The sequence below is a fragment of the Ruditapes philippinarum genome, unplaced genomic scaffold (genome assembly GCF_026571515.1).
Source record: "Ruditapes philippinarum isolate M1 unplaced genomic scaffold, ASM2657151v2 ctg5756_1_1_1_1, whole genome shotgun sequence".
NCBI lineage: Eukaryota > Metazoa > Mollusca > Bivalvia > Venerida > Veneridae > Ruditapes > Ruditapes philippinarum.
The window spans coordinates 1-108,214 of NW_026854539.1; the positions used below are offsets into that span (position 1 = coordinate 1).

The 108,214-nt window shown below is 32.9% G+C and overlaps 6 protein-coding genes and 1 long non-coding RNA gene across 9 annotated transcripts; 3 read left to right on the forward strand and 4 right to left on the reverse strand.

Moving 5' to 3' along the window:
* Positions 1-10,434: 10,434 nt before the first annotated feature.
* Positions 10,435-30,029, reverse strand: LOC132740402 (uncharacterized). 2 transcript variants are annotated; one of them, XM_060728294.1, is made up of 3 exons: positions 29,892-30,029; positions 25,536-25,655; positions 10,435-10,580 (listed from the first exon to the last, which is right to left on the reverse strand). In XM_060728294.1, exons 1-3 carry the CDS (start codon positions 29,944-29,946, stop codon positions 10,486-10,488), a joined length of 270 nt encoding a protein of 89 aa, XP_060584277.1. In that variant the 5' UTR covers positions 29,947-30,029; the 3' UTR covers positions 10,435-10,485. The 2 variants fall into 2 exon arrangements, with proteins under 2 accessions (XP_060584277.1, XP_060584276.1); XM_060728293.1 differs by lacking the exon at positions 10,435-10,580 and adding an exon at positions 24,663-24,966.
* LOC132740401 (uncharacterized) lies at positions 20,307-22,839 on the forward strand. Its single transcript, XM_060728292.1, has 2 exons — positions 20,307-20,674; positions 21,488-22,839. Exons 1-2 carry the CDS (start codon positions 20,334-20,336, stop codon positions 22,833-22,835), a joined length of 1,689 nt encoding a protein of 562 aa, XP_060584275.1. The 5' UTR covers positions 20,307-20,333; the 3' UTR covers positions 22,836-22,839.
* Positions 30,030-33,782: 3,753 nt separating the features above from the next.
* Positions 33,783-61,444, forward strand: LOC132740403 (integral membrane protein 2B-like). Of its 2 annotated transcripts, none has more exons than XM_060728295.1 (6): positions 33,783-33,875; positions 49,766-49,930; positions 50,748-50,936; positions 53,861-53,971; positions 59,146-59,305; positions 60,472-61,444. In XM_060728295.1, the coding sequence occupies exons 1-6, from the start codon at positions 33,798-33,800 to the stop codon at positions 60,546-60,548; spliced, it is 780 nt and encodes a 259-aa protein (XP_060584278.1). In that variant the 5' UTR covers positions 33,783-33,797; the 3' UTR covers positions 60,549-61,444. The 2 variants fall into 2 exon arrangements, with proteins under 2 accessions (XP_060584278.1, XP_060584279.1); XM_060728296.1 differs by lacking the exon at positions 33,783-33,875 and adding an exon at positions 36,109-36,303.
* A 3,448-nt stretch (positions 61,445-64,892) lies between these two features.
* On the forward strand, positions 64,893-65,471 carry LOC132740407 (prostatic spermine-binding protein-like). Its single transcript, XM_060728300.1, has 2 exons — positions 64,893-64,980; positions 65,152-65,471. Exons 1-2 carry the CDS (start codon positions 64,893-64,895, stop codon positions 65,469-65,471), a joined length of 408 nt encoding a protein of 135 aa, XP_060584283.1.
* A 2,596-nt stretch (positions 65,472-68,067) lies between these two features.
* LOC132740405 (uncharacterized) lies at positions 68,068-72,141 on the reverse strand. The gene is made up of 3 exons (XM_060728297.1): positions 72,008-72,141; positions 70,590-70,712; positions 68,068-70,023 (listed from the first exon to the last, which is right to left on the reverse strand). The coding sequence occupies exons 1-3, from the start codon at positions 72,106-72,108 to the stop codon at positions 68,883-68,885; spliced, it is 1,365 nt and encodes a 454-aa protein (XP_060584280.1). The 5' UTR covers positions 72,109-72,141; the 3' UTR covers positions 68,068-68,882.
* Positions 72,142-72,374: 233 nt separating this feature from the next.
* Positions 72,375-79,106, reverse strand: LOC132740406 (uncharacterized). The gene is made up of 4 exons (XM_060728298.1): positions 78,632-79,106; positions 74,102-74,249; positions 73,531-73,707; positions 72,375-72,464 (listed from the first exon to the last, which is right to left on the reverse strand). The coding sequence occupies exons 1-4, from the start codon at positions 78,704-78,706 to the stop codon at positions 72,391-72,393; spliced, it is 474 nt and encodes a 157-aa protein (XP_060584281.1). The 5' UTR covers positions 78,707-79,106; the 3' UTR covers positions 72,375-72,390.
* Positions 79,107-86,945: 7,839 nt separating this feature from the next.
* Positions 86,946-88,576, reverse strand: LOC132740398 (uncharacterized). Its single transcript, XR_009627152.1, has 3 exons — positions 88,524-88,576; positions 87,466-87,611; positions 86,946-87,077 (listed from the first exon to the last, which is right to left on the reverse strand). It is a non-coding gene; the product is annotated as an uncharacterized LOC132740398 (long non-coding RNA).
* Positions 88,577-108,214: the final 19,638 nt, after the last annotated feature.

The window sequence follows — 108,214 nt, forward strand, 5'->3', positions numbered from 1 at the left end:
TGACATGTGGAATTGACGCTTCACACTGTTTATCTACTATTTCAGTACATATGTACTTATTGTAAAGTAAGCATGCGGGTATGAAGTTCTATTATGTATTTATGGGGTGAATTCCCCCATGATTTTATGATATATGATACTGAATATGCATAAATGATGGTTATATTCTTCTTTTTCCCCCTTTTTTTATTTCAGATCTCTACCGGAACCATACATTGCTTAATTCATGTTATTTGCATATATCCTCATGTTGTATTTGTAATACCTTGAGTGAAAATAAAGTTTTCTGTCTGTCTGTCTGTCTGTCTGGACAATGGGCACCTTTCAATCGATTAGTGCATCTCCGAAGAACTGACGTCTTGTTGGTCCGCTATTTAAAAAAAGACACGTTAACAGAGCTATAAATGATACTTACATGCTGCATCGTTGTTCTAGTTTAAACAATATTTGATTTATAATCCACCCTCCGTATCTTTGTTCTATACCGCATTTAGGTTTTTTTTTTAAAATATTAGTTCATCCATTATTTTGTTATACATATATATTTTTTCTTCATATATGCGTCGTTCAATATTTTATATAGATATGTAATACTCTTATTGTAAAGCTAGACACAAGACACTTATGTTCTGTTGAAAGAGATAAAGCAATATAACCGTTATGCTTATTTATCAAAATGTATTTTGTCATAATATATATTTATACTTTACCTTGATACTATAAGCGTATCCTGTGCTGGAAACGAGAAGAGGTTTCTTCCTTTGTGAAGCTCCTTCAACCAAGGTGAATGTTTCTGGAGACTCTTCTAATACAGTTTCATCAAGATTGATAGGACGAAGCACCTCTAATATGGGCTGTTTAACATCAGTTTCTCGATGCGGTATGTTGAATGAGTCTGTCAGGAGCGCTGAATCATTGTAGACACCAGTGTCATCTTGTCTGTCAGAGACATCAGTGTCATCTTGTTGATCATGGAACTCATCTTGTCTGTCAGAGACATCAGTGTCATCTTGTTGATCATGTACCTCATCTTGTCTATCAGATATACATCACCTCATTAATACATGTAGAAATTGAATGTTACCAGTCTATATTCATAATATTTTTGCGGAAGTAAAAATAAAGTTTTAAGGGGAAAAAATTGCATCTTTATATGAATAAGATTTGTTTGGAAAAGTTAATGTTTGTATACTGTTGAAAATTTAACGAAAATAAGATCTGTATAAAAATGATATATATTGAAATTAAAGATAATTGAAAAGAGGGTCGTTCAAATTGAAGTTACTTTGATGGAAATAAGTCTATATGAAAATATTTATATTTACATGAATTTTCGCAAGTGAATTTATACATATTTAACTTCTGTTCTGTTCTTTAATACTTAAACTAGATAATGCACATACAAGGTATTTCTTTTTGATAGAAGAAAAAAAACGTATGACACGTTCACATGAATTTCGGCAGCAATCAATGCGCTTATACGGTGATTGGATTTTCTCACTTGTCGTTATTGATACACACATATTAAAGCCAATCATTAAAGGTGTTTATTGGCGTTATCGCAAGCTCCAAATCATAGAACAGAACAGAACAAACACTTGATTCAAGACTTGTACCATAAGTACATAATCATTATTCATATACATGTACATAAATAAATAGTATATATGATTTGATGTCACAATGGAAAATAGCACATTATCACAAATACATATTTTGAGAGGACGAACTGTATTTAATTATAAGTAATAGAAGTTCTATTAGAAAGTGCGAGTTTAATATAACAAGCAAGATTTTTCAAAATAATCTTATTTTTTTAATTTAACAACTCTACAAGTTTAATTACACTTGGGTTGATATAATAATAACGTTTAATATATTTTTTTCTAATATTATTATAACATGTGTATTCATCTTCAAGGTCCTGTGTATTACAATATGTACAATAACGCTCATTTCTAGCAACCCTATTCGTACCTCTACCTGTTTGTATACGTAAGGAATGAGAAGACATTCTTACTTTACTAATAAACAACCTTAGGTTACTAGGCAGTATATCTAGGTATGGCTCATACAAAAAAGTATCCTTAAGGTTTGTATACAATGTTAAAACACCACTGTTCTCCTTATCAACATGCCAACTTTGAATAAAAGTGTCTATCAGTCTCTGTTTAAACAAAGGTATAAAACAATAGTAGGATCATCCCAAATATAGTTGAAACCATATTGATATAATATTTTTTTTACCTTAGTTAACCAATTACTTTTACCGTTATTACAATCACTGAGACACAAATTATACAATTCTATAAGAATAATGTTATCTGTTTCAAGTAGGCGAAACCAGTACTTAATTATCTTAACATATCTTCCAATATACAGTGGATAACGAGCCAGTTCACCATAAACAGCTATATTTAAAGTTCTTATATTTACATTTAATATTCTTTTGCAAAACTTTAGATGTATTCTTTCAATTTCTTTAGACTTACTGTGGCCCCAAATCTCAGCTGCATAATTTAAGATTGATCCAACAAAAGAGTCAAAAAGCTGGCACAATAACTTCGGTTTCAGTTTATATTTATAACAGTTTATCAGTAATACAGTTAACGCTTTCAAAGCTTTACCAACAAGCTGTTCCTGGTTTAATGCAAAATTACCAGTATAATTAAAAACTGTACCTAAATAATTGAAATCATTTACAACCTCTAGACGTTTGTCATTATACACAAAATTTTCAGAGGACATAAGTTATTGATCTTTCAAGTTATTGTTTTCATTAACTGAATTTTCAACCCGTTATTTTTTTCTTTCTTTTTTGACAATAAATGCATTCTTTTTATTCTTGTACCGATTTCGATACAAGTACATTTGATGCGAAAAACAAATGTACAGAATTTGAGATTCTAGGCATATTAAATCAATATCAAAAACACTCATATAATAAAAATGTATATTAGTTTAAAATAAATAAATACCTGAATCACAATGAATGTGTTGCCATTGCATGTAAGCACAATTCACATTTTACTGCAGCACTTTAGGTGATAATTATGATTGATGCATTCATTTAAAATTGATTAGTGACCACCTGCAATAAATTAGAAGCTAATGATATTAATTAAACACGTTTTTGTTTCATATTTTTTTAATATTACTTTACAAACAAAATGCATCTAAGGAAACACATTTTTATTAGATCTATATTAATTTTATCGAATGTGAAAGACAAATAAATAACTTTTTTTTTCTTCTAAATATACTTTATTTCGGCAGAAGTACAATGTATAATATTTAATAATAAGATATTTCTTATCATTCTTTTACTTTAACAACATGCAAAGCAAAGTTAATATGTTTTATATATATTTTTGTAAAGTGGGCCAAGTTGACCCGTGCCGAGTTGGTATAGGGTCGAGTTGAATATAAACAATCATAGTAATTTTGAATATAAGAAAATCTGTATGTTTATTAGGGATATTGTTGAAAAATTTATATAATGAAAATTAAATGCACGTGTTAACACGTGTTTACACGTGTAAAATTTATTACATGCACATGTTTTGTATGTTAAAAGTGCTCTCACTTTTACATATATTATACTTACTTATTGTTTTTGTATGCATTCTATTGAGCCTTGAAACTTTGTTAATATTCATTTACCTCATGTTTTCAATGTCTTGACCTGAGAGAAATAAAAATATTTGCAATTTGTTTGACTCTTTTCCCAGTCTCTGACCTAACCACATTGTAATGTCATAGTAAATTATTCTTTTGCACACCGTGATGCACAAAACAGATCGATATTGTCGCATAATATTGACGGTAAATGTTTTTTTGTTGTTATGTTTTGGGTTTTACGTCACATCGACACAGTATAGGTCATATCGCTGCGTTCCAGCTTTACTGGTGGAGGAAGACCTCAGGTACCCTTCCGTTCATTATTTCAGGCACGAGCGGGCACCTGAGTAGAACCACCGACGTTCCGTAAGCTAGCTGGATAGCTTAAATGTTTAAACGGTAAATGTTTAAAGATTATCTATAATATTTATGATAAAGCAAAGTCATGTGTTAAAGTTAATAATGAATTGTCAGATTTTTTTAGTAGTAACACTGGTGTACGCTAAGGAGAAAATTTGTCTCCAATATTGTTTTCATTATACTTAAATGACTTAAGATATATAAATACAGAATCCCTAAAGAAAGCCCAACACGGCAAAATTGAAAATGTTGCAGGCTCGGTTTGATTGAGCCTGTTCATGGACGGTACTGGAAAGTGCAAGTTACCGTCCACGCCCCCTAGCACCGGCTTAAGCAGAATTCAACATTTAAACATGAAATGGTAAAATTTTGAATTTAGAAACATCCGCAGATGTGTTCATACGGCGGTTATCATGGAACCTTCAATGTGACACTTCCGTGCCATTCCATGAAAAGCGGCGTATGGTCCCCAAGTAATAAAAAGCGTGTGCCCTAAACGAGAAAACAATGGGCGGAACTAAATAAAATGGAATTTTGAAAGGGGATCAGAGGTTATGAAGCCTGCGTATCACAGATAAGACGTCAAAAAGACAAATTTAAAAAGCAAGCAACATATCCTAAGGGTGATTCAACATTATTCAAGTAGGAATATTGGAACCACCCAACTAGAAAATGCCGAAAAGTTGAAACTAAAAAAAACCAGTTTCTGTCTTCCAGTATGCAAGGATTGTCTACTATATCTAGTGCAACTGTTAATTGTCTTAGTGATGATACTGTTGATGTTTACCTAAAATCATACCTGCTATTGTATGCTGATGATACCATTTTATTACCTGAAAACAAATTAGATTTACAGAATGGTCTTAATGCCATGTATGATTATTGTAAATTATGGGATCTGAATGTGAACGAGGATAAGACGAAAATAGTGGTTTTTAGTTCACGTAAGCCTAGAAACCCGAATCTTAACTTTACTTACAATGGTAAACAGTTAGAAACTGTAGAAAGTTTCGCATACTTAGGTGTATTATTTAATTTCAATGGCAAATTTGGTAAAGCCAAGAAAAAAACTTGTTGACCAGGCTAGAAGAGCTATGTTTTCTGTTATTAAAAAAGCTAGAAAACTGTTTTTACCCATATGTAAAAATGTTCGATTGCATTTGTTTAACACTACGGTTGCACCTATTTTATTATATGGTTGTGAGGTTTGGGGTATAGAGAATGTACAAATTATTGAGCAACTACAGTTACGCTTCTGTAAACTCATACTTAATTTAAAAAGGTCTACGCCTAATTGTATGATATATGGGGAAACAGGACTTTGTCCTCTAGAACTGCAGGTTAAAACAAGAATATTGTGTTATTGAAGTAAGTTGATAATCTCAAAAAAAATAAAATATGTAAAATATTGTATAATACAGTTCTTTCTTTACATGTTAATAATGTCATGACTTCTCCTTGGATCTCATTTGTTAAAAATACTCTTGATGAGCTTGGCTTATCAAACTATTTTTGTGATCAATAGGTTGGTAACTTAAATAGTTTTAAAACTATTGTGAAACAGAGAATGAAAGACCAGTTCTTACAAAACCGGAGAGGAACCATAAATGAATCCTCTAAATGTTTAATTTATCGTGTGTATAAGAAAGATTTTTGTTTTGAGAAAGACTTAGATATATTACCTTTCAATCTCTGTAGAATACTTTGTAAATTCAGAACTATGAACCACCTATTACCTTGAGAGAAAGGTAAACATTTGCATATTGAAAGAAATCAAAGAATATGTCATTTATGTCCAAAACAATCTCTTGGGGATGAATTTCATTACTTGTCACTTTTTCAACTTTCTTCGTAAAAGGTTTATTGATTAAAAATTCTCAAAACATCCTAATATTTATAAATTGGAATCTTTAATGAATAGCTTTGACCATTCAATTTTATTAAAACTTGCATTATTCTGCAAAATTATTATTTCAAAATTTAAATAACTCATTCTCCCGTAAGTCATAAATTTCTCAACTTTATGAATGTATTTACATAGAAACAATTTAGATAACTTCTGTATAAGACAAATCCTATCCAAAAAGTAAAGTCTAGTCAAATGTTATGTGTTTGTCAAATTGATTTCCTTATGCATATTATATGCCTTGGTTTTGATTAAATCTTGAAATCTTGATTTTTCGGATTTTTCAGTCTATTTGTAAATATAGATTTCATACACAATATGAGAATTAGTCATGTGCTGAGTATATAAACCTGAAATGTTAGCTTTAAAAGTTCTAGAACTGCGATTATTATTTTTTAAAATATGCCGCATTTAGCTTTAATCGCATGAATTATATTCGCACCCAAAACAATTCGATCCATGAATCGTTTGAGTGACAAAAAATTATTGTATTTGTAATTTTTCGCCTATGTACAATACTCATGATGAATATGTTATATGAAGAAGGCAACCCCTAAAACCAAGGTCGATTTCCTTCTATTGAAACATTGTGATTCAAGAGCAAGAAATTGGCCTAAAAAATCAATAACGTATATTTTTTAATCTTTAAAAGTTCTCCATAAACAGGCAAATCTGGTACTCCCGAAATATTTATGCACAATCCGATATTCAGCTGGTCGATTTCTTTCATGTTATAAGAACCCTGTATTCAGAACCACATAATAATATGGAACAACTGTACAATCAAATAAATGCAATTTAGTTTTGATATCTAACTTTATTCAAATGACTATAAAAGGTTATGATAAGCGCTTAAAAGCTTAAAGCTTAGTCAGACAAAATCACAACTCTTGCTTCTAAAGTACCAGTATGTACAAATTTAACACCAATATAAGTGAAACTATCTACCCGATCAATCTAAACACACGCATACTAAACGGTGGCTTTTTTGGTAATGTGTTTTAATGAGAGTCCACAATCAAAACATAGCGGGAGAAGGTAAACACAGTTTCTAAAAATATATGTAATTTGAATATTTGAATAATTGTTTAAGAGCATGTAACATGCTTATCATGCTTATCACTTGAAGTAATGAAGGTAATGAATATAAAATTATGCGACATAAGTAAGAAAAGGTAAATCAGTAGAACTTTTCTAATTGCTAAAAAATTCGTTATTTAAGAATATACTTGTTTTTCTAACATCGAGGAATGCTTTGCCACGAAGAACATATTTCTTATCATTTTAGATGCAGTTTAAATACGAAAACCCTCAGAATGACGTTGCTAGAACTTTAACACAATGTCATTATGTTTCTTTTTAAATGTTTCCATAAATTCAAATGTCACAGTGATGGAGCCACCGATACGGTGTTTGCGCAATCAGGTATGTGATGGAGCCAACAAAGAATAGGTATGTGAAATTATGCCAATTGATGTTCATATGAAATTAAACGAGAGCACCGCTAGGCGGAGCATAATATGCGCGAAAGTGATTATTTTTTTAATAAAGATGAAGCATTTGTAAGACATGGGAGTAAAATAAAGTATTACCTCCTTCAAATAACAATCCTCCTTTGAAGTTTCAATATTGTGGTCCAAATGGAACTTAAGTCATGCCCCAGAAACTGTTTTCAATTCTTACGTAAAAGTGCCCTTGACCTTTGACCTTGTGACCCCAAAATCAATAGGGGTCTTCTACCCAATATGGACAATCATCCTATGACATTTGAATATTGTGGGCTATATGGAACTTAAGTAATGCTCAAGAAACTGTTTTCAATTTCTAAGTAATAGTGACCTTGACCTTGTGACCCCAAAATCAATAGGGGTCTTCTAACCAATATGGACAATCATCCTATGAAGTTTGAACACTGTGGGCCACATAGAATTTAAGTTATGTTCCGGAAATTGTTTTTAGTTTTAAGTTAAAAGTGGCCTTGACCTTTGACTTTGTGACCCAAAAATCAATAGGGGTCTTCTACCAAATATGAACAATCATCCTATGAAATTTGAACAATGTGGGCCAAATGGAACTTAAGTAATGCTCTGGACACTGTTTTCAGTTTTAAGGTCATAGTGATCTTGACCTTTAACCTTGTGACCCTTAAATCAATAGGGTTATTCTACCCAATATGGACAATCATCCTATGAAGTTTGAACACTGTAGGCCAAATGGAACTTAAGTTATGCTCCGGAAACTGTTTTCAGTTTTAAGGTCATAGTGACCTTGACCTTTGACCTTTTGACCCCAAATCAATAGGGGTCTTCTACTCAATATGGACAATCACCCTATGAAGTTTGAATATTGTGGGCCAAATGGAACTTAAGTTATGCTCCGGAAACCAAATTGCTAACGGACGGACGGACAGATGGACGGACGGACGGACGAACAGACGGACGGACGCCAGGGGGTATAACATAATATGTCTGAAATTCTTTCGGGCATATAAAAGAATCTTCAAATTGTTTGAGATAGTATCGGCTATATTCGTATATCTGTAAAAAGTATAAAAGGTGCCATTTTCAGTTACTTCTTCATCACTAATTGGGCTTTCAAGAGAAAAAAAAACAATTTTTTTTAATGATTTTTAATCTAGATTATTATAACTTGATTTTCTTTTGGAACTTGGTTATTCAATGTGTTTTCTTCTATTGGTTTTCACCGGTGTGGTACGTCAATCATTCATCCTTTTTTCAATGTTCACAGTTACTTTTACCTGGAGGTTAATACTTGGTTGCTGCTCGCCATTATGCGATAATGGCCCGAAGATGTGCATAATGGCCTGAGGGCCGCAGGCCCGAAGGACATTATGAACTCGAGGGCCATTATCTCATAATAGCGAGCAGCAACCAAGTATTAACGTCTTAAATACCTATGTCCGAAATACGTCATTTAGACATCGCCGCTAACCTTTCTTAGAAACGGACCACCCAAACGGACAGTTGTCGATGTAAACAAATATCTGTCATTCAGGTTAACTCTTCGATTTACTTTGAAAACATAACAAAACAAAATAAATATGAGACAATGTTGTTTTACTGTTGTTTATATCGATAAATACTCTTTAAATTTTTTTGCGAGAATAACATTTTGTGCCAGTTTTTTATGAACTTTTGTGTCTTCAAGAACGGTTTCTGAGAAGACGATCAATGCCAACTCTACTGCAATGCCATCGATCCGATCGGTATCTTTTTAAAAAACTAAACCGTCAAACTGAAATCATTTTTGGAAGTTCTGAGGGTCATGTTTTGTCTCAAAGTGGAATGAGTAATTGTATTCTTTTCTTAAGTTTATAAATATTCAATGTTAAGCTTTGTTGATTGCGATTGATTACGTCATTTAAACTTTAAATTTTGTGTGCTCATTCAACGTCAGCAGCCAGTTTCAAAGTCACTGAGAGTTAATGACGTCATTCTGTACGTGCGCTCATTCACTCGCCCATTATGGAAAAATAATGCCGAGTAGCAAGACGGCCAAAATTGCATAATGACCTAGATCTTGCCATAATGGCCCTGAAATACCCTAGATTTTGTTACTATATATAGTAACATAGGTATTAAATCGTGTTGAATTTCTTTGGCAAAACATATGCCACACTAAAACATTTAATGAACATGATGAAAGTAATTTATATTATCTAATGTAACTTTGTCTGTTAATGAATACATGTATTAATATCAAATTGTCCAAAATATCATCATTGATTGAATGGTTGGGTTGGCTCATAGCTCTATGAAATACTATTTGTGTTGAGCCAAAGAAGATGTTGGTTACATGGACGGTTAAGTTGGTCAATATTACCTTATTTGTAGAGAAATCACTCAAAACGTGTCTCCTTGTAAAATAAAACCAATTCCAAGCCAAAAAATTGAACTACAGTTTAAAGCAGTCTTCAGAATTGGTTACAAATGTAATGGAATATGAATTCCGTTCTCTTTCTATAATAACGACTATACTTATATAGAAAAGTCTGTTATTTGAGAAACCAATTATGCCTTGCCAATGTTATAACGCAGGCAGCGTCGTTACGTCATGTTGTTTTAACGATGGCGTCAATTGGTGAACAATGAAAACAATAAATGGGGGGATTGACTCTCTCACTAATGTTCTTAAGCATACTGTTGCAAAAAATATATAGTTTGTTCCACTTGCTTGTTGTTATTTTGCGTCATTTTTTTTGTTTTCCTAGGAATGCCCTAACAGAGTTGTTATGCATGTATGCCCGGTATCCCAACCTTTTTGGCTTTTTAAGGACGTTTTCGGGAGTTTTCATATAGACATATAGGCAATATCAAAACTGTTCCATAGTTTCTTTAAACTTGTCACGTGGTTAGAATATGAAAACAGAAACATTTTAAGTGGAAAAATGGGGTCCTCATAAATAAAATCGTTGACATAAAATGCCAAAGATTTAAAAAGATATAATTTAATCAAACAAGACAGAATAAACTTGATTTTACACGACATATTTAAGAATTATTATAGGGAATGTTAAAAAAAAAGTGTTTCAGTGCAAAACTGGCGAGTATAAGCGGAATCAGTGCGAATGCCGACATTTACCCCATCCGGGCACTTCCGTTACAGGCCTGGCTCGAGCAATAACAATTATTGATACTGCAGAAGAACTTCTGGTTGCAGCGTTTCACAAAGTCTGTAATACAAAAGACAAAGCTACAGTTATCACATTAATGTTCATAATCCTACATTTTCGCAGGTACGGATCTTGAAATATTCGATTGGGGGAGCTTAAGTTTGAAATAACCAAACTAGGGGGAAGGGGGTCCTCCTCACCCAGGAAAAAAGAAATGAAATCTACATGTTAATGGTTGGCTTCTGATGCTATTTAAATGCATATTTTTAATTGCAAATGACTAAATACTTTACTTAAGAACATGCAAGTCAGGTGATTGTTTGTTTGTTTGTTTTTTTTTAATTCTAGTCGGTCTCTGAAAAAATATCTACAAATAAAATGGAGGTTTCCAATACGTTTTCAAGTACACATTTTTTAAAAAAAAATCACATTGCTACAAATTTCCAAAAGATTTAAGTCTTTATTAAGTTCCGGCCAGATTACACATTTCAAATGTGTAACGGTATAGAGTTGTTCAGAGTACTATGCTATCCTGTAGAGGTGCGGTACGGGATAGATTTTCAGAGACTTGGGTTCGAATCCCTGTCGGGTTGCACATTTTCATACCCATCTATAAGCTTAGGAGGGAAACATAATATATGTATATTTACTAACCGCTGTCCGGGTCATGTCCTTTAGACCTACACATCTCCGGACAGTTTGTTGATTGATTATTTATTGAAATTTGAACCTTACATGGCGAGCAATCCACACACTCCGAGCTTGCTAGCTGAGCTGAAAATAAAATTGTAAAGATGAAAAAAAAAAACACATCAATTTGGTATTTGAATTGATAATTGCATCTTTTCGGCCCTTTCCGTTAAACTTCGGATATCCGAATTACTGCCAAAGTGTCTCGACTTGTATCGTAATTTCCACACCGTAATACCGGCGCCAGTGATGATAGGTTGCTGAAGTGATGACAGACCTGTAACTTCGTACTCGTAAACCTTTTTTCTGTTAACTAGAAGTTAAATTATGATGGCATAAATAGAATTTTGTTACGCTCAATAAGGGACTTACAAAGTCGTATTAGAAAAAATTATAGACTAATTAGGATTTCAACTACTAATTGGCACAACAAACTAACTAGGACTTTGCTAATTAGAATGTTTGTTTTCCTTCTTTTTTACTACATGTATATTGCCGGGAGAAATAAAATCCTAATAAGTACTATGTATAAAAACCTACTAAGATGTTCAAACTAGGATTTTATTTGTCTTAATTAGGCTTTTAAAGCTCATCCTTAGGATTTTCCTATTTCCTAAAATGGACTTTCTACGATCAACTTTAAATTAGAACTTTAAAAGACTAATCCATATCATAAATAAAGAGTTACTTAGTGGCAACAGAAATATTTCTCCGAAAAAAGATTAAAAAAAACTATTTTTAATTGCGAGTAACACATTTTTTGTTATTTCTCCTATTTAGGAACAAAAAAGACCTTATTACCATTTTATAAGTCCTATTTATAAGTAACAAAGTCCATCTGGCTTTTAAGACTTGTTAGGTCTAGTAAGTTTTCATAGATCATTAAGATTTTTAGAACCGGTGTGTTTTCATATCGTAACATTTTTGAAATGAAAAAAAAATTGAAAATTTGTTAGAAATTTTCGATCGTGTGACCACATACACGTATCGAGGATATATTAGAAGGAAAGTGACCGTGTGACCACATACACGCATCACAGGATTCCCCTTCTCATTCGAGAAAGGGACAAAGAGTTGTCCGCCCTTTTATCAAAGGGCAGACTAAAAATATGCCATTTCCTCAATGTTATCATTAAGTAGGCTTTTTCTCGTTGATATATTTAAATACGGTATATATACAACTACAGTTATGCAAATCAAGCGGGTTATTAGTTTCCGTCCGTTTAACTTAGCTATGAAAATTTAAAAAGTTCATATATGATTTTTAGGAAATTCTTGAGTTTACAGTTTTTCTTCATTTTATTTTATGTGTATAATAGAATTATCATATTTCTTCAAAACATGAACGTTTCAAAAACGTTTTATATGCATATATATGCGGGAAATATATTTCACACTTTGTTTTCAAATATTAACCTGGGGGCATTACCTATTCTCGACTTATCCTACTTGTAATAGAAAAGGTTTGGTTTAATTTAAACATATGTATTTAAGCTCGATTGCTAAACAAGTTCTCCAAACTTATATTAATCACTTTCGAGTCCGCTTCCTGGAACCAACAATGAATGGTGTCATATGAAGAAACATGGTCGTGACCAGATAACTGCTCGAACCCATGACCCCTGGGTTGAGAGGCAGATACCTTAACCACCAGGCCATCGCTCCCCTATAGGTAATGTTATGATCGAGCTGCAAAATAATATTTGTTAAGCCTAGGCAGCTGACATTGCTGACACCGGTAAAACTGTACAGAATTGCAAGCTAAATCCATAACATATTGAATTTGTCAAATGGACTTTTCAAGCTTCCATTTTTTTTATTCAATTGACCATTATAAAGGTAGATATTTAAAAAAGCTAGTCAGTTAACAGCATGCACGGATGTTCAGCCTGGCTTGGCTATATACTGGTTAAATCAGCTCGGTTCCAGCAGTGTAAAGGAGCAATATTGTTTACAGTTGTCATATTTACACAAATTACTTTTTATCAAACGCGTCGGAATAGTAATAATCTAAGGATTGCTGGCTGTGTGAGTTCAATTCCCGTCATGGGCACGTCATGGTTTCCTTGAGCACGAAACCTTGCTTGCATGACCCTAAGTTATGATGAGTTATGTGTATAATACGAAATCCCTTTATCTATTTCAAACGTAAAATATTTATTAGAAAAATTAATAACCATTTTAACGGATGTCATTTTTAACCTGTTCAAAATATATTACAAAAGGGGTAAACGAGTTCGTGAAGTGTCTCTTCTCAGTGGACAGTAAGTTTATAGCAATAAAATTTACTTATTAAGTAATATAATAAGACGAACTGAATTATAACCTTCTTGTTGTTAATCAGTAAATTTTAGATTTCTGTAATCATTGTATGAATCTGTCATCACCGGTGCCAGTAATACCATGTGGTGTACATCACCGGTGCCAGTAATACAGCGTGGTGTACATATCCGGTGCCAGTAATACAGTGTGTTGTACATCACCGGTGCCAGTAATACAGCGTGGTGTACATCACCGTTGCCAGTCATACAGCGTGGTGTACATCACCGGTGCCAGTAAAACAGCGTGGTGTACATATCCGGTGCCAGTAATACAGTGTGTTGTACATCACCGGTGCCAGTAATACAGTGTGTTGTACATCACCGGTGCCAGTAATACAGTGTGTTGTACATCACCGGTGCCAGTAATACAGTGTGTTGTACATCACCGGTGCCAGTAATACAGCGTGTTGTACATCACCGGTGCCAGTAATACAGTGTGGTGTACATCACTGGTGTCAGTAATACAGTGTGTTGTACATCACCGGTGCCAGTAATACAGCGTGTTGTACATCACCGGTGCCAGTAATACAGTGTGGTGTACATCACTGGTGTCAGTAATACAGTGTGTTGTACATCACCGGTGCCAGTAATACAGTGTGTTGTACATCACCGGTGCCAGTAATACAGTGTGTTGTACATCACCGGTGCCAGTAATACAGCGTGGTGTACATGTCAATTAAGATTTGAACAACTGATTTGATCTTAACATAAAATTTCATATTATATCGATTGTGAAATGTATTTTACGAACGCACGAGTGCATTAACTGGTTGCTGAATGCCTGCGAATAATATAACTAGCTGTTGATTTGTTTTGAAACAACATTCCTTATGATTTCCCTTTAATTAATAACAACAACTTTACTATTTCATTTCATTGACGCATATCTGTTTAGCTCTTTGTAATAATAACAATAATAATAATGATGATGATGATGATGATGATAATAATAATGATGAAATAATAATGATAATAATAATAATAAAAGCAATGATGATGATGATAATAATAATAATAACAATAATAATTTTAATAATGATAATAATAATAATAATTTAATAATATAATAATAATAATACATGTAATGATAATAGATGATGTTGATAATTCAACGTGATAATGATGATGATGATGGTACTGGTGGTGACGATGACGATAATAATAATAATATAATGGTGATAATAGTCATACCTTTTTGTACATGTAGTTAGTTTAGTTAATAATTGTTATTTATAAAATATTTAAAAATGAATGTTTTTTACAAAATGCATATATAGGAAAACATACCCGTTAAGGCAAGCAGAAATATCCCGGCAAGTAATGAACGAGTTGAAGAATTCATGGCTCAAGTTGTAAAACAGAAAACTTGAAAATGTTTTATCTATCTGACGGATGTTGTTTCATATATATACATTTATTTAACACGGTTAGTGATTATATAATACTCAACAAAAATTCTCCCATCCTAATTGTTGTTGAAGCATGATTGAAATTTCAAAATAAGCAAACTTGATTAATCATTTTAGAGCGGGACTTTTCTTAGGTATTTATTTATAAGTTAAATGTCTGAAAGGGTGTAACCGCTGTCAATCCTCAGGTAAAAAAAAGATCTCCCATTTTTTGCTTTCATAAAGTAAAATTATATACACGTCAAATGAAGGACTTCAAGGTCTTCTTGAAAGCTATTGTGGGACTTGTGCATTAATTTTTGTAAATAAATTAAATTGAATTGTTAGTGTTCATCCATGCTGTTCTACAGAAATTAGAAACTTCGACGGGAGCGACAGCGACGTATCGACTTTATATAACACTCGCAATTTTGAAGAAATGCAGCGATTCCATTGGATGACAAATAAAGTTGGACACTAATAGGACATTGTGTAAGTCCAAAATGATAAACAGACGAGCTAATAATAGGACATTGTGTACGTCCATAATGATATCAAAAATACCATGTCTATAATGATATCAGAAATACCACTTACAGTATTAAACCGAATTTGTCTGGTACACCTTTTTCAACTATACATTTTTACTGTACAGGGATATAACAACAAAGAAATTCTTATGATAAAATAAATCCTTTATTTCGTTAGTAACATTAACAAATTTGACATTTTACACAAATTTTTTATTAACTATCACAGTAAAATGGAAGACAATGTTTTTGTTTTTTTGAAAGATTAAAAAAATAACGTCTCTATGTGAAACAGTTCTAGTAATGCGGTCAAAAATAAAATAAAAAAGGTTTCAGTTAAATCAGGGATATATATATATATATATTTTTTTTTTTTTCACTATAAACTTGCTTCTTTACATGCACAATAAAGTCAGCAATTTGCAATCAGGTTGTCCTAATCGAACCGATCTTAATAATAAAGTAAATACTCAGATTATTTCGAATGTGACCGAGTCCCATGTGTTTACGCCGGACACACAAAAAACCAGGTTTGCCTCTAGAACTGACTAGTATTTATGCATTTTCCTCTGGTTTGTAAATAATTAATATACATCTACATGCTTCGCCCAGATGGGCAACAATAATTAAATACAAATAAGATTATTCACCATTAGATTAATCATCATGATGCGGTGCAAGTCTAGCGCAAATGTATACGGTGCCACAATTTTCGGTGCGGACCCATGATACGGTACCAAGAACTCGGTCAGTTGTCGTGCTTTTATGACTTTTTTAAGAAATTAAACAGCTTGAATTTGTGTGCAATATTTTTGTATACATTTCTTTGATGCTTACAGTTATATCAAGTAAATATTTTGATTGACAACATAATTTTCTCCTTTTAAAAGTTTTCCAAATGATCATTTTCCCCAAGCCAGCTCTAACTGTTTTCATTAAAACAAAGAAATCGTACAAGTCTTTGATAAAAACTAGGTGAAGACATAAGCTTCAATGAATATGGTTATTTCGATTGAACGGTAACACGGTGATAGGGCGATTACCACAACTTTTCCGCGCAACGTCAAAATATCGTCCTTCTGACCGAGACACCGTATATTTCTGGACAAAATATTAATGGCGGGATAAACAAATTCCAGGTAATAGCTTACAAAATATCTTACTGCTGGACATTGCAAGATTATTCCAATTGTTTAGTATTCCATCGAATTTTTGAGACAATTCATTGTTAATCTAGCACAATACAATTCACACAAAAACACATACTTCGAAGAAATAGTGTTTACAAAAGATCGTGTGTACCTCAACATGACTCGTACTTGTCACAAAAACATGTGTTATAACGACGATGTCTTTGTTCTATGACCTAACGAGCTCGTATATTTATTATGGTTAACCCTAAGTTCAAGTTCCATACAAAATTGTGTGTTTCTATCGTAAATTTCAGGGAATATTTGTTGAAAAAAGGCCTACTGACCCGAATATTGGAGCACCGTACAACACTGAATTCAAACACCGCATTCTTTTTCCGTTAGACCGATAAATACTGGAACCGTCTTCTTTTGAATTATACAATAATCTTACAAATATGTTTTATAATAACTTTTATTTGATGAAAGTTTGATGAAAGATTGTTTACTTGCTGTTATGTTATGTTGCTGTTATATCATACGTTATGTTATGGATCTGTGTTAATACTACCAGTTAGATAAGTGCAATGGTATCTATATATAGATAAGGATGTCTTTTCCTTTTCGAACTTATTCAAACTGATAAACCCCACATGGAAAGATTGAAGTTCTTGGCAGACTATACCATCAAACTACATCGTGAAACAAAAGGAATGAACTATTTGTTAATGGGAATTTCTTATTGCATACTAATTTGATAAAGTTGCAAAAGTCATAACACAAATTTTCATGGTGTAGTTTTTGCAGGAACCCGGGCAATATTTCCATAATCTCTTCAGTCATCGTCTCCAATGTGCTTTTTTAAACAATCTTTTGCGAAAGTTTGACTTCATATTCTTTTTCTTATGTGGTGCGTTACGCATATCGTCCTGAAATACAGGGAGGCGCTGATCCATTGGCGTACTGCTGATATCAGAAGACTTAGTTGGGCGCTCTCCAGTTGCTGCAGTATCTGCAGCTTTGCCAATTTCGCACGTTGCTTTGGCTTTTTCAGACATAGGTTTGAACGTCTTCTTTTTCTGAAAGCAAACATTAATATATAAAATCAACGGTGCTAAAAAGACTGAAAAATGCGGTGATTTTAAGGAGGAATAATGCGGTGCCCTAATCTTATGATTGACAAAGTTGTGCGGTGCCTTAAAATACACACGTGGAAACATAAAAATCATACCAAATATACAAAAAACGGGTTATTTATGTATTGTAACTTGTTCATACGACAAAAATGTACTTATTTATATTGTATTTTGACCAGTTATATGAACTGAACGGACTAGAAATACGTTATATTTCGTAATCAAAGCAAGATTTTTTTCAGTATGCCCTAAATGTTTTCACTATCCTGACTTAATCAATGAAGCATTTTGCATGTAGTAAAGATAAATAAGTTTCAAATTAAATGGCACATTCGATGTAAAAGAAAAAATGATGATTTTACCTTGTTTTGAGCAAATTATATGCTGTTTTCGTCTCGGTTACAGGCTTGCTGTCCATTTTGTACCACAGAAATATACGGTGTCTCGGACAGAAGTAAGATATTTTGACGTTGCGCGGAAAAGTTGTGGTAATCGCCCTATCACCGTGGGTAAAAAATATCGTAACCGTTTACGAATGAAAATCGAAACGAATCCGTTTAAACGTGTAACCGTTGGGGCTTTAGTTATTAATACTTTATTTAATGCCTGTCAGTAAATTATTCTAGGGACCTACAAGTTGAAGAAGTGACATCCAGTTCAATTTATTTTTTTCCTTACATGAAGGAATCTAAAACCCTTGACTTTTAATATACTCTGCATAGAAATGTTACATTAGATCAAACAACTTAACCACTCAGCCATCAAGGTTCCCTTTAAAATAAGGTCATTTAAAATAATATAATATATTAAGATGTAGAATTGTATAGATGGAGAAGTTTAATGAGAAAACTGTAATATAATCAAAGCGCAGAAGGCGCTGAATTTGTTTGGGTCTCAGAATGTCAGAAAGGTGACGGTTGTGAGATTATAAACCAATTTGTTTTTGTATAGTGCCACCAATGCTTTCCAGTGTTATAACTATAGTAAATTGGCTATTAGACTTATTGCAACACTGATATTTAATTCAATGTTTATTTGACTTAAACATTTAAAAAAATGAGTTGCCTTAACTGGGATTTAAACTCTAGACCTCTCGATTCCTAAGCGAGCGTGCAAATTCCTCGGCCACGGCGAAGTTATATGTTCATGTGGGCGTGAGGGATGTTGCACTTATTCATTATCCCTCATGTACAGACTCAATCAAACCGAGTCTGCAATTCTTATGTAATTTTGTTGTGATTAATGCTTCCGAGGGATCACTTTGTTTCCAGATTTTTATACTTCACAACAGCAGGTGTCAAGTGCTGTGTGGCAGCTGTAAAAAGTTGCCCCGTACTTCACTTCAGTGTTGTTATATTTTTCTGGTCCTTCGAGATCATTGATGCCAGCACTATTAAGTGTTGAGAATTGAGTACCGCTCAAGACGGTGCTAGGGGGCGTGAGGGATGTTGCACTTATTCATTATCCCTCATTTACAGACTCAGTCAAACCGAGTCTGCAATTCTTATGTAATTTTGTTGTGATTAATGCTTCCGAGGGATCACTTTCCAGATTTTTGTACATCTACAATACAATGAAATTAACTTTGTATACATGTTTAGATTAAACAGAAATATACCGTAACCGTTCTGTGCACCAAAGATTGAAGGAAAAGACGGATATTGCAATAGGCTAAGATAACGCAATACGATTATCGAAAACACCTATGTACAGTCAATCACTTCTTAGGTTTGCCTTATATTCGCTTCTAAACAAGTGTCTGTGTAATTAGCGGGGGGCGGGATCGCGGGGCGAAAACACGAATGGCACAAATCAGCCACCATAGAATTGAGTTAAGAACGTTACCGGGCATATGATATGTTAGGTCTAGTTGGATTAAAATATATTAAAATAATGAAATTACCGAGGCTCAGCACAGTCGCCATTTCGTATTATAAACCGATAGATAGACGTGTTTTCCTTGAAAGAAAATTATGTAAGCAAAGTGTATTCGATTTACATGTATTATGCATTTATCATAACAACACTTTTTAGATTATTGTTTATTTTTCTTTCAGAATACAAAACATCAGAAAACAAAACAGAATGTAATTATGTAGTTACATAATTTATCAGTACAAACGGTTTTTTTCTTCTTCTTTTTTTAAAGATTGAACAAACAGGTTTCTGTACTTTTAGAACTACGAAGTTCCCAATGTTAAAATTTGAACTATTTCATTATTACTATATCAATTGGTGTTAATAGCTGTAAGTGTTAAATACAACCAAAACCCACATCAATTTATGACAGAAATACGCAATAATTTTGATCAATCCAAAAAGAATCTAGACAAGTTTGTAAATAACTTGTTGAGTTAATATGTCCTCCAAAAATAAATAACTTCATCAATGTTATTTTTTCCTTAAGAAATATTAAATCCTTATTCAGAACACTTGCGTTAAGCGTTAAATCAGTTATTTAATTTCAACGTTACTTGTGTAAATTTATGAAAGTATCTAAACAAAACAAAAATAAATGTAGTATGGTTTATGTTTTTGAAAATCAGTCACGCGTATACAGCAAATGTCGACACCGGGTAGCAACGAAACAAGGAAGTTAAAAACTTCAGCTGAAAAAAATGGCTGTAGACGGTCGTAAATTAAACCAATCGTTGAGCCAAGGATCGGATATAGAACATGAGTTTCCGTGTTCACCTTGTTCTAAAGAGAGAAAGAATGTGGCTGCTATCAAACACTGTGTGGAATGTGATGAAAACTTGTGTCAAAAATGTTTAGGTGATCACAATAAGTTTTCAGTAATGAGAGGACATCAGTTACTAGCCACGGTAAAACAACCAAGCGGGAAAAAGCTGGAATTACCAAGTCAAAGATGTGAGAGACACGGAGGAAAATTGATAGATGTCTACTGTCCTGGTCATGATAAGGTTGGCTGCTCAACGTGTATGACCGTTAAACACAGGTTGGAAATTTAACCTTTCTTTCGGTTTCACTGCATTATTAAGGAAATATTTTTTCAACCTTTATTTAATAAATTATTTATTCATATTACGATTTAAAATTACTAACTTATTATTGCATTATTTGTGTGAGTTCGTAATAAATAAAAGACAAGTGGTTTAGATATGTAAACATTCAAAGTATCGGTGTTTACCTTTCATGGACAAGTGAACAAACATACAAGAATATACACAAGAAAGTTAAGAAATTATTTTGATTCTCTTATTCCATCACACAAAGGAATTAATTAATGAAAAGAAGACCTCCAGTTAACATTAGAAAACTAAGCAAACTTTATTTGTTTGTGTTTCTTTTTTTGTTTTGTTGGTTTATAACAAATGCTTGGAATATGTTATACAGTCCGCGAATTTCATTGGAAATAGTAATTAAAATAGAAGTCTTTATGTCGCTTTGATATCTGATTGAAATAATAATAATCAATTCGTAACATCTTACACCTGATTTAAACAATTTTAAAGTAGTGTTGTACATTGATATATTGTGAAGAAATACAACACAAGTATATTTGATAAATGATTTGTTTATACCATGTAGATCATGTATCTACATGTACTAGTAGTCCAACTGATTGTACTTCACAGTTCAAGATATTGTGTTATTTTGTGTATAGGCAATATCTCCTCTCTAAGCGAGATTCTGACCAAGAACAAAAATATCTCAGAATCTCGCTTTGGCTCGTCAAATATTTTAACTACTTGTGCTAGCATAGATAAACATTATGCGCTTCATATTTCTAATGTCTATTTCATTGCAGTGGTTGCAAAGGTATTAGTTACATACCAGACATAGCGTTTAATACTGAAACCTCCAAGAAACTAAAACGTCTTAAAGCCGATATAAATACTTTACAGTCTCGTTTTCACGCCTTAAAACAAAACAAGCAGAAAGAACTCGAAAATGCAAAGACAGGAAAACGTCAATTGATTAAAGAAATAAAATCAGAAAGGAAGAAGATCAACGACTATTTGGACATGATGGAAATGAAGCTTCTTCAAGAAGTGGATATGACATTTCAGATAAAACTGAAACATATAGAGTCGAATATGAAGCAAGTTGATGAGAGGATCGCTGTACTACAAGAAAGTCTGAAGAAGATAAATGCTGCTAAACAGGAAAACGAATCTGAGAAATATGTACAGATCAAACTTGTCAACGAGGAGAAGAAAATTGCAGGCGAAAGTTTAGAAGAGTTGGAGAGGTCAAGAAAAACAGGCACAATACGGTTTGAGCCATACAGACAACCGACTGATTCAGAATGCAACACCATTGGAAATATACTTCACTTTCCAATGATTGAAGTAGAAAAATGTGCTGAATTTAATGCGCGACTTAAGGATGACAAGGAGTCATGTAATATTTTTGGCATGTGCATGTGTGAAGACGGGTGCATTATTATGACAGATTACAACAATAAATGTATAAAGAAAATGAATGATTCCTTCCAGATCATATCTTCGCTGAATGTCACTGACAATCCTGTTGGTATTTGTCAGATAGACTCGTCACTGCTGGCCGTTACTCTGATGAATGATAAGACAGTTCAGTTTATCTCTCAGAAAGAACCAATGAAGTTACAACAGTCCTTCAAAGTCGGCGATAGATGTCGGGGTATTGCATACAATGACGGGATGATTTATGTTTGTTGTGGCGGATTCAAGGATCGTGATGAAGGTGTTGGTCATCTGGAGGTATATACTGTTTCTGGGAAATTGGTTTTATCTCATTATGATAAGATTACACATCCTGGAAATGTTACAATTTCAAACACTACAAATGAGATTTTCGTGATCGATACGCAAAAAGGCATCCTTAACATTGTTGAAAACCGACGCACGAGGCTAAGAACTTTTGTTAAAAAAATATTCCATGATCCCTTTTATATTTGTAAGATAAATGAAAGTCAGTATTGTGTTGCTTTTTTTATGACACACAATTTTCTTTTGATGTCACATGATGGGAAGGATCAGGTAGAACTCCCAATAAGAGAAGATGGTTTAAAAAATCCTACCTGTTTATGTTTTGATAACAAAACTTCAAGACTTTTTGTTTCTTGTTTGGAAAGTGACAAAATCATGATTTATACATTAAAGATAAGTGACTGATTTGTCATAAACGAGAAATAAAACTTGTGAAATAGGGTGCGTGGACAGTACCCTGCACTTTCCAATGCTGTCCATGAACAGGCTAAATCAAACCAAGCCTGCAACATTTTTCAATTTTGTCGTTTTTTAGCATTCTTTAGTGTTTTTTTTTTTCTCTTCTTTTTTGTATGTGACATTTGTGACTATGTAGGTGTTTCCTTTATGAAGTCTGAAAAACCGCTAACGGAATTAGGAAGGTGTATCACTGAAAACGTTAGTTATACGAAGAACTGGCGAAATATAGTTTTTATCATTAATTATATAAAATTCACATATTTTGTAATTATATGTCAGCATCTTATTTTAATGCATATTATTTTTTATAATTATTACGAGTGTGTCTCTTTATTTGTTAATTAGATTACTTAAAATAAGACCACATAATATAATATATTTGCATGTTAATAAAGCAGTAGACTGACTCCATGTTATAATTTTAAAATGTATTTTTTGACATCCGTTTAAAGAACAGTTTGCAGGTACATATGTATATTGTTAGTTTTAGAAGAAAAAAATGTATATAGAAAGTACTATGACTATGACTTGTAATTCCCATATTTACATAAAACTTGTCCAGAAAAATAGAACTTTACAATATGTGGTATATGTTTTTGTTTGTTTGTGAATATAGTTTCAATAAGTTGAAGAAGAAATATCATTTCTGTTTCAATATAATCATGACAAGAGAACCTGAACGGTTTGTAAATTATTTTACACAGATTATTTCAAGTGTACTGTGTTTATCTTTTTATTTTAGAAGATCTAGAATTAAAACCTGTCTTACAACGCAAATGTCTTGGTTATTCCTCAATTTATTTAGAGACAGGCTTGTTTAGTATGGTGGCTGATTCTTCCATTTCATGTCTTCATCCCTCAAAAGCAGAGTCGAACGTATAGCAGTGCGATACTCCTTTAAGCGAGGTGAAATCATGCGATACGGACTAATGGCCGACGAAAGCGAAAACGAGTGGGTATAGACAACAAATATTTGAAAACAAACATGCTCATACCCACTTTCGTTTTCGCTTTCGTAGGCCATTAGTCTGTATCGCATGATTTCACCTCGCTTAAAGGAGTATCGCACTGCTATACGTTCGACCCCCTGTAATAGATACAGGAGAGTGTGCCAGTGTTCAAGGGGCCGTAATCAGATATATAAAAAGGAGATAACTAAAAAATAAACTGGACCGAGTTACGATTATTGCACATTGCAAATCTATCATTGTCAACTATAACGTTGTACATGAATCACGGAACCTGAAATCGCCACTAAACTGCACAGCCAATGTTAGCAAAATAACTTCCTATGGGATTCATGCGAATTCAAGACACTTGTTGCTCAGAAATGACGCAGACAAATTTCGTTTTTGAATAGGTATTAACAAGGCATCACTTTTGTGGAAAAGGTCATTGAACTCAATCTAGTCAGCGATTGGTGAAAAAGGCTCGGAAAAATACAGATGAAATAGCATTCATGAGACAGAAATTTAAAAGAAATGAAGATTGAAGCATAGTTGTTAAAAATAGTACTTCAAAATAAAATATGTGTTCAAATGAACATCATTCTATTTTAAGAAACGATATTTATATTCTCTAGTTTAACATGAAGATATAACTTAGATACAACTATATATGGTTCTTCAAATTCTATTGTCTATGATATGCCTAACCAAGGCAAGATTGGTAGAACTAAGTTGGTAGAGCGTTGGACTATGAATCAGACGACCTATGTTCGATTCCCGGACAGTGCAGGTCAATTACCTTGTGAAACACATTAAGAAGACTATACTTTATATAAAACAAATTTATTTTCTCATTTTTATAAAACAATATGTGATATAAATCAAGGTATATATATAAATAATGTTCTTAATCAAACGAGACAGAATAAACTTGATTTTACACGACATATTTAAGAATTATTATAGGGAATGTTAAAGAAAGTGTTTCAGTGCAAAACTGGCGAGTATAAGCGGAATCAGTGCGAATGCCGAAATCTTCCCCATCCGGGCACTTCCGTTACAGGCCTGGCTCGAGCAATAACAATTATTGATACTGCAGAAGAACTTCAAGTTGCAGCGTTTCACAAAGTCTGTAATACAAAAGACAGAACTACAGTTATCACATTTGTTCATATTTCGCAGGTACGGATCTTGAAATTTTCGGCGGGGTGAGCTTAAGTTTGAAATGACCAAACTAGGGGGAAGGGGGTCCCTCCTCACCCAAGAAAAAAGAAATAAAATCTACATCCTAAAGGTTGGCTCCTGTTACATTTTAGATGCACATTGTAAAATGCAAGTGACTAAATATTTTACTTAGGAACATGCAAGTCAGGTGTTTTTTTCTTCTTTAATTCTAGTCGGTCTCTGAAAAACAAATATCTACAAATAAAATGGAGGTTTCCAATACGTTTTCAAGTACACATTTTTTTTAAAATCACATTGCTACAAATTTCCAAGAGATTTCAGTCTTTATTAAGTTCCGGCCAGATTACACATTTCAAATGTGTAACCATATAGAGTTGTTTAGAGTAGTATGCTAGCCGGTAGAGGTGCGGTACGGGATTCTGAGTGGCTTGGGTTCGAATCCCTGTCGGGTTGCACATTTTCATACCCATCTATAAGCTTAGGAGAGAAACATAATATATGTATATTTACTTACCGCTGTCGGGGTCAGATCCTTTAGACCTACACATCTCCGGACAGTTTGTTGATTGATTATTTATTGAAATTTGCACCTTACATGGCGAACAATCCATACAATTCGAGCTTGCTAGCTGAGCTGAAAATAAAATTTTAAAGATGAAAAAACATCAATTTGGTATTTGAATTGATAATTGCATCTTCTCGGCCCTTTTCGTTAAACTTCGGATATTCGAATTACAGCCAAAGTGTCCCGACTTGTATTGTAATTTCCACACCGTATTTATTGAAATTTGCACCTTACATGCAAACTCCTCGCAGCGGTTACTTCCCCTGATCTGTACAGTTAAAGTAGCAAAGCGTGACGTAACCGCTGTGAGGAGTTTGCCTTACATGGCGAACAATCCATACAATCCGAGCTTGCTAGCTGAGCTGAAAATAAAATTTTAAAGATGAAAAAACATCAATTTGGTATTTGAATTGATAATTGCATCTTCTCGGCCCTTTTCGTTAAACTTCGGATATTCGAATTACAGCCAAAGTGTCCCGACTTGTATTGTAATGTCCACACCGTAATTATTGAAATTTGCACCTTACATGGCGAACAATTCATACAATTCGAGCTTGCTAGCTGAGCTGAAAATAAAATTTTAAAGATGAAAAAACATCAATTTGGTATTTGAATTGATAATTGCATCTTCTCGGCCCTTTTCGTTAAACTTCGGATATTCGAATTACAGCCAAAGTGTCCCGACTTGTATTGTAATTTCCACACCGTAATACCGGCGCCAGTGATGACAGGTTGCTGAAGTGATGACAGACCTGTAACATCGTACTCGTAAACTGGTTTAAGGTAATTAGAAGTTATGATGGCATTAATAGGATTTTGTTACGCTCAATAAGGGGCTTACAAAGTCGTATTAGGAGAAATTATAGACTAATTAGGATTTTAACTACTAATTGGCAGAAAACTAACTAATATTGGCTATATACTGGTTAAATCATCTCGGTTCCAGCAGTGTAAAGGAGCAGTATTGTTTACAGTTTTACACAAATTACTTTTTATCAAACGCTTCGGACTAGTAATAATCTAAGGATTGCTGGCTGTGTGAGTTCAAGTCCCGTCATGGGATACCCACGATTGATAAACATGTTATATAACATACAATCAACCGTGGGTAAAATGAATCGATTTGCGTCGATATACGGCAACAGGTGCGTAAAATATCTACCAATGACATCGCGTTTATCAAATCTATATTCTTCATCATTTTTATTTAAAATGCAGTGACGAGTGCGTGTGACGTCACACGTACTGTGTTAAATATGGCTCCGCCCCTGTCGTGAAATGAATAACGAGTTTTGAAAATGTTGATAAAACTTTGTTTATTTTATTTCACTCTATACTTTTTCAAACGAAATAAAGATTATTTAAAGTGAAATAAATGTAAAACTTAAAACGTTTGCGACATTAAAATAGCGTACTTGATTTGTTTGTTTTGCACGTGCTGTTTGGCGCTACATTGTGACGTCACGTAAACAATACTTTAAACGTCTGTACAGCGTTAACGACTGAATAAAAGATATTGGTGTTCGGATTCATGTTCTTAGTTAGACCATTTTCTTTCATTCTAGATAGTTTTCACAACAAAATTCGACAACAAATTGTTTTTATTTATCAGATTTCAAACAAAATGGCGCCTTCGATTTTCATTTTATCATTCGATATTTTATACACAGCTTCCGTTATTCTGGTTCCCTGTCCAATTATGGTTCCCATAGACGTGCGCGGGTGACCAGTCTAGACATCCGTTTTCAGTCAGAATTCCTAAGTTTTTATCGTTATCTTTTAATTCGAAAGGTTGCGATGTGTCCAATTCGGTACTTTGGACGAAAGTTTTCAAAACCATCACTTAGCAGGTACTCGCGTTACCGTAAAGCTCGCTTTGCGAGCAGGCCCTTCGGGCCAGCTCGTCGAGCTCGCTAATATGAAAAAGGCAAAGCCTCAAAGCGAGCTCAATGTACTTTTTACGTGAAATAGTATGAAATAATCGCTCATTTTTATTTCAAATGCATTGACGAGTGCGTGTGACGTCACACGTACTGTGTTAAATATGGCTCCGCCCCTGTCGTGAAATTAATAACGAGTTTTGAAAACGTTGATAAAACTTTGTTTATTTTATTTCACTCTATATTTTTTCAAATGAAATACAGATTTTTTAAAGTGAAATAAATGTAAAACTTAAAACGTTTGCGACATTAAAATAGCGTACTTGATTTGTTTGTTTTGCACGTGCTGTTTGGCGCTACATTGTGACGTCACGTAAACAATACTTTAAACGTCTGTACAGCGTTAACGACTGAATAAAAAATATTGGTGTTCGGATTCATTTCCTTAGTTAGACCATTTTCTTTCATTCTAGATAGTTTTCACAACAAAATTCGACAAAAAATTGTTTTTATTTATCAGATTTCAAACAAAATGGCGCCTTCGATTTTCATTTTATCATTGAAATTTTATACACAGCTTCCGTTATTCTGGTTCCCTGTCCAATTATGGTTCCCATAGACGTGCGCGGGTGACCAGTCTAGACATCCGTTTTCAGTCAGAATCCCTCAGTTTTTATGGTTATCTTTAAATTCGAAAGGTTGCGATGTGTCCAATTCGGTACTTTGGACGAAAGTTTTCAAAACCATCACTTAGCAGGTACTCGCGTTACCGTAAAGCTCGCTTTGCGAGCAGGCCCTTCGGGCCAGCTCGTCGAGCTCGCTATCAATCAGAAAGGAAAATATCACGCTGTAAAAGTAAATTATCTATACTTTCTTGCTGTAAATCGTTTAATTTTTTCGATGTTGAACTATTCACGTCGTCTATGGTTGTCGCAATAGTGTCTGTAATACCGAACGTCGTACAGAACGAGCGTCTTGATTGGTTTTAATCGCCTCATGAAATCGTGAGGCAGCCAATGAAATAGCTGCCTTTGATACACCTCTAATCGACTGAATATCGGCTAAAAATCCCACGGCTGGTAAATGTTAATGGTTCGGCCGTGGGTATCCGACGATGGGTTTCCTTCATCGTCGGATACCCACGATTGATAAACATGTTATATAACATGCAATCAAAAATGTTAATGGTTCGGCCGTGGGTATCCGACGATGGGTTTCCTTGAGCACGAAACCTTGCTTGCATGACCCTACGTTATGATGAGTTATGTGTATAATACGAAATCCCTTTATTTATTTCAAACTTGAGATATTTATTAGAAAATAAATAACCATTTTCACGGATGTCATTTTTAACCTGTTCAAAATATATTACAAAATGGGGAAAACGAGTTCGTGAAGTGTCTCTACTCAGTGGACAGTAAGTTTATGGCAATAAAATTAACCTTATTTGAGTAATATAATAAGAGGAACTGAATTATAACCTTCTTGTTGTTAATCAGTAAATTTTAGATTTCTGTAATCATTGTATAAATCTGTCATCACCGGTGCCAGTAATACAGTGTGCTGTACATATCCGGTGCCAGTAATACAGTGTGGTATACATATCCGGTGCCAGTAATACAGGGTGGTGTACATGTCAATTAAGATTTGAACAACTGATTTTGATCTTATCATAAAATTTCATATTATATCGATTGTGAAATGTATTTTACGAACGCACGAGTGCATTTACTGGTTGCTGAATGCATGAGGATAATATAAGTAGCTTTTGATTTGTTTTGAAACAACATTCTTTATGATTTCCATTTTATTAATAACAACAACTTTACTATTTCATTTCATTGACGCATATCTGTTAAGCTCTTTGTAATAAAAACAATAATAATGATGATGATGATGGTGATGATGATGATAATAATGATGAAATAATAATGATAATAATAATAAAAATAATAATAACAATGATGATGATGATGATGATGATAATAATGATGAAATAATAATATTAATAATAATAATAATAAAAATAATAATAACAATGATGATGATGATGATAATAATAATAATAATAATAATGATAAAAATAATAATAATAATAATTATGATAATGATAATGATAATAATAATATAATAATAACAATGATGATGATAATTATAATAATTATAATAATATATTAATATAATAATAATAATAATAATAATAATAATACATGTAATGATAATAAATGATGTTGATAATTGTACGTGATAATGATGATCGATGATGATGATGTTCTGATGGTGACGACGACGATAATAATAATAATATAATGGTGATAATAGTCATATCTTTTTGTACATGTAGTTAGTTTAGTTAATAATTGTTATTTATAAAATATTTAAAAAATGAATGTTTTTTACAAAATGCATATATCGGAAAACATACCCGTTAAGGCAAGCAGAAATATCCCGGCAAGTAATGAACGAGTTGAAGAATTCATAGCTCAAGTTGTAAAACAGAAAACTTGAAAATGTTTTACCTATCTGACGGATGTTGTTTCATATATATACATTTATTTAACACGGTTAGTGATTATATAATTCTCAACAAATTCCCCCCATCCTAATTATCGTTGACGCATGATTGAAATTTCAAAATAATGCAAACTTGATTAATCATGTTAGAGAGGGACTTTTCTTATGAGTTAAATCTCTGAATTAACCGATGTCAATCCTCAGGTAAAAATAAAAGATCTCCCATTTTTTGCTTTTATAAAGTAAAATTATATAAATGTCAAATTGCATGACCTCAAAGTCTTCTTGAATGACCATTGGTCAACGAGAACAACGTCTTATAAACGACCGCTGAAAATTACAGCTATTAAAAGTCCCCGCCCCCCTGACCGCTGACAATAACCCCTCATAGAATGACCCTGACCTCTGACATCGACATCTCTTAGAACAAATCCTTGCCGCTGGCAATGACATCTCATAGAAAGACGGCTGAAAACTTTTAGAATGACCTCTGACGATGACATCCCATGAACGCTGAAAACGACATCTTAATTATAGAACAACCGCAGAACTCTGACAACAAACTGACAATGGCATATCATAGTACGAGCCATGACCGCTGGCAATGATATCTCATAGAACGAACCCTGGTCGCTAACAATAACATTTCATAGAGTGATGCTGACCGCTGATAATACTAGTTACATCTAATTGAGTGACTTTTAAGTGACGTTATGCTTATTTGTTTCAGTGTCAACTCAGAAAAATTTTGTTGATATTTCAAAAGATTGACTATTGTAATTGTGATTGAACAATAATTGATAATTACAAATGATTAGGATAAAATATAAAAACTGGCTATAATAAAAATGACTACCTCGCCATATTTATAAATTGATCATTACCGATATTTTTTCGGAGGATTCTTATAAATATTTACAATTTCGGGATTATTAATTTACCCTGTTGGCGTTTATTATAAAATTAAAAACAAATATGACAAATTGTCAAGTTATTTCAACTTTAACTTAACACTCACCATTTACTCCTTGATGTGCATAGTGCCACTTTAATAATAACTGGCAACAAGACAACAAAGTTTCATTGAATGACCTCTGGTCACTAGCAACAACATTGTATTTGACGATCACTGGTCACTGGCAACAACATGGTATTCAACGACCTCTGGTCACTGGCAACAACATTGTATTTAAGGACCTCTGGTCACTGGCAACAACTTGTATTCAACGACCTGTAGTCACCGGCAACAACTTGTATTCAACGACCTGTAGTCACCGGCAACAACTTGTATTCAACGACCTCAGGTCACTGGCAACAACAAAGTATTCAACGACCTCTGGTCAGTGGCAACAACGTTGTATTTAACGACCTCTGGTCACTCACAACAACATTGTATTCAACGACCTCAGGTCACTGCCAATAACATTGTATTCAGCGACCTCTGGTTACTGGCAACAACAAAGTATTCAACGACCTCTGGTCAGTGGCAATAACGTTGTATTTAACGACCTCTGGTCACTGGCAACAACATTGTATTCAACGACCTCTGGTTACTGGCAATAACATTGTATTTAATGACCTCTGGTCACTGGCAACAACATTATATTTAACAACCTCTATTCACTGGCATCAACATTGTTTTTAACGACCTGTGGTCACTGGCAACAACATTGTATTTAACTGGAAACTGGCAACAAAGTCTTATTGGATGACATTTGTCTTGAATGACTTCTTTAAGCTGACAACTATCAAAATATTACTGAATGATCACTAATAGCTGGCAACATATCTAATGGAATATTATAAAGTCGGCGTTATATGTTGGACTGACATGTGGTCGCTGAATGGAATGACAGGTTGACATAATCATCTTATTGAATTAAATATCGAGTCATATAAGCTGTTTATAAAAAATATACCTATATCCATTAAATAGTTATCACAAACTTCGGATATGATTTTAAAAAGTCTGGTCCGGCGAATTCGCTATAACCGAGTTCGAATGTATCAAGTACTGATAAAAAATGAATAGATTATAATCATTGTGTCTTATTCAGTCGTGTATGCAATGGATGGGTGTGTCGCATTCACCAATTTAGCATTTTAAAATAATTCAACGCAATAGTGTCCATTGCTTAACTGTAATTTTTGTTACTTTTACGTGGAAATGAGTGAATGATTTTCATGCTTGAATAAACTTCAAAATAATATTTGGTTTCAAAATCAACAAGTATTATCCTGATTATTATCTGATGACTGGCAAATTTAAGTTCAATAAATGAGTATTTACAAATTCTAAAATAATTATGACGATGCTGAAATTATACATAGAGTAAGAAGGGTCACAAGTTCACAACAGAAATATTTGAAAGACCCTGGTCACACTGGTCAGACTATTTTACATTAAATTTATTAACATCATATCGTGTAGTGTCACCATAGAAATAATTTCTGTAAATATACTGGTATCGAAGCAGTTTCCGTTAAAAATATGAGGTTAATTAAAAAAAAAATAACGTCTCTGATTTAAATAAACTTTTGATACGACTAAATACATTCTTATTGTAAATAAAAACCGGATTCGTGAATTAGACATGCGCATCACAAATGGGGCTCCAACGGGATGTGTAAATTAGCCCTAATTGATCCACAACAGAAGCAGTTTCCGTCACATTTTTTTAATCGTTGATTTTGCGGGTTTATTAATCAGTATCGATATTTATTTTATTATAAGACTTTTTGAAGACCTCTTTAAGCAAATAGAATTGTTTTATTTTGGGTTTTAATAGTAAACATTCAGAAATCTATTGCATTTAATATGACATCTGCAGGGTTTTGACTGATGGTTTCGGCGCATTGACCAGTTCCGAACAATCATGCGAACCATGCATTTACGTAATCGACATGTGCGACAATAAATATATAAAATAGATAAAATATCGTGGTTTTGTTGTTATCTGACATTAACGAATAAATAATTAAGTCACCATTCTTTTTCGGCTTATATGTTTTGTCCGATCATTAGATCTACAACAGGCAAAAATGTTTAAGTTCAGCTCGCCATTTCTATTGGTTATTGGTACGATCATTTTGTTGCGCTTTTTCATTTGACCGTTGACGTCACTAACGTCTCATCAATTTCCCGCTATCATTCTCATCCTTTCCTGTTTGTGATTTCGTATGTGCAGTTTTTGAATTGCTTGCGCAAGCTGAGAACTAGCTAGTATCATGATAGCCGATTAATTGTACTGTGTTAATTTTATGTATTTACATGTATCTGAAGGAGTATCGCCAATTTGTTGGCAAAGTTTAACGATCGCACACATTTTCAGTTTTTTAACGAACGTCAAATTTCTACATTTCACGTTATGATCCCTGCTGTTCAAAACTTGATGATTTAGCCATTTTATGTCTGAATGACGTCAACTTTGGGCATAATGTCAGACTCACTTAAATAGTGCTAGGCTGTTCCCCACCCACTCCGTTTCATTGACCGCATTTGTTTACCATGCTGATACGATATTCAGCGATAACATTTAAACATAACTTTATTGTCTCATCTTTAAATTAACTTTCATTTATATCCTGTCATGATTGATTGTTTATATATTCTTATATATGTCACTTTTCTTCATAATCAAAATATTGTTTGAAATTAGTCCGCCATTTTGTTAACTATAATTATATTGTGACGTCACATTAACCCAGTTTTTACGGGAAACCCTACTTTCATTTTGACGTCATATGTACACAAAAGAAGCATATAAATAGACCGAATTTCAATTAAAGGGTCATAACGGAAAAGATAACGGAAAAGATGACTAAAATTGATAACAGAAAGATAAAAGCTGTAAATCGAATAACAGAATTAAAAATGAAAGATAAAGATATTAAGGTATTTTAAGTAATATTTATTCTATTTATTACATGTATTTGTTTATCATTGATTGTCAAATAAATTTCATTATTTGAGTGATATAAAAAAATTAAAAGAATTTGTTAATTTTACAAATTTGTTGCAACTATTTTTATAATCCTGACTCGGAACCGGCCTGACAATATAAAAAATTGTGTTGGTGGAATAAATGGGGGAAAAAAGAAAATAAATTATGAATAAAATAGAAGTTCAACTAAGCTTCAATAACTTTTTTTATGTGCTGCGCCGGGTGCGTGTTACCATGGTTATTCAATAACACAGGGAACACGCGTTAAGCACACGAATTCAATATTTTTATGCTTAAATTGAAGAAAACATTTTTCGATCGCTGTACATATAAATATATTCTAAATTGAATTGAATATGAAGATGCAAGACTCTTAGTCTAATTACTTTTTGAACAACCCTCGTATATCGGTACATGTTATTTGTATGTAAACTGAAAGAAAAGGACAACTAGTGCATATTATTTTGGCACATGAAAATAAGTTTTTACATAGATCGGTGCATCAAACTTAAAGGGTGAAATGCTGACTTCAGATTGCATAGAGTATGTACAGTTGTCATATATTACATGCAAGAACAGTAATTCACACAATGGTTAAAGCTAATCAATTATCAATCATATTTGGTTCAAACAGTACATTAATACCAGTCAATACCAGTCGTTTAGCAATTAGACATCTACTTGTATTTTGTTTACAAATATTATCTTACACAGTGCACAGAGTCTTGAGTTCATGTTATTTTTTTTTTCAAAACACATCGCCGTGGTTTTCTGTTAGTATTGAACTCCCCTCGGCCATAACTGTAACATGCAAGTTGAGTAAAACTGCCATGTACATAATTTCAATTTAAGAAATAATATATTCCAAACTGTGATTTTATTGCTCAATAACATCACTGTTTGGAGTTCGGATGCGGGGAATTATATCACGAGGGCGCAGCCCGAGTGATATAATGATGCGCATCCGAACGACAAACAGTGATGTTATCAAGCAATAAAATCATCGATTTGGATATATTATTTCGATTCTAACACGACATCAACAAATAAATGCTGCCGTACATGATAATTAGCTAAATTGCGTCTGATTTGTTTCCGTACTTATTGTCAGCGCGTCACATTTTTAGTGGTTACGTCACGTGTATAATGATTACGTCACATGTCTAAATATAGAACGTCAAACAGTGATTTTATAGCATAATAACACACACTTTCGGTTCTAGATCTATGTTCAATAGGGAAAAATGCGGGTCGTGTTAGAATACATAATTGTTCAAACGCATTAAAATGAGGCACTGTCGATCCAGGTAGGTCCTACTCTTCGTAGGTGATATTACAAATGGTTTGTTATGTTCACTGGAACTGCAACCAATCAGATTGAATCAAGAAGTATTCTCATAAGAAAAATGTATTTTCTGATAATTGTTAGGTTTGAAGTAGAATCAAATATCTACTAGTAAAAACCTTTGGTCTTGGAACAATTTGTTAATTAATGTGTATGCAGACAGCGAAAGTTGAAAACCTGTGCCTGAACCGGTCAAACAACTGTACGTGTATTTTTGGTCTAATTGTATTAGGTGATGATAAAATTTGTACAACATGAAACAAAAGACAAAGAAAAAGAAAGAAAAAACTTGTTAATCATTTTTACTCATGGTTATTGGTCAAAACTAGACTTTTTACATCGTATGCTAGTACCATGTAGGTCTGAAACAATCATCATTTTCTAAATGTTTGTTTGTTGAAAAAATAAATTTTGAGTAACAAAGTAAAGATATTTTTAATATTTAAAATTAAGCAAAATATCATGTAGAAATATTAACTGAAACAATAAAAAACTGAAATGTAACACAATTACCGCGATTTAAATGATGATATATTATTTTCAAAATGGCTTATATATGGTCTACGTTTGGTACATACAAACTGACTTTGACTGGATATTTTGTTTTTTCCTTGTGTCATACAGCAGAAATATATGTTATACATTATGGCAATTTTTTACCATAAGTTTCATGTGTTGTTTTCTTCCTTGTTTCAAAGCGTTAAGTACCGTGAACTAAGAGGAGCACAGTATACGTTTTAAATTGATGATAATTTCTTTTCGTGTAATCTAGGCCCTTTCCGCTTAAAAGAACTAAATTTCGTTTTCAATAAATTATTACAATTTACATTTGTATTGACCGTGACGTCATATCCTGAAAAAATATAGGAGGTACACAACAGAGAAATTTTTAGAGAATTCGTTTTGTATTTATTTGTCTTTGTGACAATTTCGTAGAACTTCCTTCATTGAATTTTACAATGACGATCATTAAAGTAACCAAAGATGGAAAGATTCTTGGGAAGAAGAAGGCAGATGAGACCGTAGTTCCTCTTGTAAGTATGGGTCTTTTCTGAAACTTTTCTGTTTTCTTTTTGGTTTATAAATAATATTTACGTAATTTGATTGACTAAAACCGGATATGTTTAACAATCTAATTTAGCTGAAGATAATAGCAGATCAAAAAGAAATATTCACAGTTTATAGACTTACTTACTTGAAAAAAATATAGGGGGCATACGTGGGTCTAAACCAGGAGTATATTTCTATAAGGTTCATTCCGTTTTCTTTGGGTCCTACTAAACACTGCTAAGGACCGCTAAGGACTGCTAAGGAGCCACAAAGGACTACTAAAGAGGCACAAAGGACCTTAAAATACCTCCTAGGCCATTCTTATATTACATGGTATTATTTTTAAGAATTAAGGTATTAAATTATAAGAAGGCCCCAACAGTTATTTTAAGGTCCTTTGTGCCTCCCTAGGAAATATTTATAGGTCTTTGTGCCTGTCTAGCAGTCCTTTTCGCACCTGAGCAGTCCTTAGCGGTCCGGCAACTCATCAAAAGCATAAATTCTATCACCAAAATCATATTTTTTTCTTACAATAATACTTTTTTGTCTATTAACTTACTACTTTATATTATAAGAATGTTCTAGGAGGGATTTGAAGGTCCTTTGTGCATCCCTAGCAGTTGTTAGTGCACCTGAGCAGTTCTTAGCGGTCCGACAACTCTTCAAAAAACATGATTTTATCACTAAAATGATATTTTTTCTTAAAATAATATTTTTTTTGTCACTAAACATACTACCTTGTATTATAAGAATGCCCTAGGAGGTATTTTTAAGGTCCTTTGTGTCCCCCTAGCAGTCTTTTTTGTATCTGAGCAGTCCTTAGCGTCGACAACTCATAAAATTTTCACCAAAATCATATTTTTTCTTAAAAAAATATTTTTTTTTTCACTAAAAAATAAACCATGTAATATAAGAATGGCCTGAGGAGGTCCTTTGTGCCTCTTTAGTAGTCCTTTGTGGCTCCTTAGCAGTCCTTAGCGGTCCTTAGCAGTCCTTAGCGGTCCTTAGCAGTGTTTAGTAGGACCGGTTTTCTTTAGTGTAATATATACAAGTTTCTATACTTGAAAAATACATAGGGGTCTAATCCAGGAGATTGCTGGGCATACTTCACGGGTGAGAGTGGTTTCGTTGAACTACCGGTTCGGCGAACTGATCTTATATACAGGCCTAGACATTAATTTTTGAATCAGGTTGTCCTGTCGGGCAAGTAGTTTTTGTGTCGCCTTGAAAAGGTGACATATAGGGGTTACTTTCGTCGGCGGTGTCGTCGTTGTCGGCGTCCCCTAAAGCTTGTCCGGAGCATAACTCAGTCACTATAAGTCTGATTGACTTCAAACTTGGTATGCATGCTTCTTTCAATAACCCGAAGTGCAGTGCACAAGGACCGGTACTCTGCAGTTCTTATTTTTTGAGTTATTGCCCTTTGTTAATTTTCATACTTTAATTTTGTCCGGGCCATTTCTCTTCAACTAAAAAAGCTATGGACTTGAAACTTCATAGGATGATAGATCTCATTATTAAGAAGTGCAGTGCACAAGAACCAGTACTCTGCACTTCCTAATTTTTTGAGTTATTGCCCTTTGTTAATTTTCATACTTTATTTTTTGTCCGGGCCATTTCTCCTGATGTATAAAAGCCATGGACTTGAAACTTCATAGGATGATAGGTCTCATTAAGAAGAAGTGCAGTGCACAAGAACTGGAACTCTGCATTTCTTATTTTTTGAGTTATTGCCCTTTGTTTATTTTCATACTTTAATTTTGTTCGGGCCATTTCTCCTTAAGTATAAAAGCTATGGACTTGAAACTTCATAGGATGATAGATCTCATTATTAAGAAGTGCAGTGCACAAGAATCGGTACTCTGCATTTCTTAATTTTTGAGTTATGGCCCTTTGTTAATTTTCATACTTAATTTTTGTCCAGGCCATTTCTCCGAAAGTATAAAAGTTATGGACTTGAAACTTCATAGGATGATAGATCTCATTAAAAAGAAGTGCAGTGCATAAGAACTGATACTCTGCATTTCTTATTTTTGAGTTATTGCCCTTTGTTGATTTTCTTACTTTATTTTTGTCCTGGTCATTTCTCCTCGAGTATGAAAGCTATTTACTTGAAACATCATAGAATGATAGATCTTATTGATAAGAAGTGCAGTGTACAGAAACTGCTGCTCTGCACTTATTATTTTTTTAGTTATTGCCCTTTGTTATTTTTCATATTTCATTTTTGTCCTCGCCATTTCCCCTAAACTACATTGTTCACAAGGCGACACATCCGACTCGCGGAGTTCTAGTTAAAACTACTTGCCCTGACCTAAGACTTACTTGTCCTGACCTAAAAATGGTAAAAATGTATAAATCAGAAAAACAAACAAGCTCATACATTATTAAATACTTCTTGTATTAGGTAATAAACTGGACATATTGTTTATAAATGAAATTGATTGTTAGTTAGACACAAATATTTTTTGTATTTAGTAGTTTTTCTAAAACATGGGTTCATCTGTTTATTCAATGTGAATATACTACGGTCATGTACATTTGTTGATATAGGAAACGGAAGGAAAAATATGAGCATGCGCCGCGGTAAGGTAATTCCCCGTTCAATCATCAAGTCAACAGCCGTAAACGAGTCTTCGTTGTGTTCATAATGTTGTTATATTAGATTAAACAATAAATCATTTTAAATGCAAAAACTTTATTTAACAATTATATTTAAAGATCAATATGATTATTTACATATTTTCAATGATATCTTTACATGCAAACATCAAAATTTAAACAACAGCTAACACGGGAATTACCTTGTACAAAATTAGATAAAGTCTATTATTAGAACGGGGAATTACCTTACCGCGGCGCATGCTCATATTTTTCCTTCTGTTTCCTATATCAACAAATGTACATGACCGTAGTATATTCACATTATTGATAATGATTCATGGTGTATTTTGTTTGAAAGATGTTTATAAATGAAAAGATGTTATTTCTATTCATTTTGTACATGCATTTTGTCAATGATGCTTTTTATTTTCACTTGCCCTGTCGGACAAGTGCTTTTCAAAATAACTTGCCCGGACCAAACTTTTAGTTGTCCCGGGCAGTCGGACAACCGTTAATGTCGAGCCCTGATATAATAAAGGAAGCCAAAAGTTCTAGCCGTACGTGAGTCACGTACGACTAGCCAGGACTAAGAGAAAGAATTAACAATTGTATTTTATAATCTAAATATATATACAAAAAAAAACATAAACAAATTCCCGTATGTAATAAACTATTATAAACAACACACATTACAAATACTTTATTCTTCTCTATATAAACAATTGACACATGCATATTATTAAAGAGAATGCATCATGATTTCTATGTAACAAACAACAACAATCTGTTTTAAGTCTTTATGATATTCACCACTCTATATATATAAAACTTTGATTTAAAAGTTTCTATTACAACAAAATATTGATGATAAAAACACATTATATATATGAACCATGTCTACATTGCCTTTAATTACTATATAACATAAGGTCGCAAACCACTTTCGCACCTCTTCATAAAAATCAAGTTCGACGAAACCACCACAATTCATACTTCACTACCCCCCCCCCCTTTGACTTTGACACTTCCCCTCTTGAAATTATTTTATTGAGACCCCCCCCCCCCCCCCCCCCCCCCCCCCCGGTTCCCTTTAAATCTAAGACTGTGGCATGATGACAATAAGGTCAATCTTTTTTTTCCCCAAGAATACTTTGTAAAGCTTCAAATGTCAAATAAATTTCTTCTCAATTTTTAGCTCACCTGTCAGGGTGAGCTTTTGTGATCGCATTTTGTCCGTCGTCCGGCCGTAAACTTTTGTTTTAAATGACATCTCCTCATAAACCACTGAGCCAATTTCATCCAAACTTCACAGGAATGTTCCTTTGGTGGTCACCTATAAAAATTGTTCAAAGAATTTAATTCCATACAGAACTCTGGTTGCCATGGCAACCGAAAGAAAAATCTTTAAATATCTTCTTTTAAACAATCCTAAGAGCTAGAGCTTAGATATTTGGCATGAAACATCTTCTAATGAGTGTCTACCAAGTTTGTTCAAATAAAAGCCCTGGGGTCAAAATTGGCCCCGCGCCAGGGGGTCATAGATTTTCCCTATATGCATATAGTAAAAACTTAAAAAATCTTCTTTTAAAGAACCCAAAGAGCTAGAGCTAAGATATTTAGCATGAAACATCTTCTAGTGAGTGTCTACCAAGTTTGCTCAAATAAAAGCCCTGGGGTCAAAATTGGCCCCGCCCCGGGGGGTCATTGATTTTCCCTATATGCATATAGTAAAAACTTAAAAAATCTTCTTTTATAGAACCCAAAGAGCTAGAGCTTAGATATTTAGCATGAAACATGTTCTAATGAGTGTCTACCAAGTATGTTCAAATAAAAGCCCTGGGGTCAAAACTGGCCCGCCCCGGGGGTCATTGATTTTCCTTATATGTGTATAGCAAAAACTTAAAAATCTTCTTTGAAAAAACCCAAATAGCTAGAGTTTAGATATTAAGCATAAAACATCTTTAAGTAAATATCTACAAAGTTTGTTCAAATAAAAGCCCGGGGGTCAAAACTGGCCCTGCCCCAGGGGTGTCATTGTTTTTTAACTATATGTGTATAGTAAAAACTTAAAAAATCTTCTTTTAAAAAACCCAATGAGCTAGAACTAAGATGTTTAGCATGAAACATCTTCTTATGAGTATCTACCAAGTTTGTTCAAATAAACAAATAAAAGCCCTTGGGTAAAAATTGGCCCGGGGGGGGGGGGGGGGCTATATACAGGTGAGCGACCTCAGGGCCATCATGGCCCTCTTGCAGAACATAATTTGATAATTTGTTGTAGGGATTAAACGATGATCGAGTATAATCGATAATTGATCGTTTATAGGACCGATTGGCGATGATCGAATACAAAGTTCAATAATCAAATTTTTATCATTTATCGGTAATTTACAATATCTTCTTGCTGTTACTTAAGTGACTCACTGTATTTTAACAACACTTTAAATTAAAGCCTGGGCTTTGGTTGACCCAAAATGAATGAGAAAGCATACTGGTGACCATGAGGTAAATAGTTGACAGTGAGACTTTCTAGTTTAAAGACATATATATACAGTGCTCAAATTTGACATCAAGAAAATTGCTACACAGTCTATTTGTAAACATGAAATAAACATGTTTTAAGTCACTACAATCATGTAGTTTATTTCAGTTGATTAAGTGGTAGTTACGCAAAATATAGAATATAAATGGAATTCTTATAAATATTAAAGCATGATATGTACATTGTACATATTTACTTTGTTATTGTAAATGTTTCGATTATATAAATTATATAATAATCGATGATTGATCGAAAGGTGTTGTTCGTTTATTTTCGATGATCGATTTTGATTTTTGTCCGATTAAGAAACCCTAAATTTTGTTGCTATTTCATACACAACTGCTGATTTGATTTAATAGCGATAATCTTGAGATGCCGCTAGTTATTGTTTTGTATTGAATATTAAGACCAATTATCCAGTGCATATTCAACAATCTGCAGAGTTCTCACTAGGACCATAAGACATGGAGTCCATGGACTCCCAAACCTATAAAAGTTGGAGTCCAAAAGCGCGTCCTGGCATTTCGGCACAATATCTTAAATTCTTTTAATACTCTTATAGAACGTTTTTGCAAGAATGGGAACTAAAGCAAAATTTTGCCTAGAAAATGACGAAAATATTCGATAATAACTCAAAATTACACTCATTTGTAAGCTTGAGAAAACAGTCTTTTAACTTGCGGCGTAATAGTCAATAGTTAAATCCTTTTGTCGGTAAAATTTGCTAATTTCCAATCAACTGTTGATCAAAGATAATTATCACCTTGTGTTATAACTGGTAATTACATGTACAGCATGTGTATTCAAGTCTGATCCCTATCGTGTGATAATGATCGAAAGCGTAATCGCTGATTGAGGCTAACCGCTTCACTGGTCAATGTGCATCTAAGGACCGTCTACCTATAGACTGACACGCGCTGACATATTTTTGTGGTTGTAAACAATTGATAATGTTTATGCGTCCCCAGGCAAAATTAAGCGTGCGCGGAATCCTTGCTCTGAAATATTTGCGTCCAGCTGTATTATACATGCGTAACAGGATGCTGAAATAAGAGTAACCGAGAACCCTGAATCTGCCAGGTATTTTCACACCCATTTAATAGTGTCATATTTATCAGTTGATAAACATGTAAACATACCATGAGGTCAGTGTACATGTATTAGACTGTGTTACTGTTTATATCATTATTTCATTCAGAAGGGAAGTTACAAATATTAAAGGAATAGGAATGGATGGATTGATGTCTGTCTAATATAAATATTCATCATTTAAAAAGAGGTACAATGACAGTTTTTCTGTTGACATCAACCCTATAAGTGAGAAATTCGTGTTTTAAGACACTACTTGAGAAATGAGTTCATGGGCGCCGCCATTTTGGCGTTCTGTCATTCTCGCGAGACAGGCGAGACCGAGATTGTGACGTGTTATACCCACTTCCGGTAAAGGCGGACACGCTGGTACAACTGAAATATATCTTGATGTAGAACTTAATTAATCTTAGTGCGTACATTATTTATTATTTATGAAAACATCATGTGGAACTGAATTGCTTTAATTAATTAATTGAAGACGCCGCGGCATTTATTAACCAGGTTTTCCGAAGGAAAAAACTGGATATTAGATTGAGGTATGTCGGCGGGCGGGCGGGCGTAAACAATTTCTTCTGTGCGCAACTCCTCCTACATTTCTCAACGGATTTTGACCAAACTTTCACTGAAGCTTTGTCATCAAGTGCCCTGGTGCATATTGTCGGGGTTTTGCGATTAGATAATATTTGACCTAATTATGGCCCTTTGTTTTTTTTCCTTATATAAAATATATAGTGAACAATTTCTTCTGTGCGCAACTCCTACATTTCTCAACGGATTTTGACCAAACTTTCTCAGAAGCTTTGTCATCAAGTGCCCTGTCACATATTGCCAGGGTTTTGCAATTGGTATATATTTGACCTAATTATGGCCCTTTGTTTTTTTTCCTTATAAAGAATATATAGTGAACAATTTCTTCTGTGCGCAACTCCTCCTACATTTCTCAACGGATTTTGACCAAACTTTCTTAGAAGCTTTGTTATCAAGTGCCTGGCACATATTGTCGGGGTTTTGTGAATGGATAATATTTGACCGAATTATGGCCCTTTGTATATTTTTTCCTTATACAGAATATATAGAGAACAATTTCTTCTGTGCTCAACTCCTACATTTCTCAACGGATTTTGACCAAACTTTCTTAGAAGCTTTGTTATCAAGTGCCTGGCACATATTGTCGGGGTTTTGTGATTGGATAATATTTGACCGAATTATGGCCCTTTGTATATTTTTTCCTTATACAGAATATATAGTGAACAATTTCTACAGTGCGCAACTTCTCCTACATTTCTCAATGGATTTTGACCAAACTTTCACAGAAGCTTTGTCATCAAGTGCCCTGGCGCTCACTAAATTCCCATGTTTCTTCCAAGACATCATTAAAGTATTTTTTTAAAATTGTGAACATACTTTTCTTGATATCGCACAAAACACCACACGCCAATATTGTTGACAAAAGAAAATGACAAGAGACGCAAAAATTAAGCAAAAATAAAGTACTGTTTACCTTTCTAAAATATTTGGGAAAAAAAGGCGAATAGACAACATAAAATTTCTCAATCATTTTTGTTTGAGGAATATTAAAAAAGCCATAATTCCTCCTAAAAGTTCAATTAAAAACAAATGCCCCTTCATGACAAAGCTTCTGTGAAATATTTTGCTGAAAACCTGGTTGCATCGCATTGCGATGTTCCTTGTTATCATTTGTCCGATTTTCAAGCTTGCTGATGATCCCACCACATGATTTAAGCAATGACTGCATAGTTTTCAAAGATAAACCATCAATTTAATTTGGGTACTTTGAGAAACTTCTTCAAATTGACGATATATCCTTTTATTTTGTACTTAATTTTCGCTAGACAAGCTGTCCGAATAGGGTACATCGCCGGTCATGTATCTTTTTCTCAGCGTAAAATATCAACTAAATCAAATATGCAGAGATCTGCTGAGGACGCGATTTTCCGACATTGATGCTAAAAATAAAATGGCGCAGGAAAATCGGCAGCTAGACAAATATCATATGAAAACAAAACTGTCCGTTCGGTTTTTTAGGCACCCAGTCAAAACTGGTACCAACAGCAACAGGTTGCCCATTGCATTCCCCTGTAATTACGCATATTCCCGGGTTTATCCAGTTCCCTATAGCTTTTTTCCACGTTATCTACTTACCCAATCCCTTTCCCACACAGATACGCATTTCTACTACCGTAAATTTAATCCAATAAAACAAAAAAAATCATAAATCTACTTAATATTTAAAATGATTATTGGTAACTGAAAAAAAATGTGTTGCTATTTTATGAAATGCTGTAATTTACAGTATAACTTGACAGGTGCGGAACTTAATTTCCCCTAAGGTCATTCAGTTCACTGATGAAGCGTAAAAAAATAGATGTCTTGTTCGTCATTAGAATATTTGACAAGGGTGATTAACCAATCAGGGCAACATTGTGCATGATCAAAAGGTCTGTCGGCACAGAGGCATACAAGGAGCAATAAAAATCGTTAGTACACAGTGTGACAGGAACATTTGGTGCAAATTAGGAACAATTAAAATGGATAATGCACAGTATTAGACATAAGTAGTAAGAACCAGCAATTGTGTGAATAAATTATGCAAATGAGATTTTTGAGCAGCCAATAAAAATGTTTTGCCTGCAGTTAATATTAGGCTACGATTACAAAGTAAATAAATACCACGCAGCATCATACGTTGACAGACATGTAAACAATTTACTTTTCAAAAGAGTTGCTTATATTTTTGAAATGTGTACATCACTACTAACATATGTTCACACCTTCTAATTTGAAAGTCAGAATCAAACTGCAAAAATTTAATTACGTGTACTATTAAGAACACGTTTTAGTAGGATTTTTATAATAATGATAATTATCGCCGTTCAATAATTAACAGCCAATTATTCGTTGGTGCGTTTGTTTATTTAATTGCATTATTTGATTGTGAACCTTTGTTAAATAATAACATGTGTATTTATTAACTCTGTGAAATATTGTTTAATTACATTAAGATGAGACTTTAATGAACATAGCATTGATTGGAGTAACGGGCATCACTGGCCTGAAGTGGTGCGACCGGTAGACGTTGATTTTTTATTAATGTTTCTTTATTTTTTTTTTTTTTTTTTTTGGATATTGTTACGTATTTTGAACCATAAAAAAATCTCCTCTACACCTCCTGTGAAAATTAAATTGTCTGGTCAATACTTTATTATATAAATATTTCGCTAGGATTCAACTAGATTTATTATAAATCTAAAGATGTGGGGAAATGACATCACGCGCACCTGTTTTTATACGGCCAATACACAAACATGGCCGCGCCTACTGATTTGTAGAAATCGGTGATCTAGCGATTTAAATTGCTTTATAATTCGTTTAATATTATTATTTGGCGGCAGAAAATTTGCAGATTTATTATTTATAGTATGCTTTTTCTGAAATCAAGTTTTTATTCTAACCTTGTCTTTCCCTTTAACCAGTATATGACCCACAAAAGAAGTAGACTGTGTCACTGTGTTTTAGTTTAGTTTATACAGTACTGGACACGCGAAACCGGCAAAAGTTATGCCGCGAGTGTAGTCTATGACGCGACGGGACATTACGCGGTAAAACATTGCCACGTGCAAGTTCGCCAAATTTCATGGCGGTTCACGAAAAATTGCCGTGATGTATCGCCGTAATTTACTGCAAATCAACAGCAATATTTGTATTAGAAAGTGCTACTTCGTCCCGCCCGGGGGTCTTTAATTTTCACTTAATACATATAGTAAACACTTTGAAAAAAATCTTGTAAATGTCATGTATATTTACTAATATTTAGCAATTGAACATGTACTTTGTACAGCGTATACATTTTGTATTCGAAAACAAAGCAATCAGGTGCTGGATGAAAATTAGTTAACAACAAATTGAGATTAAAATTACAAAATGTAATTGGAACTACATGTCCATGAAAGAACGCACGATAACAAATTGTCCAATTGTTACTTTGATAATAATACAAATGTAATTAAAATCCGTTGTTTATTTTCGCACATATTCTATTTTTAGAACAATACAGTGCGACATTTATTACCGATTCACAGGTGTAACTAATTATTACGTCTAATACGCTGATTATACATGTAATTGTTGAAAATTGTGAATGTTTTATCACTTAAATTGAGACTTTCTTTACTTTCAATTTCACGAGTAAAAAATGCCAGGTGCATGAGATGAGTAGGTGATGAGAAGCAAGATGCAAGTTGATTGGTCGACAATAAAATAATTTATTATTACAAAAAAATTACAAGATTTTCTTGATGCAACTTCATGTAGATCTACTAATTAATTTTCATACATGTACATAATTATATATCATTTAAATACAAATGTTTTCAAGTTCATAGAGTACAACATACATTTATTATACAAAGTAACATGTATTATTCCCGGCGAATCACGGCAAATGTTCACGGCAAAATCGCCGTGAGTTGAAATTGTGGGAATTGTCTCAAGTTGTCGCGAATTTACTCGCGTTATAAAGCATGAGGGTTCGCCGCGAATATGCGAATTGTGCGGGTTTTGCGTGTCCAGTACTGTACAAATTAATTTTAGTTCCATTGTGTTGGAAGCTTTAAGCTAATTGAAACACTCTTGAATCCGTTCCTGGAGCCAACCAGTACTAAGCAATGAATGTAAAGTTTCTTGCTCAAGGAAACAACCGCTTGCCGAAGTTGCCCCTGACAGAGTTTGAACCCACGCGGTCAGTAATCCTTAGATTACTAGTCCGACGCGTTAACCATCAAACGAAAGTTGTAGAACTGATGAAAAACCAAATGTGTACTTTTCCATTTTTAAAATAGAAAATGCTAAATTTAGCCTGGAGATGCCAAAAGTCATACTTTTCGTAAGTTTGAGCCAATTGTGATTTTCTTGGGCCAATTTAATTATTTTGGAGCCAATTTGCTCATTGACTCCTGCCAGTGCTAGCCCTGTTTGTGGTACAATTAAAATGGCAGCATCCAACAAAAAATGATACTAAAAATTTCACTGATGGGCATTGAATTCTCCATATTTTTCAATTGTTTTTTATTACTCCAATATCCCTTTTAAATACAGTCGACTCGCATTGGGACCGTCCAAAAAATACCGAGATAACAAAGTGTCGAGATAAAGGTACTAGGGTTTGAACAAGGCAGAAACTGATTTTTGCAAAAGACATGTGCATACTTTAAGTCATATAAATTAAATATGAATTATGATAACTCCATGTCTTGTTTTCTTTTAGCCTTATAAGAGCCTTATATCGCAAAGTCAACATTTATGAAAGTTACATAAGCGGATGTTTACCAGTGGAAATACTAGAGTCTGTGATAAAAACACATAGTGAGGTTTACTCAGTAATACACTACTAGCTAAAACGTTGATTTCAGCATAGTCAAACCAGATATCTTCCATGGTTGCTTTATAATTGGCCACTTCTCAATGTTGTTCGTCCATTGTTTGATTTTTATGTTGTAAAACAATATTGCAACAATAATGTTTCTATACTTTCACTATTCATTTATTTTACATTTCATGTCATAATGAATGTAATACCGTATAAGTACTATTTTCTGCGGGAACTTTATTTCTGCAGTTCATAACTACACCGCAGATTTAAAAACCGTAGAAAATTAAGCATTTCCATATGTATATGTCGGAATATGTCAACTACCGTTATTGTATAATTACATTATCATATACCGTTATCAGCTTTTATAGATGGGAATTTTTCTTTATGTATCTGTCGTGAATAAAATATTAGAAAAAATGTAACTTTGCTTGTTCTCTTTGTTTAATTAAATGCATGTATTATGTTTGTATGATTTTCGCTCACCCTTAGCTTGATTTTTTTGTAAAATCAAATCATTGTAGATTGACGGGTGCAATAAACATACCTTTTTGTATTTGTAAAATATCTTGTGTCTGCGTGCGATTTTGCCATTGTTTATTATTCACACTTCATATTTATACACATACAGTATTAAAATTGTTGTCATTGCACGTTTATTAACATGTCTATACCGATACATGATGATAACGACGAAACACATAATCAGTCGTCTGCATGTTAATTGGAACTAATGTACATGTTACATCAACAAATCTTGAAATGTTGTATGTTTGTGTCGGTTAATTTTGTAAACATATCTTTATTAAAACGCAGAAATAAAAAGCATCAATGCGAGAATGATGACACGGCAGAAATAAGATACGCAGAAATTAAAAACCCCATATTTTAAGAAAAATCGCAGAATATTAAGACCGCAGAAATAAGTACTTATACGGTAGTCTAATACGATGTTCGAATATTTTATAAATAACTGACAATTCATTCATTTTGGACATATTTAGTCAATCAACACACTAATTTTTTTACTTGAGCATAAACACATGTATTTGCAGAAATTGCTACTGTACATGGCAGAAAATTGTACATAAACCATTCTACAATGTTGAAATGTTAATGATAAACAAAAACAAGGTAAAACATTAACTACAAAGTCCAACAAATTAGAATTTCTTTCGACCAATTTTGAAATTTTTTTCATACATGACTCAAGTGGCCAATGACAGCAAGGGTATTGATTGTGATAGCAAATGCTTAGGCCTAAAAAAAAAATTGTTTTGTTAGGGTAACATGCTCTCAAGGAATAGGCTAAGGGTAGGTCGGATTTTTTTTTTTTTTTTTTTTTTTATTCACCAGTATGGAAATTTCTGACATCCCTCCCGGGTGGCACAAATACATCCCTTCTATGTTTTCAAAAGACATTTTAGGTGTAACAATCTTAAACTCTCGGCGTTCTGCCGTTTGGTGTCAGAAGATCACATGCCGTTTTACAAATATTGACAATGTGACCCGCCATTTTGTAACTAAGAGCAGCGATAAAACCTGTACCGTACCTCAATAATACGGTATTTTCTTCAATTTTTATTTTTTTTTGACACAAAAAAACGGTAGGGTCGGCGTATATTATTAGGTAGGGTCGGGTGACCCGAACAAAACAATTTTTTTTTTTAGGCCTTACAGCACTTTATTATAGAAATATATGAAAACATACCACTCATATATATAAAGTTATTATCAACTTAGCATATTATAAGATTTAGGATGATTTTACATTAAATTCCATTCTATAGTTTTATGATGCTGTTGACTATATTTTCAGGCTCCGGAGAGTAGCGAGCCAGCTGGCCGTACCTTACACATCTCGTACGTACCGAGTGCAAGATCAAAACGTCTTGTTAACGTTTTTCTCCTGATTATTGCCTTGCTGGTACTCAGTGCTGGAATCATTGGAGGTGTCTACCTGTACAAATATATGCAACACAGGGTTCGTATACATATATTTATTTACGTTTTGTCCAAATCATTTGACATTGCTGTACTTGCTTATATGTAAAAAAAACATGTATAAAAGTTTAGCATTGCTGAAATAATGGAATATGCATTGGTCTATTGTAACATTAGTTCAAGGGAATAATAGGGTGACATTTGCTCTTTGACCTAGATTAGAAGATTATCAAATGCCATTCACAATGCAAGTTAAAAAAAACCCGTAATATTCTTGTGAGATAAACAGTAGTGCATATCAGTTGAGTAGCTTTATACCTATAAATTAATGCCATTTTATACAAAATATGGCAAATTTTTTAACAATATAATTCAATGCTACTAATTAACCAACATGTGGTTTGCTGGAAAAAAAATTAAACATATAAAAATCACCTGTATATCATAGTTGTTTACTATCAATTAAAACTTTTCTGCACATTTACCAGGCTATATACATATGTACAAAGTTTACCTATTTTTGCTCTTTTAATGTGAAAATTCATTGAATTAACTAGTGTGCCAGTTTGAATTTAAAGTGTGGCAGATCCATTCAGCAACTATACAAGTGGTACAGTTAGGGATATGACCATCATGTCGAAATATTGGAGAATATCACAAATTGACAAAAATTCACTAAAATTTCCACTAGTCTTATTATGTTAATTTAAACCAACCTGTCATTTAATTCTACTCTTGCATGATTCGCTAGTATTTCCTCACACAAAATATCAGGGAATTTTAAATTCGCCAACCTTTCAACAGGAGGAAATAATTATCCACTTATATGGTTAGAATTAGTTGTTATATAATTACAGCACAGAGTTTCAAGAATCTCCGTACAGTATGAGGATGACAAACCAAAGCCAGACCATCAGACGGAGTCAGTGACGTACATGACGATGGAGGAAGACATTGATATCCGCATTGAAGAGGAGCTCGAGAGGATTGAAGTCCCAAGATTTGACGAGTGCCGCCAGTCCGTTATCTTACACGATTTCCACATGGTATTTACATACATTTTCTTGTTTAAAGGCACATTATGTCTAAGAAACATATAATTTTTTACCTTTTTAGAAAGAACAAATATAAATTTTATAATGTTTGAATAATGGCTTTAGGGAATGCTTGATGTCTATTATGTGTATAATATCATAAAGTGATAAATGTTAAATAATTTGTCACCAAAGTAGCGAAATGTAAACAATCTTAATTTTTTGACTTCGATACTATTATTTTACAATACAAAATACTATTTCACTATAACACTGTTATAGTTAAACAGTACTTTTTGCCAAAAAGCAACAGATGAAAAAATTGGTTCAGGTACATGCTGTAATTGGCCAATGAGTTACTTTTTAGATACCACAGGGTTTTTTTTCCAGGATTTTGGGAACATGAACCATACACATGGAATTGAGAATTTCAGCAATGTTTTCTTACAAATTGGGAAAAATTGCATGACTTTAATTTTACAGTGATTAAATGAATGCAAAGAATAACTGTCTATGATGGCATCTGCAAAGATTTAAAAACCTTAACAGTGAAGAAGCCCTAATTTTCAAAGATTTTATAATTTGTTATTCAATATTTTTATTTTGTAACTTTCAAATTGAAACTTCCTGTGTATTGGGAAAATGATAAACTATTTTCAATAGGGAATATGACCAAATATCGGCTATGAAATAATGCAAAAAAATCCCTGTACCAGAGAAGTACACATAAGATAAAAAAAACTTTGAGAAATAAAAATAGAAGGCATTTCAGGGCTAAATGGGCCTTTAAAGCAGCATTCTTCCATATAAATGCCATTTTCATGAAAATTTTGAAAATGTATTATAAAAGTTAAAAACTTTGAGGTAATTAAAACATTGCAAATGTCATTTTCAATCCATGTAAATTAATACCAATAAGAGCTCAAAATATGCAAAAATAGCCCTTTACTGTGTAAGTCACACAGGAGAAATATGGTGATAAATACAGCAAAATCAGCCATTTATTGCACATAACATGTAAATTTATTATTACTTGAATCTTGAATATTTTTACCTTTCTTTTAATCTTAGTATATAAATTTATTCAAAATTTGTAATTACTTAAATCATGAATCTTTTTACTTATTTTAAAATCTTAGTACATTTTTCTGAAGTTTGATTTTTCTTGAAATATTTTGAATCATCTTTGAGAATCTTTATAAAACTGAAAAAGTTTTATATGGAATGTTTATTTAATCAACTGCTTATGTTGTTCATCGCTAAATCGTGAATAGTCAGCTGAACTTTTGGCTATTATTTTTTTCAGTTAAAAATATTGGCTATTATTTTATTTGAGCCTGTGTGAGCCCATGATACAGCTTTAATTGATGTTACATAATAATGCTGTTGACCTTAATATCATGAAATTTTAGTGCTTTAATGAAATATAAATTAGTTATACTGTACCATTATCTTAATTTGATATATAAATTATGTAGTGCAATTAATTAATTAATTCTACCAACAAAATGCATGTGGAAAGCTAAAGCTAGATTTATTACTTTGATCAGTTACTAATTGAGTAACAGTTTGGTTGCTTTATGAATATTTTCAGTAATGTACAACAAATATAGATATTGGCAACTTGCATAGATTTAAATGTCAATTTTCTGGCTGAAATTGTCGATATACATGTAATGTACATACAATGTACCAAGTCATCTGTCATATTGGATCATTGAAATGTTTTGTGTGTTAGATAAGTTTCCAAGGTTCATTAAAATGTAATAATTTGCCAAAGCAAATGTCAAAGTAATAATAAACATCGTACTATGTATTGTAAAGTTTTTACATTTTCATATATATAACAAACTGACATATTGTAAAAATAGAAATAATATTCATTGCGAGAAAATAAAGTTATATAGAGAAAAAACACCCTCAGATTTAATACTTTAGAGTGACACTATCCTCAGTTTTTCAAGTTTAGTTGAATTGCCTTTATACTTAAAAAGATTCATTATCATATGGTCCATGTAATTGACCAATTGCCTACATTATAATTTTGTTATTATATTTAAAAAGATTGACTATTATATGGTAAAAAATGGATGTTTAGGATGAAATAAACAACTGCCTGAAATATAAAATGACTGCCCCACTGTTTTGTTTTTTTTATTGAACGTTAACAATACATTCAGATTCCGAAAGATATTTATAGAATTTTCTGTGAGTCACATGGGTTATTCAATTCATTATACACATGAACTAGACTATAAAATTGAAAGCAATTATGGGAAAATGAAAGGTTATTTTTACTTTGATCTGTACACTCACCTTTTACACTCGATTAATACATGTATAATTGCTGGATTGTCCTGCGGTCACTAAAGTAATGACTATTGGGAACAATAAGTTATTGTAAATATTCTTGAAAGATATATCATTCTATTTCTCTTATGCATCCAAAAAATGTTGAGAATAGTGAATTTTACAGACTGTTAACAATTTTATGCAAATTGGCTGACTTGCTATTTATCTGCTTCACTGCCGATAATAAATATTCATTAGTTGACCTAATTTACACAAAAAAAAACATTTGATTTTGTTTGTGAGCAATTGACTTAGTAATGTCAATAGAAAAGGCAAGAATAAATTTCTTTACTGCTAAAATTGGGTCAATCTCATGGTCACGAAGGCTAAAAATAGATTTTCCATATTTAGCTCACTTGAGAACATAATTTCCCTATAGAAGGGCCTAGTTGCTTTTTATTCATCACAAACCTCTACAAATGGGTTGAGTTTTAGGTCAATTGGGTCATGGTTAAAAAAAAAGGTCGCTCTCAGAGGTTTAGGTGAAAAATAGAATTTCCTACATAACCTAATAGTATGGCCATGTTTTTTACGTAACATCAGCGAGGATATGTCAATGTTACTGAGATTTTTCTTTGTTGTAGAACTACACAGTGATTGTTGACAATGAAGATCAGGAGTGCTTTATCATGGATCTTGACAGGAAGCAAATAAGCCCACCAAAGTCATTCGCTGAGCTCATCAGAAAATACTCAGTAAGTATAAAATATACATCCTATTTACAAGTATTTTCTAGGCGAGTCTTTCATATAAAATAAGTTTAAAACCATTTAAAAAAATATTTTTTGATCAGCCTCTGGATGTAATAGGTCTCATAAACAAAATCGTACGTACAAAGGAAACATGACATGACTGGTAAGAAGTACTTGTACATGTACATGTGGCTTTTCCTTGGGATAGCCAGCAATTTGTAGGAATAGAAATAAAGGCTCTTAATTCACTGGTAAATGGATTGATCACTTACAAACACTGTAACACATTATTCTTTTGAGGGACATGTTATACATGATTCTTCATATATTTCTGTTATTGGTATTGGTGTATTGATTGGTACCAGTATATATTGGTACCAGTCAGTATAACACTATTGATACCAGTGTATATTGATTGGGACCAGTGAATATTGATTGGGACCAGTGAATATTGATTGGGACAAGTGAATATTGATTGGGACCAGTGAATATTGATTGATACTGGTGTATACTGATTGGTACTGGTGTATATTGGTACCACTCAGTATTGGTACCAGTGTAAATTGGTTGGTACCAGTGTAAATGGGTTGGTACCAGTGTAAATGGGTTGGTACCTGTGAATATTGATTGGTACCTGTGTAAATTGGTTGGTACCTGTGAATATTGATTGGTATCAGTGTAAATTGATTGGTACCAGTGTAAATTGGTTGGTACCTGTGAATATTGATTGGTACCTGTGTAAATTGGTTGGTACCTGTGAATATTGATTGGTATCAGTGTATATTGATTTGTAATAGTGTAAATTGGTACTGGTGTATATTGATTTCTCAGTTTATGTGACAACCAGGGTTAAAAATAGAAAAAATTCTTTGAAACAACACCAGGCAGGTCTTTGGAATGGTCATCACTAAATAGGACATAAAATATCGTCAAGTGATTCCCATAGTATTCTCTATACAGTTTCTTCATATAATTTGTCTTGCATCTTTTGTGCCTTCCAGAGTAGCTAAAAATAGAAAAATCTTTTAATTTCTTCTTCTGGATTGATATTTGCTAAGAAACAAACCTGATAATTACTTAGTGACCTACTTTGGCAGAAGTTTTTCACAGAAGTTTTTCACAGTAAATAATAAAAAGGAAAAAGAATTATCCAGAATAAACTCATAAACCAGTGTTACATTTTATTGTTTGTGTTAGATATATATTTGACAAGTATATATAAATTATCTTATTATAAAGGAAAATGTATTAAGTGTTTGTAAGTAGATTGAAAGGGAAAGGGAAGTTCTTGTTAATGAGCTATTGAGAATAAATGTTATACAAAATGTCAGTTATACAAATGTCAATATACATAAGTGGCATTTTGTTTGATGTACAAGTTTTTCTGTTTGTTTTGTTTTGGTTGGGTTTTACATTGCATCAGCTAGATAGAGGTCATTTGGTGAATTAAAACTTTCCAGCTTTAATGGTGGAGTGCCCCTCCATGCATTATTTCAGGCACGAATTGGCACCTGAGTAGAGTCACTTACATTTAGTTAGTTGGCTGGATGCATGTAGCTTCCTCACATGAAAGAATTCAAATTCCCTGGCAGGAGTTGAACCCAAAGTGGTGCGGGCCAGTGGTTTGAAGTCAATGACTATAACACGTGTCCTCACCCATGCATGCCCCCATTGTTTTAGTGTAGACTATGTAAATAGATAGCTTTGTTCCATAGAAATGATAAGATCTTCTTATTCTATAAATTGTGTTTGAAAAGGCTAATTGGATAAAGGAAGTCCACTTGAAAATTTGTTCAATTTTGAAATATAATATCACAAATGTATAACAAATATAGACATGGAGAGTTTTACCACAAACTTCCTTTGTAAGACATTGTACTTGTTGAAATAATATATTTTTTTGTTTGTTTGGTTTTTTTAGAGGAAAACTTAAAGAAATTTCCTCATAATTAAAGTGCATTAAGTGACTAAGAATTATTATAATTATGAGAAATTTGATACATGTATAGTCAAGAGAAATAAGATTTGATCTGTTTATTATGATATGTTTATAAACTTGTTTATGTTTATAAACTTGTTTATATATGATTCATTAATTAAAACATAATATTTAAAACTTAAAACAGTTAAATTAAGTTTGATATACATGTAAATAGGAACATTTTAGTTCTCCATTTGTTGGCCAGGTTTATTAGGCCTAATTTATTTGGCCAAGTGTTATTAAGGTGTTAGGACCTTATTTTTAGCTCACCTGAGCATATGCTCAGGGTGAGCTATTAGGATCACTCTTCGTCCGTCGTCTGTCTTACGTTGTCCATTCACACTTTTCAAACGACATCTCCTCTGAAACCATAAGGCAGATCATAATGAAACTTCACAGGGATGTTCCTTGTGTGAAGCCTTAACAAAGTTGTTCAAAGAATTCCATTCCATGCAGAACTCTGGTTGCCATGGCGACCAAAAGAAAAAACTTAAAATATCTTCTAGTAAAAAACCCAAAGAGCTAGAGCTTAGATATTTGGCATGGAACATCTTCTAGTGAGTGTCAACCAAGTGGGGTCAAAATTGGCCCCGCCCCAGGGGGTCTTTGATTTTCCTTTTATGTATATAGTAAAAACTTAAAAATATCTTCCTTTCAAAACCTCAAATAGCTAGAGCTTAGATATTAAGAATGAAACATCTTCTAATGAGTGTATACCAAGATTATTCAAATAAAAGCCCTTGGGTCAAAATTGGCCCCGTCCCAGGGGGTCATTGATTTTCCCTATATGCATATAGTAAAAACTTAAAAAATCTTCTTCTAAAAAACCGAAAGAGCTAGAGCTTAGATATTTTGGCATGAAACATGTTCTAATGGACGTCTACCAAGTTTGTTCAAATAAAAGCCCTGGGGTCAAAATTGGCCCCGCCCCTGGGGGTCATTGATTTTCCCTATATGCATATACTAAAAACTTAAAAAAATTTCTTTTAAAGAACCCAAAGAGCTAGAACTTAGATATTTTAGCATGAACATCTTCTAATCGGTGTCTACCAAGATTGTTCAAATAAAAGCCCTGGGGTCAAAATTTGCCCAGGGGGTCATTGATTTTCCCTATATGCATATAGTAAAAACTTAAAAAAATCTTTTTTTAAAGAACCCAAAGAGCTAGACCTAAGATATTAAGCATGAAACATCTTCTAATGAGTGTCTACCAAGATTGTTCAAATAAAAGCCCTGGGGTCAAAAAGTGGCCCCGCCCCAGGGGGTCATTGATTTTCCTTATATGCATATAGTAAAAACTTAAAAAAAATCTTCTTCTAAAAACCCAAAGAGCTAGAGCTTAGATATTTGGCATTTAATATGTTCTAATGGATGTCTACCAAGTTTGTTCAAATAAAAGCCCTGGGGTCAAAATTGGCCCCGCCCAGGGGGTCATTGATTTTCCCTATATGCATATAGTTAAAACTTAAAAAAATCTTCTTTTAAAGAACCAAAAGAGCTAGACCTAAGATATTAAAGCATGAAACATCTTCTAATAAGTGTCTACCAAGATTGTTCAAATAAAAGCCCTGGGGTCAAAATTGGCCCCGCCCCAGGGGGTCATTGATTTTTCCTATATGCATATAGTAAAAACTTAAAAAAAATCTTCTTTTAAAGAACCCAAAGAGCTAGACCTAAGATATTAAGCATGAAACATCTTCTAATAAGTGTCTACCAAGATTGTTCAAATAAAAGCCCTGGGGTCAAAATTGGCCCAGCCCCAGGGGGTCATTGATTTTCCCTATGTGCATATAGTAAAAACTCAAAAAAATCTTCTCTTAAAGAACCCAAAGAGCTAGAGCTAAGATATTAAGCATGAAACATCTTCTTATTAGTGTCTACCAAGTTTGTTCAAATAAAAGGCCTGGGGTCAAAATTGGCCCCGCCCCAGGGGGTCATTGATTTTCCCTATATGCATATAGTAAAAACTTAAAAAATTCTTTTAAAGAGCTAGAGCTAAGATATTTAGCATGAAACTTATTCTAATGGGTGTCTACCAAATTTGTTCAAATAAAAGCCCTGGGGTCAAAATTGGCCCTGTCCCAGGGGTTATTGATTTTCCCTATATACATAGAGTAAAAAGTTAAAAATCTTCTATTAAAGAACCAAAAGAGCTAGAGCTAAGATATTTAGCATGAAACATGTTCTAATGGATGTTTACCAAGTTTGTTCAAATAAAAGCCCTTGGGTCAAAATTGGCCCTGCCAGGGAGAGGGGGGAGGGGGCAAAAGTCATTGTTATTCATTATTTGTGTATAGTAAAAACTTAACATCATGAAATATTTTTTAATGGGTGTCTTCCAAGTTTGTTCAAATAAAAGCCCTTTGGTTTAAACTGGCCCGGCCCTGGGGGCCTATGTTCAGGTGAGCGACCCCAGGGCCATCATGGCCCTCTTGTTTTAGGTTTATTGTCTTTGTTTATTGGACCTGGTGTATCTGGGTTATTAACTTATTTGACCTAGTTTATTTTGTTTGTTTGTTGGATCAGGTGTAACCTTGGCTATTTGACCTGTTTTATTGGACTGTTTGATTGCACCTGGTGTATCTAGGTTTTTGGACCTAGACTTTATTTTTCTGGTCTATTGGACCAGGTCTTACCTGGGCAGCCTATTTGACCTGTTTTATTGTTCTTATTTATTGATCTTATTTATTGTCCTGTTTTATTGAACCTGGTATAATCTAAGTTATTGGATATGTAATATTGTTGATTGACCCGGTCTATTGGACCAGGTCATTACTTTGATATTAGACTTGGTTTATATTAGACTTGGTTTATTGTTTTTGTTTATTAGACTGTATTATTGAACAAGATGTTATCAGGATTATTGGGTCTGGTTTATTGGCTTGGTGTTTTATTCAACCTCTGTGACATAAAACAGCTATGAAAATTTAATAGTACAGGAAGTATGATCCTGAAGCATTGATATATATATAGAGGATATTGCACGAGTGTAAGTTTAATGCTAAATTTATTGAACAAGTTGAATAAAATCATCTTATGTGAGCCTGTGGCGAGTTAAAAAAATCTAGTATTGAATCTACACGAATATAATATTCTATTTATGACATATATGAAATAAGAACGGTAAACAGTTAAAAAAGAGTCTTTTTCATTGACGCTTCTATAATGATTAATGTGATAAATCTTTGTTTTACAGTCTGGATACTACATGCCACGTGTAGATGTCGTCAGACGTGACTACCGCGTCATAACTCCTGCTCTGAAGAACCTTCAGTTTGCTGGTCCCGCCATCGCCATGGAATGTGCACACTACGACTCATACAAACTTGAGAAGAGGGAGCCAGTTCCACTGATTGGTAAAATTTGTTTTCCAATAAAACTGTTCATGTGTACCTCTCATTGTAGGGTTTGTAATATTGCACCCTATTGGACTCCTTTTTGGAATCTCTAACAAGTGGTCTGATAAAAGGCTTAAGTTTTACCCTTTATTTTCATGTCATCCACTATTAGGGGGCGGGGGCATATAGATTTGCCTTTGTATGTTTAGCTGTCACCGTGTTGTGCAATCATGCTGTCCATCCATTGACAGTCAAAGCAATAAAATGTGGGGTAGTTACCCATGGATACATTGCTAATTTGGGAGTAAGTTTCTTCATTACTCAATTAAAAGTTATTATTATGGTGACTCAGGTATAAAAAAAGTGCTGTTAGCAAGACAAATGGCTTCCCAACAACAGTGTAAGAAATTCGGATTTGAAACCACTAGGCTGGTCGGACTACCAGATTGGAATATTCACTAGCCCAAAAGACATTTCACTAGCACGATTCATTTGTTCAAAACGGTTGCTTATATTGCCTCTGAAAATACAGTAGCCTGGCCGGGCTTGTTACTTTGAAAAGTTGGTAGCCCCAGGAGAAATTTAGTAGTCGGGCTATAGGACTACTGCTAATTTCGAACTCTGCAGAATCGAAAATCTGTATTATATATCAATCCACATCCACAGTACTGAGTGGCGAGGTGGCAAAAAATTGCAAGCATAGTGCAAATTGTTTAAAGCAACTTTAGTCTTTACACTTAAGTTTTTTATGTAAATATATAGTTCTTTCTTTTTGAAATAGAAAATTTATTGGCTCTCTAAAATAGAAGATTTATTGGCTCTCTTAAATATATTAGATTTATTGGCTCTAGTAAATAGATAATTTATTGGTTCTCATAAATAGATAATTTATGAGAAAATATAGGTTTTCTAATATAAAGATTTAAAATAGGAAATTTATTGGCCTTTTCAAATAGGAGATGTATTGGATTTATAAAACAGGAGATTTATTGGCTCTCTTCAATGAAAATATTTGCTTATGCTACTTTTCTTTTACTACATTAAACATCCATTTTATACAATACATGGTTCAGAAGAAATTGACAACTGTTTGCATGTAAAATAATTCTGTTTCTATAATTATATAAGATTTCTATTATATGAGTTCAAGGTAACAGTGTCAAACGGTCCTGTTTTTATTTCAGAGTTCCACTTCAAATACGTGAAGACATACGGATTCAGTAACTTGCGGCAGGTGATCAAAGATCGTATTATGAAATAGATTGAGGCACGATGAACAATGTCCCGTACTTTCTATATATATCTCATCTCAAAACCAACACGTCATCGATTGCCTAAGAAAAGTTTATATATCGATTGTTTGTATATTTTCATACATTGTGTAAACTGTAAACGTTGAAAACTTTTTTTCTGAATAATAATCATCTTGAATAGGTGGCTTTTGAGCTCTTATTGCTTACTGGATGTGGTAAATAACGGAAGCTGCTGCATATGATTATCGGAAGTGTTTTAATGATTAATTTTTTTTTGTTCCATGATTTATCGTCAAAATTGATATAATATATTTGTCTCATTAGTGCAGTACCGTGTTAACTTGTATAAAAATTTAAGAGGAAATAATCTGTTACTGAATTAACGAAAATTGCTGCATACCGGAAGTGTTTAAATATTTTCTTTTTTCTGTTCCTGAATTATCGTCTAAATTAATATACAATATTGTCACATTATTGCAGTAACGTGTTAACTCATATAAAATTTAATGGGAAATAACCCGTTACTGAACTAAGATGACAAAAGATCGTCAACAACTTCTTTTAGATTATGGCTATCAATATAATGGAATGAAAGAATTAAGGAAATTGGAAACACTTGAAAATATTGAAATATATTCGAGGCTTATGAAAATCCAGTGGTACATGTACGTGTAAGTATGTAAAATACCTGATAATGCAATATTGAACAGCAATTATCAAAATATTGTTAATGTTTTTTTAAGCTCTTTGTTTAATAATCAGTTAAGTAAATTGTATTTGGACCAATAGTTTTAAATGTGCATTTGTTGGAAATTATATTTTTATACTTTTTTTTTGACACAGATAAAAAATGTCATAAGTAATATAACTGCTTTTATATGATTAGAACAAATAGGGCAAATAAGTCTTAATTTTTATCTAAAAATTCCATCAGTAGTGTGATTCAGAATATGATTTGAGAAATTCCTGTATTAAATATATAGAATTTAAAGGGAAATAACGCTTTATTGATTTTATTCTGTAATGAAGTAATGAAAGCCATGTTTTTCAACAAGTTAAGTTTGTTAATGCAGTATTATGGTAAGAAATGATCTGTCAGTACCACCTTTATGTATTGGTACCAGTGTGTATTGGTAACAGTGTGTGTTGGTACCAGTCTGTATAGGTACCAATGTGTGTTGGTATCAGTCTGTATTGGTACCAATGTGTGTTGGTATCAGTCTGTATTGGTACCAATGTGTGTTGGTATCAGTCTGTATTGGTACCAATGTGTGTTGTTATCGGTGTTTATTGGTACTGATGTGTGTTAATATTGGTGCATATTGGTACCAATATGTGTTGGTACTGGTATGCATTGGTACTGGTATATTAATTGGTACCAGTACATATTGGTACTGTGTATATTGGTACAGGTATAGTGAGCTGAATACAACAGTTTTTAGTGCTGTTTAAAACTAAAGTACAGTATCAATCACTAAACACTTTTAAAACTGGTCATATTTAATATCCAACTATGCTTCTCATTTCTATGTATAATCTTGTTTTTTTATCACTTTTGTATAATATATAATAATATTCCTGTTGTCATCATAATATAATCTCACAGTTTAAGAGAGATGTTTGAATCAATGTGTTATTTCACATATATACATGGTAAAGTACCTGCAGAAATAAGTGCCTAAATTGAATAAATTTTGGTTGAAAGAAACGCTGGCTTGAAGAAAGTAAACTGGGTAAGACAGTAATGGTTGATTGTGATGGGCAGACAGTCCCAGGGGTTTTTGGAAAACTTTGAAAACAAAATATTCTTTTTAAATTTTTGCCCAAAAATTTATCCCGGTCACATTTTTTCGACCTTTAAAAAACCTTTGGGTGTGTTGCAAAAAATTTTGGACTGACTGCAGTTATTGGAACACGGGTTTTTACCGTATTGTTGGCACCATCAGAGAGTATGCTATGGGAAAGAAGATATGGATTCTTGCACCTCAGTCTGTAAATATTACCATTAATGTCATATTTTTATTTGGACGTCGTTAAGTTTACTTTTTGTCACCATGGTAATCAAGATAGTATACATGTATACTTCAGTTCTGTCTTTATATTCTAGTTAAATAAGACCGTTTATCACAAACCCGTGCCGATTTTGCGACTCCGTAAATATGGTATTGCACGGTGCATATATTTTGACGTGACGTCATTAGCGTTATGCAAACATAGTGTAAAGACGCGCTAAATGTTAGTGTTCTACTATAGGCGCGTCAACGGAAAATAACTCTTATTTCACTTTAAACGGTCTTTATTTTGGGTATGTGATAAATAGAATATTAAATTCGTGTAAGTTCATTACTGAATTTATTGCACTCGTTGAATAAAATAATATTATGCTCGCCAGAGGCTCGCATAATATAATTTTTATTCAACTCGTGCAATAATTTCAGTATTGAACTTACACTCATTCAATATCCTCTATTTGTACTATATTATTTTTAAACAAGAAAAAAATGTCAAACATTAATATTCTATATATCAGAGACAAATAATTCAATTGTAGCATGAGTCGAGGTTATAAATGATGTAACCTCCTGGGGAAGCAGCCCTTCCCAAGTAAGATGACATTTTTGTAAAAGGGAAAAATAAAATATTGATGTCAGTTCAATTTTTTGGGAAAACTGCATGATTTTTTTAAAGCTGCCCTTAATTGGCCCCTGCTAGAAGAAAAAAAATCTTGTCACTTTAAGACATAAATGATAATTTTAATCAGGGACTTTTTAAGTGACCCTGATTAAATCAAATTTTCTTTTAAATTCAATATGAATTGTTAGGTAATTTTTTTCTCTCTTTTTTTTGTCTCGGTTACAGTAAAATTGTGCATTGAAGACTATATAATATAAAATAGTTATGCACCTTTAGGGAAAGATAATGTGTCAGAATTTAAGTACACATGTATCTACAAGTGCTTTTATGTGATAATGAAATTTAAAAAGTACATCAGTTCTGCACTTTTAAAAAAAGTACATATGCATTCAGAGGAAGTGATTAAATAATGTGCTGAGGTACATGTACACTTGTACAATTCGAGTGTTTTACGGTGTATGAAAACCTTTAACCAGACTGTGACAAACTGTAAACTTTGTTCATTTTGTTTTCTATGTGTTTTTGCATCAAAAGTCTCTGTTCTGTAAATAGTGTCTTGTTGGTAAAGTATTTGTAATGAAAAGATTTTCTTTTTTTTTCAGTTATACTTTTAAAGCAAAATGAATAAAGTTATCAAAAGTGATTATTAGATATACACAAAAATTGTGTATATTTCTTTAAAAAAATTTTTTTTGTTTTGTTAGTTGTTAGATGTTTTTTATAGAGTTTTTTTTTTACTTTAAATCAGAGCATTGGTAAAATACCTTTTTTACTTGAACCATTTTTGAAAGATTTTAAAAATTTTACTTGTTGTTTATTGTTACAACTTGAAGTGGATTTAATCAACTTTGAGTAAAAATAAGTCATTTAATTTGGCTGTTTTTGTTTTGGTGTTTATTATCTTTACAGATTGAAGTTAAGATTTTTTTTCATACTTTAAAAAAGTTTAAATAACTATGTTTTAATATGTTGGTGAATTAAGCTTCTTTGTTTTGCTTTTTCCTCAGATTCTAAATCTGAAAACTGCTTCCAATTTTTTTGTTCGACAGAAAATTAAGACTGTGTTTGTATTGTATTAGAATCATCAAATAAAATCTATTTCTAAAGTTAAAATGATTTTGTTGAAAATTTATTTCTAACTTGTCTGTTTCGAAGAAAAATTTGAGCTATTATGATCATTGCATTGTTGTTGTTGTTGTCTACTTAAATGTAGCCCATTATGCAAACATTTCAAAAGTTACCAACATGAACTTAGAATACTTAAATCGATACTTGCTTATCATGGTTAAAAGGGGCATAATTCTGAAAGTAATATTTTTGGAGTTATCCTTTAACGAATTGGGAGAGCTTTTGTTCTCACCCAAGCATTGGCCTCACACTTTGGTGAAGTGTTTGCGTGCACGTTAATATCTCCAAAACTAATAAAGGGGATAGGTTGAAACTTCACACACTTACGCTAGAAGGTCACTGCCCAAGGCCCATAACTCAAACCGGTATTTTGACAGAACTATGGCCATTTTTGAACATAGAAAATTCTACATTATCCAATTTTTTTACTAACAACCATTGAGAATAGTCGAGCATTCTGTCCTATTGTGCAAAAGGATGAGGAATGCAGTACAGAATCAATTTTCTTCAACTTGTTATCAATTTCAAGAGTCTCAACTGAGTTTTTTTATACATGTTGATTATTCATGTTAATACAGAGGAAATGCGTAATGCATTACTATGATGAAACTGGTGGTGCTCATGTTTGTGCTGATGATGATGAAAATTTAGATGTTCGTGATGATGATGAAGATAATAGTGATGATGATGAAGAAGATAATAGTGATGATGATGAACATAATAGTGATAATGATGATATGATAGGCGATGATGATGACTATAAAGATGATATTGATGATGACGGTAGCAATGACGATGATGATAAAGGTTATCGATGATGATAGTGGTGATAACGATGGCATTGCGTAGGCAATGATAATAATGATAGTGATGATAATGTTGATATTGATGAAAATGGCAATGATGAAAGTGATGATGATGGTGGGGATAATATGGATAATGATGATAATGGCAATGATGATAGTGATGATGATGATAATAAAGGTAATGTTGATAATGGCAATGATGATAGTGATGATGATGGTGATGATAATAAAGATAATGTTGATAATGGCAATGATGATAGTGATGGTGATGACAATAAAGGTAATGTTGATAATGGCAATGATGATAGTGATGATGATGGTGATGATAATAAAGATAATGTTGATAATGGCAATGATGACTGATGATGATGGTGGTGATGATAATAAAGATAATGTTGATAATGATGATAATGGCAATGATGATAGTGATGATGATGGTGATGACAATAAAGGTAATGTTGATAATGATGATAGTGATGATGATGGTGATGACAAAAAAGGTAATGTTGATAATGGCAATGATGATAGTGATGATGATGGTGATGATAATAAAGATAAGTTGATAATGGCAATGATGATAGTGATGATGATGGTGATGATAATAAAGGTAATGTTGATAATGATGGCAATGATGATGATGAAGATGATGATTATCGTGATGATGATAGAAATGAAGACGATTATGATGATAATGATTATACGTACCATTTGATTTAAATGTAACACACTTTTACGATTAAATTTACTTTTACTTGAGGATAAAATCTAACAAAATATAAACATCTAGAATAAGTACAAAATCATTTGACTCTATGGAAACATTACAATTGTTTACATGTGATACTCTAAACAATAACAGTATCGCATGATTTTATTTAACAATTTAATTTTAACTTCTTTCTTGTTGGTATGTTAAACATATATAGATATTTAAATCAATAGTGCAACATTGCAATCACACTCGGTTATGGAACGCCATAGCTGCCTCACGTTGTTACATTTCGTTTTATTTTCCCCTAAAAGCATCTTATTATGTATAATAGAAGTGTTGGCTTGCCAACGTTTTATGAGAACCTGTCTTAACGAAGTCTTGTTAGGTCAAATATTCATTTTCTCTTGCCAAAACGTAGTGCTGACTTGTCTAAACACTGTCTTATTATTTGAAAACGTCATGTTATCATGTGCAAATCCGTTGTTAACATGCCGAATGGAAGTCTTACTATGTCTAACATGCACGCCATCTTTTCACATAAGACAATTTCTAGACAAATTACCACTACAGTTAAACTTTGACAAGACAGCATGCATGCTATTTTGACATAAAAGACATTCTCTAAGCAAGATAACACCGAATTTGAACACAATGACATGGCAGTCTGACAAAATGTGACGGTGTTTAGACAAGTCAATACCACATTTGGACAAGACAAAACGACAGTATAACATAATACAATAGTGTCATAACATACCAGGATCTTATTTGGACAAGATGACACCAACTTCCGACAAGATAACACTACTGCTCTACATGATAAGACATGAGTTCAAGACAATTCAACACCACATTTAAACAAGTCTGTGTTAAGACATATTGAAATCTTAATTCGAAAAGATGGCGTGCATGTTAGACATAGTAAGACTTCCATTCGGCATGTTAACACCGGATTTGCACATGATAACATGACGTTTTCAAATATGACACCAAGTTCCGACAAGAAATAAAATTACTATCTTTTTGTCAGTGTCATTTTATTTTGTCATGGTTCAGTGTTAATTTTACTGAACATCGTCCTTTTATGGCGAAGTATCATTTTTCCTTTTCAAATGTGGTGTTTACTTGTTGAAACACAGTATCATTATGTAGTACAAAGGCGTTAACTTGCCAGTTTATGACGTAAACATGTCTACACGCCGTCTCATTATGTCAGATAATCGTGTTATCATGTCCAGATGCGATGTTGTCAAAATTTAGTATCACGTGACCAGAGCCCGCGCTGAGCGTGAAAAGATAGAGCAAAAAAGGTAACGGGACAGTTTAGCAAAATCAGACAGCGCTTTCTCAAGACGGAACTAAATTTGAACAAATTAACACAATTATTAGACATAATAAGACTGTTTCTGTGCTTAACAAGAAAACATCAAATTTCGAAAATATAACAATTCTGTTTTACATTATAAGAAAGAGTTTAGACAAGTCATTACCACATTCGGCAAGATACCACAATTTTTTGACTTTATAAGACTGAGTTTTAACCAGTCAAAACTTCTTTTTGACAAAATAGCATACAGTTTATCATAATAAGGCATGATTTAGCCCAGTCAACACCCCATTTCGGCAAGATAATTCGAATATTTGATATAAAAAGACAACTCAGTATTGTACGTTGGCAAATTAACACAGTTGTTTGACACAATAAGACAATGTTAAGGCATTTAAACACCGTATTTTGACGAAATTCCATGGCAGTTTGATAAAATAAAGCTGTGCTTTTACAAATCAACACCAAGTTACGACAAGAGAACATTACTGTTTCAAATGATCAGACAGTCTTTTGACAAAACAGCTCCAAAATTTGACCAAATATCGCGACTAGGTGACATAATATGACACATTTCAGACAAGCCAAAACGACATTTTGACATGATAACACTACTGTTTGAAAAAATTAAACAATGTTAACACCAGTCAACATCACATTTTAAAGAGATAAGACTACTGTTACGCATAATAATGCAATGTTTAGACAAGTCGTCACATTACAATGGCATTACAACGCTTATATTTGACATAATAAGACGCTTTCTGGGCAATATCAAAAGAAATGTAATAACATGAGGCAGCTATGGCGTTCCATACTCGGTCATGTACCAATTACATACAAACAGATCTTATTATCTTGTGTGTAAATGTGTAACTTGATAAAGATGCAACAACATATTTATCTATAGATCTAGTGTCTATTTTATATCACTGTAAACAAACACAAACTTGTAAGAACGAGTATAAATATCAAACAACAACAACAACAAACAAAACAACAACAACAACAACAAAAACATCTAAAACAACAACAAAGAGGAAAATAAAAACAAATACAAAAAACATTTGTAATAGACAGAAAACCACTAAGATGTCCATTAGAAATAAAAATATACAACTCGAGTTCGTCTTTAATTAAGAGAAATTGAAGGTGTATATTTTGTGAACTACATTTGTATAACCACTTAAAGAAATAAATGTGAAGAGTGGTCTGTCATCGAGAGATGTGAAAGCCACGTCATGTTGCAATAGATTTCGAAAGTGAGTTAAAGTTCACCTCGTTCACCAGGAGCGGTTGAAATTAATTATGATAACACTTAGCTTTCCTCTACTTATTGTTTCAAGTTTGTGTCGCATTGTATATTTCCTCTACTTATTGTTTCCAGTTTGTGTCGCATTGTATCTTGTATCTTAAATTTACGGAATTCCATTAGAGCCATTAGCATATTCGCCTGTCAATGAACTAAATCATAATTTTGCGAAAACAGAAAAATAACGAAAGGAAAATTACAAACAAATGCGAACGTACGATGATGAAAACACGAAATGCGAAAACAAGATGATGAAACGCGAAAATACAATAATATAAATGCGAGAACACACATTTTTTTGTCATCGTATTTTCGCCTTTTCGCAATCGTTCTTTCGAGAATTTTTTTCACATTTTGAGAATCTGTAGTGCTTCCTTTAATATCTTTAATTATCTGCACATATGACATTTTCAAATATCTAAATCAAACTTTTAAGACTAGTCTTTGAGTTCCAAATTCTGTAACATCAATTGCTCGTTTTGGATTCTTTTGGAGGTCTGCCTTTCTTTGCACAACCGACTTAGTTGAGGATGTTGGCGCTCTAAGAGTTCTAAGAATTTTTAGAGATTTTGGTCTCTCTGTAAACAAATCTAATACCTCTGTCCTGGAGTATTTGATATTTTGAGAATTAAATGCTTTATTATTTATATCTGTGTTTGAAGCGTCCATTGCATTGTCACTTTTCACTTTTATTTCCACTCCAGGGCTACTCAGAATGTTTTGTTTTACAGGCTTCATCTTTGAATCGCTGGAAAATAGGAATCTGAAATTCGAGTTAGTTTTAAAAGGTAATTTCATGACACCGCCCGCCATAAGCGACTCTACTATTTTTGGTGATTCTTTTTGTTTAAGTGGTGGTCTTATATTCGGGAGACCAATTCTGCTGCTACCATTAAAGATATTGTTTGCGATATCTACAGGCACTGGATTAAAAAGTTTGGTTACTACTGGTACAGGTTCTATCAGCCAAGGTACTTTATCTTTTGGGGTTTCCGTAGAGGTAAAACTTCTGAAATCCGTGACTGAATCTTGAGTTTTGAAAATTGGGCCATCCGATCGTTGAACAGTAACTGTTGTCGATGTAGTCTCAGGAATTTTAGTCGTTTCATCCAGTAGAACTGTTGTCGCTTCCATGCCAGTACTGGTCTCGTATGTTTTTAAGTGTTCAGAATTTAAAATGATGGCTGGCTCCGTCTCTTTTGGCATTATAATTGGTGGGAGGGTTGTAGGGTTTTCAAAATTTGAAGGCAATATTGTTACGTCTACATTTATTTCTTTTCCGTCAGCAGCAATGTTTTGATTATTGTCTGCTTCACCTGATACCGAAGTAGTATGGCCTTCCGTTGTTGTGTCTTGCAAGACAGGCAAAGCAGCAGTACCTGTTTGATTTACAAGTTCACGTCTAGGAACAGGCGTGCTTTCGTAAATATTGTTATCGTTTACAACACGGGATTGCTGATTGGTGGTTGTTTCATATTCTCCGAAATTTATGCCAGACAACGTTGAATGTTCTGTCGGGAAAGCATTCACTGTAGTTGATGTTTGGATTTCATTAGTTTGCAAGCTGAAAGAAGTATGAGATAAGAAATAATATAAGAAAAACAGCGATAATGATCTGAGTGGGTGGAACTATTTAAACTTTAAAGTAATGAGAATTCATTTAAGTCTATCGGTAAGGGACATCTGATTCTTTCCCACCAAATTTGCGCTAGGTATTATTTCTACAAAACGTGGTCAAGTTGCTCTTGCTGCGTTTGTTTGTTTGTCTGTTTGTGGGTTTCACATATGTTTTGTTGCTGTCTAATGTCAAACATAAATATATTTAATGTTTGAGAAGACCTCAGATGCCCCACAGTGCATTATTTCAGACACGAGCGAATACTTAGGTAGGACCACCGCCGTGCCGCAAGGTAGCTGGATGGCTTCATCACATTGAAGAATCCAAAGTTCTTGGCGGAACACTCAGCGATGGTGAGCAAATGTTGTTAAAAGTAAACGACCTTAACTGTTCGACAAAGGACGCCCCTGAATGGATTGAATGAAATGAACAAATTGAAATATGACATTTCAAAAGACGTGCAGTCATGTGATAAAACTAATTATAAGCATATTTATGGTAAGACTGTTTACCTATTCATCATATCTCTCAAAACTCCCTCGGAGAGTACACGTAATATTTTTTCTTTGATCGTATAACCTTCTCTAGGTGACACGTGCATTTCAATATGTAAATCCTCGGAATGCTCTACAAATCTGAAATTAAACGACAATATTTTCATTAAACATGGCGTACATATGTATGTTTTTTTAAAGTCATCTTCGGAGACATATACATGTATTGGCGTGTCACGGTGAGGTCACGTTTCCGCTCCTCTGGTTAAAGCCGCGGTCTTACTTACTCCCGGCAGAGCCCATGACTATCCCGGTAAGCTACCGGGATGATCCGGGACGATCCGGGGTGAAAATATTGTTGCAGTCACACTAACCCCGGCAGTACTATGTTAATTCCCAACTAACCACCCAGGATGCGCTCCGGATCATCAAGGCAGAGCCCAGGTGAAGCTAAGGTTCATGCCGGTGCTTTCCCGGTCGTTCCCGGATGACACCGGAAGAGCCCCGGTTGACCCAGGCAGAACCCCGATCGATCAAGGCAAAGCCCCGGCAGAGCCCAGGACGATCCAGGCAGAGCCCCGGTAGAACGGTGGATTGAAAACGCGCGAAAATGATAACATTGATACATAATTTTTATTTAATATAATTATTTATGTTCCAGAATTGTAATTCATGATGATTTTCTGAAAAATCCTTATGCAAGACTGGATAGAAGGGAATGGGAAGGCTTTTAATACAAACAAGGACAATCATCGAAATTTGTCGTGATTCTTTTGAAATGAACCGGGCTCTGCCGGGGTTTTACCGGGATCAACCATAGCTCCATCGTCATTCTCCGGGCTCTGCGGGCATCCCCCGGGGCTGTGCCGGTATTCACCGGGGCTCTGCCAGCATTCACAGGGGCTCTACCGTATCTCTACCGGCTATATCATACCCCGGATCATCCCGGTTTGTGCCGGCAGAGCTACGGTGCTTCCCCGGTGTAACCCCGGTCGTTCCCGGCAGAGCTAAGGATGAAGCCGGCAAAACTTTACTTCCCGGATCATCCCGGACCACCCCGGTAATATTAAATATTTTATTCCATCGGGGGTTGAATGCCGGATGTTCCCGGATCATCCCGGACGTTGCCGGCAGAGTTAAGGATTGTACCCCGGTTGTTCCCGGTCGTTCCCGTAATACTACGGACGTCTACCGGGGCTCTGCCGGGATGTCAGTGAGAATTTAGCTTAAAATAATAGATGTAATATGTTCCGAACTCAAAGATTTGGCAAAACAACAACAAAAAATCAGCATGTTAAAGTGGATTGGTCTGTAAAACAATGAATAATTCCCCCCATTCATGTAAATGGATGGAATTGATTGTTCTACTTATTGAAATATGTCCAAAAACATTTAAATAATTATGTATGAGTCAATCAGTACATGTTATAACTTACAATAGCGATGCGTGGCAGCCTGCGAGTCCATTTTTGACAGGAAAGTCTGTTTCGACTAATAAACGCTTGACCACACTGCAGAAAATCTTTGATAAGTACATCCCTTCTTCCGTAGTAATATTTGGCGGTACATGATTACCTTACAAAAATATAGAATAAGACAGGCATCAGGAAATCTAGATACAATGGAACGTGTTTTAGGTGGTACATTGGAGCAAATAAATAAATAAATAAATAAAAATCTTGTCTATGAAAATAATATTAATGGAAGCATTCAAGAAAGGAATATTGGATATGGTTCTCATTATATCAATGAAATTTCAAAATCAAATAATGAAGAAAATGAAATGAATGGAGGCGGTCAAGAGAAATATATTGACGAATTAAGTAATGAAATATTTACCATGATGATGCTCATCATCTTGTGTAGCAAAACCATCATTTTGATGTAAATTCACTGTAAAATATGAAACATATTTGAGCCGCGTCATGACAAAACCAACATAATGGGTTTGCGACCAGCATGGATCCAGACCAGCCTGCGCATCCGCGCAGTCTGATCAGGATCCATGCTGTTCGCTTACAGACCCTATAACAAGTAAAGAACAGCATGGATCCTGATTATCCATTATGTTGGTGTTGTCATGACGCGGTTATTCTTGTTATTGTTTCAATATTATTTCAAACATTATATCATCATTTATCATTGAATTAAACAATTTATATATAGGACACTGTAAAGGCTCACTAAACCTGAACATTAATTGCTATCATTTTCACTTTTTAATTTTTTTTAAATGTTTGATACCCTGCTAAAGTTCCCAAATGTTTCTCGGTGGCCTTATTCTGAACCATCTTTTGTTTCTAATTAAAATAGTTATAGTGAATAAGTGATTTCTATGGAAGTCTAAATACCACGTTGTTTTCATTTTTGTTACATGTTTTTTACAAATTATTTCAGACCCAGTGCTATTTTCTTCAGATGATGACATTCGCATGTTGTACAATCATTATTGTAACATTTTTAAAACAAAACAAATGTTTGCCTTTTCTACAGAAAATAAAAGATATTCATTTCTTAGACATAGTGTGCCTTTAAATATTGTAGCAAATTTGGCAGCAACAACAACAACAGAAACAAATTCCACCACAGGATCTCAGAAATTCTAAATGCTGTGTTTCAATTATTTCAGTGCTGTTACTCCTTTGTCGGTTTCAGTGATCCCATTACTTTTAAAAGTTAAAAATTGAATAGCGCTTAAGGCGGTGATTTGGTGCGTGTTACATTTGTCTCACTTTGCTCTAAATCAAGCTAATAAAACCGAGTGTTTGATTTCATTTCTTTACGTTTTTCAATGATCTTTACTAATCTTGTCATTTCAAGAACAAGTTTCATGATTTTAACAAAATTTACATTATTTCTAATTGCATGACTCAAAGAAATACAAATGTACTTTCTTGTTGGAGTGATTTACATGCACAATAAACTGTTTCGAAATGTTTGTTTTTACAAATATACTTACAGAAGAAAGAAAGTCCTATAGCTGCAGCCACTGCCATCACTATGCTTAATATAAGGAAACCACATAAAACATGTCTACACACTTTGTCGCATCTTCGTTTCTTAACAACGTGAGAAATTTGATTTATTTTTGGCAATGTGTCCTCGTCATGCATATCTTGTTCCAATGATTTGGCAGCTGAAATAAAACAAATGTGTTATTAAAGATGCATAATTATTTTCATCGTTTATTGTTTTTGTGTCAGTATTGATCAATTCTTTCCCCCACCCGGGACCAAATAGAAAAATCCAGATGGAAGTTCCCGAATGCCTCCAAACGCTTTATTTCCGACAAGCAACACCAGTCATATCTAAGCTAGCACGACGGCATTCTCAAAGGAATTTTCAAAGTTAACAGTCGTCACTATTCCTTTCTATTCCTCAGTATACCGAGGAATGAGGGCTGTTTATCTACATGTAAACAATCATATAGAATCTTGACCGACGTTTATTACAAAATGTCCGACGGGAACCACATTATACCATTACAATAGTTAATAAGTCCACAAAGGAATGAAAATATATACATTTACCGGACCAAGATGTTTCACTTGACCCGTCCCAGTCCGGAATTCGGCAGTTTTGGTAAGCCATTATCTCGTGCGGGTCGGCGTACTCGTGCTCCAGATACGGTCGGATTGTAATCTCCGACTGATGCATGAGTGTCGTCATAGTTGGCCACTGTAACAGAGAGTTTCAGATTCTCATTAAAAGTTTAATCCAGATGATGTATATTTATAAAAGTTCATTTTAACGTTTTCTACACTATTTCTAAGTCCCTATATAATATAGCTTTTAAACAAAACATATAGTGGCGATGTAGCATATATATGTACAACTGGCGTTTGTTTGTCTTAAGAAGCTTGAAAAGCCGCATTTTTGGCGCCAAAATGTGGTATAATGTCAAATATCGTTACAATTTGACACTTCGTACACATAAGTGTCTTTATATGACTTATGGAAACCCCATATAAGTCTTCGAAAGTTACAGTGAAAAAAATAAAAAAGAGAAACAACAATAATCTAAAGATATTTTATTTTGCTTAATATTATTTGTGTTACAATTATTACGATATTAGGCGTACAGTACGTACACTATTTACCAAAAGTGATACCACATTTTGTTTTTGTAACAACAACAATACAACAGTGTATTGCATAGCAAAATGACTTTCTGTTGCAATGTAAAGGTATAACTTCATTTTTAAAGGAACTGCACTAGGGTCAAAAATTCTCAAAACATAGAATTTTAGATTCTTACATAGATCTGTGAAACACTTAAAATGGAAAAATTTGCAAAGAATTATAAAGAAATAAACTCAGAAGTAAAATGAAAACCGACGTTTTGTGCGATTATAGCCCGATTTGAGTGAAAGCGTTGCAACGCTCTTCATTTTATTTTTGATTATTTTGCAAATAAAAACGATGATTATTGAAAAACAGGGGGCGGGATGGAAAGATCTGAAAATTTGCACACAAGCTACTGGTCAAGACCTGCATCAAAAGATCTTGACACAAATCTTAGAAAACCATGTCCTGACTCTTCATGTCAAAAACCTCAGCGGAGCCCCTTTCAAGTAAAAAAAAAAAGATGACGGTGAATATGAAAAATGTTCAAATTATTTTACCGGACTCCATCAGAAAGCGTTTGTTTCCGTGTAATCAAAACCACACTTGTTTTTACAACTGAATCACGTTATGTTTGTTTTTTTAATTTGTAAGTTAAACTTCTTTGTTTATAAATATCCCTACTTTTGAAATATAGATTTGATATCTCTGCACCGATTGATAGATTTGGTGGGCGGGATGGGTGGAGGTGGTGCTTGGGCGAGGATATTGTTTTTCCGTCGGTGGCAGAAATTTATAATTGCACTTGTATGCCAAAATTTCGCAGTAAATTTTTTAACCATTATAGATAATTGCTTATTTACATACATAGATTGAAAGTTTGTATTCAGTTAAAATAAATAGCGGAAAGAGACATACTTAGCGGAAAGAGACATCCGTTAAAGTTCATATATAAAGTATAAAAGGAACCTTCGGGCTAAATGTATACGTCAGTATCGAGCCACTGTATCTATCATTATTATACTTTGACAGTCATATTTGCTTTTATTGCTATAATGGGAGGTTTTAACCTTCTTGAGGGATTAACACTATAGACACATGTGGCGATATAAATGATTTATGTGTGCCGAGCATTTCTGCTCGGCTATGCTCTATAACAAGAGCATTCTTTAAATAATCATTTAGAAAACTAAATTGTAGTTTAAACTGAATTGGTCTATACATACAATGGCCACATTTTCTATGAATATTTCGAAGTTTGATATTAACTACAGAAATGTATAATGTGGATATTTTTAATAAAATATTGCTTTAAATAAAAAAGAGATAAAATTCTATGTGGTTTAGTGTCATAAACAATTCTAAAAAGAATGATAATATTCTGTTTTAAAACAATATGATATCTGTTATATATAAATATAATTATGTAATTTCAATATTTTGGCAACTGAGAAGTGCAATGTACAACATGTAACTACCAAAAGAATTAGAAAATCAATAACAATACATGCATGCTATAAAAATAATAATAATAATAATAATAATAATAATAATAATAATAATAATAATAATATAAATAATAATTATAATAATAATAATGATAAATAAATAGAAAAATAATTATGTAGATAAATATTTTTTAATATGAAGATAAAACATAATGCATGGATATACATGTGAATGACCCATTAAATATAATTGTAATGAAACTAAAAACGGGCCCATTAAAATTTTATTGACATACTGATAACAGGTGATCAATAAATTAAACACTATACATTGAGCCAAGGACAAATATAAGATGTGAAATTGCAACGTTTTTGAATTACTGTAAATTGTGCTTCTTTTGTTGTCAGGAATATAGCAAGCTACGTAAAAAATCAAAATAAAACCAACTTGGCCTATGAACATTTTTTCCAAATTGTATCAAGCTATCATGTCATTTTCGACTGTGGAAACAGTGAAAATGTGTGTATGATTAAAAGAAACATCTGTCTCTGAGGCTTTTATTTTTACATGACGGTACTGAAAATATTTTTTCGAGATTAATGTTCCATTAACCGATAACTTGTCGTCCAAAATTTACAGAATTGAAAAATATTAATTTAAGCATCATATGTATGATATTAAACCATAAAAATGTGTTACAGGATCTTTAAATACGATAACTGTCTGCTTTTGCGGTATTATTCACCATATTGCTACTACGTGATAACGAAATAAGGGCTATTTTTGTATATTTTTATCTTTTTGGCAATTTACATGAATTGTACGTGCCGTTTGCAAAGTGTAAATCACTTTCTCTGTCCACTTCACAATATGTCACTTTAAAATACATTTTCAATATTTTCATAAAAATTAGCACGAATCTGGATGCATGCAGCTTTAAGAAATATCAATTCTAGTCAAGAAAAACAAACAAAAAAACATCAGCCCCCCCCCCCCCCCAAAAAAAAAAAAAAACAGCAACAAAAAATATCAGAAACCTTAAGCTACAGTCTCAGTTACATCCCGACAGAGCCCGATAGACGCCCAGGGTGATCCGGGAACGACCGGGTACGACCGGGAACAACCGGAGTACACCCGTAACTGTACCGGCAACGTCCGGGATGATCCGGGATGACCCGGGAACATCCGGCATTCGACCCCGAATGGAATAAAATATTCAATATCACCTGGTGGTCGGGGATGATCCAGGAAGTTAAAGCTTTGCCGGCTTCATCCTTAGCTCTGCAGGGAACGACCAGGGTTATACCGGGGAAGCACCGTAGCTCTACCGGCACAAACCAGATGATACGGGGTATGATATAGCCGGTAGAGCTACGGTAGAGCCCCTGTAGACGCCGACAGAGCTCCAGTAACTACAGACAGAGCCCCGGAGGTAACGCTACGGTTGATCCCGGTAGAGCCCCGGCAAAGCCCAATTCATTTCAAAAGAATAACGACAATTTGCGATGATTGCACTTGTTTGTATGAAAAACCTGCCCATTTCCCTTTTATCCAGTCTGGCATAAGGATTTTTCAGAAAATCATCATGAATTACTATTCTGGATCAATAGATAATATATATTAGAAATTATGTATCAATGATATCATTTTCGAGCGTTTTCAATCAACCGGGGTTCTACCAGGGCTCTGCCTGGATCGTCATCGACTCTGCCGTGGCTCTGCATGGATCGACCGGAACTCTGCCTGGGTCAACCGGGGCTCTTCCGGCGTCATCCGGGGAACCGGGGAAGCACCGGCATGATTCTTAGCTCCACCTGGGCTCTGCCTGGATGGTCCGGAGCGCATCCTGGTTGTTTAGTTGGGAACTACCGTAGTGCTGCCGGGGTAAGTGTGACCTCAACAATAATTTTACTCCGGATCGTCCCGGATCATCCCGGTAAGTTCCTAGACACTAACGGGAGTAAGTGAGACCGTAGCTTTATCTAATATACATGTAAGTACAGCTATGCGGATTAGAGATTGGATTTGCAGACATGCTTTATGTATATAGAAAAAAAGGGTTTTACTTTTGAAATTGTATTTCTTTTATAGTTAGAGTATGTAATTAAGATTAAATGAGTTCCACTCAGGTAAAAAAAGGCTTAAACATTCGGTCATTTTACAAAAAATGAAATGATTTATATACTGGAAAAATGGGTTGAGGGAATGATTTGATAATTTGCTGACGAGTTATTGGTTCTGAGCTACATCAAAATTAATGATTCACAAATTTTTGAAAAAAAAAAAATTATTTCCAGTCCCCTCATGTCAATAATTTCAGTGGAGTCCTTTTATGCATTACTATAACAGTATTTGAGTGTAACAATAACCATGATGATCTTACAACTTTAAAATTGAACTCCACTTCCAATCAAATTGCTTGGAATTAAAAGCAGAATGCATTAAATTTCAAAATTGCTGAGATTAAAAATGATAAAAATGAGAATAGAAAATACAAATTGTTTTACAAAAGTAATTAAGCAAACTTATTAAGAAGTCATATTTACCTTGTTACGAAATCTTTTTTTCCAGGTATTTCCCAAAGTTCCATCTTTGGAATGGCGGTCAAGCGAATCACACATATTGATTAAGGGACAAGACAATTAATTGTCCGATTTTTCAGTCGAAAGTTGTATTTCTTAACACATCACATACGAATTGAAAAAATGAACAGCTCGGCGACCTTTCGAGGTACAGCACAGCTTGATAAGAGAGACCTGTCCGTCAACTGCTAGTCAAAATCACAAAATCCGTTACTTGCTGCACCGACTGAATAAATTACGCAATTGTGATTCGCCTGTCTCAATTAACAAACTATCCTCACGTATTTCCAGCATTTCTCCTGTCAAATTCACTGTCTAAACTGTACCTAGTGCCGTACCCCATCACCTCCCAACCATAATTGAATAATAATATATCAATTAAGTGACCATTACAAAATATGTTTTATTTCTATGTGCGTAACGGACGTGACAAACGACATATTGTGACAACCTTATTAGTGCTGACTGCGGGTAACAATTTGCACTTGTCCAATTAAATGATAGATATATCTTGGTCCAGTTGTCAGTGCAAAATAACATAAATATATGTTACACAAAGAAAACAAAGCAAACCAGTGTCTAGCAGTGCAAATTAGGTAATATTTGGTTTGTATCGGCCATGAAATATTATTCAATTTTATTACGTCATTGTTAGTCACGTGTGTGTTAAAATTATGATATATTTTTGTTTGCATTTTTGTTTGAATTTTTTTAGGAAGTTTGTTTTTTTATATTCTATATCTGGATAGAAAGATATAAATTATTTGTATTTTTATTTTCTGAATTTATAGTACATGTCATTTAGAGGACTACTTTTTATAGCGGAAAGATTTATTTTCTTGCGTTAAATGTTTTAGCGTATGATTAATGTTGCATTATCCAGACCACTTAGTAGTCTAATGTAAAAAAATGATTTTACTGACAAATTATTGACTTGAAGCTGCTTTACCTATTATTTTACACTGGATATGTAATATTTCCTTTATTTTAAAACAATAAATGATATATGAAATTATTCATGCAGTTTTGCATAACACATTTTGAACTTCTACATTATCCAGACTCTTGTTTTACTATCAAGCACTGAGAAAAGTCGAGCACGCCGTCCATTTGACAGCTCTTGTTTTTAATGTAGTACTATTTAAAAGTGCAGTTACTTTAGAAAACTTGATTATTACTTTAAAGTGAATTGGTCTGCATTTGACACTTTTTCAATAAATATTTCAAATATTGTTAAAAAAATAGAAATGTATTATATAGATTTTCTTATAAAATACTAGTAAATATGTTTGATAAAGTGCTAAGTGATTCATTAATGATTATTTAATATGAATAATAATAATAATATTTTGCTCTAGAATAATTTATCTGCTCTTTGAATATATATCATATCGGATCATGTATCTTACACTTTGTGGTTTCTTGTTATGTCTGATACTAAATACTATTAATATATCATTTATAGTATTACAGACCTTCTAGTATAGACCAATTTACTTTAGATAAAGTGCTTGAATGGTTAAAAGATATATTTCATTAATAACTCATTACTGCATGTGCATTTTGTGAAAAATGGCTGTTTTCATTGAACAGTCTCCCGTTACAAGTTCAAATTGCTATAAAACTATAAAAACTGCTTCAATTCTAATCAAACTTGGCGCAAATGTTGACTAGACCATTGCCTTTGAAACAACATGTTCAAGCTTAAATTTCCTGTTACCATGGCAACGAGGGGACATCTCAAAATTGCCAAAATCACTTTTTGCGTTGAGTTTTTCCATCAAAATTGATTTCAAAGTGCTGCAACTTCTCAATGGATTGAGATAGAGTCAAAGGCTTTTCAGCGTTGGTTATACGTTACCTTATGATCGACCTGGGGTCATTTTTAGCCTCATACAAGTCAAAATTTTCTTCGCAAATAGAAGGGGCAATCCCCTTATGTATTTTTCGGATAAGGGGGCGGCGCCGAAAAAGTGGTCACCTTTTAAAACAACATTTCACAAACAAAAAACAAGTGTTGGGGCCTAAATAAGGCATTTTTCACCATTTGAAGCAGCAAAATGGGAGAGGGGGCGAAAACGGCGTTAAGAGGCGTGTATATCTGGTAATGGGTTAAAATATCATTATAAACATATTCAACATAATAAAGTTAAACTAATTTATGCTTCATTTATTTAATACTGAATTGCAATGTATAGATAAAACTATACATATTTCAATCTATAATACTGATAAAGAACAATACTGTTGTTGTTGATAACGCATACTGTATGCTCCCAAATACACTGAAATAGAAAAAAAAATGTTTCAAACATTGTTTCATTATTGTAAATCTTTTTATTATAATTAATTTTGTCTTTTGACAAACATTTTATTTAGATCCTCGTCAATATGTGTATTTAATCACAGTAACTGGTCCACGTTACCACGTATCAATTTAGGTCATTCATGGAACGTCCGCACTTAATGAATCCGGATAGCATGGTGCGATTTTGAATTTGGATGTAACCAAATATGACTAGATTTTGCACTTATTCATTCTATTTTCGAATATTTATATTACGACTTGACAATTTCATCAATAATAAAAACTCAGAGAAAATTTTTGAGAGGATATTGAATGAGTGTAAGCTCAATATTGAATTTATTGAACGAGTTGAATGAAATTTTATTATGCGAGCCTCAGTAATGAACTTACACGAATTTAATATTCTATTTATCACATACCAAAAAAAAAAGGACTGTATAAAGCGAAAAAGTCATTGACGCGCCTATAATATTACGCTAACATTAAGCGCGTCTTTATCCTATCAAGGGGCAGGACGTGAAATGGTTGCACACTTGGTTCAAGTGCGGAAATTGATTGCAAACTTGACAAAATGGCTACCGAGTCATGAATATTTACAACATTTGCACGTATTTTCTTCCAGTAAGTGGATTTGTATATTATTTTGAATTTTTTAATATGCCTATTCCTTAAAGCAATGTTTTTGTCACACTCTGTTTAAGGTCTCAGCTACATTGCTTCTGATATGACAAAGTTATTGAAGATATAAACTGGTTATGTACATATTTTGAGATTTGACAAGTGACAGTCCAGTGTGATTTTTATACTCATTTACTCGCATCTGTAAGTTTTAAAGTTCACCAAACAAGACAAAATATATATCTTTCAATACTGTGTAAATGTTTGGTTTGAATTTGCATTTTCCAAATAAAATTTCAATAAACGAAACTATCTTGTTCTAGCGCATTTTAGTTGCAAACTTGTAGTTCACGCATTTCTGATTGCAAACTTATCTTTTTCAATCAAATATTAAACTGCCAAATGATTCAACGAAGATCATATTGATAAGTCACAGATATTCCATGAAAATGCATTTCATACATGCAACTGTGTTTTTTTCACTTGGTTTTAAAAAATGACATTGAGGGGTTCTTTATTTAATTGTCCATTGTTATCATTTATTGGTACGGCCACTCCATGTCCAGCTGAGACCTTAAACCGAGTGTGCACAAACATTACTTTAAGGAATAGGCATATTAAAGAATTTTAAAATAACATACAAATCCAGTTACCTGAAGAAAGCACGTGCGAATGTTGTAAATATTTATGACTCAATAGCTATTTTGTCAAGTTTGCAACCAATTTTCACGCTTGAACCAAGTGTGCAACCACTTCACGTCCCGCCCCTTGCCTATGGGATTAGAACACTTGATCCCAGCAGTATAAACAACAATAAATCATATGATTTAGGCCTTTGAGCCAAATTATTGATTCACTGAGGTTTACTTTAAGTCCAAGAGCCGGGAAGATGATAATGCAACAGAAGAACAACTAAGTATAATAGATATATAAAATTTAGAATATCATATTCTAGGAGATGTCAATATAAACTTTTATCCAATGAATAAAAAGAAAAAATATGACAATACAAAATGGGGTGATTTGATAACGAAATATGGTTTGAAACAACTTATCACAGATCCTACTAGGATAACAAAACGTACCCAAAAAATTATAGATCATGTTTATACAAACAGTAGCAGATATATTATTGAATCGTTTGTTTCTGATACCTCATTAAGTGATCATTATCCGGTATTTCAAGATCAACGAAAGCATGTACCCGATTGATTAATGAACATAATTCGATTAAATATAGATGTTTTAAAAACTTCAATGAAATTGATTTTCAGGTAGACCTTGCTTTATCCGATCTTGAATTAGTCGAGCACATAATTAATCCGAATGAATCCCTTAGCTTATTTTACTCCATTTTAAATACTATCTTGAAAAAGCATGCACCGATAAAAGAAAAACGTATCAAACGTGAACACCGCCCGGAATGGTTTACTGATGAGATAATATATCTTATACATGAACGCGATTACTATCATAAAGTAGGGAAACATGAACAATACAAATTGCTCAGAAATAAAATAACATCAATGATTAAAAAAAGTAAAAGAGATTTCTTTAACAATGCTATTAAAAATAACAAAGACCCGGCACTTTTATGGAAAAATTTAAAGGACGTTTCAAATCTAGATAAAAAAATGTTATATTACAATGCCAGGCAGACTTGTGACATAAATAAAGAAATTTGCGGAAATGTAAATACTATTAATAAATGAATTAAACAAGTATTTTGTCAATATCTCGAATGTCATACATAAAACAAAGTTTTCAAATACAAATTTTTCAAAATTAAAAGAAACTTTAGACCAAAAGCTAATATATCATGAATTTAATATTGAATTAATTACACCGTTTGAAGTAAAACTTATTATTGAAAAACTGAATATTAAAAAATCTACAGGATTAGATGGAATTGGACCAAACATCATCAAATATTGTGGAGATTATATTACACCAATAATTGCATCAATTATCAATAATAGTATTAAATCTAATATTTTCCCAGATGATTTAAAAAGAGCTCGAGTTATACCTATTTTTAAATCGGGGGATAAGAATGAAGCAAATAACTATCGACCGATATCAATTTTGTCAACTATATCCAAAATATTTGAGCGCCATATTGCCAAACAAATACACTCATTCTTTGAAAAAACGAACATAATTCATAATAAACAATCAGGATTTCGTAAAAATCATTCATGTAATACTGCACTCATTAGTTTAATAGATACTTGGTTAAAAGATGTTGACAGTGGAAAAATTATCGGAACTGTATTCTTAGACTTAAAGAAAGCCTTTGATTTGGTTGACCATGAAATACTTTTGCATAAACTTAAACTTTATCATTTTTCTGAAAATGCCGTTAAGTTTTTTAAATCATATATTTCTAACAGAATACAACTGGTTAAGATAGGTAATCTTCAATCTCAGCCAATGAAAATAATTTCCGGTGTTCCACAAGGCTCAATATTAGGACCTTTATTATTTCTAATATACATAAATGACATAGCTTTCATAGGTAATGATATAAAAATTGATTTATACGCAGATGATTCTACTCTTTATGAGTCCGGAGAAAATATATCAAAAGTAGAAATAAAACTTCAAGATCATTTAAATAACATTGACAAATGGTGCAAAATAAATAATATGGCCTTAAATCCAGATAAATCAAAATGTATGGTAATAGGAACAAGACAAAAAGTAAATATTATGAGAAAATTAAATTTTAAGATAAATGAAATAGGTCTTGAAAATGTAACTGATCAAAAAGTCTTGGGTATTTGCATAGATAACAACTTAAAATGGCACTTGCAAATTGACAATGTTTGTAAAAAACTTAACGGAAAAATTGCCTTATTGAAAAAAATATCGTATTTTTTTGCACTTTGATATGAAATTATTGTTTTACAATGCATATATATTGCCCATTATGGACTATTGTTGTATTATATGGGGTAAAGGAAACACAAACTACATAAATAATGTTTGTAAGTTACAAAAACGAATTGCTAAAATCATTTTACAGCAACCTCAAAGATCTCCGTCAATAAATCTATTCGAAACTCTTAATTGGTTACCGTTCCTTGACAGATGTAAATACCACACGGCGGTGCTTGTTTTTAAAACTTTAAATAACATGGCACCGACTTATATGACAGAACTGATGACTTTATCCGACAACAAAATATATAACTTAAGATCTAGGTCACGAAAAGATATTGTATTATGGACAAGACCTAAAACAAATTATATTAAAGACTCATTTTCTTATTATGGCATGAACATTTGGAACAATATACCTTTAAATATTCGTAATGTTAATAACCTTAAATGTTTTAAAGAAAAATACAAAGCATATCTTGATGTTCATATGAGTGAATGAATGAGTGAATGAATGAATGAATAAATATATACGAACGAACGAATGATGCAATATACGTATATGTTTAAACAAATTGTTGAGTGTCTGTCGAAAGTATATGAGTTGTATTATTCTAAAAATTACATATTATACACTCATTTTTCTACCTATGCATATCCTGTTGTTGTTGTTGTTGTTGTTTTCTATTTCAGAAGGCCACATTGGAAATAAGATATATATGATTGTTTATTATATGTTCTTAATGTGTAACCTTCTTTAAATAAAGATATTATTATTATTATTATTATTATTATTATTATTATTATTATTATTATTATTATAAGAAAATGTTCGCACACTAAGGGATTCAGACTTACGATGGTTTGTCTACATATATAATTAAACACATATGTCTTGACCACCGAGCTCCCTAGATGACAGGGTTTGAAAAGATGTTATTTTACTACAATATAAGGTAAGAACTGAAAACTGACACTATCTTTGCCCGAATTTTTGTTTGACACAACTTTCACGTGTGGCAGAGGTGCTTCAAATGTACAGCCCTATAGTTTGTTGAACAAGTCTGTCACACTTATATTATGTGACGAATGTGCAAAAGCACGAGCAGATTTGTCACACTGGTGTGGCAAATGTGATCCGTGCGAAGTATGCTCCTACAGTGTTCCATCATATGACACCATTGGTAACAACCTCATTTATGAAACAAAAACTTTGATTTACCTAACTATGTTGTTTCTAACGGCAGACAATACCCAAGATCCTACAGACAGGACCGCCGTTCCCATCATCACCATCACCGACACTACCGTGCACGACGTTGAAAGGTTGCCCAGTGTAAGAACGGGTCCCTAAGATTGCATTCCCGGCAATGACGGCGAATAAAATGACATAAACGTCTGGGAATTAAAGAACTCGATCAATTAGAAAATTTGAAAAAATCACTATCACTATTTATAAGATACATTACATGTATATTCTAAAACATTAAAATGTGATTTCTTGGTATTTCATCGCTGGCAATTTAACTTTAGCATGTACTATTTCTTCCGAATTTGAAACTGTAATTTTTTTAACTAATGCATAATCATGCTATTTTCCGAATTTAATATTTTTTTTTGATATACTGTTTAGAATGCGAAAATGTGATTTTAACAAATAATTTTCTTTACCGAAGTTAAATCATCTAGAAATTCTTTCAACTCAATTTATTTTACACTTCCGCCTATTGTTAAAAAGAACGAAAATTAAACAAAATGCCAACTTAATCTGAAAAAGACAGTATAAAAGACGTGTCAAAATTTGCGTGTTGCCAAAATTAGCTTTTGCCAGAATTTGCCTGTTGCCAATATTAGCATTTGCCAGAATTTGTATTGCCAATATACCAGATTTTAGTGTTGTGCTTTAGATAATATCTTATGAAGGATGACAAATGTTTTTTATTCGTTCTTTTTAATCCTATGAGAGCTATAATTTTCAGACAATTATGTAATTTAATTAAGTCACGTCATGGGCTGGAATGCAATATTTCGTTCTTACATTTTAGTAACCTTTAAATTACGAGAATGGTGATGCTGGCAATGATGACAAAGTTAGTAAACTGCCAAACTAATATCTAGGTAGATTAGGCGTAAAAATCTGTCATCATATCGTTGCGTCAAAGATATCTAGCAAAGGATTACTTTTTCACAGCGGCATGATTTTGTTTCTAGCGTAAGACGTTTTTAAGTATGATATAATTATGTAAATATTTAAAAACCATACATATGACATGTAACAGATCTGCAATAGTCTTACACTATGAAGACATATTGTTATTTTGTGTAGAATGATTACATGATTCTCCTATATCTATTACTAGGTTAACTGATTTTGAGAAAGTTTGACAGCCAATTTACCAATCAAAATCAGTTTATTAAAGCTTTTTAAATTCATTTGCTTAAACAAACCAATCTCTGATTTACCTCACTATGGTGTGGGTACAGGGCCACCATTACCACCATCACCACCACCACCATGTACGACGTTGAAAGGTTGCCCGGTAGAACGTTTCCCTAAAATTGCATTACCAGCAATGACGGCAAATAAAATGACATAAACATCTGAAAATTGAAGATATCCTTGGATTAAAAGTACATCAAAATCGGAAATTATTTTGTATCCATCTATAAGAAACTGAAATGTATCTTTCGTTTTGCATTTAAAAAGCTGGTAAAATCATGCGTGTGTTTATTGTTGTCCTTGACACACGCACGGTGTTTTTTTCTGCAAAAACTCTTTACTTTACTATGAAATAAAGTACGACCAAAACGCAGTTCCATAACGCAGTTAACCAAAAAGTAGTAACGCATGGGTGATTTACACGAAAGAAAGTACGTACACGTGATTTACACGACAGTAACTATGTACACGTGATTTAAAAGAAAGTAATAACATGATTTACATGAAACTATTTACGTGCACGTAATTTACATGAAAGATGTAACATACATGTTCGAATTCTGCCATCCCGTGCATTCTCAACATAAACAGGTACTCTGTAAGTAATTTCACTTTGACAGTCCACATAAACCAGCCATAATATTAAGACAGCATTAATTCCCACTAGTTTTGAAAACTGCATGGCTAATCACTGGCTGAAAATAAAGATATTTTATCAAGATTTTCTTATTTTCAAAACTAAGCCTGAATGTGCAGGAGCACAATAGATACAAAGGAAACTAAAAAGATGATAAAGAAAAGGAAAAAAAAGGAAAAAAAAACAGATACAAATATAAAAAAGCACATAAAAATATATAAAAAATAATGTGAAAAAACCTTTTATTAGAATTAAATATCAAACTGAAATAACATAAAAAGTAGACATCCAAAGTTCATTTGGTATGTTGTGACAGATTGAAAAGAAACACACAAACAGAAAACAAAAACAACAACCGCACTCCCACCAAAGAGAAAAACATAAAACACCCTCAAACTCCCCCATAATAATAATAATAATAATAATAATAATAATGATAAAATAATGACAATAATGGCAATAATAATAATAATAACAACAACAAAAAATACAAAAACAAAACAACAACAGAAAAAGCACAAACAAAACAACAACACAAAAAACCCAGTTCATTTGCTGTTCTGTTTTGCCATATACATGAACTATCTTTTCCTTATTTCTCTATTGGCAATTGGTATACAAAGTGAATTAGGATGAAAGTCAAAATATTACTTTGTTTACATTCTTCTATCTTTACGACACATCACTGCATTTTTCAACGCTATTTTTCTTCAAATGTGATATATCTAACATGTCTTTAAATTCATTTTAAAACAATGTCAAATACACGTTTGACATTTCCAAATAATTAAGAAAATAATTATGGTTTTCTAGGACACAATCTTCCTTGAATAAGTTTTCATCAGGTATCGCCTTGTATCGATCCGTACAAGATGAAATTTACGATTAAAAGTTGTACATTTCGAATTTTACATTTACCATTTAACCAAAATAAAAAGCATCTGAAAATAATAGTGAAAAAATTAAGTACCTAAAGTCCCGATTTTCAACATCCAAAAATGTCGGACTGCCCGCGGAATCTACCAAGCAATGACTGCATTGATAGGAGCGTGAATAAAGCTTTAAAAGTGTCACCGTGTCCTGCCATGTGTCAAAAGGACAGGTGGTCAAATTTATAAATCGAAATTATTGTATCTATTTAAATGAGAAAATGATACAATAAATTTACAATTGTGATGTTAAGCATGTGTACATGTACAATTGTATAGCTCCGAGTCACTTCATAAAGTTATCTGTACTAATTCGGCAATCAACGACAAAATTAATATGCTATACATTTATAGACTTACGTTAAAGTCTATATATGAGCCGCATCACGACAAAACCAACATAGTGCGTTTGCGACCAGCATGGATCCAGACCAGCCTGCGCATCCGTGCAGTCTGATCAGGATCCATGCTGTTCGCTTACCAACCCTTTTACAAGTAGAGAAAATAATAGCGAGCAGCATGGATTCTGACCAGACTGATGCGCAGGCTGGTCTGGATCCATGCTGGTCGCAAACCCATTATGTTGGTTTTGTCATGACGCGGCTCATATAGCTTTTCGGATCTTATAAATGTAGTATCGACCGAGGACCACAGTCCAATGTCAATATGTTTATCAGGCCAGAGAAAAAACCCTATATATATATATGTTCTGATTTTTTTCAAAGTATGTAGACTTTACAGGTACGTCCATCACGCAGGAATTTAGTTGTTAGAGAAAAACACAAATACATGTACGAAGTAATCTGCGTCTACCATACCTAACATTTCCTATATGTGAACGTACATGTAATTGTTTTCTTTAACTTCTGCTAAACTGTATTTGGTGAAAGAATTATTTCTGGAAACTTAAACAAAGGTAGTTAAATGCAATTTTTTATTTAGAATCTATAAAATATCCAATAAAACTTTCGATCGTTGTGCACATAAGATAATAAACATTTCCAAGCACTGCAGCGAAAAACAATGTTAACGTAATGCGAATGTTTTTCTATCCCGCCAAATATTACGAGATTTAAGATGCAGCTCGAAAAACATTTTCTTTTGTTTTATTACTTGACTGCGTGTTGATGAAGGAGTTATTTCAGAATCTTGATAAACATATATGAAAGCGCCATTTTTCGATGACGACGTTTTTGGATAAATCATTGACGCATGTACAAATTGTTTCCAAATTATTATGTTTAAATGGCACGAAATTTAAGAATAAAGACAATTTTTCGGTAGGCGATCTTTGGACAAGGTCTGCGTTTTAATCTGGCACTTTAGTGTATAATAAAACTTCAACTTACGTAATTTTAATGAGTTGTGTCACCGTGTTTATTAAAGACGCACTGAAACGGTACTGGATGACATTAAATATATCATATTTTAGACTTTAAAATATAATACATTGCATAAAGTTATTTATGTTTCGTTTTTTGTTTCCTTAGTTCCGATCAGTTTGAATTGATTTTGTTTTTACACTTTAACATACCTACGCCATATTCAATATAATCCGTAACAAAGACCAAGGTAAATGTTAACAGAACTTTAAAATGTTTGAAAATCATTGTCTAAATGCTTAAAAGCCTAGCTGATTGCGAACATAAAGCGAGAATAATAATATAATACAATATTGATAAACATAGTTGACCTCTCAATCAAATTTTACAATATGATTTTAGACGAGACTTGTTATTCTCTCGGGCGTATATTGAGACATTTCGACATGACAAAAGTCATTGTAGAAAAGGGCAAATTTAACTTATGGTCCCGTTTTTAGCTTGACTAGAGAACTATGCAGTGACGAAAGCGTCGACTTTGATATATACGTCAAAGTCACACTTTGGTTAAACATGATCCAGGCTCTTGTTTTACTGTCAAGCACTGAAAACAGTCGATCACGCTCTCCTATTGTCAGCTTTTGTTTTTTTAATGCAGAACTATGTTATGGTGCAGTGTTGCACAGTCACTCAATACATCTTTTTTATTTTTTACTTTGAACTATCGTGCTTATAAATGGTTAAGAGTTACATTTAGTTATCAAAATAGAATTTTAAATTTAGTCAATATAAGTAAACAATAATTTGTGTTGAAATATTTTTCATTCAATACTGAATTCCAATTTATATATAAATCTATACATGTATATTCCAATTTATAGTACTGATAAAGTACAATACTGTTGCCGATAACGTATACTGTAGAAAACCTAAAATACACTGAAATAGAAAATAGAAATAAAAATTGTATCATTATTGTTAATCTTATTTTATCATTAAACAATTTTGTCTTTATTACAAACCCGTTTATTTCGATCCTCGTCAGCATCTATAATCCACAATTTGGCCCATCCATGGAACATACGATTAATAGATTCGGAAACCATAGTGGAACTTTGAATTTAGACACCTCCACAGTCACAGTTGTGACCAATTATGGCTTTAGATTTTGCACTTATTCATTTTATTGCCGAATATTTATGTTTTTTTACGACTTTGACGATGTCATCAATTAAAAACCCTAACATATACAGTGTACATTCATTACAAGGAAAATCTTATGCATGTGAAGAAGGAAACGGATAGGAATTATGTTTCCGGAAGTAAAAGCATAAATAAATGATATGATTTAGGCCTTTGAACCACATGATAGATTCCCTGTTAGAGTTAAGTCCAGTAGCCAGGAAGATGTTCTTACGAAACAAAATTCCGTACAATAAGAGAATTTAAGCATACGATCAATTGCTTACGTTTAAAGTAAAGCCAAGTCAAGACAATTTGTTTATTTAAGTCTCACTTTTTGTCAAATTTATATCTTGATTGCGCCAAAGATGTCAGGTAACGGATTTAATTTTGAATGAAAATATTTAATGACCATATATATATAAACAGCTCTGTAATATCTCATATTTTGTAGAATACTTTCATGACTGTCCTATATTTATTAGGTTGCTGGTATTGAGAAAGTTTGACAGCAATTTTATCAAACAAAATCGGTTTATCTAAGCTTTATTTAAAGTCATTTTGCTAAACCAACCAACTTTTGATTTACCTAATTTTCGGGCCATACGGGAACACCATTGCCATCATCACCACCGCCACCATGTACGACGTTGAAAGGTTGCTCGGTGTAAGAACGTGTCCCTAAGATTGCATTCCCGGCAATGACGGCAAATAAAATGACATAAACATCTGAAAATTGAAGAGAATTAAAAAAACACATTAAAATCTGCGATCATTTTTATTTTGTATCTCTCCATAAGAATGGCAAATATTTTCGTGTGTTTATTTTGTTTCTAACACGCACGGTGTTTTTTTAAAAGATAAACAAAACACAAACAACTAACTAACTAACTAAAAAGGTTCCTTTATGAAGACACACGTTGTGAATCCACATAAAATAATAACACCAACGGCGAACCTTAGACACAACATTTCATATATTACTGTTTCATTTTAAAAGAAGAATCATTCTCGTGGTTTACTATAACACGATGAACTTTTCCGCGGAACGTCAAAATATCAATCTTTTAAAATTAAGTTAACACCAAAACAGCAGTTCCATAACGCAGTTAAACGAGAAAGTAGTAACGTACACGTTGTTTACACGAAAGTTACTACGTATATGTGATTTACATGAAAGTAACTTCGTGCACGTGATTAACATGAACAAAGTTACGTGCACGTGATTTACATAAATGATAGTACATACATGTTCGGATTCTGACATCCTGTGGATTTTCTACAAACACAGGTACTCTGTAAGTAATTTCACTTTGACAGTTACCATAAACCAGCCACAATAATAAGGCAGCATTAATTCCCACTAGTCTTGAAAATTGCATGGCTAGTCACTGGCTGAAGATAAAAGATTTTTTTCTTCAAAAGGTGATTTTCAAAAACTTGGTCTGTTTGGGCATGAGCATAATAATTAACAACAATAATTACAAAACAAATTAATTAATAGCAAGGAAAAAGGGGGGGGGGGAATATGTATCTCTTCAATTATAAAGTAATAAAATTCAAACATATGCCATATTGAATTTACTAGTTGACTCCAGTGACTGAAAAATTGGGTATAACCTTGGATCGAACCGTAAGTAATTTCACTTTGACAGTTACCATAAACCAGCCACAATAATAAGGCAGCATTAATTCCCACTAGTCTTGAAAATTGCATGGCTAGTCACTGGCTGAAGATAAAAGATTTTTTTCTTCAAAATGTGATTTTCAAAAACTTGGTCTGTTTGGGCATGAGCATAATAATTAACAACAATAATTACAAAACAAATTAATTAATAGCAAGGAAAAAGGGGGGGGGGTGGAATATGTATCTCTTCAATTATAAAGTAATAAAATTCAAACATATGCCATATTGAATTTACTAGTTGACTCCAGTGACTGAAAAATTGGGTATAACCTTGGATCGAACCGTATAAAATGGTATTTTCCGATTTTAGGTCAAGCGGTCAAACGTCAAGGTCATATTGACCTTGTGAAGGTTTCCGATCAATAACTTGACAACCCGTGGGCCCTCGGCCCGCAAAATACATAGGTGCATTGGTCTTGGTCAGCATAAACATTACATATACGTATTATTTGGTAAGATTTGTGATAACTTTGTCATGAAATTGCTCCACACAACCTTTACGGTCACAATTACCTAGTGACTAGTCATGACCAGTAGAAAATCCCTATTGATTTTTGGTCACTAGGACAAAAGTCAGTTTTACGAACATTGTTATGGTAGACATTTGTTCTAAAACATTGTTATGGTAGACATTTGTTCTAAGTTATTTTAAAACCCATCAATTCATGACAAAGTTGCAGTTCGGACACTAATGTTGTGTAAGTGGGGACGCACGGACAGACAGACGGACGGTGCGATTTTAACATGCCACCCTTCAGGGGCATTAAACAATTACCTAAATTGTAACATGTTGTCCGCGTTTACAAATCCTAACATTTCCTAGAGCTGAAGTTACCTTTAACGTCTAGTAAACTTTTTTCAGTATGAGAACTCTTTGTAGATTAAAAATGAAATAGAAAACTGAAACAAAGATAGCTATATGCAATTCGTCATGTAGAATGAAATAGAAACAGATTTTGTTTTGGTTTTATAGCCAGTTGTGTCAATTTAAGATCAAGTTTAGTCAGGCACTTTGGCGTACTATGAAAGCCCTCGTTTGTCGCGTTACCTTGCTGTGGTTATTAAAGACACACTGACACGGCACTGGTCGACATTAAAGGTATAATATTTTAAGTTTTAGTAGATGAAACATAGCAGAAAATTTTTCTAAAGTTCACGTTTTCTCTTCCATAGTTTCGATCAATTGGATTTTGTATTGATACTTAAATATATTCTTACGCAATATTCAAAATCGAATGTAAGCAGAACTCTTAATTATTGATAATCGATTTCTAAATGCTGATAAGCCTAGCTAATTGAGAGCATAACCTTGATGTACAAACACTCTAGATATTTCTATTTTTACCTTAGATTAACATGCTTAAAATGCTTAGACATACATTAAATATGAAAAAAATAGTCGATATAAGTCAACACTAATTTGCGTTTAAATATTTTTATTCAATACTTAATTCCAATGTATATATAAACTATACATTTTAATCTATAATACTGATAAAGAACAATACTGTTGTTGATTAAATATACTGTAGATGATCTCAAATACACTGAAATAGAAGAAAAACTGTATCTTATTTGTGTATCCTAATTAATTATAAATCAATTTTGTCTTAAAACAAACCTGTTCAGTCAGATCATCGTTAATGTATATAGTCCACGTCTCAATTTAGGCCGTTCGTGAATAATCCGTCCTTAATAGAACGGTATGAAATTTAACACATCGGCAGATGTGATAAATTTTGACTTTAGACTTTGCACTTATTCATTCTATTTTCGAATAATTATGTTGTCTTTAACAATGCCATTAATAATAAAAACTCAGAAAAAGATAGTTATATATGTTCATTACAAGGATGAAGCACATGGACACTTTTTGAATGGAAGGGGTGAGAACTACATGTACTTATTTCCAGAAGTGTGAACAACAATAAATGATATGATTTAAGCAAAATTATAGATCCCTTGTGGTTTAATTTAAATCCAGGTCATTACTCCGCGCCCACAGGCGCGGAGCTATTTGTGTTTACTATTTTTTGTCCATGGGCCTGATTTTTAACAATTAATCCCTTCGATTTACACCTAGAAATAAATTCGGATTCACAAACTCCTTTCGATTTCTATTATGTAAAGTCATATATTGGATTCCCCTTCGGTGATTCGCAGCATGTCATACTCGTGAATGAGAACCGGAAAGCAGTATTGCTGTACAATGTACACGAATTCGAAAGCTATAAATAACTAGAAGACCTTAACAGTGTGAATGTCCGAAAATCTATTTATTGTTTTGTGAACAGCGAATTCGAAAAAAAGTGACTGTAAACTTTTATAATAGCTACAATACTGAGAAATTTGAAAAGAAGTACTGTTTTAGGATGGTATATCTGGCCAACATTTCTTTACTCATTTTGTTGTATTAACAGTCCAGGTCATTGGCACAACTCAGATATTAGATATGAGGTCGCGTAGAATCACCTTTCCGAGTGAACAATTTTTAGCCTTTCATCATCTCCAAATTTATGAATGAAGTTCCTCACTGCTTTGTCGTTGAGCTTATATAAAAGGGATTTTCTCAGTTTATTTTTCTGCTGTTAATAAGTTAAAAGAATAGTTAATCAAATGTAAGTGTCTATCTCAATCTTGTATAGCATAAATAATACAAATTAATATATATTTACCTTTTTGCAAGTTTATGCTGCACTATTTTGCACTGTTTTTGATTCAAAATTGAAATCTGACCTTTTATGAATGACTTATTTAGCGACGAATGACTACAGAAGAAGTCAATCAAAAGGTCAGATTTCAAATTAAAAAAAACAAAACAAAACAAGTTTATCGTTGATTGGGTTTTTAAGTGGGGCTCGAATACTTAAAAACAAATCATCTATATGCTTCGGACCCACAGCTTTTTCAACAATTCATGTTTGCATTGTGTACATTATTATTATTATTATATTTACTGCGAATTTGTACGTGGAACAAATGTTAACATGTATATTTATATGTATTTTGTATGCACAACAGGCTGTATACATGGACCACTTGTGCAACACCTTGAACATTGGTAAAGTCGCACAAGGAATCGTTCAGACTGGTAAGGAGTCGTTCAGACTGGTTTCCGCAAGTGGGTCGCGCGCCAGTCCACTTTGCACATTACGCAAACAAAAGGATATACAAGCTGATTTTTTGTTGGGGTTCTTTGAGTTGAGTTGTTGCAGTTTAAGTGTTTAATTTGCTTTTAGACTCTTGCTAGTATATAATTATGATGCATAATTTTATTTTAATTGATTTAATTATCATGCTTTCACTTGGACTAAATCTATACAAGCATAGAGTTCTAAATGAAAGATATTTTCAGCGAAAACGTGTTTAAATAGATTTCTGTTTAAACAGTTATTTGGGTAATTTTCACTAAAAAGCCTCACATTACAAGTTCAAACTGCTATGAAACTATGAAAATAGCTTCAATACTGATGAAACTTGGCACAAATGTTAACTGGACCATATACTCTGTAACAACATGCTCGATCTTAAATTTCCTGTTACCATGGCAACGGGGGACGGCTCAGAATTGCCTAAAATCACTATTTTGCATTGTTTTTTCCCATCTAAACTGATTTTAAAGTGCCGCAACTTCTCAATAGATTGAGATAGAGTAATTTGCTCTATCTCTTGCTTGGATGCCCTTTGATGTTTTTTTTTTGTTATATCATGATAATTATTTGCCGCGAAACATGAAAATGACATTTTGAAAAGTAAAGTCTTACCATGATTAGTTGTTCATATTTGTAGAAAATGAGTAGGATTATAGGTACACAGACAATGTACATGCTTTGATATTTTTATCATCTCATGTTACTGACTACAGTAGTGACACAAACAGAACACGGTTGCACTACAGTCATGTCACATTACATTTACAAGTCTTGAAGTCTTAGTTGTCTTCAATAGAATTACTTTCCTTACCAGGTAGGCATCAGTATTTTTTTTAGTTTAATATTTGGCCCCTCTCTTATGGACAGTACATGTATACGATAAGTATAATGATGCAAAAAATAATTTACAAAACATTCCGAGAAATGTACAAGAGTACTTTTAATCTGAATATAACATGACCTGTGCGTAGGAATGATTTGCTAAGGTATCTTTAATGAGCGCATTGTTTTGCGCGGAGCTTCTCAATTGCTGCATTGCAGCAACATTTGTACTTGTAGGAAGACGATATTGTATTAAAAAGTCTGTACAGTAAGGAATTCAAACTTTAAATCAATTGCTAACGTTTAAAATAATTAAACACACATTTCTAGACCATTGAGCCAAAAAGTCGGTTCACTAGCTGACAGGGATTGAACAGAAAATATTTTACTATAAGAGTAGGTTAGTCCTCAAAACTGACACTATCGTTGATGGAATGTGTTTGACACAACTTTCACGTATGACAGAAGTGCTTCAAATGTACAACCCTCTTATGTTAGTTGCACAAATATGTCACACTTATAATCTGTGGCGAATTTGAATGTGCAAATAACACGAGCATATTTGTGACAAATGTGATCCATGCCATTTATGCTCCTACTGTGTTCTATCAAATGACACCATTGTTAACAACATACATTTATAAAACAAGAACCTTGATTTACCAGACTATGTTGTTTCTAACGGCAGGCGATGCGGATACGCAAGAACCTACAAGGGTCTTCGTCTTCATGACCATCACCACCACCATGCACGACGTTGAAAGGTTGCCCAGTGTAAGAACGTGTTCCCAAGATGGCATTCCCGGCAATAACGGCGAATAAAATGACATACACATCTAAGAATTAAAGAACTCATTGGATTAATTACAAAATCATCATTGGTCATCGAGTTATAAGATTTTATTTAATTTATATTGTAAACATTAAAATGTGATGTCTTGGTATTTCATCACTGGCAAATCCACCCCCTTGATTTAACTATAGCATATGCAATTCATTTCGAATTTACAATTTGGATATTCTGTTTAAATCGTAAGAAAATTATTTTTATAGCTATTCTATTTTTGCTTTTAAATTACAAATAACCCTCGGCAATATATGTAGTTAATCATAGTTATTGGCAATCTCCCACGCAGTGATTTTTTAATTGTTCAAATAAAAATTAATTTATTTTTTACTAAAGCAATTGTTTCTTCAACTTCCGAATTTATGTATTGATATGCATTTGTACTGTTTAAATATCCTGTATGCTGTTATTAAGGCTGTTACGACACTTAAGTAAATTTTTATATATGTATATAATTATGCTTCTAAACCATTTTTCAAACATAGAATATGTAAAATGTGAGTAGTTTTAAACATAACAAATATATTTTATTTGAAGCCAAGACATGTTTATCTTACATTTAATAAAAGACTGTGAGGCAATTATCAATATTTTGAACATCACATTTGAGTATAGTACATCTTTTAAAATTGACGCTTTGTAATTCTTCCTACTGGAATAGGAACTCGATAAAAATGTGGGTAACAAGAAGTTGTTGATCAAAATGTGTGTAACAAGAAGTTGGTGATAAAATGTGTGTAACAAGAAATTGTGTCACTGTATAGCTTGATTTACTTATATAACAATTCACATGATTCACAAATTTAATATTCTTTTAAACTGTTATATTATCTTAAACAGTATAATTAAGAAGTTCAAAATACAATTTACTTAAAGCAGTTTCATCGGTTCGCAAATAAACGAAATTCTTAATCATACATTGAATGTTATAAAGACAGAAAATTAAAAAACAAAACAAAAACAACTTTATGTGAGACACACAGTATTGAGTGCACGGAGAGATTTGCCAAAATTTGCCTATTGCTAACATTTGCATTGCCAATATATCAGATTTAAGCGTTGTGTTTTAGATAATATCTTATACATGAATAAATGGTGACACATGGTTTTTATTTGTTCTTTTTAAACCTATGAAACTAAAATTTTTCAGACATTTAGGGCCCTTTTTAATTGCGTCATTTGGGGGAAGCAATTTTCGTTCTTTCATTGGTAACCTTTTATTTATAACCCATGAAATGGTATTTCGACAAATGAGACAAAAAAAGTAAACTGCCAAACTAATATCTAGGTAGATTAGGCGTGAAAATAAGTCATCATATAATTAGTTTATTAAAGCTGTTTAAATTCTGATTTACCTATCTATAAGGTCGGTACAGGACCACCATCACCAACACCACCATGTACGACGTTGAAAGGTTGCCCAGTAGAACGGGTCCCTAAGATTGCATTACCAGCAATGATGGCAAATAAAATGCCATAAACATCTGAAAATTGAAGATATCCTGGGATTAAAAATACATTAAAATCTGCGATTATTTTGTATCCATCTATAAGAAACTGAAATATATCTTTTGTTTTGCATTTAAAAGTTGGTAAATGCATTTTTTTTATTTTGTCCTTAAGACACACACGATGCAAAAACTCTTTACTTTACTATTAAATAATGTACCACCAAAAAGCATTTCAATAACGCAGTTAACCAAAAAATTGTAACACACAAGTGATTTACACGAAAAAAACTACGTACACGTGATTTACACGACAAACTATGTACATGTGATTTAAAAGAAAGTAATAACATACATATGATTAATATGATGAAAGATGTAACATACATGTTCGAATTCTGCCATCCCGTGAATTTTCAACATAAACAGGTACTCTGTAAGTAATTTCACTTTGACAGTTCACATATACCAGCCATAAAAATAAAACAGCATTAATTCCTACTAGTTTTGAAAACTGCATGGCTAGTTACTGGCTGAAAATAAAGATATTTTTTTCAAGATTTTCTAATTTTCAAAACTAAGCCTGAATGTGAATAGTTTCAAAGCGAACTAAAAACATAATAAAGTAAAGGTAAATAAAGGACAAAAACAGATAAAAATATAAAAATGCACATAAAAATATAAAAAAAAAAAAATGGAAAAAAACTTTTATAAGAATTAAATATCAAACTGAAATAACATGAGAAGTAGACATCCAAAGTTCATTTATGTTGTGACAGATTGAAAAGAAAAACATACACAGAAAAACAAAAACAAAAACAACAACTACACTCCCCCCAAAAGAAACAACATAAAACACCCTCCAACTCCTCCTCCACCTCCTCCTCCTCCATAATAATAATAATAATAATAATAATGTTACGGTCTAGTGGGTCGGGGACTCTTAAGTATGCTGGATACCCTTTAACTGCATATTGGCACTCAGGCTCTCAAGGTATTAATGCAATCAGATACAGAACTGATGTGATGTGTAGCTCTCCAACTCATCTGATAGTAATCAGGCAACACCGTTGTAAACAGTTATAAAATTTATTCAACAGTTTATACTTTAAATAACAATTGTCAAACAATTATGAACCATTAATATAGAAAACAACTCTCATAATAAGTCAAGACAGCTCACAAATAAATAATTTAGTACTGTTACGCCTTCAAAATAATATTTAGTACTGATGAACCAAAAATCTCCGTGTTATGTGTATAAGTTTTACTCCGCGGTGACAATAGTTACCAGATTTACTTCAATAAACAGTGTAGTAAAAATACTTAAATGTTATATTATGTAAAAGTTATATAAAGTTCTAATATCAGATATATAAAAAGATATCTAAGCTCTATATTTAAGTCAACTAGATATAATTCTAGTATTGAAAATAAACTTGACTTGTTTGTTACTTAAATTTAACATAAAATTTAAGATTTCAGCAGACAAATTAACGTACGTCTACTACCAAGAATTTCTAGATCTGAACTTTTTGTGACCAAGAATCTGCTGCTTTTATACTAGGCAGTGGTAGAAATGACCAAAAATAGGTAAAATACCCAGAATTGGTAGAACCGACTCTGAATTGGTAGAATGGTAGCTACCCAAAAATGGTCGATACCAAATACGGGTAGAAAACTGTCCATCACAAACTGGTATAAAACTGTCCAGCAAAAACTGGTAGAAACTATCTACCAAAAACTGGTAGAAAACTGTCTACCAAAAACGGGTAGAAAACTATCTACCAAAAACTGGTAGAAACTATCTAACAAAAACGGGTAGAAAACTGTCTTAATTTAACCAGACAAAATGGCTAAATTTTCTAAGAAAAATCAAGACTTTAAATGAAATTTAACATTATAATAAATAATTTACTTTCCATAAAACAGGAAAAGTCACCTAAATGTCACATAATACCGGGGTATTACAATAATAATAATAAGAATAATAATAATGAAAAAATGATAACAACAACAACAAAAAAAAACACAAAACAATACAAAACAAAATAAAAAAAACAACAAAACAACAACAAAAAAACCCAACTCATTTGCTGTTCTGTTCTGCCATATACATGAACTATCTTTTTCTTATTTCTCTATTGGCAATTGGTATACAAAGTGAATTAAGAATTAAGAAAATATTACTTTGTTTACATTGCTCAACCTTTACGATATATCACTGCATGTTCAGCGCTATTTTTGCTTCAAATGCCTTTAATCCATTTTAAAACAATGTCAAACACACATTTCCAAATTAGTAAGAAAATATGGTTTTCTAGGACATAATGTTCATTGTATAAGCTTTCAACAGGTATCGCCTTGTATCGGACCGTATAAAATGGTATTTTATTTAAAGTTGTACATTTGGAATTTTTACATTGATCATTTAACCAAAATAAAAAAGCATCTGAATATACAAAGTGTAAAAGTACCTGATTTCCTGATTTTCAACATCCAAGAAATGTCGTACTGCCCGCGGTATCTATCAAGCAATCACTGCATTGAAATGAGTGTGAATAAAGCTTTAAAAATGTCACCGTGTCCTGCCATGTATCAAAATGACAGGTGGTCAAATTTATAAATCGAAATTATTGTATCTATTTAAATGAGAAAATGATATGCTAACTTTTCAGTTCTGATGGTAAGCATGTTTACACTCTACAATGTATAGCTCCGAGTCAATTCATAAACAATTCTGTAATCAATCGACAATCAACGACAAATATACTATACATTTAAAGACTTTTGTTGAAGTATACATATATTTGTCGGATCTTATAAATGTCGTATCGTCCGAGAACCACAGTCCGATGTCAGTATAATGTTTATCAGGCCAGAGAAAAAAGAAAAACCTATTATACATTGACGGAAACAAAAGTCTATAATGATCGTTAAATCGTACTTTTTTAAGTACGGAAACTTAACCGGTTCGTCCATCACGTGGGAATTCAGTTGTTAGAGAAAAACACAAATACCTGTACGATGTAATCTGCGTCTACCATGTCTACCATACCTAACCTTTCCTATATCTGAATGTACATGTAATTGTTTTCTTTAACTTCCGCTAAACTTAATTTGGTGTAAAAAATATTTCTGGAAACTTAAACAAAGGTAGTTAAATGCAATTCTTCATTTAGAATCTTTAAAATATCTAATAAAACTTTCGACCGTTGTGCACATGAGACAATACACATTTGTCATTTCCAAGCACCGCGGCGAAAAACAATGTCAAGGTAATGCGCATTTTTTTCTATCCCGCCAACTTATCAGGTTTAAGATTGGTTGAACTGTCTGCAACTGGAAAAAGCATAATTTGACTAATTGCTTGACTGTGTGTTGTAGATCGTACTGAAGGAGGAATTCCAGACTGTGATAAAAGTTCATGAAAGCAACATGTTTCGGACAGGTCGGTGACGATGTTTCTGGATAATTCAATGACGCACGTACAAATTGTTTCCAAAGACTTATGTTTAAATGACATGACATTTAAAAATAATTGTATGTTTTTCTGTATTACAGCAAGAATCTGCGATTTTTGGGCAAGGTCCGTGTTTTAATCTTGTGTGTATTATGAAACTTCATATTTCGTAATTTTAATGAGTTGTATCACCGTGTTTATTAAAGACGCACTGAAACGGTACTGGATGACATTAAATATATAATATTTTAGACTTTTAAATAAAATACATTGCATGAATGTTTTTTTTTCGCATTTTTGTGTTTCCTTAGTGACGATCAGTTGAATTGATTTTGATTTCATACTTTAATACACCCACGCCATATTCAATATGATCCATAACAAAGACCAAGTGAAATGTTAACAGAACTTTAAAATGATATAAAATCGTTGTCTAAATGCTGTACAATATAGTTGATTGAGAACATTAAGTGAGAAAATATAATACGATTACAATATTGATAAACATAGTTTACCTTTAAAAATAAATAAATTAGGATTTCCCACTTCTCACGGATAATTAAGCATCTACAAAATTTTCAATAGGATTTTAGCCAAGACTTGTTATTCTTCAATATTCCTTTCTCGGGCGTATATGGGGACATGGCAAAAGTCATTGTAGAAAAGGGCGAATTTTACTTATGGTTCCGTTTTTAGCTCGACTATCTGAAGAAAAGGGAGAGCTATGCAGTCAAGAAAGCGTCGTCATTGATATATACGTCACCGTCACACTAAAGTTAAACTTTTTGCGCGGAAGTTGATATCTCCAAAACTACTTACGGAAATGAAATGATACTTCACTACACACTGATTTGAGAGCCCAATGCCCATAACTCTTACATAGACAGATTAAACTGAAACATTATCCAGGCTTTTGTTTTTCTGTCAAGCACTGGAAACAGTCGATCACGCTGTCCTATTGTCAGCTCTTGTTTTTTAATGCAGAAATATTTTAAGGTGCAGTGTTGTACAGTTACCTTGATCTATCATGCTTAAATGGTAAAGAGTTACATTTAGTTATCAAAATAGAAATTTAAATTTATTCAATATAAGTAAACAATAATTTGCGTTGAAATTTTTTTTATTCAATACTGAATTCCAATTTATATATAAATCTATACATATTCCAATTTATAGTACTAATAAAGTACAATACTGTTGTCGATAACGTATACTGTAGAAAACCTAAAATACACTGAAATAGAAAAAAAATGTATCATTATTGTTAATCTTATTTTATCATTTAACAATTTTGTATTTATGACAAACACGTTTATTTAGATCCTCGTCAGCATATATAATAAATCATAGTTATAGTCCACGTATTGGGCCATCCATGGAACAACCGTTATATAGATCCGGACATAAAAGTGCAACTTTGAATTTAGACACATCCCAAGTTGTGACCAATTATGGCTTTAGATTTTGCACTTATATATTTTATTTCCGAATATTTATGTTACGACTTTAACAATGTCATCAATTATAGAAACTCAGAAAAAAACAACCCTAAAATATTCAGTGTACGTTCATTCCAAGGACGAAGCTTATGCACTTAGGTCTTTGAGCCACTGTATGTAGGCATTTAATCCTTATTATAGATGTTAAAGTTAAGTCCAGTAGCCAGAAAGATGATCTTGCGATAAAAACAATCAGTACAAAAAGATAATTTAAGCATACGATCAATTGCTTACGTTTAAATATAATTACACACACATTTGCCACTGAATTAAAGAATCGGTTCTCTAGCTGACATGGTTTGAAAAGATGTTATTGTACTATCACGATAGGTTAGCACTCGAAACTGACATTCTCTTGGTTGGAATACGATTCGCTTGATAAACTACTAGGCTTCTTCACAAACTGTATCTTCTTTTAAAATGCTATTTCATCTTAAACAATGAAAAACCATAGTATAATTAAGCATGCCACAAAGTGAATAAAACTAAAGGTGAAGTAAACGCAATTCTCATTATTTCATAGACTGTCAAACCTTCGAAAAGTTAACTAAAAAGTCACTATAAATAAGTAAGACTTATTAAATGCATGTAAATATTTGCCAAAATTTTCATTTGGAATATATCAGATGTTGATTCTTCAGATGATAACTTATAAATAGGTATAAAAACAGTGACCAATGTTTTATATTTGTTCTTCCTAATCCTATGAAAACTATAATTTCCAGTTGTTTAGTTATCTGGTCGCGTCATTAGCGTAAATGCAATTTTTAAGAACTATTTTTTACACCAAGTAACCTTAAAATTACGAGCATGTTGTAAGTGACAAGATAAGTACTGTGTCAAATTTATATCTTGATTGCGCCAAAGATGTCAGGTAACGGATTTAAATTTGGATGAAAATATTTAATGACCATATATATTAACAGCTCTGTAATATCTTATATTTTGTAGAATACTTACATGATTGTCCTATATTTATAAGGTTGCTGGTATTGAAAAAGTTCGACAGCAATTTTATTAAACAAAGTCGGTTTATTAAAGTTTAAAAAAAATAAATAATTTCTTAAACAAACCAACCTCTGCTTTACCTAAGAACCGTTCGGTACAGGAACACCATTGTCGTCGTCACCACCACCACCATGTACGACGTTGAAAGGTTGTCCAGTGTAAGAACGTGTCCCTAAGATTGCATTCCCGGCAATGACGGCAAATAAAATGACATAAACATCTGAAAATTAAAAATTTCCTAGAATTATAAAAACACATTAAAATCTGCGATCATGTTTCATTTTGTATTCCGCCATAAGAATATTTATTTTTTATTTATGTTTTATTTTTGTCTCTAACACCAACGGTGTCTTTTTAAAAGATAAACAAAACACAAACAACTTAATAAAAAAGGTTCCTTTATGAAGACACACGTTGTGAATCCACATAAAACAATAACATCAACAGCGAACCTTAGACATAACATTTCATATATTAATGTTTCAGTTTACTGTTAAAGAATAATCATTCTCGTGGTTAAGTATAATACGGTGATAGGGTGTTTGCCACAACTTTTCAAAGTATCAACTTTTTTAAAATTAAGTTTCCACCAAATCAGCAGTTCCAAAACGCAGTTAAGCGAGAGAGTAGTAACGTACACGACATTTACACGACAGTTACTTCGTATATGTGAATAACACGAAAGTTACTTTGTACACGTGATAAACATGAACAAAGTTACGTGCACGTGATTTACATAAATGATAGTACATACATGTTCGGATTCTGACATCCTGTGGATTTTCTACAAACACAGGTACTCTGTAACTAATTTCACTTTGGCAGTCAACATAAACCAGCCACAATAATAAGACAGCATTAATTCCCACTAGTCTTGTAAATTGCATGGCTAGTCACTGGCTGAAGATAAAAGATTTTTTTTCTTCAAAAATTGATTTTCAAAAGCTAGGTCTGTTTGGGCATGAGCACTATAATAAACAACAATAATAACAAAACAAAATAATTAATCGCAAGGAGAAGTGGGAATATATATATATATATTCAATATGGCATATGTTTGAATTTTATAACATTATAATTGCATAAATCTATATATATATAGATTTATGCAATTATAATGTTATAAAATTCAAACATATGCCATATTGAATTTACTAGTTGACTCCAGTGACTGAAAAATTAGGTATAGCCTTGGATCGAACCGTATAAAATGGCATTTCCGGTAAAAATGTTCGTTAGTAAATTTAAACATTTATCCTAAAACAAACATAAAATAGTCCATTGAACGTATAAATTAAAATAAAATCAGTACCTAATTTTCAAAATCCATCCAAAAAATGTCGGACTCCCCCCGGAGTCTATCAAGCAATGATTGCATTAAAAGGAGTGTGAATAAAACCTTAAAAGTGTCACAGTGTCCGGCCATGTATCAAAATGACAGGTGGCCAAATTAATAAATCTAAATTGTTGCATCTATTTCAAATATAAAATGATATGAAAGCTTTTCAGTCGTGATGGTAAGTATGTATCAATAACTTGACAAGCCATTACCCTCAAACTTTACATTGGTCTTCGCAAGTAGATGACACCTATTGATTTTAGGTCAAGGGGTCAAACGTCAAGGTCATATTGAACTTGTAGGTAAAATGGGTTCCGATCAATGACTTGACAACCCATGGGCCCTCGGCCCTCAAACTGCATAGACGCATTGGTCTTGGTCAGCATAAACATTTACATACACGTATTATTTGGTAAGATTTGTGATAACTTTGTCATAAAATTGCTCCACACAACCTTTACGGTCACAATAACCTAGTGACTAGTCATGACCAGTAGATAACCCCTATTGATTTTTGGTCACTAGGACAGTTTTACATATAACATTGTTATGGTAGACATTTGTTTTAAGTTATTTTAAAACCCCTCAATTCATGACAAAGTTACAGTCCGGACACTAATGTTGTGTAAGTGGGGACCCACAGACATACAGACGGACGGTGCGATTTTAATATGCCACCCTTCGGGGGCATTAAACACTCACCTAACTGTATAACATGTTGTCCGCGTTTACAAATACTAACATTTCCTGAGCTGAAATTACCTTCAACTTCTACTAAACTTTTTTCAGTATGAGAACTCTTTGTAGATTAAAAATGAAACAAAGATAGCTATATGCAATTCGTCATTTAGAATGAAATAGAAATAGATTTTATTTTGGTTTTATAGCCAGTTGTTGCAATTTAAGATCAAGTTTAGTCAGGCGTACTATGAAATTCCACGTTCATCGCGTTACCTTGCTATGGTTATTAAAGACACTGAAACGGTACTGGTCGACATTAAAGGTATAATATTTTAAGTTTTAGTACATGAAACATAGCAGAGAGGTTTTCTAAAATTCACGTTTTCTCTTCCATAGTTTCGATCAGTTGGATTGTGTATTGATACTTAAATATATCCCTTCGCCATGTTCAAGACCGAATGTTAGCAGAACTCTTAAATGATTGAAAATCGGTTTCTAAATGCTGATTACATGCAGTAAGAAAAATATAACTTAATGAAAACATATGTTACCTTTTGAGAATTAAATGTAGGGTTAATTTCGAATAATTTGGCAGCAACGGAACTTTACAATATGATTTTAGACGAGATTAGTTATTCTTCAATATACCGTTTTCACGTAAATGGAGATATGAAAAATGTCTTTGTAAGAAAGGACAAATTTGGTAAATGATCCCGTTTTTAGCTAGAGAATTCGAAAATAGGGAGAGTTTTTGCACTCATCAAGGCGTCGGCGTTGTTGTCGGAGTTACCATTACACTTATTCAATTCTTTTTGCGTGCAAGTTGGTATTTCCAAACCTACTAATGGAATGATACATCACACACTGCTTTGGAAGCATAATAAGATATAACTGTCCAAGGCCCATAACTCTAACATCGATTTTGACGGATTAAACTGTAGCATTATCCAAGCTCTTATGTTACAGCCAAGCACTGAAAATAGTCGATCACGCTGTTCTACTGACAGTTCTTGCTTTTGATGAAGTAATATATTACACTGTATTAAAGTGAAATTATTTTTAATTTGATGTACAGCCATTCAGACATTTTTATTCTTACCTTAAATTATCATGTTTATTATTCGATATAAGTCAACACTAATTTTCGTTTAAATATTTTTATTCAATACTTAATTCCAATGTATATATAAACTATACATTTTAATCTATAATACTGATAAAGAACAATACTGTTGTTGATTAAGTATACTGTAGATGATCTCAAATACACTGAAATAGAAGA

Coding starts and splice junctions, on each gene's coding strand:
- LOC132740401 (XM_060728292.1), top strand. CDS start 20,334: ATGGCTGTAGACGGTCGTAAATTAAACCAATCGTTGAGCCAAGGATCG. Junction 20,675..21,487: donor TGTATGACCGTTAAACACAG/GTTGGAAATTTA, acceptor ATTTCATTGCAG/TGGTTGCAAAGGTATTAGTT.
- LOC132740402 (XM_060728293.1), bottom strand. CDS start 29,946: ATGAATTCTTCAACTCGTTCATTACTTGCCGGGATATTTCTGCTTGCC. Junction 25,656..29,891: donor ATTTCTGCTTGCCTTAACGG/GTATGTTTTCCG, acceptor TTTTATTTTCAG/CTCAGCTAGCAAGCTCGAAT. Junction 24,967..25,535: donor AGGATCTGACCCCGACAGCG/GTAAGTAAATAT, acceptor TTTGTATTACAG/ACTTTGTGAAACGCTGCAAC.
- LOC132740403 (XM_060728295.1), top strand. CDS start 33,798: ATGACTAAAATTGATAACAGAAAGATAAAAGCTGTAAATCGAATAACA. Junction 33,876..49,765: donor TGAAAGATAAAGATATTAAG/GTATTTTAAGTA, acceptor CTATATTTTCAG/GCTCCGGAGAGTAGCGAGCC. Junction 49,931..50,747: donor ACAAATATATGCAACACAGG/GTTCGTATACAT, acceptor ATATAATTACAG/CACAGAGTTTCAAGAATCTC.
- LOC132740407 (XM_060728300.1), top strand. CDS start 64,893: ATGCATTACTATGATGAAACTGGTGGTGCTCATGTTTGTGCTGATGAT. Junction 64,981..65,151: donor TGATGATGATGAAGATAATA/GTGATGATGATG, acceptor GGCATTGCGTAG/GCAATGATAATAATGATAGT.
- LOC132740405 (XM_060728297.1), bottom strand. CDS start 72,108: ATGTACTTATCAAAGATTTTCTGCAGTGTGGTCAAGCGTTTATTAGTC. Junction 70,713..72,007: donor GGCTGCCACGCATCGCTATT/GTAAGTTATAAC, acceptor GTTTAATTTCAG/ATTTGTAGAGCATTCCGAGG. Junction 70,024..70,589: donor TTGAGAGATATGATGAATAG/GTAAACAGTCTT, acceptor TACTTCTTTCAG/CTTGCAAACTAATGAAATCC.
- LOC132740406 (XM_060728298.1), bottom strand. CDS start 78,706: ATGTGTGATTCGCTTGACCGCCATTCCAAAGATGGAACTTTGGGAAAT. Junction 73,708..74,101: donor AAGTGAAACATCTTGGTCCG/GTAAATGTATAT, acceptor GTTTTATTTCAG/CTGCCAAATCATTGGAACAA. Junction 72,465..73,530: donor TATAGGACTTTCTTTCTTCT/GTAAGTATATTT, acceptor CATATTTTACAG/TGAATTTACATCAAAATGAT.